The sequence below is a fragment of the Symsagittifera roscoffensis genome, chromosome 6, assembly GCF_963678635.1.
Source record: "Symsagittifera roscoffensis chromosome 6, txSymRosc1.1, whole genome shotgun sequence".
Classification (NCBI taxonomy): domain Eukaryota; kingdom Metazoa; phylum Xenacoelomorpha; order Acoela; family Convolutidae; genus Symsagittifera; species Symsagittifera roscoffensis.
The window spans coordinates 15,239,491-15,383,669 of record NC_087067.1 but is presented as its reverse complement, the minus strand read 5'-3'; the positions used below and the strand labels follow the sequence as shown (position 1 = coordinate 15,383,669).

The following is a 144,179-nucleotide window of genomic DNA, read 5'->3' as shown; positions in this document are numbered from 1 at the left end:
TTTTAAACTAAATTAAATCAGTGTATTCGATGTTTCAAACTAAATTAAATCAGTTTATCATTAAGTAAGCTGACCAATAATAAATGTTAATAAATGTTTATCTATAACTAAGCTGACCAATTGTTCACGGCAAAGTCGATAGTTTTGTCAATTATCTTCGGTATTTGGTTTTGATAATAGAAAAGTGATTTTTGCTTATTTTCAACTTTTCTTCGCACTCTGAATGAAAACATTCGGTAATCAGCACAGTTTTAGCTTTTAAAATGGCGCCTAAATTTTTGATGAATGCATGTTTGCGGAGAGCCTTAGAAATTTAATTTATCATTAGTGAAAAGATGTTTTGGGCGTCCACTAATTGGTATAACTGAAACCAAGTAAGAGCCAAAAAAAAAATTACCTTCGTTGAAACTAAAAATGTTTTCGGCAAGATCTTTCCACATTTGATCTTGTCACAACAAGTGAATCAAATTGTCTCTTTTATTAAGTGTATCGAGAAAAAATTTGTTTCCGTTTGTTTCATAGTAAAATAATTCAGTGAGTTCGAGCAAGGATTTTTGTAACCGATTCAGCGCATGAGTTGAAATAAGGGATGACGTAAATATCATACAGTCTTCTGCATATTGCACCAAATAATATTCGACAAATGTTCGTTTTCGTATATCAGTGATGTATTTATTGAGCACCAATGAAACTAGTACTGTGCCCTATGGCACACCTTTTTTTAGATTCAATCATGTCATAAAAAATCCCTTTCACATTAATCCATTTGTGGGGTTCATTGAGAATGTAACGAATCTCCAACTCCCCCTCCCCCTCTCCCTCCCCCTCCCCCTCCCCCTCCCCATGATAGACTTATTTTTGAGTAAATTTTTAATTATTAGATTTGCTTCCATTGAAATTCCCACACAATGTAACCTTTTTCTAAAGTATTATGTGAAATCGAGTCGAAAGCTTTTGAAAGATCCAAGAAAACTGCATGAAAAAGTTTTTTACAATCAATTTCTATTCGTAGATTTTCTTTAATATAAATCAAAGCTTTTTGTGTAGAGAACGTTTTGCAAAATCCAAACTGAAGTGACCATTAGTTGATGTTTGTTCAATTTTTCAAATTTCGGAAAATGTACGTTTCTTGAAATGGAGGATATTTTTTTGGATCCAAAGGGTCATCTGTTTCAAAAAAAATTTGACATTACTTTCTTTGGCTCAGATGGAAAAATTTTATCGCCCATGCAGGAATTAATAACAAAAGTAAGGTGGGTCACAATTATTTATTGGTTGTGATTTTTGCCCAAGCATATACGGTACAAGGTCCCAGAACTTTTTCGTTATTTAATGCTTGAATTACATCTTAGCATTTTAATGTTATGTGCTAAAAACGGAAGGGTGAAAGTTCAGACTTAAATGGCACATTAGGTTGAGATTTAACAGAGCCAAAGTTTGAAAATATATAGATAAAATCAATCGAACTTTTAAAACCTTGAGTTATCAGTTCATTGAATGAGTTACGTTTTGCCGTAAATCTGCTGCTGCATGAACAGGAACCACAAAACTGGGTGATAAAAATTGGGACAGAAAACTGGCTTCTCATCCTTGGGACAGAAAACTTTAAATTCATTTAGAGCCTTGATAGACTCCTTATTGTTTTCAAGTTATTTGTTCAGGTAATTTATGTTGTAATCACCCATGAGTTTATCTTGTTAGAAGCAGAAAGTGGGTTGTCAAGGTTGAGTGTTAATTGTTCTAGAAAATCAATGGAATTTGTATTTTTTGTTTTATTTTATTTTTGTTTTCTAACAATCAACGCTTTTTTCTTTGTCTCAACTTTGAAATTCGATTTGCCTTCAACCCATACTGGCTCAATTTTCCTTTTCTTCTTCAATTAAATTTAAATCTTCTCTCAGTTTCAGAGCCACTTTTATTGCTACAAACAAAGAAACACCACCACCTTTTAGTTTTATTGAAGACTGTCTATCAAATTTAAAAATCACGTGTGTTTTTGGTTCAAAATCATAAGTTTGCAAATCATCTTTTTGTTGGCCATGTTGCCAAAATTCCTAAAACCGTATTTTCAGCCATTTCTTGAACAAAATTTTCACCTGCATTCGTTTTCTAAAACAGTTTGAAGCTTCAAACAAAAAATTTCCGATTTTGAGCATTCTTGGAACAAATTTTGTAGACAGTTTCTATTGTTTTGTATGGGCCTGGGTTAGTTTCAACATCCCTGCTTCGTGTGAGTAACAAAAAAAATTTGAACAAATGAGTCAGTTGGGGTGATCTCCGCTTATACTTTTTCAAAATTACCATTTAAGTTTTTTTGGGTGATTATTTTTTCCAGAAACTTTTTCATTTTCTCCATTTTTCCAAATTGAGCAGTCTAAAAGCACCGCGCAAACAACCAGAGTTTTTTATTAGGCATCACAGATTTTTTAAGAAATTCAAATTCCATCGCCATAGTCTAATCCAAGAAAAAAACGCAAAATTAGTTTTTTCTGAGAAGCCTTGCACTGTTTTGAAAACATCGAAGCATATTTGCGGGTTCGGGATCTAAATTGTTGAAATTATTGAAGAATTGTTAAAAGAATCTGTGAAAACTTGCACTAAAATTTCAACCCCTGCATCAGAAAGATGCTAGCCATCTGAACTAAGAGCATCACTATTCTAAAACAAAGCGTTCATAAAGTCTAAAATTTTTAACCGTATTTCACCCATATCTTTTGTATTTTTAAATAATTGTAAAAACTGCATGTTAAGTCTTCGTACACTTACATTAAAATGACTTCTAAAAGCCCCTAGAGGAGCTTCTGTACATATAGAGATTGTTTGGGGGATAAATTTGTAATTTAAAAAATAAATTAATTTTTCCAAACTACTCACAGAATTTTTTAATTCAAATTGTCTGAAATTTCAAATCAAATGTCGAACTTGGTAAGACATATCAAAAAGAAAAACAATTGCAAAATTGCTACTCAGTTCCAGTCGCTACTCTGCAAAAATGGAATTTTTAAACAACTTTGAGATTGAGTTTCCAGTAGTTCACAAAAAACGGCATGACGTATTTTTTTTTAAAACTGGTAACCGAAGATTTCAAAACTGCCATTTTTTTTAAATATGTCAATTCAAAGTTAGAAGTTTTTTTGGCTCTAATAAAATAAAGTTTTTCATTCGTTGTTTGTCTGATTCTCAACTCTGACTTTTCTGCATAAAAACTGAACCAATGCTATCTTGCAATTCAATAATTTGATATCAGAAAACCACTGGGGGCTAGTAGTGTGCAGGCGCGGGCAACAATTAATAGTCAACGAACATTCGGGAATGTTTTTTTTATGAATTGAAAAATTATTCAAAACTCTATTTAGAAATAGTTCTTATCCAAAAGACTGCAAAAATTATCAAAGTGTTTGAACTACTTTCACGTTTTGTGTAATCGTTGGTAGAATTTTTTAACATCAAATCACAAATTTTTGGAGTTTCTCAGATTATGGCTTGATTTGAACTCGGGCTTCGCAAAAGTTTTCATCACAAGATGCTAGTATCTACGTTACATTAATTCTCGAAAAGGAATGACCGTACAGCTTTGTTGAATCTTTCAATGGCATTTGACTTTTTGTACTAGAGAATTTTAGAAGAAAATTGCCTCAATCTTTGTTTTTCAACAAATTCATATGTTTTGATATTTTCTACTCCACAGATGCTAGTATCTATGTTACAGTATTTCTCGAAATTGAATGACCGTACAGCTTTATTGAATCTTTCAATTGGTTTTAACGTTTTAACTCGATGAATTTTAGAAGAAAAGTGCCTCAATCTTTGTTTTTCAACAAATTAATATGTATTGATGTTTTATGCTTTGGGTGATGCTGTTTTTTACATATTTTTATGTGTTGTGCTTTTTTTGTTACAAATTTTTCTTATCAATAAAGATTTTGCGACTTATTTTTTGTATTACGCAAAATTAAACCTCGAATTAGGTTTTTTTAAAAGGGTTTTTGAGGGGAAATGAATGAACACGTCTCTTACGCCTCACAGATTGATTACTATGCCAAGCAAAGTTTTTTTTTGGTAACAGGTTACGACATCTTCTTCAGCTTTTTTTATGAACATAACATCGATGCCAATATTAAATAGTTTTGAGTGTGAAGCACCCAATTTGATGTAAAATTGTTCAAAAAATGCCCAAAGCTATTTTTGATTTGTTAGTGTTCCCACCATTGAAAATCGGGTAGAACTTTGTATTTGGGAGCGTTTTAGTTTTTTTTGCCTATTTTTGCCTATGTTTTCAACGCAAAACCAGGTACCAGAAAAAGTTATCGGACTTGGTTGAGTGATAATCATATTGAAGCCCTTTCAGTCGTCAGTCGAACGACCTTCAAAATTCGAAAAAATTTCACAGTTCCGAAAAAAAACAGTTCCGAAATTTTTGATTTTTAGTCTAAATGGGAGAAAATAATGCAAGCGAACTGGCTTATTTTGCCTCGTTTAGAACCTGAAAAAAAAATTTTCTCGAATAAAGTTGTTTTTGTGTTTTTAGCGCCTTTGGAAATTAAAAACTTTCTGTGAACCAAAAAAATTTTTACAAAAAAAAATAGAAAAAATTTTGCCATTTTTTTTACTTTTTTGTTTTCCTTGTCATTTTCTACATTTTTTGCCTATTTTTCTATCAGAGATTCCAGTTTTTCTTCGAGGAAATGACACTAACAATTAGTGTCGTCTTTCAACAACGACACTAATTTCAAGAAAAAAATACTTTTTTTTTGTGTTCACTTTAGACTATGGTCGGAACATTCAGCGCTACTTGCACAGTAACCAGCTATCCTTGTTTGCAAAATTGTCTACAACGTTAAAAATTTTTTCCTAGCGACAGTTTTTTTTATTTTCTTAAACTAGCTCGAAAAATGAATTTCATTGGACTAAGGAGAAAAGAAGGCTAATTTATGACTTTTTTTAAAATGGGCCTCCCATAAAAAATTGCATTCTTCTTTTTTTAAAACAATTCTGAATTCTGATATAATCGTTACCACCAGCAAAAATCAGACGACTGGTGAAGATATCTTTGTTAACCTCAAAGAAATCAAAATATTAGTTTTCAACCGAGCTTTTTTATTGTTCAAGGATGATAATATTTTTTCTGAACCCAAATGTTATTGCGATTTTTGGACTGAGCGATTTTACTGCGATTTTTTGGCAACCTCGGCAAGCTATTTCTCATTCAAAATTCTTTCGAAATATGTTGCATTTAGGCCAACTTGTGGATCGCAGCTATGACTATCTACAAAACTCAAATTATTTTACTCAGCATTTTGGAACCTGATCTAAACTACATTTTATGATTGGATAAATTAAATGTTTTACCAATGTAAAGTATTTAATATTAACCAATCACGATCCATCTAACTAACAACCCACTTATTTGTAAGTGCTGAAGTTACTTGTAATTTCAGCACCAGAGAGATTTGAATTTAACTTAGAAATTAGTTGGACTCTCCCGAGCACTTCAGCAGCCGCAATAAACCAGTATACCCTAGATCTATTGAGCCTAGCAGAGACTAGTTAAACAACCTGAGACTAGATAGTATAAGAGTAAGATTAGGATCGGTATTAGACTAAGAAGTTGCACGAATCTATCCGGCCGAAAATAAGATAGCGTGACGAGCAGACGGTGTACCCTATCCGAAATTACTCTATGAGTTATACACTCCAGACCTAACTCAATTTGGGGGTGGCAAAGAAACATATAAAACAAGAACGTTCGAATACGGGAACAAAATAATGAAAGTTCCAACGGACCTTGATTGATATCTTTTAGTTTTCGTTCGTTTTTGATGAGCTATAAATTAAATTTTTTCTATACTTATTCCGCCCAAAAATCAATTTTTCAACAGCTTGAACTGAAACTATTTTGCTTCAACCTGACTGGTTAGAATTAGTCAATCAAACTTCAACACCGTCTCAAAATGTTTTGTTCACAATTTTATGTCGACTTATACATAAGTCGAATTGGCGAAAAATATAGAATGTTTGGTTAATCATTTAAATTTATTTTGCAAATAGGACGCAGACCAGAAAAAATCACAAGAAATTACAAAATGTTATACGACAATAATTTAATTGAAATGTCTCTCCGACTCAATAGATCAGAGCCAATATTCCGAACCATAACAGAACTACCCGGAATTGGAAGAAGACCTCGAACCAAAGACGACATACGACAAAGTAGAAACTTGCCGTATAGTTATATGATAGTTCGGCAAAAGCCAGAACAAACTTTTATATTTCGAATACTACTTGCAATGAATTTAGATTTCCATTTGCAAACATAAAACCTTGAAGTTACTCTTCAAAATTATTTCAGGCGCTAAACAAAATTAATATTATACAATAACGATTGATAAAAAGATCTAAGATCGTTTTCCTAAAACTCTGCAGTATTATACAAAACATGTTTGAAAAATATTTATTGGAAAATAAAAACAAAAATTAGTAGCATGACAATAAATGGTTAGTAATCATAAATCACCCTGTTGTTCCAGCTTCCTCCCCTAAAACATAACAGCAATCATAAACCCACTAATATCATCAAAACACTAAATCTTTCCTTTACACAAATTTAAAACTTTATTAAAACTTAAAGTCACTTAATTTAAAATCAGATCATCAAGGCTTATCCTTGGATCTTAAATCATTTTCTACTTAATTAAATTTCAAACTTGATCATCAAGGCTTATCCTTGGATCAAACAGAACAACTTTGTTCTCCCCCACCCACTTAATTAGTGTCTAACGACCTCAAACGTCGATTCACTATCCAACCCTCTCTAAAAACCCAGGACTAATAGAAATTTTTAAACAAAACTAATCATTCAAATTAGGATAAATAGTGAAGAACTTCGGTTATTCATCCTTCACTTGACCCCCCCCTCTTAACAGACCCAGGATAAATCTTAGACTTAGTAAGTTTAAAATAGTATCTAACGAACTACTCGCGTTCTAATTATACCTGAACCTTGTGGATCGATTTACTATTCTCCAACCCTTGAACACAATCACTACCCCTAAGTAAGATTAAGTAAGTTAACACCTTAGCTTATACTAGTCACGAGAAAGTAAAAATCATTCTTCGGAATCGATATACTTTTCTCTCCAACCCTGAACAAATAGACCCAGGTTAAGCTAACCAAAAAATCGTAAGGACTAACAGTTTAAGTAATTAGAATTCACTTAACAACTTTTTGCATCCGTCATCCTAAACCTTATGTCATTTAAAAACCTAGGAAATAAACAAACAATCGTTTTACACAATTGTGAAATAGATAACAAAAAATACGATCTTGTAATCACACCTCATACACAAACAGTTGGATACATTCGCACAAAACGACAAACACTAAAGAGGAAAATAATAACTAAACAAAGACAAATAACACGAAAAAGATTTTCAAAAAATCGAAACGCATTTTCAGAATCAGAAACCAACAGTTTAGACGAACTTTACAAACTAAAAGAATCAATAGATAAAAATTGCCCACTTCACGATCAAATGTATTTTTCTGACTCAGAAACAACTTCAAATTCATCACAAAGAGGAAAAAGAAGAATAAAAAAACAGTACAAACACAAACCAGTACATTTATACAATTGGAATCAACCAATTCGACACATTAATAATTACATATTAACAGTCATCGAACGGAAAAATGAGTTCAACACACACCCCAGGTGACGAAACTCCAGACGATGATGAAATCTTTCCTTTTATAGTAGATGCAGATACTGATAGAGGACAACACATATTTTGTCAAAATTTACTCGTAAATTTATTTGAACCCGGAATCAGTCCATGTAAAACAGAGTTCCCCGATGTAAAAATCAAAAGACAAATCATAGATCACTATCTAAAAGATATATGCAACATAACACAACAGTATGGAATCTACTCTATAGAATTCACTTCCCCAAACCATAATAATAGAACATATACTATTCAAACAGACGATCTTGATTTAGAATTTTCAAAAGTTTTTTCCGAATATATAAAAAGCATCCAATACCATAACTCACAAAGAGCAAACTCCATTTTCACCAATGAAGTTTTCGCAATAATATATAGTTATATTTCGATATTAGAAAATGAACTCCCATTAACAAATGTCTCACCGACAGAAACATCTAAACATTTAAGAGTACGACATGAAATCACACTACTCTCTAGTTATTTAAACATCATTAAAGAAAATTTCACGAAAAACGACGTTTCACAACATACCAAACACGATTTACAAAAAATTTTGGCATGGTTCATAATAGATTATTTCACACACAATATTGATTTAGTTGCACAAGCAAGAAAAAATTTTAGACCCCAAAATTCAAACGATGATACCGCTATCACAGAACAATCAGATTATGTTTGGGACCCCGAATGGTCTCATCCCGCATTTATAAGCTTTCCACAATCAATCTCAAGTCAAGCAATAGGTACAATATCTTACATAAGAGATTATGTAAGAGTAATACCATTAACAATTGATGCAACACCATTAAACTATAATACATTTTTACCCGATACACAAAATAATAGTTTAAACTCTACAGTCATACACAACGAAAACCTCAATGGAACTAGGAATCTTACTCAACAAGATATACAGACACCATCACACTTCATAAATGAAGAAATTGTACACACAACAACTACACAACAAAGTATTTCACCAATACGCCCGAATTTAACAACACCAAGAAATACAAATCTTTCACAAACACAAGTAACCTTACAATCAACCGTTAAACCTTCGGTTGCTCCAAAATATTCACATATGGATTACCAAACATATAGACCCATGACAATACCATCAAAAACACGCAAAACATTCACTAGAAACAACTTTGCAGACCATAATTATAATTATACACATCCGTCAAAAACAAATTATCAACCACAAAGAAATTTTAATCAATATACAAAACCTCGAAACTGGGATAACCCAACGGCCCAATATAATTCCAAAAATTTTCAACCAAATCCTCCACAGGATCGCAGTGAAAATTACCCATTTTTTCAACAAAATAAAAACAAAAAACAAACATCTTATCAAATGGATTATTTATCCTCAGATGATGATTTCTTACAACCAGATATATTTGCACCAAATACTCAAGAATATCGTAGACAAGGAATACAGAGAACACGTACAAATCATAGAAATTTTTCTCCACAACCAATAGATGCACAACATCAACAACCAATTCAACAACAAAATCTAATTAATACACAATCTTTTCAACCAATTCAACAACAAAATCCAATGACTGCACACTCGTATCAAGCATCACAAATGCAAAATGAGATACCACTCCCATATTATCTCCAACAACATGAAATAACAAGAAACCAACTTTCGAATTTTTCTCAAATGCCAAATGCAGCAGAATCATTACAAATGACAATGAATCCATACCTAATGGGTGGATCATCAATAACATCAAACAAACCTTTAATGGTTTTCACAGGAACAGACCCTGAATACTCTGTAGAAGATTATTTAAATGCAGTAACAGCAAACTTGATTTTAAACATTGGACCTGAACCAATTAATACGCCACTACATCAAAATTGGATACATCGACGCACAGCGTTAATACAAACAACCTTAGATGGCGCAGCCCAAAAATGGTTTTCAGTACTACCTCTAGAAATAAAATCAAACTGGAAAAGATTTACACAAGAATTTTCAAAAATGTTTGACTCTGAAAGAAACAAACAACAACAAAGAGTTTTATGTAATGAAATTCGCAGATTACCAAACGAAACCATCAAGCAAATAGCAGTACGAATCGAAACACTAGTTCGAAAAGCATATTCATTAAATACACATGACTATAAAAACACAAAGATGACAGAAATCTTAATGATGACCTTAACACCACAATTAAGGAAAATAGCAATAAAAAAGAGAGCATCCCATCCTTCTTCAATTCGAGAACCCGATTTAGATTTTAGAAAACTAGTAGACAAACTAGAACAAGCAGAAATCACGATGAAACTAGAAGAAACGGAAAATCTGAAATTACAATACGTTAACAAAATTGAAACGACTCCCACTACTATTAATAATATACAGGAATCAGAGACAGACCTCGTTGAAAAAATCACTGAAATACTTAATATTTACGAAAAGAACCCAAACTTTAAAGGCAAACCATCTTTCAAAAAATGGTGTAATTATTGCCGACGATACGGACATAGTATTTCCGAATGTAGACAAAAACAGCAAGATAGTCAAAATAAACCTCAAAAATACAAAGAACCAAATAAATCATTCTATCAATACATGAAAAAAGATCAAAATTTACCGAACAAAACAGTTCACAGCAACAACAGTTCAGGAAAACCACTCCCGAACAATACAAATTATACAAGAAATCAATCCCCATATAACTCAAGTTATAGAGGAAGATCACCAGAACGAAGAAACACGTATAATTCATCACAAAATCACTACAATAGACCAAATAGTCGAAATAACTACTCCAGATCAAATTCAAATACACAACGATTTGTTTCTAGATCTAATTCCCAATCAAGAAATAATTACTATCCAAACAATCAATCACGAAATTCATCATACAATAGGAATAGAAACTACTCCTATAATCGAAATAGAAGTTATTCAAACAACCGAAACCAGAATTATCCGAACAATCGATCAAGGAATAACTCATATAATAGATCGAACTATAACAGACCAAACAATAATTACCAAAACAGATCGCGAAATAATTCACAAAATCGACACCCAAGTTATAATAATCGTTATAGAAATTATTCCCAATCACCACACCGGAATAATAATAACTATAATAACTCTAATAATCGCCACAGAAGTAGTACACCTAAACATCAAAGACAAATCAATCAAGTACAATCTAACCCAGAAACAACATCAGACCCTCCAGGTATTGATGACACAGTAACTGATACGTTACAACTCAATCAAATAAACTGTACATCATCAGATTCAGAAAGTGACACTGAAAACACTCGTTCTATCAATATGATAAAAGTCGAAAATGACTATGAATCTGTCATATATGAACAACCCTTTCCATCACACATATATGAAAATCAATCAGAATTTCTTCAAAATTATTACACTACACCCATAAATTCCACACCAACGACGCAAGAAACAAACGAGATTAACACTACAGATCAAACCAATAAAAATACCAAAACAAAATGCTTGAATACAAACCACATTTATCAAAATATACAAAAAGAACAACCCAAAGAAAAAATCTGGACAATACCATTTCTCTTAGAAAGCCCAAGAAACAAAGAATTTCAACCACCAGACCTTGAAATCGATTTTTTAATTGATTCAGGAGCAGAATCAAACATAATAAACATTCCCACATGGAATGAAATAAAAACTTTACACCCAAAGCTAACACCTCTTGAAACCTCCAGTAAGCTAGCAACAGCACAAGGATCAACATTGATAAACTACGGAAAAATCCAATTATTTCTCCTCCCTACCAGAACAATGGAGCAAAGTAAAATTTTAAATAAGCCATTTAAACAAATATTCCATATCACTGATATTAAATATAATATCATTGGAATACCATTTATTTCGAAGTATATACCAACAATTAACATCCTAAATAGTAAAATATTAATCAAAGATAAATATACAAAAACAAAAGAAACATCCTTAACATTTTTTCAAAGATTAAATAAACAACCACCATTTTTTTCAAAATTTTATCCGATATTTAACCAACAAAGAAAACACCTGAAACCACTATCAGGAAACATCTATAATTTTTCAATCAAACAAGTTCACCAATATGATAAACAACAAAACAAACAAAAATTTTATATGTCAGATTTTGAATTCAAACCTATTCATAAATTTTTCAAAATCACAATCTCTTCAATAAAATATTTAAAAAATTCGAATTCAGATATTATTTCCTTACATGTTTATAACAACACACCTTACCAAGTAACATTACCTTTAGGACTTTTAGGATATTGTGAAACCAACGCTACAATATCACCAATACACGAAAAAGCCTATCGCGTAAATAATATACTCCAATTACTAGATATTTGCCAATCTACAATTCTTAATGAAGAATTATCTATAAATAATATAATAAGTAACGAAAACAGAAATACGGATTATTTCACAAAAACTCCATATTTCAAACCTACATTCAACATAAGTAACTACACAGAAGACCAACAGAAATTTTTAACAATGTTTAATTTCCAACATTCACAAATAACACAAGACGAATTCGAAAAGTTAGCCAAACAGCTAATTAAATATTCATCAGTCTATGCAACATCAAAATTCGATGTTGGCAAAATCAGTTCATCACTACATCTCCCATTAAAATCAGACGCAGTTTTCAAAAAACAGAGAGCAAGTAAAGTACCAATTCACTTACATGATAAAGTAAACAGATTACTCGATATTTTAGAACAGTACAATATTATATCACCAGTTAATAAAGAAGAACAACCAAAAGGCAACACATTCATCAACCCCGTTATCATTCTAGCTAAAGGAGAATCATTAAAAATCGTTCTCGACGCTAGATACCTCAATTCACTTATAGATGAATCAAAATGCAATTGGCCCATCGAACCAATACAAGTTATTTTAACAAAAATAAACGGCAAATACTTCACAACCGCCGACATGAATAGTGCATACAATCAAATGCCACTAGATGAACAATCACGACGTTTAACACAATTTGTTATCGGAAACCAACAATATGAATTTAACCGCTTATTCTATGGAATATCCATAGGACCAGCAGCATTTTCAGCTTTTATGAGCAAAATTTTTAGACCACTAATACTTAAGAAAAACGCAATCACCTATCTAGACGATGTTTTTATGCAATCACAAACAAAAGACGAAATGTTCAATGTTTTAGAAAAATATCACCAAATACTTCAGAACGAAAATCTGAAGGCCGCCCCCGATAAATCACACTTCTTTTTGACAAGAGTTAAATTCTTAGGACATAATATAGAAAGAAAAACAATCACTCCATTGAAATCACGCATTGACGCTATTCAAAAACTTCAACCACCAACAAATAAAAAGAAAATCCAAGAATTCCTTGGAATGTTAAACTTTTAAAGTAAATACGTTTATAAAATGCAACTATATCTACGACCATTTTACAACATCCTTAGACAACAAAATAATTTTGAATGGAATACAGAACATCAAGCACGATTCGAAGAAATAAAGAAACTTTTAACTGAACAAATTTCAAACACAATTCCAGACCCTGATCAACCATTTTATGCAATGTGCGATGCTTCGAACTTTGGCATCGGCGCAGCACTATTACAATCACATAATGGTACAAATAAAATGAACCTGATATCAGCAAATTCCCGATTATTCACTCAAGCAGAGCTACGACTCTCAACTCTAATGAGAGAATGTACAGCCATAATATATACACTGACAGAATATGAATTTCTGATACTTGGATCACAACATCCCACAGTTTTATTCACAGACCATAAACCAATCATCTTTCTTTTTACACAAAAGTCTAATCCAAACCACCGAGTTTACAGATTTCAATTAATTCTAATGAAATTCCCAAACTTACATATAGTTTGGACTGCAGGAAAAAATCTTGCATTACCAGACACCTTAAGTCGAAATACACCACCTGAATTACTTACACGAAAAACAACAGTTGAAATACCCAAAAACATAAAATTCTACCTTGCAGAAAACGAAACATCACCCCGATTAGAATGCAAATATGCAGTTAAAACTGATATTGAACAATCACAAATAAATAATTTACAACATTTCCCACTTTATTTAGATTGTCAAAATAATCATTATGAAGTTGACCTACTTGGAACATCAACTTTTAAACCAATTCCATATTCCCAATGGATAAAAAATAACACCCAACAAAAACGAACAAAACAACACCAAACTAAAAAAGACCATTTTCCACTAATAGAAAAAGAAAATTTAACTGATAAAATAAATTTATCAGGACCACCAACAACCGATTCGAAATACACAATAAATCAAGTTTTTGATCTTCATGACCCATTAGATACAATACCCTTATCTAAATTCGAAATTGAAAACATTTTTCTCCCTCCAACAGAAACGATTACAATTTCAACACTAAAACAATATCAAAATCTTGACCCGATAATTAGACAACTAAAATCATGGCATAAATATAAAACTAAACCTGTCAAGGCAGATTCAACCATTCTAGGAAACAAAACACTCCTCCGATACTTTCGCAAATTTAACAACACAACAATTAACGAAAATACAGACCTTTTAGAGTATAACCTAAATGAATCTACAGTTCCATGTCTCCCTTTAAGTATGATTCTTATAGCTTTTAATATTTCACATATACAAAATATTAAAGGACACTCTGGATCAGAAAAAACATATTCAAATTTTATACAAAATTTTTACTTCCTAAATGCACCAATCTGGATAAAAGTACTATGCAATGACTGTATAGTATGTCAACTAAATAAACCTTACCCAAATCAAAAACAAATAGCACAAAAACAAGATTTTAAAGGACAGAGTTTGTACTTTAATCACCGTATCTCATTTGATACTAAAGGCCCAATTTCACCCTCAGCAGAAGGAAACTCCTACATTATGGTAATTGTTGACGCATTCACACACTATGTAGCACTTAACCCAGTACCACATTGTAATGCTTATTACGCATATACAACACTTTATGAACACTGGATAGCAAAATTTGGACTACCAGAAATTTTAGTCACAGACAATGGTACAGAATTTATAAATAATGAAATAATAACACTATGTCATTTATACAACATTAAACACAAACCACGTACATCTCATGCACCTTGGACAAACGGCTTAGTCGAAGGTATGAACCGTTCACTACAAGAATATCTTAGATGTATCATCAACGGAAATGATACAAAATATACCGAATGGTCAGCAGATGTAAAATTATTTCCCTTAGCATATAATTCACAAATTACGACAACTTTAGGAATGTCACCATACGAAATGGTTTTTAACCAAAAGCCACGCAAACCAATAATGTTTACAGCAAATTCACATAAAAACGCACAAGGTTATTGTCAACCAAATAAAGACTCAATTTGTTATAACCTATCTTTACATACACACGATGAAGATCATTTTCATCACCCACAAATTCTTAAATTAGCCTCCGGTACACACACCGAATGGATTTTAAATAGAGATAAGAAACACAATGAAATTTACCAAAAAATAACGAAAAAGTTATTACAAAGACAAAACATAAATGAACAAATCAATTCACGTTTTACACCAGCTTCCGATTTAAAAATTGGAACATTTGTTCTCATACCTAATTTTAATACTCAAAAAGGAATTTCTAAAAAATTACAACCCCTCCGAAAAGGACCCTACCAAATAATTGCAAGACCCACTGATGTCACATATAAAATTATCGACTCCAATAAAAAAGAAATCGTTCAGCACCGAAACAACCTATTACCTTACTACCCAAAAGAATACGCACTCCGCGAATTAACCCAATTATATTCCTTCACAGGATTAAAAATAGTTCAAAACGAACCACATCTGAAAAATACAGAACAAAATGATAACCCCACCGAAAATCAAAACACAAACCCAACCGCTACCAAAAACACTACAAAAAATCTAGACCATAAAGAATCCCAAAAGCAAAGAAAAAATAGAAAAATGACAGAACAAATAATACCCCAAGAAGAAATAGACAAATCAGAACATAGAAAAACAACAAGACTCCGAAATCAACCACGTAAAAACTACAAAATGTTCATCCCCCAATCTAAAATATTAAAGAAAGTAGAATTTAAAAAGTAATTTTAAGATTTTATACTTCACAATCTTGAAACCTCCGTAACATTTTTCATTTCAATTTTTCAAAATAACATGCTCACAAGTACGCAATAATTCTAGTTCAAAATAAACCAATAGGATTCATCCAATCCGCCACTTTCTCTAACTTAAACTAAAGATCAATTAGACGAATAATCTAGAACTCCAGGCACATCTCTAACTATAACTTTACAACCTCCAGGTCAAAAATAAGCAAACCACTCCAACTTGACAGCTAAAATAAATATCACCATAATACCGTACCCCTCCCTTATCAAATAACCCAAAGATCAACAATATTTCCCCAACTCAGACCACGAATACCCCCAAAACAAATTTGATAACTTAGCCTAAAGTAACAAAATGAAGATTTTAATTAGCCTAAAGTATAAAAATCTCACCATACCCCGGATCATTTGACAAACAAAAATAAAGAAAAAGACGACCTCCCGATCACCATAAAAATTGCCCCCAACAAATTTTTACAAAACTCAACCCACTTGTCAAAAAACTAATAAATAATTCGACCACACTAGAAAATCGCCTCAAACAGCAAAAAATATTCGACCAAGAGATCATTTCTTAAATGCTCTTCTCTCAAACAGTTGCTCAAATACTTATAAGTTTTAAACATTTTTTTTCAATACTTGAAGCCTTTATAATATTTCTTTTTGATATACTTGAATCTTTTCTAATAATCTTAATCATTTTTTGTAACATTTTTTTAATTTTCTACACTATACTCGAACTATTCCTCCAACTTTCCAAAACCCTTGAATATATCCACAGGTACGATTTTAACAACTTGTCTAAATGATACGAACAATTTTCAGTAGAACTAATATTTTTTTATTGTTTGTAATTTTCATAACATTTTTATCATCCCTCATTCTGACCATATGTAAATGTATAAAGAAAGCAATCATCACATTTGCCCTAGCAACAATTTTCCTAATTATTTTTTTGGAAGAATATTATAATAAACACAAATTTTCTCACTAAAGTAATAATTCAAAAAACTATCAAAAATTGCTACTCAACAGTCACAAAGTCAGTCTTCACCGACATCATCCCAAGATAATCCCACACCACCTTCAACTACTCAAAATCCTCAAACATCTACACGAATTTCTTTTCAAGACAATCCATACACTTTTGAAGAACGGCACGCTCGTTTATCTGAACCACTAGAACCAGTTCAACGACAAGCACCTCTAAGTGAACCAACATATAATCTTTACCCAACACTACCACAAGAACTAAGTAGAATACGAAACCTTAGTCAAAACCAAAACACAACAGAAATAAATAGACAAATTATACATCCTCGACGAAATAGAAATTTTCAAACTCCCCGAGTTCATTTCGAAATACCTCAATCACCATCACAAACCACTCCAGAAAACACCACTGGTATCACACCAGAAACTCCTACACTTTTTTCCCAACGAAGCACTTCAAGTCTACCCTCAGATTACTTAGGTTCAACACCAACATCTGAACAAATACGTGAAAATCCCTTTAACCCCCCAAACCAGGCATCACGACTACCATATTGGACTACACATTCATTCACACAAGGTGAACCAAATTTAGTCAATGACCCCATAGACATTTCTACAGATACAACATCTTCATCACTACCCGAAACATTATCACTACCATCAACACCATCAATAAGCCAATTTTCACCACCACCCTTTAACTTAAATTTTCCAAATAATCTCGACGCCAGATATCGAGAACAATCATCAATAAATATTCCTTTAAGATTAGATTGGAATACATTCACAGCACCTCCACCACTATTTGGACAACATCAAGAAAGTAACCGCCTTCATAACTGGGCACTTAATAGATTACAATATCGTCAAGATATTCACAACGATATCCGTGATCACAATATTCAAATACTCCAACAAAACAGTTTACAATTAAAGTTTGAAATCACAGTTAAATTAAACAACATTACTCAACATCCCTACCCATTAAATCCACCTAACATAACAGCTCAATCACTACCACCACCGTTTATAACTACTGAAGTAATATATAAATACGACAGATATACCAAAAACACAATTGGTTACATTACATTTTATAACCCATACTCAGGATTATCATACACATGTATATTCTAAAATTATTAATTTTTTTCCAACTCCTTTTTCTAGTAACCTCAAATCAAAACATAAACCCTTCCCCCCGTACAGGACCACAAGATTTATTAGTAACACATTACGATTGCGAAGAAAATGAACAAAAAACACTACACAAATATGCAATAAATCAAGTATCACAATGTGAAACAGAACCACAAGCTATAGAAACCACAAATGTAATAGCAACACTCTATTCAAAAGCCCGAGCAACAACAGTTACAGGTTATAAATTCACAGCGACATTTTCCGAAAAGAAAGTACATTGTTCACAAGTCTCCAACGGCAACAAAAACCGACTTGACCATGAATCATTCTATCAAAGTAATATAGAACGTCTTTTACATCTCAATCCCGACGATTGTAAAAATGAATTACTTAGACTAAACATCACACAAAATAAAAACTCCGCAAGAAAGTTAGTTAACTTTCAAGTTTTTTCCGACTCTGTACATCAATCACAACTTGAAAGACACCAAGGACATATAAAACTAGACGAAAAATACCCGTATAACGGCGCACACGGACGATTAACCTATGACCTACATGATAAACATTGGATACCACACATTGGTATAAATAACCCATCAAACTGCAAAGCAGACACGAAAAATAAAGGATACCAAGAAATAATGTTTTTCGATTGGAAAATACAACTTGAAAAAATACAACTCACACGAGATTTATCTGATAATACAATGATCTATCAAGGAATCCGACTACCTTGTAAAAATGATCAAGGATATTGCGACCCTACAACAAGAACACAAGCAACAATTGTTTGGTTCCCCGAAGATACATGTACAACATTTCAAGTAGCAAAAATACACGCTCGTATGATAAAATTTCACGAAAAATATTTCATACAATCAATTCCTTATGAACAAGTCCATCCATCACGAAAACTAAGTTCTAATTTTAGAAACATTGACAATATAGAAAATAAATTGACACGTTTTCAAATATATCAAGAAACAGAACTTGCATGTAAATACAGGAATCCACTTCACAGAACACAATACTCTGAAATATTAGTTGAATACGAAAAAGGATTCGACATGACCACTGGAAAAGTAAAAATCGACCCATATGCCACAGGTCATCCTCTAAACGAAGGAACATCCTATATACCAGTTAATTTTGAAAAAAGCAACGGACAACCTGGTGGACATCTAAAACCTTATGACACCAGAAGCACACGCTTACAAGAATTATCACTAATGAATACTACATATTTCGGTAATATCCACTATGATATTCATTTGGATATGAAACTAGACTATACAATTAGCCGCATTTTTCAAGAAATGTCACTCTCCGAATTAGAAACACTACACCAACTATGTGAATTGGAACGAACACAAATATTACAATCACTTGCACTAGCAGTATTAAAAATACCCTACGCAGGATACTTATTATCAGGAAATAGATCAAATTTTTTAGACTACGAAGGAAACATCTTATGGTTTTATACTTGTACCAAAAAAGTATCACCACTATACGTTTTTGAAGATAAACGATGTTATAAAAGAATCCCTATCTTTTATAAGAATAAAGTACATTTCGTGGATACACTTTCACGAAGAACCTATTTCTGGGATACCGCAGTCCCATGTGGATCAGAAAACAGCCACAATGTAGTACAACTAAACCCTGATGAAAATAAATATTATCTTCTCACTCCATATCCCACATTAATGCAATCACTCAAAAAATTTTCACCAGAAAGCATTCGCGCTATCGCTCGAAACCCAAATATAGACTTACAATCAATAGGAATCTACTCAAAATCAGATATTCAACATCACATTAGAACACAACAATTCCAAGAATTATTAACACAAATGGACACTATACAAAGACAATCAATTGACTAAAACCTACGCAAACTTGCAGAAACCGCAGGTTTTGCCGATATCTACACACAAGACTATAGCGGATATTTTAAAGACATTAAAGATTATATATATCTAAATGGCGAAAAATACCGTCCCCAAGATATATCACCAATCAACATCTTTAGCTTTGTTACACTCAAGAATGAAATCCTTGATTTTCTAGGATGGCCCTACTACATCTTAGAAAAATTGACTATTTTATACGCAATGTTTAACTTTATTGGATTTCTTTTCTCACTCTTAAAAGGAATCTACAATACATGTGCTATACACACACAAGTAAACAGACAAGCAAGCGTAGCACGCATACTCTTTGCAGGATTTTTTGGAATTTTTTCCACATCTATAAACAAAATTCTTTTAGACGCACAAATAAAAGAATATAACACAAAAATAACAACACGACAAAATACATACGGCGAAGAACATAACAATGTCGACACACAGCCAACGGCACCACAACTACCACCCCTACCAAATAACCATCCACTATCCCTAGTCCCACGAAATTTTCGAAATTTAGCAATCACACATAATCCAAATTTTCGACTCAATACATCGCAAAGTCCCGTCCAACATATAATGACACATCAATCACAAGATGATAATACTTATGAACAAATTATTGAACAGCCCCATACCACCGCTTTTCAATCTCAAAATAATCATTTTTTTAGCCCACGATGAGCCGCCAACTTGGATCACTACACCGATCAAATTCCCATCCAACCAATCTTACCTCTCGCATCCCAATCATACCACTTTTTGCTTTTCCGCCACCCGATTTTCCATCTAGCAATGTAACATCAGGCATGAATTCCGACACTAACTCACATATTTCAGTTTTATACTCCATCTCACAGCTAAATAACCCGAATATTGAAACCCCCGATGAATTTGCCGACTCAGAACCATCCCCATCCAATAATTTTCATAACCCTTCTAATTTTTCTCAACCTCCTTTTCAACCCATATTGTCCAATAACCCTGACCCAATCACTCCGACACCCTCTTATGCTTCCCAAGTTACCCCAACCTACTCCTCATACCATTCTGACCAATCATCTCATTCTCCAGACACCCCCCGAATCTCCCCAGAGCTAGATAATTTTATTACCCTCCAACAACAACCCTACCACCTTAACACCCCGACCATAAACCAAATCTCCTCCACTACAGATTCATCCAATCCCCCTACACCCTCTTCAAATTATACTGAATCATTCACACCATCATCCACATCCACTATATCTTCACTAAACACTAATAGAGCTTACCGCACTTTTAAAAGAAAATTCCCCAACCATCCTTTCCCAGCAAAACCAGGAACAGCCCGTGAATACATCAACCACCCCCAGCATACTAACACTAAAGAATTTTTAGCTATCACTTTACCCTCATTTCCACAATACACCTTAAACACCCCCCACGACACTAACGAAACACGCAACTTTGTAGATGAATACGTTTTAATGCCCACTCTCTCTTGGACCTCATACTATCATTTCACTAACCCTCTTTGCTTACCTTTATCCAGCACTTCCATCGATATAGAACGAAACAAAGACATGCTATATCGACTAACTACACCACTAACCGCTAGACAGTTTACTTACGTTGGATATAAAAAATCACTAAAAATACACACTGCACCTAGAGCTAATGAATATACACTAGAATACTACGATCACAACATCATCAGAGCTAACCAAGATCAATTCTTAGACGACGATCGCTTCGCTAATCCACAAATCACCGAGAAATTTTTCATCAAGACACCATATGTATTTACACTAAACATCTTCGACCGAAAGTTTGATCACATTATTTCAGAAGCACTAACAAACACACAAGCATACGAAAGTTTTAAAGAACGCTTCCAAATCTTTTCACTAACCTTTCACTTCCTTGCACCACACGAAAGAGATTTGCACTGCTCACATGATATTATGTTGCGCACTAAACAAACACATACATACAGTTACTATCGTTTCATCCAAAATCACTTTGACCTCCACACACCCTCTAGACAACCACACCATCGTTTTCAATTCATCAATTCAAAATACACTTCACCGTATTTCCTAAATTTCACATATTGTATTAAAGACACTAACCTCCATGGTATTCTTCGTAATTATGATCCCATAACCCAAATGTACATTTTCTGCCCCATCACCAAGACCTTCAACGCCGAAGAATCCCGACCCTTCCTCATCCCACACGAGTTTGTACAGCCTATAGAAATCCCAATTTTAGAATTCATCCACAACACTAAATTTAACCACAAATTATATAACTTAATCCAAAACACACCTTATGAGTTTGCAGTAGGCACTGAAGAACTAACCACTATTAAGGCACTTCAATTGCTTTGGCCACTGCTTCAGACTAAAAATATCATCCGCATTCTAGCTAAACTACTAACAACTTCAGAACTAATTCACGACATCTTCCCCCACGGTTTTTTCCCCGACGACTAACAGGTAAGTATGAATTAAATGAATATTACTAACTAATTACAGTATTAAAAACTCACCATTCTTTATTCATGTTTTCATTAGATTTTTAGCTTTCATCCGACAATCACCTACAAAAACCACAAAAGAAACAATAAAAATCACAATTTTCATCAAACAATTTTAAAATTCTATTAATCTCTTACACTTATAAATTTCTAAATTTAATATCAATGCAGTAAATTCATCTATAATATTTTCCCCCAAAGCAGTAAATCTAATTATGATGAAAATTTGTATCTTAATATTCCCCCATAACTAGCAGTAAATTTCCAAATTCTATGCAGTAAATTAATAAAATGCAATTGCAGTACTAACCTTTTGATATTTTCATTCATTCGCACAGAAATTCTATCCACACTCGCACAGCTCGCCCACGAAGAATTGTTTAAAATAATGAATTTCAGTTTCAAGTTTTCACACTCAACAACTCTAACATATAATAACATGTTTCAAACTTTCCTTTAACCCGGTTGGAAAGGAATCATATACTAAACAAAACTAACCAATGCAGCTCACTAAATACCACAAATCATAGAATAACAGCATGACTAAGAAAAGGAAACCAACGGTACCCAAACCGGATTAACCCAGTTTAAAACTGGATAATTTATTCTTTTGAAGACTATTACAAAGTCTTAGAAAGAAATAATAAAACACAAAAAAGTCGAAAGACAAACCCATACCACAAACAATTTGCTTTTTGGAAAAAGTACATAACCAACAAGACATAAGTAAGACCACAACAAACCCAACATAAAACGTTGTCACATAACAGGACCCCTCACAAAAACCGCATGAAATCATACTCCCACTCCTGGCCTAACCCACCAGGAAGGACGTCCTGAGCATGCTCTATAGCCGGCCTAACCCACCGCGCTACATCCACGCTTTGTGACCACACCACTATTTTTAATAAGAGCTACTCAAGGGTGAGTAACTCTTCAAAATAACCGAACTAAAACAAAAAGCTTTTGTGAAAACAACTAACTAAAATCATTATTAAAAAATATTAAACTAATAAAAGTTTTATAAAATGTAAAATCACATGATGCAATATATAGATCAGAATACAACACCAAGGACGAACATCAAAAGACAAGACGACTCCACTACACTCGAGAGAGAATGACCAACTACAATCGATATGCCACTCACAATCACAACTCAAAGGATTTAGAGTACGACTTGACCTCGCAGAAAAGGACTTCATTGAACCAGACCAATGACCACCTCGATGACCCAAGTGTACGTACAGATCCGAGTAACCAGGCATCCCCTCCACGCACAATCTCCACGCCATTCCCAAACTAGATCAGACACAAAAGAAGTTCTCCCCGAAGAACAGAAAAACCTGACATAGCCAACCATTCTGAAATCAGAATTGACTTTGTTGCAGAGACTCAGTCGTTGTCACAAGAAGAACACAACGTCTTATGTCTCTAACTCCAGCTTCCTGGAACTTCCTTAACAAAGAAGAAGCGGAAGAAAATTATGATGTTCGCCAAATACCAACGTCCATCATCCATCCTTGAATTACAGAACTGTTCTAAAAAACTCTGTAAAACCCGGATGGGTGGAACCTGATCTAAACTACATTTTATGATTGGATAAATTAAATGTTTTACCAATGTAAAGTATTTAATATTAACCAATCACGATCCATCTAACTAACAACCCACTTATTTGTAAGTGCTGAAGTTACTTGTAATTTCAGCACCAGAGAGATTTGAATTTAACTTAGAAATTAGTTGGACTCTCCCGAGCACTTCAGCAGCCGCAATAAACCAGTATACCCTAGATCTATTGAGCCTAGCAGAGACTAGTTAAACAACCTGAGACTAGATAGTATAAGAGTAAGATTAGGATCGGTATTAGACTAAGAAGTTGCACGAATCTATCCGGCCGAAAATAAGATAGCGTGACGAGCAGACGGTGTACCCTATCCGAAATTACTCTATGAGTTATACACTCCAGACCTAACTCAATTTGGGGGTGGCAAAGAAACATATAAAACAAGAACGTTCGAATACGGGAACAAAATAATGAAAGTTCCAACGGACCTTGATTGATATCTTTTAGTTTTCGTTCGTTTTTGATGAGCTATAAATTAAATTTTTTCTATACTTATTCCGCCCAAAAATCAATTTTTCAACAGCTTGAACTGAAACTATTTTGCTTCAACCTGACTGGTTAGAATTAGTCAATCAAACTTCAACACCGTCTCAAAATGTTTTGTTCACAATTTTATGTCGACTTATACATAAGTCGAATTGGCGAAAAATATAGAATGTTTGGTTAATCATTTAAATTTATTTTGCAAATAGGACGCAGACCAGAAAAAATCACAAGAAATGGCAAACCAGAACAAAAACAGCTCAAGTAAAAAAATGACCGCTTTCGTATCTGCTCAAAATTTGGCCTGGTTAGAAATCGGCTAAAGTGGCCACAATTATATTAACCAAACGAATCAGAGCGAGGTTCTTCACTGTTTGTCTTAATTAAAATGGTTACTTTTTTAAACAAAATTGCTAACGTCTTATGTATCTTTTTATCAGTCGTTATTATGGTTATAAGATATGGTAATACAACATCAATAAATATATTGCTTGGAATCGAATCTTATTGCTCCAAGTAATTTTTTTTCTTGTGAGAGAATAAAAATTTATTGCAAGGGGAGTTCTGTACAGAAATACTCGTTGCAGTTTGCGTCATTTCACGATGTAGAAGCTTGGTCTTCTGTTCAGTTTTTGACCTGGATTTTGCTTTATCGTTTGAAATATTGGAGTAGACGTATTGAGACGTAGAGACATATCTATTAGATTGTCTTATGCTATCTAACATTTTGTTAATTTGCAATTCATATTTTGATCGTGTTTCTAGTTCTATTTCGCTAAGCCTAAGTTTTTTAGTAGGTCTTGTTCGAGACTTTGGTCGCACCAGATGAGTTCAAGCTTGGGGTGGCTTGCTCATAGAATAATTCAGATAAAGTACACCGTCTGTTCGTCACGCTATCTTTTTTTCAGCCGGATAGATTCGTGCAACTTCTCAGTCTAATACCGATCTTAATCTTTCTCTTATATCTCCTAGTCTCAATAGATCTAGTGTATACTGGTATTTTAGGGTTAGATATCTGGAACTGGTTCCAAAGGAGAACAACTGTCTTCTAAGTTATATTTAAATTGATCTGGTGCTGAAACTACAAGTAGTTTAAGCATTATAAATAATTGTTAGTGTTAGTTATGGGTCATGATTGGTTAGTAAGAAATATTTTATAGAGATAGATTTATCAAGAATATAATTGGTTATAAATACTAGTTTTAAACTGGTTCAAGTTGTAACTAGAGTCTTATGGTAAACATATGACAAACCAGACTCCCTGATTTCAACTCTGGTGCGGGATGATTCTGTGTGCGGGATCATAATTCGTGTTATGCTTTCAGAATCATAGATATAGTCTTCAAAGTATTGAAGTTTATAAAACTTCCTTATCATATCAAACCAGTGTGGAATAACATGTTCCCGACTCTAATCTTTTCATTCAGAACAGTTCTGAATAAACAAAACTAACCTAAGCATTGCTTCAATTGGGGCAGCACAACATTGAAGAAAGAACAACACTCTCGAAAATTTTTTTAAAAATCAACATTGCCAAAAACTGATGATTTTCGGCACTGTTGAACAACATTTTTTCGGCACTGTTGTTCTTCGATATTTTTAAACGCCCCCTTCATTAGCAGTGGATTTAAATAATTTGGCTAGTTGAAATAATTTTGATCTAACGTCCATAAAACAGCATAACATCAGGAATCTGGTTGAATTAGTAGAATGCGGGTCTAGACTTTCTGTCAACATTCACGTGACTTATTGAGTGAGAGAGAACCGTTCTCAAGTGGCCGTTTGAACAAGCAAAATGGTGAAAATACGCAAGATTAATTTACCGAATCTTGATTTGAGTGATTAAAATAGATTTCTCTGCTTTCTCAGTCTTAATTATTTTAAATGAAGGAGGTGGTTGACCCCAATAACCTCTTTTCAGATTCCAGATTCTAGATCAATTGAGATTCCAGACATACTCTTAGATCATTTGAGATTCCAGACATACTCGTAGATCATTTGAGATCCAAGACCAGTATTTATTTTGTTTACTGAAACACTTTTTCGGGCCTTAGCATGTTTTATATTTAATGCCTTGATCTGTTCTGCCCAATTTTTGAAAAACTTTGATGTTGTTTAATTTTTCTGCAAATTCGGAAGTCTTTTGAATTAAGATATTTGGCTGGTCGCACCTATGTAACATGTCTGCGCCCGGAAATTAAACAACAAATTTTGTGCAGAGGGTATGTTATACCCTCAACCGTTGGGTGAGGTATACACTGTGTAATCTATGTAGTCAAAGTCTATGCTTAATCGCTAACTGAGAATAAGAATACGAAGAGATCGAGAACAACTTAAATTCAGTTTAGAAAGTTAAGTCTGATTCGAATCTGACCTCGAAATCATGAGAGAGACAGAGCCTCATAAATAACTATTGAATATGGTGTTAGGTTTAATAGGTACTTAATTTATATCAGACTTCTATATAGTTCAGTTTACATAAGTATATATGGTTAGCACTCAGGATGGACATACTGTCTTAGGTAGGCATAGTTCTAGTATATCCGAATGGATATCAGTTCATATCGGTACCTACTGTATCCGTATGGATAACATTCCCCTTGTTTCTTATATGAAGAATACATCTTATATATTCTTTATATCTTCCGCAGCGTCCTTTTGTGATTGAATTGAAGATTTGGGGTCGTTTTCATTCAATGGTATTTGAGATATCTGTTGAGCGTTTCGTTCCGATGATGTTTGTGGAGTGCCTGGCTGTTATTGTTCTCCTCTTTTGCGTGTTTGCTTGGGCGTTTAGATCGATCTTGTACCTCGTACTCCCTTTGAAAAGTCATTGAAATTTTGGGCGGAGAGATGGACTGCAGAATTTTCATTGCGTCGTTAAAGTTTTCGATGAAGGATTTGTCCGGTGAGCATGTCGTTTCGTTCGGTCTGCCAATGACGTAACGTGAGCTAATTGGTCGTTGTTGGGGGTTATTTAGGCCAATTGACGTAGATGACGTATCTAATTCTGCTCTTGGGCTACTCTGTGGGGACGGCGTATGTGTGGACAACTGGGTTGGTGTTTTCACTGTATTGTTAGGCTCGTATTCCGCTTCGAGTGGGTCGCCTGTTCCCTCGCCAGATTCTGTAACTCTCAGCTGCTCTGGTGTTTTCTCAGAGGATTGGCTTGGTGCTTTGTCCCTTGAATCAATTTCTATGCACTCTATATCAGTTGAGGATTCGTGGACAGTGACGATTTGGCCAGTTGGTTCCCTTTTATCCTGTTGCACCGTTATGAGACATACTTCGGTGTCGGAATTGCTTCCGGTAATTTTGTTGATCGGGATTGCATTTCCGAATTTTAGGGCCAGTGCGCTTGTCTTAGTTCTTGTGGATCGACGGCATGGAACTGTTACCTTTGATTTGGTACTTTCATTTGTACCTTGGGGTGGCGTATTTTTCCGATCTAGTTTTTTGGCTGGTGGCATGTGTGTTGATGGTCTCAAGTCTTGAATGATTGAGTCGTCGGATGAAATGGAGATTGATGTATCACAGTCAAATTCGATGGTCTTGTTTTTCTCCTTGCGCATTTTATTTGGACTACCTTGTCCTTTTCGGCTTGGTGATTTTAAGTTTCTAGTAATCGCTGTTTGGATTTTCCTCGTCGGGGCTTTTGATGTTGTTGGGTTTGTTCTGTGAATCCGATCGTGTCCTAGTTTCCTTCTGTTGGTTGTTTGTCGAATAAGTTCCTCGACATTCTTGGGCGGTTTCCGTTTTGGACTTGTTGGCGTTGAGGTGTTACCCGCCGGGTTTCCTTGTGCCATTGAATTCTTCTTTGGGATTTTCGAGCCAGTTGGTTCACTCTGTTTGGTTTCTGTGTCTAAAATACGGGATTTTGCTCTTGGTAAGTGTTTGTAAGCTACGAAATCCTTTAATTGTGCCGGTCGACATTTTCCATACACCCGTGGATCAGGTACAAAAGCTAGACCGTCGTGTCTTATGACCCTTGGTTGCTTTCCGTCTTCCCGGACCCATGCAGTGTGTGGGGAGTAATTAATTATTGACCCGTTTTCGATGATTTTGAATTGTGGCCCAAACACCCCAGGATTTTTTGTTTTGCGTGCTATGGTGCCCAATTTTCGCGCTACCTGTTCAATGCGTTTTCCTAACACCGGATCTATGGTGTTTTGGGGTCCTTTAAACCGATCTTTTAGGAACACCAAGGGAGCTCTTTCGATTCTATGTTTTTCTTGTTGTGTAAGCCACCGAATTGGTTTTCGTGTTCTAATATTTGCTATGTTATGTTTGGGGTTTTCGGCGAGAAACGACCGTTTAACCTTTTGTAAATCATAGGGTATATTATTAAGTGGAAGATGCGCACCTATTGGAAATTTACGCAGCAGGGCCTGGTCAAACAGTTCATCTTCGTCTGTGTCCGACAGTGAGGGTTGTTTCTGTTGCGTTTGTTTCTTTTGCTCTGTGATGGCCCGTTTAGGGATTGTTTGTCCTGGGGTCCTGGTTCCTACCATTTGTGACGATGGTCCTGCTGGTTCGTAAGAGGGTTCGGGAAGATACGTTTGTTTGTACACCACATTGAGTTCATCCTCGCTATTGAGTTCCCTATTCCAGATGGCCTCAGGCGTGAGGGCGGATTTTGTAAGCATCTTCTCATCTAGGCACGAAAGTTTTGTATTTTCCCATGATAGATTAGAAATTTTAAGTGTAGTGCAAATATTAGTTAATGGTGTGTTTGGTTTACGCCCATAGTGCGCCTCAAACGGTGTAATTTTTGTAGTTGCGTGTGGGGTAATGCGCAGTGTTTTGATTAATTCCGCCACATCTGACGCTAGTTTGTACGGTGTGTTATTCTTATCGATCTTCATTATAGAGAGACGAGTTTTTAGAGTTCTAATTAGCCTTTCTACCATGCCCATGGAGCGATGGTCATCCACTGGAGCAAATATTAGTTTAATGTTATTGCTTTTGCAGTAGATCATAAATTTCTTAGCCCGAAACCCTTGAGCTTGGTCGCACCGGATATTCCTTGGTACCCCTTGGTTGACCAAATGTGTTTGCATAAATCTTATGATTGTGTCTGCTTTGTTATTCGCTACTACTTTTGCGTATGGGAATCGTGAGAATCTATCTACCCCGACCAGAATGTACACGTCTTTATCGTTCTCGTCCGGTAGCGGTCCAGCAAAATCCAACTGGATTTCCTCGTTCGGTTCTACTACGGCGTCAAGGCTAGTATAGTGTTTTTTTCCGGAGATCACCCGAAGATTCTTACCTTTGGTGCGGCACTCCTTGCAATTCTGTGCTGCCGTCACTATGTCCCGATGAAGGTATGGGTACCAAATATGTTTGGCAGCTTCTAGTATACTGCCTTGTCCTGGGTGGGTTAAGTGAATTGAGTCCAATATAATCTGTCTAAGTTGTTTCGGGATTACTACTCTGTCGTCATAGAGTAGCACATTGTCTCGGACTGACAAACGGTCGCGCACGTTATAAAAATAAGGGCCGTAACAGGCTTTTATTTGTTCCCACTTTTGGTTTTTGATCATGTTGATCAGAGGCTGGAGGTTTCTGTCGCGCTTTGTGGCGGCCGCAATGAAGTCCACGTCCAGTGCCTTTCTGAGATTCTTTCGGAAGAGTGGCACATCTTCGTCCTCCATTGAGATGGCCTGACACTCCGTTTGTTCCTCTGTTGGGTCTGTTTGGCATAGCTGATCTGATTTCCTGACAAATGTGAAGCTATCTTGTGAGGGAATTACTTGATGTCTAACATCGCTAAAGGACAGTGTGGATTGGCCTGGCTCTTCGGGCATTTCAGCGAATGACGTAAGTTTAGTGGGTGGAATCGATAAGGTTGTCTGTTGGCCGCTGTGGCATTTCCTCATGATTCTTTTGAAAGGGGGTAATGACATTCCTGTCTGTAATTGGCGGCTCATGTTGTCGGCGGCTGGGTTAGTAGATGTTGAATTAAAACACACTTGTTGTTGTCGATGACGAATTGCTGTTTCTTCTTTACGTAATTGATTTATTGAAGGCTGGTGGCAAATGTTTGAATTTTTCGGACTATAGTTTAAAATGTTTTGATCTGACTGAGAGAAAGTTGAAGATTTTGAATGTGACGGAGAGTGACTGTTTGTGAGAGAATGATCATTAACAGTGAAATGTGTTTCTTTTGTGTGCGAAAGTGAACGATTAAAGTTTTCGTTCCGGTCGAGCTGTAATGTGCGTTGAAATCCGCATGGATTTTCAATCATTTCGATATTAGCTATAGTGCTGTCTTGAAATTCCAGGCAAGAAATGAAATCGTCAATGAGTGTGACAACAAAATGTTCATCCCAATATGCGGGAGGTTGTGGTTTTCCTACCGGATGGCGCGAAATGTAGTCTATTAAGCCCATTTTACTGCCGGAAAGGTGTTTGATGTCAAAATCGAATGGAATAAGACGGTCAATCCATCTGGTTAGGCGACTTTGATAAGTTTTATTACTTTTATTGCTATTTAGGGCACTAACCAAAGCTTGATGATCAGTAATTAGTGTAAAGCGGCGGCCATACAGATAATATTTAAAATAATCAATAGCCCATACCGCAGCTAGGAGTTCCAATTCATTTACCGAATATTTATTTTCACATGCATTTAGGAATCTGGACGCGTACGCCACCGTACCCCATCCGTCTGGAGTTTCCTGTTCTAGAGCAGCTCCTATACCCTCGCGGCTGGCGTCACAGACTATCCGTGTTTCTCGGTTACTCACAAAGTGACGATTTTCTGTGATGTTTCGCACCGCTGTCAGAATCGTCTGAAATGCCTTTTCATGTTCTTGGTTCCAAATATAATGAAATTTTGAAGAAGATGATAAGAGCGGCCTCAATGGTGTGCACAATTGTGCCAGGTTGGGTATAAATTTATTTAGATGATGAATCGAACCCATAAAACTTTTGAGTTGTTTGAAGGTTTTAGGGTGTTGTAGATTAGTGATCGCTTCGGTTTTCTTGTGCATTGGTATTGTCCCGTATTCATTTATTATGAATCCCAGCCATTCGACCTCTTTACAGCCGAATTTGCATTTGTTTAAAGAAATCGCCATATTTTCGTGATCCAGTTTATCTAATACTTTCTTCAGCTTGTCCATGTGTTGTTCTTTTGTTCCGTGAGATATAATTAATATATCATCTAGAAACGCGAAAGTATCTTTTTCGTTGTTTAACGTTAGGTCAATGGCTTTCTGGAATTCTGCGGGCATGTCCGTGAGCCCGTAAAATCCTGTTTGGAACTGATAGGTTCCCGTCGCTTGTCCACCAATTATACTAAAGTTACACTGCGTTTTAGTTTTTTCATCTAATTTCAATTGGCTATAGGCATATCGGAGATCAATGGTAGAAAAATATGTTGTGCCTGGTTTGCCATTACCCTCTTGAGCTGATTGTGCCACATTATCGAGCAGAACGTCGATGTTAGGCATCTGGTACTTGTTTTTATGTATCGCTTTGTTGATTTGTTTTGAGTCCATTGCTAACTTGATTGACTGATCTTTCTTTACCGTGATAACGATTGGACTAATAAATTGTTTATCGCTACAACTGTCGAGCTTCACGATATGGCCTTGGTCAATTAAAGATTTAAGTTCTTGTTCAACTTTTTCCTGAATATGAATCGGGATTCGGCGGCCTTTCTGTTGCAGTGCCTTGAAGTCATGTAAAAATTTTGTATGAACTTCATGGTTTTTTGATCGACCGATACGGGTGCATAACCCCGGGTATGCTGTTTTAACCCAGTTTGTGATGGCCGTGTCTGATTGTTCTGGATCTGTAATGTAATTGATTGACTTACCAGTTGGTTTTTCCTGTTGAAGGTGAATGCCTAGTTGTGGGAGCAAATTGCGACCCAGGATGTTTGCCCGTTTATCGTCAACCACCACGAATGGCGCTGTGTTAATTGTCCACCCTCCTGATTCTATAGGGGCAATCAGCCTGCCGAACGCAGGGATTTTATAACCATTGTAGCAGACCATTCTATTTGCCTCGTCATTTTGGTTGAGCTGAATACGTCGAGTTCGTGGCACCGTATTTTCTAATATGACCGCTGTTTTGTTATTTACAAACGATGTTGGGGATCCTGTGTCTGCAATGAAGGTAATGCTGTTCGTCCCAATTTTAACTCGAATAAGGTGTCCTATTAAGTCGTTTATTGTTAAGCTTCCTGCCGTTTCTTCTTCGTAATGTACCGCATTTACGCTGTTGTCATCTGGATGTATGAATTCCCATCCCGGGACGACATCCCCTGCCTGGAGATAGTCGACATACGCTGCTATGTCGGTGTCCTGGACGTTCACTTCGGGATTTGCTTCTTCGCTGATAGCATTAACATTGGAGGAGTTACAGAGTCGTGCGTAGTGTCCTCTTTTTGTGCACCTATTGCAAATCTTGTCTTTTGCTGGACATTGTTGGAGGTGACCGGGTCCGAACGGATTACCGCACTTAAAGCAAGATTGTTTTCTGTCTCTGTTTTGTCGTTGCGAGCTTCCCCCCTGTGTTTGTCCTCGACCGCTATTGTTTCCTCTTCTGTTATTACGGTACGGGTCCCCTCCTCTTCTTTGAATGAACCCAACTGGTTCTGTTTTTATACCCGTTTGTTGAAAAGGATTAGTCGTTGAACCCTGCTTGCGGATTTGAATTTGATTTTCCAACCCTTTTTCTCTGCGTATTGCGTATTCAAACGCTTGCTCTGGGGATTTGGTCTCGGCTAGTAGATCTTTTTGTACTTCATCATTTGTCATATTTGCTGTGAATAAGTCTCGAATAATCTCTGTCTCTAATGTGTTATTGTTGCAATTGGGACATTTGAAGTTTCCTTTTATGACCAATTCAGTGAGCCCGCAGTGGAACTGTTCCAGCGTTTCTGTTTTATTCTGCTTTCTTGTGAATGCCTCGTATCTATCAAATGTAACATTACGGTCTTTAATGAAAAGGTGTTCCAATCGATTCCAGAATGCTCTCGTTGATATTTCTTGTATCTTTATGTCTGGATAGTGTTGGTTTAGGCGTCTTTGACCTTCTTTACCAAGACTCAGGTAAATGTAGCTTCTGACTTTTATGTCGGCTTCCTCCCATGGTATTCCATCCACGGTGGGTCCCAAGTTGTCCAGTTGGGCACATTGGTTGTCCCATTGTATCTTTTTTTCTTGGTTACGAATGTTCCTGTCCCTGGTTTGTGCTTGTGTTTCCCCTTCTATAGGTAGTTCATAGCCGGGTTCTTGCGGTTTTCTCACTGCAGGTGGATCTCGTAATAACTTTTGCAGGTTTATGCCATCTTTTGCGACAATTCCTAAGTAGAGTTGCTGGTTCCACTTCTCCCACTCTGTTGGCGGTTCCGCCGAGGCTTTTTGCCAGAATGGGGCAATACCGAGTGGGTTTTTTGTTGTAAGTGCTGGCTGCGCCATGTTATACCCTCAACCGTTGGGTGAGGTATACACTGTGTAATCTATGTAGTCAAAGTCTATGCTTAATCGCTAACTGAGAATAAGAATACGAAGAGATCGAGAACAACTTAAATTCAGTTTAGAAAGTTAAGTCTGATTCGAATCTGACCTCGAAATCATGAGAGAGACAGAGACTCATAAATAACTATTGAATATGGTGTTAGGTTTAATAGGTACTTAATTTATATCAGACTTCAGTTTACAGTTCAGTTTACATAAGTATATATGGTTAGCACTCAGGATGGACATACTGTCTTAGGTAGACATAGTTCTAGTATATCCGAATGGATATCAGTTCATATCGGTACCTACTGTATCCGTATGGATAACAGGGTACATCAGCTATTTAAAATTACCAGCAGAGCAGCTCGTATTTCAGTGCTTTTCCAACGTGTGGATAAATTCAAATTGATAGAATCATCTTATTTTATGAATGAAAGTTTATAAGACGCCGACGAGAAATAAGTACCTGGACGTTGAACATCAGTGACTTTTTTCAACAGTCTCAAGATAAACTGAAAATCGGAGAATCAAAATTCAATGTTTTACAGGAAAAAAATTTCTCAAGAGCCATGATTTAAATTTAGAGGTCGTTATCACAAGTGACTTCTGATTTCATCATTGTGCCTATAACAATATGCGTATATCGATGAACGATGGTAGATTTTTTCTAATCAACTAACTAACAATCAGCACAGGTCATTTCGTAAGAGAATTTAAAGAATTTAAAAATTGGTGCTTAAAATTTGAGCGTTTGGACGGAGCAATGCAGCTCGATTAAAGATTAAACAGAGAATAAAAACAACGCCGTAATTGAGAGTTCAGATGAAGCAGCTGCTTTTGTTTTCTTTTTAAATTTTCTTTTATTTTGTTATTGTTGGTATGAAAGTAAAAATGAAAATAATGCTTTCACAAATCATATCTGATCTCATAATGATTAGCTGTTTTGGCGTGGCTACTTGAGTTTGAGCTGCATGATACATGCATAAACTTTCAGATATTCTTTTAATGTGACAAAAGTTAAACCACCACACAGCAAAACAATCTCGAGTGGAGTAAATTTGAGTCTAAAGCAATAAAATGTAATGGTTTAATTGACCATACACTGTGCACAAATCAACGGTTAGTACCTTTTTCACACAAATAAAATCGCACCAAGCTGGGAATTTGCATGAAGATGATGATTCATATAGTGATAAATCATTGCTCATCAATTTTTCACTCGTCAATTTTCAAGGGAATCCTAATCTAACACTCCTCGCCCAAAGGAGTCCATAGGGAATTATCTTACCCTTCTTTTAAGAAGCCAACTCTATCTTATTTTTCATTGGCCGAAAATTAAATAACGGAATCATAAGCGTCATCAAGTAATTGACTTTTTGAATTGGGAAAACACTTGCGATACTTCTTAAATTTCAAGTCAGAAAGTTTGCATTATTCTGGTTTCTCATTTCATTTAACTTCTGCTCAACTTTAGCTAAAATTGGAACCACTAAAGACTAGAGAAAAATTGGCATTGTCGGCGAAACAGTAATTTCAAAACACTTGACAACCTAGTGGCGCAAAAGTGTCTTGGCCCTTCCGACTTATGGAATCCGCGCCTGGATGAGATATCGATTTGGACGAAGTGAAAGTTTCCAGCAGCCGAGAACTACCCAGTCATCCGCCTCGTCCTTTCCTCCTAGGACCCGTCATCGTCTTAAGTGTCACCCTAACATCTTCCAAGGACTCCAACGTCATCTCCGAAGTGACAATCCGACTACCAAAATTACAGCCCGTGAAGTCAGGACCCTTAGACCGGAACCCTTATTATCTTTGAGATATTGCTGCGGAATAACTCTTTTGGCTATCTCCTTGCTCGCAACTGCATGCGATTCGAGAGTTGCTTCTTCGAGGACAAAAACAAACATCAAAGCAAACTACAGAATAGGGTCGCAAGAAACACCACCGGTTCACTATCGACCTTTGTCCGGAGACTTCATGACCAGCAGCTCAAAAAACTCTGGAAGCCATGCCGTTATAGCACCCCATCCTATAAGAGGAAATCAAGATCAGATCGGTCCGAAGTATCCCACATACCCCCAGGAGCCTCCGGTCTACTCCTTGTTTAATCCCAAGGGTCCAGAGGAGATGGTTGGCGACGATCCGAACACCTGGTCTTCACATGTTGGGAAGGGCGGAGGAGGAGGGAAAGTGGACAAAAAAAGTGCTGCAGAATGGGGAAGAGCGATCACGTGGCCTATAAGAGAGGTCAAAAGTTCGAGCGAGTTCTTCTTCGATTCCCTGTCCCCGGCTTGGGGATACATGCAGCGGGTACCGCAAGTGGTGTTGCCCAGACGTTCCGGGTTCAATCTATTGAGGCTGCAGAGGTCAGATAGGGTCAAGGCTTCGGTGCTTCTCAGATCAATCGACATGGACGGTTAGTGACCTGTAATAAGTTGCTCGAATTTCGAGCTTGCTGAATTAATTTTAAAAAGCCATCTGCAATTTTTGAACAGATTTTGTATAGATATCGGACCTCTTTTAATTCTCACGTGAATTCTGCCACAAAATCCTTAAAGCATTTTTTTACATGCGCGAAATTCCTAAAATAACTATTTAGCTCTGTTTAATTTATTCTGGTAGTTCGATTTTTTTGAAATAATCTATCCTAGCATTGGTTCTCACCTGAATCTGAAAGGAGGTTATATAGGTTCTCTGCCTCTTAGAGAATTGATGTTAGTCATATTAAACCTTACCATTAATCAAAGATATCTCTATCAATCAACTCTCACCTCCAATGGTGGCCTTCATTTGCAGCCTTATTCTATGACACCTGTACCATCGCAAACATAAATTTCGCTATTTTAAGGAATTGATGTAATTTTGTTTGTAAATTCTATCAAGTATCCAATGTGGCTGTTTTTTTTTCAGCCAAATTTTGGTTGATAGAGTAACTAAGATAGTTTACTTCTAATTCTGTAGGTGCATCTTCAATGAAATGGGATAAAAATGAAAAAAAAACTGGAACAATGAATATTTCATTTGAGTTTTAATAATTCAAAATTTTATTATTTCAAATCAGTATAGGTCAAATGATACATGAGTAAAGAAATCGGAATGGAACGAGTGATATATCGAATAAAAGCCATTTTAATTGTAATTCGAACGACATAAAAAATGTCTAAAAAGTTTTCTAGGTGTTGATAAAAACCGGTTTAAGTTTTTTGCTTTCTACTGATATTTCAAGCGAGTAACGCGAGCTACAAGTGATAAAATAATCACAAAATACCTTGTTTTATTCCAGGATTAAACATTTTTGGAGCTTAACTTAGCGCTTTCTCACCAGTTAATATTTAAAAACAAGGATAGCCGGTTACTGTGCACGGAAAAATCCGACCAGTCTTAAGAAAAAACAGACAAAATTTTTTTCAGATCAGTCTTGTTTTTTTTCTGCGTGGTGTGATAAATGGTCTGAACAAGAAACTAAAATGTAGGCATATTAGAGTCATAGTAAAAGAGGCAAATTGGAGGAAACAGTTTTTGTAGAAAATGACAAGAAAAACAAAGAAATCAATTTAAAAAATTATTTTTTTTCTGAAATTTTTGAGCTCGCTTTGATTCGCTCAAAATTAGAATTAAACTCCAAAAATCTCAAACGGTTTTTCTAGAACCAGAAGAGTTTTTATAATTTTTTTTAGTTTCGTTCGATTTACGAATGAAAATAGGATTTAATATGGTTTATCACTCGACCCATTCCGATGATTATTTGTGGTACTTGATTTTGCGTAGAAAATAGAAACAAAAACAAGTAAAACTTGCAAAAACCAAGTTCCTACCCAATTTCAATGACCGGAACAAAAATTGAAAGCGAAAAAAAATAAAAATTTTTTTTCTTCATTTTTTACTTTCAAAGAAAACTGCAGCCGATTATCTTTATTTTCTTCGTCGTTTCAACCCAGTTCCGATTTCAAAACTTTGTTTCAACCTTCTTTCTTACAACTATACAGCTTATTAACTAAAACTCAGCTTATAAAACTAAAACTTTCTGAGCTACTTGCACAGTAACCGGCTATCCTTTATTCATTAATATCTTGCTTCAGAATCTACATTACGCAAGTGGAATAAATTCCTAATTTGTTGTATTGTTTTTTGTCTCGCAACATGGAATGTTCGCTCTTGTATTATTGTTCCGACTTTCGATACGAAAGTAACGGAATATTTGTGCTCGGGGTGGGTTTTTTTTTCTTCAGACAAATTTCGACTTTTTAACTAGCCATTTTTGACGGAATTTTTTATATCATTCGAAAGCCATTCTTGTCCTGAGCTTAAATTTGAAAAGATATTTCACCTGTGATCATTTTTCGTAAAGTTATGAGGGTTTAAAGATTGCCATTTTGGCCATTTTGACCAATTTGGGACAATTAACGCGCGATATATTTCGCGCTTTTAACGCGTAAGCGGAGAGTTAATCCGTTTTAGAAATCGTTCCAAATTGGTTAAAAGAAGCTTGCTTGCCATAACTGGTTTGTTACAAGGAGCAAAATCTATCGTTTTGTACTTTATATGGCGTGTGGGGGGTTGATTTTTAGAAAAAATTTCAAATTTTAGAAAAATTTTTTGTTCATTTTGTTTTAGTCCATTGAATTTTTAAATGTTATTACTGCTCCATAGACCTTAAAAGGCAGTCGGAAAATTCAGGGCTTCGCCCTGATACGAGCAGTCTTGTTTTTATTTAATCAACTTAGGACTCTAAACAAAGTTTTTTTTGCAAAAGTTTGGCGTTTCGATTTCAAGTTGGGATTTTTTCACCTGGAGCTTTTGTTTCAAAAGACATGATTGCTTTAGAGTCAACAATTTATCAATTTTGATAGGTAATTTATGTGCAATATAATGCTGATTTAAATTATCCGGAAAAAACGACCAAAATTTGAATTTTCAAACGCGTTTTTCTCAAATTTTGTTGAGGTTAGACAATAACAGAAGAAAAAAAATTTGCTTAAAATTTCACCAGAGTTGATAAGATTCAATTTTTACTTCAATCTCAAGTTCTCAATCAAAATTTTATCCCCAAATTGCGTCATTTTGGCATTTTGATCAGAAACTTATATAAAAAAACCTCTTATACAGCCCAACAAATTTTTAGAAGGGTAAAACTTCCAAAAAGCTGAATAAGAGAAAATATTTTTAATTGATAGCTAATAAAGACATTTTTACTGTACAAAAAATATAATCTATGGTTAAAAACAAACTTCAAACGTTTTACGAAAAGTTCTGCTCCATAAACCTTAAAAGGCAGTCGGAACATTCAGGGCTTCGCCCTGATACCAGCAGTTTTGTTTGCGTTAGTCTTTGCAGATTGTTAAGCGTTCGTTGCCGACAGGGCAGGACGTGGCTTATTTCTATTTTTTCTTATTGTACCGACTTTCGATACGAAAGTAACGGAATATTTGTGCTCGAGGTGGTTTTTTTTTTACTTCAGACAAATTTCGACTTTTTAACTAGCCACTTTTGACGGAATTTTTTAAATATCATTCAAAAGGTATTGTCGTCCTGAGCTTAAATTTGAAAAGATATTTCACCTGTGATTATTTTTCGTAAAGTTATGGGGGTTTTGGCCAATTTGGGTCAATTAACTCGCGATATGTTTCGCGCTATTAACGCGTAAGCGGAGAGTTAATCCGTCTTAGAAATCGTTCCAAATTGGTTGAAAGAAGCTTGTTTGCCATAATCGATTTGTTATAAAGAGCGAAATCTATTCTTTTGTACTTTCTTTATATTCATTAAAAAAATTTCAAATTTTAGAACTTTTTTTTTCATTTTATTTTATTACTTTTTTTTAATGTTACTAGTGCTCCATAAACCTTAAAAGGCAGGAACATTCAGGGCTTCGCTTTGATACGATCAGTCTTGTCTCTGTTTGCAGTGCAATTTTAACCAAATTTGAAAAAAAAACGCGTTTGAAGTTTCAAGTTTTCGTTGTGTCCGCATAATTTATTGTTCGATTAATGACTCGTTCAGTGTAAAGTCATGCGCAGCTCAAGTTTGTTAAATGGGTAATTAATTTTCATGGCTGAGCATCGTTAGGACATGTCTGTTCATGTCTGTTTCATGTAAAGAAATAAAATCAAGATGCACATGGATGAATTTGATATGGAAGTTATGTACGGGCTAAATCAACACTGTAGTAGCTATGAAGAGTTTTTGCAACAGTTTTTCAATAAAGCTCTTGCGGTCAAGTGGTACGGCTCAGAAATCAATCGAAATTTGAACAACGCAATTCAATTGGTCCACATTCTGATGTGTTGTTTGCTATATCAAACAAAAATAAAGCACTCAAATGATGGAGTACGGTGAAAAATTGACATGTCATAAAATAGACAAATCGTAAGCCAATCACAATCGAGTGTCATACAATAGACAAGTCGTAAGCCAATCACAATCGAGATAAGAAAAGAAAAGTAAGAAGTATTTTTTCTCTATTCTGATTGGTTTTATGCCGTGTCTACTTAACGGCATGTCTACTTGTTGCCGCGTAACCGCGGAAATTGAAAATTGCTGCTTAATTTAGCTCAGTTTAAACATCAAAACGCTGATTTGATATTCATAGTTCATAAGGACAGGAGGAAAATTTTCTCTACCTGATGTTCAAGCAGTCCTTTTTACATAACTGATAAATTGACTGAATCAGTATTTAACTAGACTTTTCACATAAAAACTGAAAAAGTCTATCCCCTTTGTGTTATATTCCAAATTTTGGGAAACTCTGTTTTCGGCACAAACTGTTATACTTTCGCCACTTTCGGCATTTCGGCTGAATTGAAAATTACGATATTGCTGTACGTAACCATGTGAAGTATAGCATGATGCCTGTGCCCGATGTGAAGTATTTTTTGTACGCGTTTTACAGATATTTAAATTTGAATGAATTCTTTAAGAAATCCAGTTTAGATTTTAGTTATCACTCACGCAGAATGAAACACGTTTTAACAAAAAATTCGTGTACAGTTTTAAACTTAAACTTAAAACAAATTTCAGTATTTTTTGCGTTTGTTTGATTGGAATATTCTGTGCAGTAAGCGAAGCAACACGATTCATTAGGTTCGGTTATTAATGAATTTTTTCAGTTATTAATGACAAGTTTGCACAAAAATTTTAAAAAAATAATTTTTCTCGTCTTTTATTCTTTTTTATCTACATGCCATTTTAGGGCCCTCTTTTCAGCGAAGTTAGCCCATGGAGAAAATACTCAGTTTGCCAATTTTTCTTGAACTCAGGTGTCATAATTCCTCTCGTTCAGATGCAAAAAATTTCGAATGGATTCGTTTTTATGGACTTTTTCATTTTGACCATTCCATTTCATGGATTCCTTTTCATTTTGACCTTCAGTGGTTAGTAGGTCTGCTTTTATAGCCACAGTTTTTCCTTTTATGGCAGGAAGAATTTGCACCATTTATGGCTAGTCTGTCTGCCATTTATGGCAAGTACAATTAAAATTGAGGAAGGAAGTCAGAAAGTGGTGTGAGCTTCAGTTCCGCCTGCTGAGACCCTTTTTCCAACTGTTTTTGTCAAGAAATCTTTTCTTATCTTCCAGGAAGCCCCCATCTTGTCTGGATGGCCTAAAAAGGGAGGCGTGTTTCTGCCATTAAACTGGGAGATGCCTCGTGGCAGAAGGAAGAATGAGCGATTGATATAAAGTTGTGAAAGCCGATCCCGGCTCGAATCAGATATCCTTTCTCATTAACCCTAAATCTGCCAATGAGACAGTCTGAATTTAGTATTGAAGCTTGGAGATGCTATTCTCATGACCGAAAAAGACCAATTGGCAGAAAATTTCCAGTCAAACGAAGCGGTTAATCTGTACAAAGTCTGAAAAACGTAACGCTTGTCAGTTTTGTATAGATTAACCACTTCGTGTGGCTCTAAACACTCTGCCAATTGACCTTTCGGTTATGAGAATAGCTCCCCTCTCCGATTGATTGGCACTTAATTGAGGTTGTAGTATGGTACTATTGCTACTATACCATGACAGTCGTGATAAGACCAAAACCCAGCAAGGGGTCACTTCCTTCCTCTTTCCTTATAAGGATTATCGTTATAGCAAATCGCTTTACTAGGCAAGATTCATTTTGACCTTCAGCGCACTGAATTTGTTTTAAGCGGAGAAGAAAACACTTAATTTTATGACTAACTCCAAAAATCATCACCCCTACCTCTTTTTTCATACAGTATGAGATAGTTAAAATATTTGAAGTGAGGACATTAGTTTTTACAAATTTTAGTTTGAGCATATTTGTTGTAAATCTAACCAGTGTAATATTTTGTTCTGAATCTAACCACTTGGCATATGGTTTTGGCTTTGGAAATTTTTGATGATCTTTTCCAGGTTTTCAATTTCGAAGTTTTCGATTTCTGTCGAAGCCCAAGAATAAACATATTTGGCACAACTTTCTGAAAGTCGAATCTCTGAGCAGGGATGGAGTGCCCGCCTTCCCCTAAATCCACCACTAGGCTGGGGGATTGGGACTGTTGTTTATTTGATCTTAAAACTGTAGATCTCAAGTTAAAACTTTTTTGACTTAACTCAGCAAAAAAAGCATACGATTTGAAATAACTTTTTCAAATGCTTTTAGAACAAGTTTAGCTGCTTTTTAGGCAGCTTTTGTAACTTTTCTGCTAATCGACTTTTGTTCCCTAATCATCAGCTCATCTGTTTAGATGACGGAGTTATATCCTTGGACGAATGGACTATCATGAGCAGGTACCTTCGTTTGGCCTAAAAAGTCAAAAAGACGAAACAATGAACAATCCAAACTTGAAACATGCATCTAGTAATCATTTTGAGGGACAACAAGAAAACTCGATCACTAACGCGGGAGCAGTTTTTCTATTTCGAATCCACAATTTAGCTTATTTTGAGTAGTCGATATCATATAATTTAATACTAAAAAGGTTATATGATAGTAAGTTTTTGTATCAATTGCAAAGTTTCAATAAACTTGAAGGAGTCCCTCTTCTTTTTAGCTAAATAGTTCATTACGAGGCCAACTGGTATAGTTTGTGAATTGTGAGCGGATTCCGCAAGAGGCTGAAACATTTGCAGAATCCGCTGACATCTGCGGAACCCGCTTACAGTTTGCAGAATTCACTTCCATTTGCGGAAACCATAAAACAGCTAGCTATATTCGCTGCAATCCGCAATAAATCTAGTGATAAACTTTAACTTACAAATATTTGTGCGCGGAATCCATGAAAATTTTAAAAGTGGAATCTATTTAATTTTTGAGCATGTTTTAATATTGGGGATTTTCACTTATTCCGCCCAAATTTCTTAATTTTGCGGTTTTGTATTTTTCAATGTGTTCAATGCAGAGAACAAGATACTGATCGCACTGATTGGTTTGTTTAGTACTATTGTGACCACTTTAGCCGAGTTCTAACGAGGCCGAATTGTGAGCAGATATGAAAATGGTCAACATTTTCTTTGAGCAGTTTTTTTGGTCTCTCCTTTCTTCTATATTTTTGGCCAATTCGGCCTAATTATAAGTCGACATAAAATTGTGAGCAAGTTTAAAACGGCGCTGAAATTTGATTGGCTAATTTTAGCCTATCAGATTGGAGGCGAAGCAATAAGTAGAATGGTCTAAGAGCAGAAATTTGTCCAAGAGCTGAAAAACTGAATCATATTAATTCTTACTGATAAACAACGGACAAATTGGTAAAAACAATTATCAGAATCGTCAGTAATAACAAGAAAATGAATAAATGTGTTTTTTAATTGAATTTTTTTTAAAATGTAGTTTAAATTAGTCAAATTATGCTTAAAATAATAGTTTCTGTGGTAATAAAAATAATTATTATAGTTCATTTACCAATCAGCTCATTAAAGTTGATATTTGTCTGTTTATCTGCTCTTGGACCCATTCGGCTCTTTGACCATTCTGCTTATTGACTGGCCACCAATCAGATTGAAGCAAAATAATTTCAGTTCAAGATGTTGAAATATTGATTTTTGGTCGAAATAAGTAAAAAGGCCCTAAGATTGTGTCTGGATTCCATTATTATGCACCCACTGAAAAGTGCGCTTGTCCAATGAACAGTTTAGTCTCGTAATGTTTGCTAAATATCCAGTCTAAGAACCTCAGCATATTCGTTTAAAATGCAGTTGACTTACTCGCTATTTCAAGCGATATATATTTTTTCAAACTTATCTTTAAAACCGAGCGCTCTGTCGAATGTCCAACTATACAAAAATGATTTGCTGAATAATTCATTAATGAACAACATATTTATAAACCAATAGCTAATTTGAATTCTGCTGAGGTTTAACTCTCAATTCCGCAATGGTATTCATAATAGCATAGCACGGCGGACACATTACGCATCCAACACGGGCCGAAACTGGATCCCATTGTGGTCTGTTTAGTTTTCAACGGGTTGCCGGTTGAGCCCATTTTTTTAAGCAAAAAAATGAGCCAAATTTTTAGCAAAAAAAGCTGATTGGCCCCAATTTTTGCAAAATAAGCCCAATTTTTGGTCCTCGATTTTCCATTATGGGACTGAATGAGCCCAATTGTTAAAAAAGGGCTAAATGAAGTCAAATTTTAGCAAAAAGGGGCTGAATGAACCCAACTCTTAGCAAGAAGAAGAGCTGAATGAGCCTAATTAATTTAGCAAATTGGGCTCATTCAGTATCCTAATTTTAGTATAAATAGACCAAAACAAACAGCAACTTCAAACCCTGGTAGAACAAGGGTGGTGTAAAGGTCTTGCGTACTCAAGGAAAAAAAAATTTTAGTAAAAGGTGCTGAATTAGTTGAGTTTTTGATCTTTGATTGCCATGGAAGGGGATAATTGTGCCCAATTTCTAAATATTGAGATCCTGATTGGGCGCCAATGGGTTCATTTTTTCCAAGATTAATAGGTGGCCAATCGTACTAAGAACTGGGCTCATTCAGCCTCCTTTCATGGATATTTTTCAGCAAAAGTTTTTAACCGGGATCTGGTCCAAGCCTAAACCTGAGGGTGTCAATAGATAAAGTGTGATCGAATGAAACGAAATCACTCGCTATATAGAATAGTTCCAATTTGAGATAGCAGTAGAGCTATCATGAAGAGTAGTTTCAGATAAAATACATCGCGTGTTCATCACGCTATCTATTTTAGGTCGGATAGGTTCGTACAGTCTTTTAGATTGATACTGGTCTAAGTCCTGCTCCTAATTCCCTGGTCTCAAAAGATCTATAGGATTACCGGAAAATGCGAAGTTATTAAGGGACTGACTTTCTTCGAGCATCTAAGATTTTGGTGTTAGTTATGGTGAAACTTGACTTTTCACTAAGAAATTTTACGTAATCAATCATAAAGCTAGAGACAAGTTGAAAAATGAAACTACAAACGGGTTGCAATATTTGCACACATTTTATCACCTCGTTTCCCCAACCTGCACGATAATAGAACAGAAAAACGCATAGATTTCACAGATCAAGAGGACATGCGGAGAAGTTAGGCTCAAATTTTGTTCTGAAAGGAGCTTTTTGAGAGGCTCTTTTTTTCTTCAGCTAATTAAGCGTAATACGAAAACCGCTAAAACTGTTCAAACTGAGTTTAAGAGTTTAACATTGACATTGAAAGTTCTGCAAATCGTTTTGTGTTGAGTCGATATAAACAACTTAATCAGCTTTTTGTTTCAGCTTGATGCCACGAGTTTTTCAAATTATATTAAGTTTGATATTAAGCAAACAGAGCATAATAATAATTTTAAATATTATTCAGATTATTAGAATCAAAACCTTTAGTTCCCTATCTATTTTTAATTTGTAACCTCTTTTTTTAAAATGTTTTTAATGTGCAACCCGTTTTTGGATACTCTCTAAAACAAATACCTTCCCAGCACAAAACAAAACAAAATTTTTAAAATTTGAATTGAAAATTAAGCACTATAGCCATACTGTTTTAAATAACACTATAGCACTATTTGTATAAGTAGGTGAACACGAATTCTCCTAATTAAGCGCTTACTGCGTCACCATCAATTTTAAACTACTAAGTTATGATAAAATAAATTAATTACATACTTTGTAGTAATTTAGAGCCTTTCCAGCAAAAAAAATCTGAAGTTACAAATCATATTCCTTTTAACCGCCCTCATGGCCCCAGCAGGAATAATTTAATAAAAGAAGCACAAATTGCTTGAACTCAACAATTTTGTGGCACCAGGAAGATCTGCAGTTAACTTTTTTAAATGTCAGAATGAAAACTTTTCGAAAAGTCTGATCAATAATTTTCCATATTCTAATAAATTCTTGCTCCCTGTGTTAACGTTACCACCGGGACTTTGTTATCCACAAATAAGCGGATGATCCCGCGCAGCTCTAGCTTTTCTTTGCTTAAACCCGATGGCCTTGATCTATCTGAGCCGGCATGCTAAGCTTCAATCTCTAAGTGTTCTTGCGACTTTTTGCTCAATAGGATGCTGAACTTAATGCTCTCTTTGAAGATTTTTTCAGCATAATTTTTCCCACTTATCATTGTTCTCCTAATTTGATTAGTTTTCTGGTCCCGTTTTGCATTCCTTCTTCTCTTGCTGCCACTTTTGAGTGTCCTATGGCGTAAGTCTGTTTTGGACTGGAAAAGCCAGATACCCTCACTTCGTAGACTTTTCGACAAATTCAGCCACGACACATTTGTTAGCATTCCAAGATCTAAAATTCTTCATTTGACAACCTAAATTTGACAGTTTCGAAAAGCGCATTAGTGTATTAGTGTTTGATTGCCCCAACGTATTACGAATAGCTCAATTTTTTACTATCCAATTTGTAATCAATTCCAGCTCCGTCTTGATCGTTTTTCTTGACAGATAATTGGATAACACTTCAACTGTTATTTCAAAAAAACCTACGGCCCCAGGCCTTGCTGTTTGCCGTAATCTTTATGAATAAACATGATTGATCATTGATCATTTCACGGATCGAGTTGATCACTTTATGTTTCGATTTTCAAAGTCCAGCGCATGTCAGTAGTCGACCGAAAAAGAATAGTCGATACAGGGCTTTAGGTCGCGCACGGTCGAGATATACTTAAAGAACTGTCAAAACATAACTCAAGCACGGTCGAAACATATCTCGAACACGGTCGAGAACGGTCGAAACATACCTCGAACACGGTCGAAATCTCTCGAAACATACCTCGAGCACGGTCGAGCACGGTCGAAACATACCTCGATTACGCTCGAGAACGGTCAAAACATACCTCGAGCACGGTCGAGCACGGTCGAAAAATACCTCGAACACGCTCGAGAACGGTCGAAACACACCTCGAACACGGTCGAAACATACCTCGACACACGGTCGAGAAGGGTCGAAACATACCTCGAGCACGGTCGAAACATACCTCAAACACGGTCGAGAACGGTCGGAACATACCTCGAACATGGTCGAGCACGGTCCAAAAATACATCGAATACGGTCGATAACGGTCCAAACATACCTCGAACACGGTCGATAACGGTCAAAACATACCTCGAGCACGGTCGAGAACGGTCAAAACATACCTCGAGCACGGTCGAGCATGGTCGAAACATACCTCAAACACGGTCGAGAACGGTCGAAACATACCTCAAACACGGTCGAGAACGGTCGATAACGGTCCAAACATACCTCGAACACGGTCGATAACGGTCAAAACATACCTCGAGCACGGTGGAGAACGGTCAAAACATAACTCGAGCACGGTCGAGCATGGTCGAAACATACCTCAAACACGGTCGAGAACGGTCTGAACATACCTCGAACATGGTCCAGCACGGTCCAAAAATACATCGAATACGGTCGATAACGGTCCAAACATACCTCGAGCACGGTCAAGCACGGTCTAAGCATACCTCAAACACGGTCGAGAACGGTCGAAAAATACCTCGAACACGGTCGAGAACGGTCGAAATATACCTCGAACACGTTCGAGGGGTCGAAACACACCTCGAGCACGGTCGAAACATACCTCGGACACGGTCGATAACGGTCAAAACATACCTCGACCACGGTTGAGCACGGTCGAAACATACCTCGAACACGGTCGAGAACGGTCGGAACATACCTCGAACATGGTCGAGCATGGTCCAAAAATACATCGAATACGGTCGATAACGGTCAAAACATACTTCGAACACGGTCGATAACGGTCAAAACATACCTCGAGCACGGTCGAGAACGGTCAAAACATACCTCGAGCACGGTCAAGCACGGTCGAAGCATACCTCAAATACGGTCGAGAACGGTCGAAACATACCTCGAACACGGTCGAGAACGGTCGAAATATACCTCGAACACGCTCGAGAACGGTCGAAACACACCTCGAGCACGGTCGAAACATACCTCGAATACGATCGAGAACGGTCGAAACATACCTCGAGCACCGTCGAGGACGGCCGAAACATACCTCGAACACGGTCGAGCACGGTCGAAACATACCTCAAACACGGTCGAGAACGGTCGAAACATACCTCGACACACGGTCGAGAACGGTCAAAACATACCTCGGACACGACCGATAACGGTCAAAACATACCTCGAGCACGGTGGAAACATACCTCGAACACGGGCGAGAACGGTCGGAACATACCTCGAACATGGTCGAGCACGGTCCAAAAATACATCGAACACGGTCGATAACGGTCACAACATACCTCGAACACGGTCAATAACGATCAAAACATACCTCGAGCACGGTCGAAACATGCCTCGAACACGGTCGATCACGGTCAAAGCATGGCTTGTGAACGGCCAATGAATTATGATTTCGGAGTCAAAGAGAAAAATATTTTTAAAATACCAATTTATTTTTCAATATTTTTGACTAAAGATTTTTTAAAAAATGGCTCACAAATAGTTCATCTCTAGAAAGTCTTTGAATTGCAAATAGTTCTAATCATTTCATTCTGATTTTAAAAACATAAATCATTCAAAAAGTATAAATCATAACGTTTAATTTTGGATATCATCTGTTGTTTGAAAGTTGAGTACGGTCGAAATAACTCCTGCTTGGGTCGAGCACGGCCGAGCAAGGTCAAAACATACCAAATTTTGGTCGGGATGGTCAAAACAAAAAGTGAGCACCTCTACCCGGGTTAATGTTTGCGGTGTCTCTTTGCTCAATAGTGTAGAATTGGTGAATCTACTGTATTTCATGCTATAGGAACCTGAGCGTAAGATTGATTCGTCATTAAGTTAAGTAGTACAGCAAACAAAGGGTAAAGTTCTAAATAGTTGAATCTTCGAAGATATAGTCCCTCTTATGGCAGAAAACTCAGATGGAGTAAGATTTGCAAATCCACCCAAATGGGAACTACAGCGGCTAGGTTTGTGAAACTCATAGGATGGATACTTGAGATGATTTGACCCGTGCATGCAAAAATCATTAACCCTCAGATCCCCCGGCCCCAACTGACAACGTTTCCCGGAAGTGCAAATGGCCCTATTAGAACACGGAAACTAGCGGCGGTATTGGGCTCAAATTTTAGTATGTTGTAGGCCTAGTTAAGGAAAGCTTAAGTTTGGAACCCCAGACTGCTATGATCCCCACTTCCGGTTTTATGCCCTAAGTAAACAAACCCACCCCTAACGTCCGGAAGTCGTTTCTCGGCCACTGATGAGCGCAGGGAGCTGAAACTTGGAGGGATGGTAGGTAGTGGCAAGATACATCTTGTATTATAGTTTGAACCGAATCCGGCGGTTGGATCGGAAGCTATCAGCACTTGAAAAAACAACCCCTAGACAGGAAATAGGCAATTTACACAAAATATTGAGCAAGGGCATATCGATTTTATGGCGGGATCAGATACTACAACTCATTACCGAAAAAAGACCCCTCGTGATTGAAACCCCTCCGGCAACTCCTTCCGGTGTTACTAGCCTTTTCCAGGGAAAAGTAAGAATGGACCCTTGAAATGGGATAACCTTGGAAGTATTAACGGGATGGATTAAACTTGGTAGGTAGGCCCCCTATAGGATTCTAAACCTGATTGTGGAATATTTACCCCGGGTGATTCCGTGGTGACCTCAAATTGACCTTAAGGCGTTTAGGATTAAATTTGTATAGAAAACCTCGGGAATAACACCGGAAAGTGGCGTATTCCCCAGCCCAACCCCTGGAAATGAGAATGGGTCATCTTGCTAAAACAATTGGGATGAAAACTTATATATTGGAAATTACAGCAGAAGCCCATAGAAATACAGTTTTACATTGCAACCTTGGAGTAGTGGATTTAATTCAAAGTGGACTTGGCAAACATTGGGTTCAGTTTAGCCTGGCAAATGATCTATTAATAGCAATTAAACTTGACTAAAGAAAAGTAATCCCAGAGCAATTTGATAGTAAATAGGACCGTAGCATGAGAATTGGGTCTCCTAGATAGGCTGAACAGACGGGAAATTTACTTGGCTTCGCGGAGGTGGCATTTTGGTTTAATTTGACCCCTAATACGCGAACTACATTCCCCTGATAGCTAAAAGGTCACGATTGGAATAGAGTAAAGATCAAAATTTTAGATGCTTGGATTGATTTAGCTACCCATGAAAAGTTTCTCCCCCTACCCTTGGGAGGTCGGAACATTAACGGAGTAATTAAAATAAAGACCTTGGGAATAAAGACTGAGCAAACATGGCATGGTTTGGAGGGCGAGTTGAACTCGAGAGCTCAAGCTCACAGAGTTCAAGAATTAGTTGATTAGAATCGTGTGACATTTGTTTGCTTGGTAAAATTGTGACAGCTACCGCATACCGGGTATCTAATAAGCGTGAAAAGGTTGATAAAAGAAACCGAAGTTGGCACGTGGCAGAGTTGACGGGAGGAGGGATATAGTATCAAACATGTGCGGACGGGTGATTTAAGCGGATGTCAGGACTGATAGGGAATGGCGTGACTTAACTAAAACTAAGTGTAAAGAAAGATAGGGAATAGGAGGGTACTGGAGAGCCGGTAAGAGTCAGAACAGTGTTAGCTACTATCAAGAGTAGTTTAATCTCATCAGAGTAGAGAACAATTATTGCTGGCGAGCGAGTTGATTGCAACCCGAGTTTAGTACCGGGTTGAATAAGTAGTGTGAGCAAGCTGATTGGAATCCGAGTTTAGTACCGGGTTGAATAAGTAGTGTGAGCGAGCTGATTGGAAACCGAGTTTAGTACCGGGTTGAATAAGTTGTGCCAGCAAGTTGTGTCGCTGGAGTAGGCGAGTTTTGAATCGTGAATCGAGTCAATCGAAAACTGACAAGCGATTAAACGGAACGGGTCGCTGGTTTCAAAATAGAAGTTGCTAAATAGTAGTTAGCTTATTAAGGGCACTGTAAACTGCTTTTATTTGCTTTGCGAATTTACTCATTGTGCCAACAATTTGCTGAACTAGCTAAAAGCACGAGAAAAGGGCCGAAAATAGCCTAAATTGAGGGAGAAGTTGCGTAATCCTTTGATCGGCCGATTTAGTCTGACCACCAACATAACCCTTTCGGGATTGTGGCTCATATCGTGTCTTAGTGTCCCCCGCTATTACACGGTATAAAGGGGAGAAACTCTGCAGCCGTTAAGTAGAGTGAAAGCGTGCGTGCTTAGAGGAGAAGGCTACCCGGAAAAGAAACTACAAATATGATGCCTGTTAACTTGCACTTTTTTGTTCCTTTCAGCTTTATCCTCCCAATTTAAACAATCGGTAACCAAATTCAAGTTTGTTTGTCTGCAATTGCGGCTGCTTTTTCCCTTGCTGCTGCCTCTGAGAGACCTACAGAACCAAGAAGGACAAGACAAACATTTTGCTTGTCCGCATCCACTTTCAACAGTTGCCATTCGATTATATTTTGATTTTAGTACCCGTCCTACTAATATTGAGAATTTTTTTAAAAAAACAATCTCTCTCCCTTTCTCTGAAAAAAATTAAGATCAGTTATTATACATTTTATTTGATGTTAATCGATTTTTAGTCCATCAAATTTTGATACATTTATAATCAATTTTGTTTTTTCTTCGAGATTTTTTTGATCCTAATTTCTGATTTTATTGTTATGCGCAAAAATTTCCATTTTAATCAATTCTAATAGATTAGAATCCGTTTTTTTCGCCAACTTTGTCTTGCATCTGTAGCAAGTCATGCAAGATTATTTAAGATCTTAAAATATCCATCGCTACCGCTGCTGCGTCCTAGAAATTACATATTCATAGATCAGAACTTTCAGAACCACCTCAACAAGTTTTCCGTCAAACGCAAAACTATAGGTAGTTTTCTCGCAAAATGAGCCAGATTTTCTTGTCGCGTGGTTCGATTAGCGTTCTCAGCTTACTCAAACCTAATTGTAGAACTAGCCGTAGAAAGTTATTCCATACTGCCTTCCCTAACTCAGTAAAAAGAGAAAATAATCGATTTTATTACAATTATATTTTTACTTTTATCAAAAATATAATTAATAATAAGTGCCGATGTTTGCACGATTTATAATCCATTATAGTAACAACATTTTCGTGACATTGCAGTAAACTATAATCAATTTTAATTGATTATAACTTTTCCTAAAATTTCTTTTGATCTCTTATAATCTGTTATAATCAATTATAATCATTTATGATAGATTATAATTTTTTTTTGACTTTTTTGTCAAAAATCTCTAAACGTGACACTTCTTGTCACTCTTTGGTTCATCTGAACACAAAGTTTTACCACGAACAAAAGTTTCATAGAGATCCCTAAATATTAGTTGAAAGAATCCCGCGGTAGGTGAAATATAAATTTTCTATAAAAATCATGAAACTAAAGCAGTGTGCTGATATTTTGGTGGTCGAAAAAACATAAAATATGCATCATGAAACAACTATAATCAAAAATAAAAGAAAAAATAAACGTTAAAAATTTGAATTGATTTGAAAATTCCCATTTTTATCATTAAGCAACATCTACGAAAAGCATAAAAGATAAGCAATTTTCAGGAGGAAACTAAAAGACAAAATAGGCAAACAAAAAGATTACAAACAATTATAATGGATTATAATGGAATATTTCTGCTAAACCAATAAATTAGAAACTCGGATAAAATTAATCGATTATAATCGATTATAAGGTATAATATTTGATTATGTTTGATTTCAAAAAGAGAGACTATAATCATTTTTTAATTGATTAAAATCAATTTTTTTTTTGAATTTTCGTAAGACTCGTACTAAAATCATACTATGATCGCGAATATTAACGCTTGAAACTGGATGCGGGTTGTACTGTTTGCAAAATTCCATGTGAATGTATCATTTTCGAATCAATTCTTGAAAATCAATTCTTCTAAGCAAGAGAGGATTCTTCATCCCAACAATCTCCGGATGTTCTATTAGAGACAATCTAGGGAGTGCCGGTCTCATTGCTTCTAAGTCCATGAAAAGAAGTCAACAATGTGTAGCTCTGTTAAACATTGATTACGTTAATTTGCAGGTTTTGTTTTTGAAGTAACTTGATTACTTGTAAAGGCGCACCATTGCAGATCAAAACCATCTATGACGATAAAAACTTATCAAAAACAGAATTCACCGTTCAAGCAATGAAATAAAGTTTGGTAGTCAGAATTTCTTTAACCACCAAGTTTGTCATAGTTATTAGAAACAAAACAATCGGAACAGAAATTTTCAATTTGCGAACACAATATTAATATAAAAAATGACGTAATGAGCTTTATATTAACAAAACTAATTTCCAAAACAAAATTTATCCAGGAAAACATCAGAAAGAAAACAAGGATAGCCGGCTACTGTGTTCGGACCATAGTCCATAGTCTTAAAAAAAGTCGTTTTTTCGGTACGAAAACAAAAAAATATAAATTTGACAGATTCGACAAACATTGTCAAATAGGCTAAGTGGAAAACTGTTGTTATAGAAAATTGACTAGAAAAACGAAAATATATTAAAAACTTTCAAAAATTTTTCCGTTTTTTTTTTGCAGAATAATTTTTAAATTTTTGAAACTATTTGATTCCCAAAATCACCCTAAATTTTCCCAAAAACTAAGTTTACTCAAGTAAAAACTAAGCTTTGCAACTTAATCTAAGCTTAAACGAGACTGCTCGTATCAGGGCAAAGCCCTGAATGTTCGGATGTCCATAAAATGGTCTCGAATAGTCTTTGGTTAATCAAATACTGACAAACTATGATTTTTAACTTGAATAATAAGAATTGTGCAGGTAATTAATAAAACTAATTAGCCTGCCTCAATTGAATTTGGAACAATTTTGTGGTGCGCAATAATTTGCTACGCGTAAAAAATTCGCGAAGAATTTACCGGGAAATTCCTTGGATCGATTTCCCGAGGGAAATATTTTTGAGAATAAGTCTGAACTTTAAAAAAACCACCCCGGCCATATGTAATCATTACTTTCTTCAAAACCTGGAACAAGCTATTTTGACCATGCACAATCACCTTATTAGCTCGAAATTAGACAAAAAATTAAAAAATTTCAAACCGATTTTTCTCAACACTCAGCAAAAACTTCTTTGAAAAATTTTGAAATGTCATTCAAATCACAACTGAAAGGGCTTTAATATGATATACAATTCAATCCATTTCGATTATTGTTGCGGTGCGAAATACAATTAGAATGAAATCACACCCGAGTACAATTTTCTCCACATTTTTCAAATGTTCGGAACAAATATCATTTTTTTTGTTAAAAAAAACTTTAATATAAGCGAAATATTTTAAATAGAATAGCAAGAACGGTAAATTGAAGTTTCATTAGATCTGTCAGTTATTACTATCTTGTAATTATTTAGAATGCTGTTAAAGCTTTTCGAAGACATGTGGATGACATAGTTAGAACTGTGAAGGGCGATCCTGGGATAAGTTGCATCCAAACTTGCAGTTTACTATAGAAGACCTTGATAGTAACGAAAATTTGGCATTTTTCGATTTAAATATAAACGTGGACTCACGAAAACAGGTCAGATGCGGGTGGTTCCAAAAACCCACAGAAACCGTTACCATTCTTAGTTTCAGTGGCTGCGCACCATTGCTGTACAAAACAAACATTTTTGAGGGGACGGTCCAATGGGTTTTTGGAACTACCTCAACATGAGTAAACTTTGACAGGGCGTTGGAGAAAAACTGGAAGCAATGGACTGTAAAGCAATATCCGGTAAAAGGTCGGTTAGTTTTAGAAAATTTCAAAAGGGTAAGGTTTGAAACTCTTAACATTGAGGGAGAGAAAAGGTTACAGATGACGGAATCAATAAGGAGAACGGATAAATAGTTGAAAGATTCACCCACTTTTGACCATGCAAAATCAATGTAACACCTTGGAACTGATAGCTGCAAATTTGCAGCAAAAATCTTGGGCACCAAATTTTTTAAAAGAAATATAAGAACATGTCTAACATCCCTCAAAACTTCCTGAGCAAGAGAACTGAGATCCAAAGAGGTGTATTAGCTTACATTTAGTGATTGTAACTTGAATTTTTCCAGAATGCAGTAAGGAGGTAGGCGGAACTGCTGATCTAATGTCAGAAGTCATTGACCAAACGGAAACACTCATAAGCTACTCACACTAGAGGTTTTGCATATTTGAGGGCGCGCGATAAATTAGGAGCCGGGAACTAACGTTGAAATTGTAGTTCATGTGTAACATGGCTAAAGTTCAAAAAAACTAACACGTCAGAATTAAATTTAGTGCCAAAACAGGAAAATGTTATTTGTGAATACGAAATTTATTATGTAGTTAGAGTTGCCTAAAATTGATTTTTTAGAACCTTATAGAGCCTTTATGAGACATGTTTGTCGTTTTTTCCGGATCATAGTTCTGTAAGTTAAAAACTTTTAATCATGATGATGCACAAAATGTGCGAAAACGTTTGAAACAAAATTTTAGAAGTATTATGTTTTATTTGAGACGTCTTGTTATAGAAAAGCCTGGATACATTGTGGAATCAGCCAAAGGTTTTCAACAGGGCGACCCGCTTGACACGTTCGCTTTCTGCTTGGTCCTTCACCCAAGTCTCAAATAAATCGTCAGTAAAATGAAACTCGGTTACCTCGATGATGTTTCCTTCGGAGACTACTGGCAGACGTCTCTTAAAGACAATTTAGTCATCGCAGAAACGCTTAGCGCGTAGCACTTCAACTCAACGTCAAGAAGTGCGAGATAACCGCCTTTGGCCCGAGCACAGAAACCATTGAGAGTGAGTCCATTGCCAAATTGCCTAACATTTCAGTGCTCAACCAGTCGATGACCACATTGCTGGGTGCTGGCTTATGTGAGGAAGCCATCAGGTGTGAACTCAAGTCAAACTTGACAACGTCAAGAAGCTGACAGAATGCACTCAACAATTTGCGAGCCAAGCGGCATTTTTTTCTCATGAAAAAATATTTTACGATACCCAAATTGATGTATGTTCTCCGTGCTAGTCCAGCTTTTAAGGACGATGACTCAATGAGGGAATTAGACCAGCACGTCTCGTTAGAACTCGCGCGTGTCTTCAACTGCTTGCTGAATGAAAGAGTTCAACAAAGAATCTCGCTGCCAACCAAGGAAAGAGATTTCGGTGTGCTAAGGGCTTCATCTATTTCCTTGTCGACGTTCACTTTGTCATACGTAGCCACTACCACACTGAAGACCAAAACCTACGATTGCACCACAGCAGTTGTTTAGTTCACTGAAGCCACCGTACACTGGGAGTCCCTAAGTGTCCACAACTTCGCCAGTCAAACTCTCAGTGCTCACCAGAAAGCGTGGCTGTCTCGAATTTTTGAACGCCTTTTCACCGCCCTTTTTGATTCCGCTGCCTCGCCAGGAGAAGCTGCTCGCCTTCAAGGTGCACGGGCTGTAGGAGCAGGTGACTGGATTGACGTTTTACCATTTCGCCCTTTGGGACTCAGTTTTTCCAACGACGAGCTCCGCATAGCCTCAGCACTTCGCCTGGGAGCTCTTGTCAGAGCTCAACATAAGTCTGAATGTGGTGCTTTGCTGCCGCAGACGAGCTAGATGCTTGGATTTGCCCTAAGATAAAGCACCGGTTCACCAGACATAACAACTGCAACGTGCTTTTAAAAGAAGCACTGAAGACAGCCCAGATTCCATACCAGCCTGTTGGTCTTTTTTGGAAAGACGGCAGAAGATCAGATGGCTTGACACTGATTCCTTGGAGTGATGGTAGAAAGCTTGTATGGGACTTCACATGCTTTAGCAGATAAGCAAACTCCAATGTTCAGTCTCGATCCCTACCCGGATCATCTCCGGCCACCCAAGCGGAAATTAAGAAACGGCTATTCTTCTCTGACTTGTCCATCTTTTTCCTTTTTGAGCCCGTTGCCATCGACACATCAGTTGCCATAGGTAAGGTTTCCTTGACATCCCTACAAGATCTCGCCCGCCGGGTAGACACGGTTACAGGTGAGCTGGCCTCTTTTCGGAAGCTTAAACAACGATTCAGCCTTGCCATCCAAAAGGCCATGCAGGGTGCATCATGGAGGCACTAGACGGCTAACATACAAACGCCACCAGTTGTGCAGTCTTGATATATTTACACCTACATTCTTTCTTAAGTGAGTTTTTGAAAATATTAACCAACTGATTGAGGCGAGTTTTCTCTTATTATGGTCTAACCGGGTTGACCTATTTCTATCGCTAATCTCTGCGAATATTGGTTTTTCTCAGATTCCGGTTTTTGGAATCTGTTATTTTTTCATTTGTCAACGATCTGAGTGACAATATATGAAGCGAAGTTTCACCTGCCTGTCTCTTAAAGACAATTTAGTCATCGCAGAAACGCTTAGCGCGTAGCACTTCAACTCAACGTCAAGAAGTGCGAGATAACCGCCTTTGGCCCGAGCACAGAAACCATTGAGAGTGAGTCCATTGCCAAATTGCCTAACATTTCAGTGCTCAACCAGTCGATGACCACATTGCTGGGTGCCGGCTTATGTGAGGAAGCCATCAGGTGTGAACTCAAGTCAAACTTGACAACGTCAAGAAGCTGACAGAACGCACTCAACAATTTGCGAGCCAAGCGGTATTTTTTTCTCATGAAAAAATATTTTACGATACCCAAATTGATGTATGTTCTCCGTGCTAGTCCAGCTTTTAAGGACGATGACTTAATGAGGGAATTAGACCAGCACGTCTCGTTAGAACTCGCGCGTGTCTTCAACTGCTTGCTGAATGAAAGAGTTCAACAAAGAATCTCGCTGCCAACCAAGGAAAGAGATTTCGGTGTGCTAAGGGCTTCATCTATTTCCTTGTCGACGTTCACTTTGTCATACGTAGCCACTACCACACTGAAGACCAAAACCTACGATTGCACCACAGCAGTTGTTTAGTTCACTGAAGCCACCGTACACTGGGAGTCCCTAAGTGTCCACAACTTCGCCAGTCAAACTCTCAGTGCTCACCAGAAAGCGTGGCTGTCACCAATTTTTGAACGCCTTTTCACCGCCCTTTTTGATTCCGCTGCCTCACCAGGAGAAGCTGCTCGCCTTCAAGGTGCACGGGCTGTAGGAGCAGGTGACTGGATTGACGTTTTACCATCTCGCCCTTTGGGACTCAGTTTTTCCAACGACGAGCTCCGCATAGCCTCAGCACTTCGCCTGGGAGCTCTTGTCAGAGCTCAACATAAGTCTGAATGTGGTGCTTTGCTGCCGCAGACGAGCTAGATGCTTGGATTTGCCCTAAAATAAAGCACCGGTTCACCAGACATAACAACTGCAACGTGCTTTTAAAAGAAGCACTGAAGACAGCCCAGATTCCATACCAGCCTGTTGGTCTTTTTTGGAAAGACGGCAGAAGATCAGATGGCTTGACACTGATTCCTTGGAGTGTTGGTAGAAAGCTTGTTTGGGACTTCACATGCTTTAGCAGATTAGCAAACTCCAATGTTCAGTCTCGATCCCTACCCGGATCATCTCCGGCCACCCAAGCGGAAATTAAGAAACGGCTATTCTTCTCTGACTTGTCCATCTTTTTCCTTTTTGAGCCCGTTGCCATCGACACATCAGTTGCCATAGGTAAGACTTCCTTGACATCCCTACAAGATCTTGCCCGCCGGGTAGACACGGTTACAGGTGAGCTGGCCTCTTTTCGGAAGCTTAAACAACGATTCAACCTTGCCATCTAAAAGGCCATGCAGGGTGCATCATGGAGGCACTAGACGGCTAACATACAAACGCCACCAGTTGTGCAGTCTTGATATATTTACACCTTTCTAGTTCTTTCACCATTCTTTCTTAAGTGAGTTTTTGAAAATAATAACCAACTGATTGAGGCGAGTTTTCTCTTATTATGGTCTAACCGGGTTGACCTATTTCTATCGCTAATCTCTGCGAATATTGGTTTTTCTCAGATTCCGGTTTTTGGATTCTGTTATTTTTTCATTTGTCAACGATCTGAGTGACAATATATGAAGCGAAGTTTCACCCGCCTGTGAAGGCGTGTGCATAACTGCCAAAGCAATGTTTCTTTGTCACTTCTCGGACATCATATTATAGCTATGATTATTGCAAAACTATTTCAAGTATGATATTGACAATTTCCTAACAAAAAAGTTTTCATTTTTCTACAAATTTTACAACCGAAAAAGGCTAGCATCCGATTAACTCTAGGATTGCTGGAACGAACATTTCATTGGTGTGTACAGAACGAACAATTTGGAATTGGTGTGTACAGAATTCTATGGCAGTAAATGTGTCAAAAACCAAAACTCTCAGTGTGAAAGGAAATGCAAAAGTTGAAGTAAATGGAACTATTCTTGAAGAAACAGCTGAAATGAAAAGTTTTGGTCTTATAATCACTAGCACATTGAGTTGGACTGAACATGCCACAAACAGATCTGCCAAAGATCTGAAGGCATTATGCTCTGTGAAAAGAAGCATCTCCAAAATAACAACAAAAGCCATGAAATTAAAATCATATAAATCAAATCTTGAACCTATTGTAAGTTATGGCTCATCATTATGGAAACGCTCAAAAATGGATCTCAAAATATAATAAAGTGTACAAAATAAAGCAACAGCATGGATATTGAGTCCAACTCAAAAATACAAAGATCGATTGATTTCCCTACATATACAAAAATTCATAAGTGTTAAGGAAAAAGGACAAACAAGATATGTGAGTATGAAAAATTACAAAAGCAAACAATTTCGACTGCAAAATTCAGAATCTGAATTTTTCCTGAGCGCCTGCAATATTACGAATGCCTTGAATGAACACTTCAAATTCGAAACCACGGAGCACGAAAACATAAGAGAACCTAATCGAATCTTTTCTGAAGATATTTAAAACTTTTAAAAAAAAAGGTCTATTAAACTTTTTGCACCCCTTAAGGCAGAAGATTGCACTCCTCAGAAGTGAAAAACTTATTTTTGTTCTTGTAAAATTTATTGTGTCCGAGTATGATTCGTTCCGTTTCTCGCTTAGTTTCTCTGCAAGTTTCTGGATGGTTTCTGTAGAGCCTGGTGCTGCATTACTAGTACTAGTACCTCTCAACTTGCGTACCGGGCTCTTTTTCCTTTTCCCTCCCACCGCACGCCAATTGGAACATATAAGTGTAACGAGTGGTTTCACGAGGTTGAGTATGCAGATCAAATATGTTTGCCGTGCCATTATTAGTCTGTATGTAAAGTTTCATAACAATCGGGCAATGTGGTCAACAAATTTACAAGTAAAAATTTGCAGGTGGGGGGGGGGGGGGGAAGCAAAAAGAGCCGGGTACCGTACTGTACCGTACTAGTACATGTACTAGAACCAAACGTTCTAGTACTGGTACCATGTCAACTCTACTATTGAGCTATTTATAGCAGGTGATGAGTTGAGGTGACTCGGAATAGTTTTCTCTGCGATTTGTTTTTATTGTTTATTCTGCAGATATTTTAAAGAGAAATTCAACAAAACGATCAATGCTCGTGGAGAATTGACTGCCGATGCATGAACGGTAAAAACATTAGAAAACTAAATTTTTAAAACTTTTCATTTGAAAAAAAGTGAAAGGGCCCTAACTCCCTTGCATTTGTTTTTTCTAATTTCTTGTTTATTATGATTATTACGATTATTATTCATCATAAATTTAGCGGAGTACCATTGAGTAGAGGTGGCAAGTACTAGTACCATCTAAAACCGATACCGTACCTTTTGGTACGTACTAATACATTAACTGGTACCACGAAAATGGACTTCGTTCAGGTTAAAAAAATTTTTTTCGAAAAATTACATTTAGAATCGTCATTTGGATAATCGATTTTAGCAAAATCATCAGATAGAACAGAGTTAAAACCCTGAAAACGCGAAAAGCAATTTTTCAATCAACGAATACTAGGTTAAAAATTACCCCATGTTGGCAAGGTACTAGTACCTCTCAACTTGGGTACCGTACCGTATCGTACTAGTACTTGTACTAGTACCAAATGTTCTAGTACCGGTACCATGTCAACTCTTCTATTGAGCTATTTATAGCAGGTGATGAGTTGATTTGACTCGGAATAGTTTTCTCTGCGATTCGTTTTTATTGTTTATTCTGGAGATATTTTAAAGAGAAATTCAACGGAAACGATCCATGCTTGTGGAGAATTGACTGCCGATGCATGAACTGTAAAAACATTAGAAAATCAAATTTTGAAAACTTTTGATTTGACAAAAACTGAAAAAGAGCTAACTCCCTTGGATTAATTTCTCCTAAATTCTTGTTCATTATGATTATTTTGATTATTATTCATCAAAAGTTTAGCGGAGTACCCTTGAGTAGAGGTGGCAAGTACTAGTACCACCTAAAACCGATACCGTACGTACTAATACATGGAGTGCAGCCAGTATTTAGACAAATACTGTATGAACCAATCAGAACCGAGAAAAGACATAAATAATCCAAAATAAATCATAATTATTTATTAAATTCTTCTTTGTCTCAATTCTGATTGGTTGAAACAGTATTTGTCTAAATACTGACCAGTCTGAATACGCTGTTGTCTAAATACTGATATGTAACCCTAATACATGTACTGGTAACACAAAAAAGAACTTCGTTCAGGTTAGAAAAAACTTTTCGAAAAATTATATTCGGAATCGTCATATGGATAATCCATTTTAGCAAAATCATCAAATAGAACAGAGTTAAAACCCTCAAAACGCGAAAATATGGAATATTGGCTTTACTGGCCTGCGAGTTTTGTTTTTCGACCATAGCGATACGCGGCGTTTGAAAATCTTCGTCTGGTATTAGATAACGATTACGGAGGTTGGTTGAGGAATTGCGTGAAAGTGAAAGTTAAGTGATGTTTTTCTGTTAAGAAGGAATGTGACAATTCTAAATTTCCAACGTGACAGAGAAAGTATAAACAAATTGAGGGACGAATTAACGACAAATTTAGGTAATAATTTTGTTCTTTTTAGGGGGCAAAAGAATGAGTTAAAGTATGGTTTTTGATATGACTCGTGTCAAAGAACTAATATCGAATACTACGTGTTCGGATCATTCAAAGTGAAATTGTTGGTTGATCGTTTTCAGACCAAAAAAAATCCACGACTTCTGCATTATGCGCAAGTCACCAGATTAAAGAAATGTTTGACTGCATAAACAAAAAAGAAATTTTGGTTAATAGGATCTTTTGGTCTGGTGATGCTGTTGTTTTCGCTTTGCTTCAATTTAAATCATTTCGTGTGATCATGGAAATTATTTTTCGGCTAAAGATGGTTGTAGCATGACGGAATGACCTCTTAATAGGCCCTCATTCTCTTTAAACCTGAAAAAATGAAGAATGGATTGGTTTTTTTGGCGATACCATTGATGGTTTGGGATAACATATATCATCAGAATTTGGCGTCGCGAAAATTGCCTAAAATTATTCTGTTTTCCAAAGTTCGGGAAGCTTAATTTTTTAGGATTGTTTATGAGCTCGAATCTTGATATCTGTGTTTTCAGATCAGAATGTCACGTTTTTTCCAGGCTGACTCCAGTTCATCAGAGTCAGATTCGGATGTGTCAAATCATGAAGAGCAATTGCAAGTCACCAGAAAAACGGCTTCTAAGCCGACACAAAACAAATTCAATGTTAAAAATATTTTCGGAGATGAGGCCGAAGATGAAAAACGAGTTGTCATCAGTGCCAGGGAGAAGAGGTCAGTTTCATTTTTATATTTTGACAGGAAGTGATTGTAATATCATAGACCTTTAAAAGGTTTATTGACCTACTCGCAAATAAAAGTGCTCATTGAAAGTGTTCACTTATATGGAAATTTCACTGTAACATTGGAAACTGCATAGCATCTGTTCTCTGCTTCGTTTTTAACTAGTGTTTGTCACAAATTAAGCGTTAGTGGCTGACTGGTTTGTGCGTGAGACTCAAAAAATGTAGGTCATAGGTTCGAATCTGAGACGAAGCCGAATTTTACTAATTTGAGGCTTATTTTACTTTTTCTTATTTCATTTTATAGAGCTGCTTTTTGTCATGTTCTCACAAGTGTTTATAATGAGCTCGCTTGTGTCCATAATGTTCTCATGTTCTCGCTTGTGTCCATAATGAGTCTAAACTGTGTTGTATGTAGATATGAAGAGCTACGCAATCTGATCCGCAGCATGAAAAACTCGAAAAAAATCAACGACTTCTCCAGCATCCTGACTCTCTTCGAAGACTTAGTTAAGGTTTTTGAGAAGTCCAAGGCAGTGCTGGCACGGAGTGGCGAGGATGTGCCGGAGTTCTACATCAAATGTATTGCAGATCTTGAAGACTACATATCACTGGTATAATCTTTACACGTATATTTACTGGAGAAAAAAATAGTGCAACTAGCAAACTGAAAAATTGAATTACATACACCAAAATCTTTCTCAATTTTTTGAAGTACTTCTTAATTTAGCTTTGATTGAGGCAATTATTCATCCCATTTAAAAACGTTTTCTGGTTCAGTAAGTTGGAATGAAATCAAAAACACTTCATTAATTTTTGAAAAATTACTTTTTGGTCATGGTGCACCAAAACTCACCATTTCCGCATTCAGCAGAAAATATTCAGCAGAAAACTATATTTTTTCGAGCTCATGTGATAAAAAAGTTTCAAATATGGTCAAGTTAGTTTTCACTTACAGACTGTAAAGATTTCATGCATAAAGGCTTCGTAGGGAAAATTTAAATTGTCTTACAAAATGTTATGCTGCGTTACTTTATTTCTGCAGTATACGTGGTATAAATTTTAATTTAAATGTATTTTTTGACCTCGGCGCTTTCGGTTTAATTTTTGCTTCCGATTTTTTTTACAAGTCAACTTCATGCTTTAAATTTTGCTATTTATAGCGGTTTGAACGCTAAGTAGCTTTTAGAATGAAAAATTCATCAAAAATTATTTTGTCAAAGTTTTTTAGCTGAACATTTTTTTGCTAAATTTGTCAGTTTTTTGCTGACCGTTTTTTCCGACCATTTGAAAAATGGGGAGAAACTTAGTATTCAAGTGTGTTTCTTTTTCGAGTGAAGCAAAATCAGGTATACAAAAAATCATCGGAATGGGTTGAGTGATATGTCATATCATAGCACCTTCAGTCGCGATTTGAACATAAAAAAATTTCCCAAAAATTTTTCCAAGGGTCGAGAACAACCGGTTCGCGAAAATACAGTGAAAGATTAAAGATGTAATAACTTGTTAAATTGGTCTTTTAGGCTAGTGTTCCTAATTGTTTCGAACGAAAGCTGTATTCGGCTCTTCCAAAACCAAAACTTCGAGCGAAAACTTGACAACAAATTTTCGCAAAGATTTCGAATTTTTTGCATTTTTTGGTTTGCTATACTTTTTTTGAAGACAACTGTTGTCGATTATGCCTAACTAACTATCTTTTTGAGAATTTGTATAATATTTTCACTACACCACGCACAAAAAACGACCCTAATTTGAAAAACTTATTAATTTGAAGAACTTTTATTTGTAGTTTTATGAATATGGTCATAACATTCTGTATAACTTGTATTTACAGTTTCATTAGTTAAATCGCGCATCATATGCTTATAAGTTTGTTTGTCTTAGTTTCATCCAAAATAAAAACGATTGCGATTGCGTGCACAATTGAATGGAAAGAGCAGGAAAAAAAGTTCACTGCTTTCGAGCGAAAGAAGAATATAATAAAACAGTTACGGGCTTCCGCCCTGTGACAATTCACTTCGTCCTGCCATGATTTGGCTGTGCCATAAAGTATCACTTGAGCGTTTGATCGCATTAGAAGTCAGCTTATACAGGACGTTCTTGGCGTCAGTTTTGATTTTTACCTTCCATTTGTTTTCTTTGTTAAAAGGGAAGCAAACTTCAATATCGAACAGCCAAAGTGTACATGTCAACAAAAATCGTGATCAATTTTTTGCTTTGAAAGTAGTTTTTATTGTTCAGATTTCCCAGCGGAATATAAAACTCTCTTATTGATCCAATTTTCTCAAACTAGGTTGATTTTTTCAAAGAAGTTTCAATCATAATTTTCTTGAATTTGAGAGCTTTAAGGCCATATATGCATCTGAGTATTTACACAGGCAAAGCTTGTGCTATAGTATGAACTCTCTTGTTTCCAGCCTAAGTCGCAAATACTGTTGCGACAAAAATGTGTTCATTTTGATGAATAACCAGCTATTAACTACAGCCAATGCTAAGGATAGTAACACAGACGATATTACAAATCCACTTTAGCTTCAAGGTATCATGAATCTGTAGCGTAGAGGTAGAGAAGGAGATCTGCAACAAAATAAGAGGGTTCGAAGCTGGGAAGGGGCGGAAGTTTTAATAATCTTTTTTGTATACTAGTTCAAATGCGTCCGCTCTATAAATTGAGGCATGTTCGTTGGTAATTTTTTTGTTTCAAAATTGACTGGTACTGCTAATGCGTCATAATTGCCTGCGTCACTTAGCAATTATGTTTTTAATGAACTTTTTCGTGTACTAGTTGAAATGCGTCCGCTCTATAAATTGAGGCTTGTTAATTGGTTATTTTCAAATTGACTGGTACTGTTAATGCGTCATAATTGGCGTGCGTCACTTAAGAAATTTTGTAGTTTCAAAGTTTTACTCATTCACGTTTTCCCAGTAGCGATATCGGTCATATTTTTGCTTATGTATGCGAAGTGCAACTTCGCCTCTGTGTATTAATATGCATTGTACCGTTTCTGTTTATAAAATTCTTGCCATTAGTTTCCCGGTGAACAATTTGCTCAATTTTATCATGCTGTACGCGGAATTTATTTCTCCAGACATTCACCTACACGGGTTATTGTCATTACAAGTACCGGGCATAAAAATCTAATAAATTAAAAGCTTATTAACTGAACAGGCTCATTTCTTACATGAGGTTTCTGACTGGCCTAAATGGCTTCTTTTAGTTAGTCTTACTTGAAATATTGCTGTCTTTGAATACAGATTTTTGTTTAGAGTTGGGAGGATAAAGATTTGCGTGGTCGTCTGAGCAAAACTAACGGCAAATGTCTAGGAACACTTCGCCAGAAAATCAGAAAATACAACAAAGATTTCGAACATGAAGTGAAAAACTACCGTGAGAATCCATGGGACTCGGCAGCTGAGGGCGCAGATGGAGAGGGTGGGGGAATGGGTGATGGCGATGACCAAGACATTCCGGAACCCGATAGTGACGACGATATGGACAGCAGGAATTTCACGAAAGACGAATTTCTGGCCATGAAAGATAAAAGTGGCGGTCGCGGAGCCAAAGATGACGAGGTAATTTTTTCCATTTAGAGGCAATGGCAATTAAATTTCAAGATTTCCAATACATCCAAAAAGCGAGTTATCTGAATGGATAATTTTTTGAATAATAAATTGCAAAAAGTTGGAAGAGAGAATTAAAAAGCTGTCTGTGATATTAAGTTGTCAGGCGAGCCAGTGACATGAAAACGTTGAATAACTAGCTTTTCGGGACAATTCTGAAATAGATAATAAGCTATTCATTTATCTGCTCGAACTGTTTGTAACTTTGAATAAAACCAATGTGCCTTCAAATGTGAAATGTGTTTGTTTTAGTCGAGTGTGAGTAGCTGGGGAGGGAGTAGCGTATCCTCCTCCGTAAGTTCAGTCGAAATCAAAAAGGAAGGCGAGAAAATCGTGTTCAAAAACATCGCTCACTTCTTCATCAAAAAGTTAGTGCTTTTAATCTCGTTTTTTTAAGATTAATTAAAGCGTAGCGCAGTGTTATATTGCAAAGTTTCTAAATTAAATTTGATTTTTTGATGCAGAATCGATGCATGAAAAGTAATTTGCAAAGCTCAGAGTGTCTAGGATCTTTTCGTTTTGTTGCATATTTTCTTCGATCTTAATGTAATAATCAATCAGTCCCCGAAAATATGACAAATTTAACCATTGATGCCTAGTTACAAGCTTCATTGAATGGTGTCGGACTTGAAGAAAAAAGCGGAAGCGCAAAAAAGGCATGTTAAATCCATCAATTGAGTTGAATTCCTGAGGATATTTTAAAATTGATGAATGGACCCAGGGGCAGATCTAGGATTTTCTTGAGGGGGGAGGGGGCTGAAATTTTGAAAAAACAGGCATTTTTTGGAAAATTTTGAAAAAAGGCGTAAAACGGCGTTTTTAGGCTTTTTATGGAATATTTCGACCAAAAAAAGCGTTTTTCGGCGCGCTCCCCCTCAAAATTACTATATATTGGCGCCTAAGGCGCCTGTAGAAAGTTTTTAGGGTCCGTCAACAAAAATGGATATCTCTAAATAGTACAAAGGGGGAGAGGAGCGTGCGCCCCACCCCCTAAATCCGCCTCTGAATGGATCGATGATTGTAAAATAATTGGCATCCAAGTTTTTCTTGTTACTAAGATAACGCAATTTCTATTTTGTCGAATGAAAGTTATCAAATGAAATTGATAGCAATTGTTAGTGCATGAAGTTGCAGATTGAAAAGTTAAGATCAGTGAAACGTTTGATGGTCTTTAAAAGTGGATGAACGTAGCTCAGACTCTAGTATAGGTTGCGATGATTTTTTTTTCTTTTTCAGGCAAAAGCCTAAAATTTGTTCAGGCTCAAATGTAGTTTTTTTGTGGTTTGACTTTTGATTTATTTTTGTTCATTTCATTTCCTGTGTTGAAAGAAAGGCAAACTCCACAATTGAGCAACAAAAGTTTAAAGGTCACGAAAAACGTGATGGTCTTGTAGTTTCGAAAATGGAATTTTAAAGAGGACGTATGTTTTTGTATTTCGCGGAAAAAATATCTATCGGTCCAGTTGTTTCATAATTGGATAGTTATATCAATAAATTGTAAACAATGAAATTTCTTAAAATTGAGTGTTTGTAGTTTACATATGCGTGAAACGAATTAATCGTTTTTTGCTTGACATGGAGTTGATTGACACTTTTTCAATTGTTTGATAGTGATGTTTTTTATGATACGTTTTGATAAGGTTGTTTCGGATACTTTAGTTACTGTATGGCCTCGGTTCATTTTACTAAATTTTGAATCAGAGGGAATAATTTCTTGATCGCTAATAATGCGAGCTTTGCTTCGCCACTGAATAAAAACGCATCCAAAATCGACCCAGCGAAAAAGCATTCGAAAATATGAATGTTTTGGAATTCTTTGTTAAAGTTCAAACACATCATTCCATCCATAGAAATATACCCTGGTTGGATCTGAAGATTTTGTTGTCAGTCCTTTCTAAGTCTCGGAAGTTTCTGTTTTAGGATTTGAATGGAACAAATCCATTATTTCAAAAATATATTGTCTTTGTTGTTTCTAGGGAGACGAGTGAGAAAGTGCAGACGAAGGAGAGCAATAAGGAAAAGGAGCAGCGGAAGCAACAGAGGAGGAAAGAGAGGGAGAGAAGACAGTTGCAGAAGATGGCAGAAGCAGAAGGTGGGGCTTCAGGGGACCCCTTTTCCACCGAACGAGTAAGTCAAGAGGAAGAATTTATTCAACTCGACTAAATAGATTTTTTTCGGGCGTATGAATTGCTTCCCAATTTTTGTCAGCTTAATTACCAGGGTGTTTTTGTTTTTTTTTTAAAGTTTTTTTATACTTAATGAATGTCATGAACGTAGTAAAGACACTTGTGTAGGTCATGCAGTTTTTTTTTCATGGAAAAGTCTTCAATCTTCTTATATATTTTCAGGTTAAATTCGAATTCTATTGCTAAAAGGAAGGCAAGAACGCTCTCCAATTATAAAAGCGGAACAGGCGCCAGAAACGTGAATGAATTTAAGATTTGAAAAAGGATTTCAGTTTTTAGATTTCTGGGTGGATTGAAAAATTTACTAATTGATCCAGTTTTCTCCTTGCAGATTTTGAGCAATTTCCTTGCTAGTCGGTTCAAGATGATGGAATTTTTTCAGTTTTGTTTTTTAACGGGTTGTTGGTGTTTTCTAATCCAAATGGTTGGTTGGATTAGAATATTCTATAAATTGCGTTCATTCGAAAAGCAATGAGGTTTTCAGTGTAAGCTATCATGTCACCAAAAAGAAGAAAAAAGTATGGAGAGGGGAATAGTCTTCAAAAGGTTCGGTTAACATCAAGTAAATCTTAAATTTAAAATTTAAATCTAAAAGAAGCGTGAAAGTTTTAATTATCAAAAATCAAACCGCGAAAATCATGAGCATAATTAAGTTTTGGAAAAATCACATGGCCCGAATGAGTGTCTTCACTTCGTTCTTTAGGACTAATAAAGATTGCAAAGCAATTCCAAATGCACAATTCCAAATGTTATTGTTATCTATATATATTTAAATCTAAAAGAAGCGTGGAAGTTTTTTAATATATAGATAAATATAACCCTGAGCATTTTGAATTGCTTTGCAATCGTTATTAGTCCTAAAGAACGAAATGAAGACACTCATTTGGGCCATGTGATTTTTCCAAAATTTAATTATGCTCATGATTTTCGCGGTTTGATTTTTGAGTTTTTTTTTTCAAATTAAATTTAAATAAATAATACAGTGCTGATTTAAATCAACCGGACAGTACGAACAAATGTTGAAATTTCAAGCGCATTTTTCTGAAGTTGGGTTAACATTAGACGAAAAATGGAGAACAAATTGCTTATGGTTCACTTTTTTCTCCGAAATTCTCAACCAAAAATTTACCCCAAAATGGGTCATTTTGGCTTTTTTCTCAATTAGTCAAGAATTACTTTGAAACTACTTTGTTAATTGATGTGAAATATATATCACAAGGAGCCTCTGAGAAATGTTAGTTCGCCATTCGAACTTCTGAAAGTTTCAATTCGAGAAGATTCTATACGTTTTTTTACTTTTTCGATACAAAGGCGTTTCATCGTTGTCTTGTGTATCCGGAAGTTTTGAATGTCCTTTCTGGCAGAATGGCACATTTGCTAAAAGCGAGGCAAGTTACGCACATCAATTACGAAAGACCAAATGGCGCGAATAAACTTCAATTATTAAAAATTTTGAAATCGGATGTTAAAGATTTCCCAGCGGATTGAATAAAACACTATTCGATCAATTTTTTTATTTAGTTAGTTTTAGGACAAAATTCCAGTCTGAAAAGATTCGGTTGATTTTCTTGTGATTGACACTATTCCATTTTTTATTGGCTTTGTTCTACTGTGGGTTGCAATTTTTTTTACCCATGTGTTAAAACTTCCTAAATGTCAAGAGGGTTGAAGTTGAGAAGATTTCCTAAGTTTCCATTGATTTTCATAGTTTTTGTGCAAACTGCTCTTTGATGTAATTGTTTTGACTTTTTGATTTACATTTTTTTACGCTTGCGATTAGCAAGCGTTATCAAACCGGAATTTAATTTTTTTTTCGGGTTAACAACTTATTTAACAGAATTCTTTGAATCACTTGTTTCTTAGTTCATAATAAGTTCAAAATTCTATGCGTTCCCGGCCAAGTGAGCCTAGAGGTAACGAATATGCCTGGGGTGGCAAAGGCCCTGGGTTCGAATCTGACAACCTGTTTTTTTTTTCAAACGAAATATTGCGTTTCAAATTGAGTTGTCGGCCAATGATTTTTCTGTTTATCTGTGGTCGGCATAGTTTGTCACATCTCAAAAAAATTTCTTTTTACTGCGTGCTTTTTTTCTTATAATTATTTTTCTTTTTGCTGCGAGTTTTTGATTTTTTTCTTATAATTAATAGTTTTTCTTACCTTGACCTTGTATTTCCTTTGTTTTTTTTTCGCTAAAAAGTTCTTCGGCCAGAATTATCTCGGCCTTTTTTTTATCGACATAATGACCATGTTTTGGGTCGTTTCAAGGGAAATTCAATTTTAACACTCCCCTTCGACATTTTCAATTTGGTTGTATATTTACCAATCGGTTTCTTGAAATTTTTTTTTTCGTTATGGAAATTTTTTTCCTAATTTATTGGAACAATTTTAGTTTTTCTCAGCAACTTCATTTGATTTTCAAAAAGGGGTAGCAATTGAGAGACCACCTACTTCCATCAGTGCCTGCATACTCGCCTAGAGTCGCTTTTAACTTCACCCCTCTATCTTCAGCCTTCGTGGGGGAATATTTGACCCATTTTTTCGTTTTCTCAAAAACTACATCTCTCAAATCTGGGTTTTTGGTTTCAATGAGTAGAAAGGTGTTCTAAAGCACCCTGCATAAGCGACTAAGCCCATATTTTTTTTTACACATCAAGTTATGGCTCGGCATAGTCAAATTTTTGATTTTTGACCGTTTTGTGAATCTTCGACTTTTCTCGAAAACTAACTTCTTTAAATCTGATATTGTCTGTTCAGTGCAAATAATGGGTGGTGGGAAGCTCCCCTGAACGAGCGGCCTTTCACAAACTTTTTTTACACAAAAAGTTATCGCCTTTGGAAAAGTCAAGTTTTTGAACGTTTTCAAAATTTTTTGAATATTTTCGAGAACTATCCTGCTATATCTGAGACTTAGGGTTCAAATGAAAGAATAAGTTGCGTGAAGCTCGTTTGTTTAGGCGACCAGGCCCAACTTTTTCTGATACTAAAGTCAACCTAGGAAAAGTCTAAGTTTTGATTTTTTAACCGTTGTTGTTCAAACTTTGTTTTTTCTCGAGAATTACCGTGCACAACTGAGATTTTGGGTTCAATCGAAATTACCGTTTGCGTGAATCCCTTCATATAAGCAACTACGCCGTTTTTATGTCACACTAAAATTTATGATTCTCGGAAATGTCAAATTTTTGATTTTTGAAAATTTTTGGTCATTTCTCGCTAAGTATCCAGCCAAATCTTATATCGTGGTTGTAATCGAAACAACAGGTTGTTAAAAGCCTACTTTTATAATTTGCTATGCCCAGTTCGTTTGAGAAAGAAATTATGGCCATCAAACAAGTCAAAGATGTGAAATTTTGACATTTTTTTGTAATCTTTTGACTTTACGTGAAAACTACCGTCTCAATTCTCAGATTGTGTTCAATCGAGAAACGCAGTTCAGGGAATCTTCTCTGCTTGTCTTTTGAGCTTTTGTTCGAATTTTTTTAACATTTAAACAATCAAATCTGAGATGAAAACTTCAATTGAAAGAATTGGTTGCGATAATTGTTGCTGCAGAAGCGGTAACTCCTTTATTTTTTGAAGTCCAGCTATATCTCTAAAGTCCAGCTTTTTAAATCACATTTTTTTCCGATTAGTATAACAAATTAATTGAATATCAATCACGTACCTTCAGCTTTAGCTGGACTCCCAGTTGTTTTTTCTTATCGAGACTTAGGAAAATTTTGTTTCGCCCAGTTTTTCCCACGTGTAATTTTTTTTTCGTCTTATCTTTTTTCATGTTTGTGTTGCATCGCAAGTGATGTGAAGCTCTGCTTCGGCTCTGTGTTTAAAACATCATTCTTTGCTCAAGTAAGCTGGCTAGAATTGTGTTATATTTCAAAGTTGATTTCTTCCAACCCAGCTAGCAGGTAAGTGTTTTTTTTGTGGTACCTCTGCTGCATTTAATTAGCTGTTTGATAGCATGCGTCAGATTTTCCAGTGGCTATTGATTTGGTTCTTTGAGCGCCAATGGCACAGTTGTGTTGTGCATGTGTCTTCTTTGCTCGAGACCTGAGGTGTGATACCTGTACAGATAAGAGTTTTTTTCTATGATTAATGTTTTTTGCCTAATTTTTTAAGCATTACGTTTTCTTGCTTGTTTGCGAAGTGCAGCTCTGCTTTTTGTTTTAGAATTTTTCTTTGGGAGCTATGGAAGATGAAGATTAATGATACCCCAAGTTTTCCTTTTCCGTTCAGTTAAATTGGCTCCCAGAGTTTTTGCAAGTTTCTTGGTAAATTTTAAGCTTTTTGGCTATGGTTTTTTTGAACGTGGCTTCATTTTTTAAATGATTTTCGTATTCATCTTCTTATCATCGAAAACCAATTAATGGATAATTTTTGATAGCCTTAATATTTTTATGGCCTAGCTAACAGGGTTGGGAATGTTTTAAAACATGTTTTAAAACAAGGCAAAAAAAAAACACGTTTGTTTTCATCTCAACGGGCGGTTATCTCAGTGTTGTCAGCTTAGTTTCTGCCCAATAAAAGTTTGCGATTACTTATTTAACGCCGACGGTTGTTTTGCCGGATGTGTTCTTAAGTTGAACATCATTGAAGACAAAAATTTGAAAATTTTGTAGATGTGATTTTGGCGTTTTTTCATTTGTTCGACCGTGGTTTTCATTTCATAGTCTTTCTGCTAGCTTTCAATTCTTTTTATGTTTGGAATTGGAAGTGGTGCAAAGCTGGACTTTTTCATGATATTTTTTGATCCAATAGTATGATTTGTTTATTGAAAACTTGTCGTTGAAAAGTTATCATTGATTCTATTTTAATTGTCAAACTTTTATGGTAAGTTTAAAAAAGGAAGGAACTGCATAAATGCTATGTCTATTCAACAAGTTTTTATACGCCTTCTTCCCGTCGTATCTCGCATTAAATTGAACCGTGTAAAATTGAACTATTTAGACATGAACTATGAATAGAATTAACATCAACACTAGTCAGTGTGATGAAATGAGCAAGTTTTCATACACCTAAGACAGTTGTCATTGATGTTAAGCTAGTTCAGTAGCGGATTTAGGGGGGGGGGGCCTTCCCCCCTCCCCCGCGCACAAATTCGACCCCCTGCCGACCCACAGGGTCCCCCTTTGTACTATTTTGAGATATCCATTTTTGGCTGACTGACTTTATAATTTTTCTAAAGGCGACTTTGGCGCCAACCTATACTAAATTTAAGGGGGGAGCGCGCGCCCCGAAAAAACGCGCTTTTTTGGTCGAAGTTTTCCAAAAAGTGCCTAAAACGGCTTTTTGGCCTTTTTAAAAAACATGCCTGCGGCGCAGAAAATTTGGTCAAATTAGGGTCTTTATAGTGGTTTGGGAGAGCTCATAAAATCGATTTAGTCGACCTAAAAAACAGTCGACAAAATTTTCAATTTTTTTTTTTTTGAAAAATCGTCCCCCTTCGAGAAATTCCTAGATCCGCGCCTGAGCTAGTTATTGGCAGTGATTTTCTTGTCAACTGGTTGTAATCTGTCTTTTTAATATTATTTTGTAATTCCGAATTCAAAAACTGAATTTTGAAATGACCAGTTGCTTCTAGGAGAGAGCTCGTCTGTTCCCGAAAGACAGCGAAGTGTCTCTTGACATGCTCGTGAAGAAGTTCCGAGAAGTGATTTCGAACAGAGGCAAAAAAGGAACAGACAAGTATGAGCAGATTGAGTTGCTGGGAGAGTTGCTGACTGTAAGTGAGCTGAACCAAGCAGCCTTGGGAGTGGGCGTCCAGTGCAAAGTCTACATCAGTCTCATTTCGGCTACTTTTGACCTCAACTCAAATATCTTCGACTCGATGAAGCTCAAACACTGGCTCCTGTTAGCATCCTTGTTACTCAATAATTATCAATTGGTTTACTAAAACATAAGTATTTTTGTCACATCCAGTTAGTTTTTTCTCACCATTACTCAACAATCGATTTAGAAGGAGATGTGTTCTTAGTGCCGCTTTTAGATACGCAATTAGTGCCGCTTTCATTTGGTACTTATAAAATTTTTGTGTATTATCCTGGGCTAACTTTTCACAGCAAAAGTTCAAGTTTTGGCTGTAGCCACATTAATTAAAGCTGGCTGTTGCAGTTGTTGGTTTTTAAATGGTTATTGGATCCGAATTTTTTTGATGCTAAAATGCATGTCAGGTAGGCAAAAGTTGCAAACTGACCTAGAACACCCTCTCTTTATCAGGTGGCGGGCTCTATATAAATCGTTTCACAAAACTACGAAAATCTGATTGAATCATAAAATTTGATTGAATCATCACAACGAAAGCAATTCAATGGACTCTTTTTGATTAGATATTTTGAAGTGTCAATGCTCGAAGTGAATACACTTTTATTGTTCTGATGATTCACTTTTCTTTTTTTTTTGGGAAAAAGTCCTGAAATTTGTACACGCTAAAATTCGTTTTTCGCAACCTAAATGTTGATTTCTGTTTTAGTGTAGTTCAGTTCCAAACTCCCGAACAGTAAAAGTGTAATGGTCTCGTTAAACTTGAATAAATTTTAGTTTTAAAAGACTATAATTTTCTGAATTCCCAGCGGAGTAAAAATTATTGATCCAGTTTTTTCAAATTGGGTCAATTGTATCAAAAAATTGTTAGTTGTAAAATGTTTTTGAAATTCGAAGAGTTTCAAGGGCATAGTTTTTATTTAAAATTTCTTCAAAAAACAAGTCAGCATTGTTTTCCGTTTCCTTGCGTTCATTGACCCTTTTCAAATGTTTGTTGGCTATGTGTCGCTGAAATCCATATAACTGGAGCTTACTTGAAATATGTTTTCTTCGCCTCTTAGTTTCTTTTTCGAGCGTTTCTTTATTAAATAGGTCTTGGTGATTTGTACATCCATACATATTAATGCATTTATGAATGCACTGAAGCATATGTGCACTTTTTGGATCCAATTTAAGTTCATTTGCTGAAAGGTAGGCAAACTGCGCTCTCTAAAATTGTAAGCGGAAATGGCGCGAAAAAACTTGATCGATTTCTAATTTCGGAAGTGGAATTTGATTTTCAGATTTACCTGCGGAATAAAAAAATACCCCATTGAAATTCAATGAGTTTTGAGACCATTTGTGTTTTTCTTTCAAATTCAAACTTAAAAGGAAGGCAAAATCCGTCATCGAAAAGAAAAAATGTAAAAATCACCAGAAACGTGATCAATTTATATTTCGAAAATGAATTTTAATTATCAGATTACTCAACCAAGTAAAAATTTTACCTATTGATCATGTTTTCTCAAATTGGGTTAATTTCATCAAAAAAGTGTCGACAAAAAATAGTTCTAAAAACTCCAAAAGCGGTTAGCCATATGTTTCTATAGTTGAATTTCATTGTTAATTTTTTTTGTTCTTTTTGATCTTTATTTATAGCAAGCAATCGAAAGTGCTTTTTGAAGCAGCCTGATGTTCTTGGCGGACATGTAGTTTGTTTGGTTCTTAAATTTTCAGAGACGTTTCTTGCTGAATTTGGAATTTTTATATCATGATTTTTGGACCGAAGCCTCACTTTTTTGTATGCTTTCCATCTTATAGTTATCAAAAAGAAACGAATGAGTTTGTGTTATCTGAATCCTCTGTTTTTGGTAATTGAGTTCTTTAAAAATTGCACAAAAATTTTCTGAGTTATCAGCCGACTATTTTTTCATCGTAATTCATTTAATGATTTATTTATTCGTAAGAGTCAGATAATCTTTCGGACTGGCATGTAGTCATATTTTTCTGTCATATTTACTCTTGGATGAAATCTTCTTCTTCATCATCTTCTATTATGTGAAAGATGTTTATTCGTTTGTTTGGTTTTAGTGCATTGGAACACCTGGAGAAGTTGTGTGCTCTGGTGTGTGATAACATCTCGTGTCTGAAAGTGGACCCCACTTTCACAGAGGAAGAAGAACAACTGAAGAAAGAAAAAGACAAGGAGACGACAACAACAGCGTCATCAGCTCAAGTCAAGGAGAAAGCAGAGAACCAGGAGAACGGGTAATTTTAAAACTGGTTGTTGCGAGTCATTTTCAAAGCAAAGTGATCCACAAAGTTATTCGATATTTCGTCAGCATGATGACTATCTATTTCTTTGTATTCGTCAGCATGATGACTAGAACTTTCACAAAATCTTTGAAGTGTTTGGAGAGGTTTGATTTTATCCACATTAATTAATTGTGAATGAATGTGGCGAAGAAACTTAAAAAGGTCGTGATGACTTTTTTAGGTTTGACTTATGATTTTTTTTTTCAAATTAATTTCAAGTTCATGTGCTAAAAAGATGGCAAATTACGCTCTCCAATCGCACGAACAAAAAAACTAGTTTTGAAAGTGGGTTTTTACACATGCGAAACTAGTGTATTAGTACGAACCTTCTTTTTTTTCCAACATAAATCGCAAATATTGGTGCGGCACTTTTATGATGCCTCACCCCAATAATGGTGGGGCAACTTTACAGCTTTTTGATAGCATGTGCTTTGACATTCGAATAGTAATAATTTAACACAGTTGATGCATTTTGAATTCATCGAATGAACCGATAAAAGCTATTTGTTTCAAACAACATCGCAATAATGAAAACTCTATTTCAGAAATTTTTAAACTCATTATATCTCGCAATATTTTGAAATGCATAATTTATACATAATGGGGCTTTATGCTTTGCAAAGTTTGTTTTATTCCAAATTTTTAATTGCAAAATTGAGTCTATTTGTATTTGGTGCTGAGTCGCATTGGCAATTTGTTAGCATATGTAGCTGCTTTATTCGTGACTAGTATGTTTCGGTTGTTAAGCCTGAGTGGCTGAGGGGATAGTGCGTGAGACTCAAAATCTCTTGATTGCAGTAGGTCGCAGATACGAATCCTACACGCAGCCGAGTTTTTGCTAATTCGAGGCTTATTTCGACTTTTTCTTATTTCACTTGATAGAGCTGCTTTTTGGTCGTGTTCTCGCAAGTGTTTGCGAAGCGCAGCTCCGCCTCTGTGTAATTTTTACGTTTACTTATTGATCCAGTTATATGAAATTTGCTTAATATTTTGTCTCAAAGTTGTTACAGATTGTTCTGCAAATTCAAAGAGCTTCAGTGCCATATTTTTTAACACTATATTTAGTTCATTGACAGTTATAATGAGTCAATGAACTTAGTTCGGACTTTTATAAGGTCGCTCCACTAAACTCCTCTATCGAACAAAGAAAGTGTAAAGGTCATGAAAAATGTAATCGACTTTTACACTAGTGGACAAAATTACGCGTAAGTTCAAGTTTTTTCTCTAAAATGTCTCTTTTCAATGTCCATTTTGGACAAGAATTTCTTGGAATTTCAGTTTCTTCACACTAGGTTTTTTTACCTATATATATATTTTAAATAATTCAATATTTTATCTGTTTAATCGCGTTTATTGATTCTTTTCCATCTGTCTGTTGGCTATGTTTCAACAATCTGTTGGAATTGTTCTATTTGCAGTGTTGTTTGTTTATTTGACCGTTTTTCATTGATACTTGTAAACAAATTTTTTGGAATATTTTTAAAAAAACTACCTAAAAATTTTGGCTGTTCGATTTTATGCTCATTTTTTAAGATATAGTATCGGTTATGTTTTTTTTTAAAAACAGTGCTGGAGCTGCAGATTCAAAAGAAGGAGAGAGTGAAAGTAAAGAAAAGTCGGATGAAGAGCCCAAAGAAAAGGAGAAACCGAAGGGTGAACGCGAGTTCCTGTACAAAGTGAACGGATGTGTGTTGACCATGATCAATCGACTGAGCACGGAGTTCACCAAGATCTTGCAAGACTCGGACTGTCATTCGACTGACTATGTTGACAAGTAAGTAGATCCTATCGGTCAGATATCTCCTGTCCTTTTGGAAGTTTGTGCTATTCATCTATACGGATGAAAAATGAATGCGTCGAGTTGTAATAAAATAGTTGTTTTGGGCAGTTTTTGAATACTTTAGAGCGTAAAAGGTGTTTTAAAATCAAGTTTAACAGAACGGAACCCAAAAAGACTCTTGAGACTACTTATTTTCAGGATGGTTTATCCTTCATTGCTATCTCCAAGTTATCTTTGTCGTTCCGAAAGGATGCATAGAATTGATTAATCCACACGGAAAGTCTAAATGAAATTTAAGAGCAGCGAAAAATGAATATCGTTAGGAGTTTCTGAACGTGTTTATCTTAGTCCTTTCCTTATTCGGCCTGTTTGTATAACTTATGTTGCGCTTCTGATGTGCTGCCTTGATTTTGTTAGACTGCGATATGAGCCGCGAGTGTATCAACTGGTGGTGCGTTGCCAGACATACCTGGAACAGAGCGGGGCTGAGCCGGAACAGCTGTGCAAGTGCTACCTAGCCAGACTGGAACTCCTCTACTACAAGGTAAATCTTGTTAACTATCGAGCGACTAACGGTTTTACATTTTAGTTAACCCTTTCATGTCGATCTTCAACTTATTTGAGAGTCTCAACTTGTGTGAGCAGGAGAAACACATCTTCTAACATTTGTAGCCAAATTTGTATTACTTAAAGTACAGAGGATCTTGTATGTTATTTTTTTGCCCGGCTCCTTTTTTTCGGAATGGAATTAGATAAATTTTAGATAACAAGCGGAACAAGAATTTTGTCAATAACTGGGTAACATAGCTATGAGTAGTAAACATAAGTTTTTCTAAGTCAAAATCGTTTTGTTCTTCAAGTATTGAAATTTTCCTGTAAGCTGCATAATATGATATTGTTTCGTTCTAGTATCAGTAAATTTTGAAGTTTTTCTGTAAACTGCATAATATGCAATTTTTTGCTCCAGTTTCCGATAAATGGTAGTGTTTAAAAACAAGACGCTTCGTAGACGCGATTTTTTTTGCTTCCAGCATTAACCAGTACTGGCAAGCTTGTGATCAGAAACAATTTGACTTCGAGCCATGAACGAAAAATAACTACAAACGCCTGAATTAGTGATCAAAACTATGGGATAGTTCCACAAGTTGCGTTAAAATGATATTGTTTTGGGTATAATACTAAAGTTCAGTCAATCGAGAGCGATTTATCTCTTTTTAGGCTATTTTTTTGCACTCTCCAGCTGGGTTATGGACTATTCGAATAAGAGTCAGTCAGGCTTTAGTCTTCTCGCGTGAACTGAATATATTTGTGGATCGTCGGATGAGCGAAACCCTTTCTTTTGGTACACTATTTCAACCATCGCCTGAGTTTTTTGTCATCTTATTTTGCTTAATTGTTTTCCAATTCAGCTCTAGCACATTTTACATAATTTTACTTTTTAAGGCTTCCAGCTTTTATGGAACAATTTTGTGCCCATTTTTGCTCTTTCGAGGCACGGTTTCATCGCTGAATGATTTCAATGATGCTTTACAAGACCTTTTACTGCATGCCCATCTTTATTATGTTGGTGCCGTAATTGTGTTGGTTTATGTGAACAATTTGTCCATCGAGAACAATTGCCGATCTTTGCGCTGTCTATTAGTAGTTTGCAAAAACATTTGAAACACTGAGAATCTGGAACCAAAGATATTCGGGCAAAAGAAAAAACCGAGAATTTTTGCTGCTACTGATTCTTGTAAGTTACCTCAGTGATAAATAATTTCGATTACGATATTAATTTGCAAACATTGCTTGCTTGTATTCAAAAGTTGTTAAAATGGTTCAGTCCAGTTGCACTTCTAAATACCCATGCAATTACAATTTTATTTGGTATGCAACTTGATGAAGAGTACTGAACGTAGTGAGTACTCTTATATAGGTCTTGCTGACTTTTTGTTTTTTTTTTCAGGAAAAAGTATTAAAATTTGTTTATTTGTCAATTTTGATTTTTCGCGGTTTGACTTAAGACTTTTTCTATCAGTCCAGTGCATTTCCATTGTTAAAAGGAAGGCAAACTACACTATCGAACAGCAAAATTGTAAAGGTGACGAAACACGTGATCGACTTCTAATTTCGAAAATGGAAACTAATTATCAGATTTCCCAGCGAAATAAATGGTTCACCTATTGATCCAGTTTTTGCGAATTGGGTTAATTTTAACAAAAAAGAGTCCATCATAAATTGTTCTACAAATTCAAACTTTCATGTAATTCTGCCGCAAGTCAACTTGTCCCAGCCCAACTTGTCCGATTCCAACTTGCCCCAGATGACAACTTGTCCAATGCCATCTTGTCCCAGATAATAAAAAATGAAACTTGCCCCAGATTCTTTGATAACCTCGTAGAACATAATGTCGGCCTAAAAATGAAAGATGTTTTTGTTGAACAATTAAGCTTGAAACAAAATGCGGAATCATTAAACATGTGCTGAATCAATTTGAGTTCAAAGCATGCATGGACAAAATGAAAGCGGCAAAATTTCAATGCAATTCCCATGTTGAGTTAAATATTTCAAAAGATTGATTGCAGATCTTGTAAGCTCCTATAGCATAGTTAATAGTGCACAACACTCTTAATCAAAAAGTCAAGAATTCAAAACTTTTATTTCAAAGTCAAAACAAGAAGTCAAAAAATTTTTTTATGAAATCGATGAAATGGAAAACCGCAGGTACTGCCTCGCCCCTAAAACCCCACTATTTTGGATAGCCCAAAATAGGGGGCGGGGTGAGGGAAAAGCAAAAATATTGCAGTATTGGCCTTTATCACCTCTCAAAATTTCGACCCTGTACGATGGCTATAAGTTAAAAAAAAAAGTGGCGATTTTTTAAAACTCAATTAAAAATGCAACAAAATGCCGACAATTAAGTAGAAAATATGCCGACAATTTAAAAATTACGAAAGCGTTAAATGAGCTAGTGCATAAAAATTGTCAACAACATGGTCTTTGTTGAAATTTCTAGAAATATTTTGGATTTTGCATGAATATCCCGATATTTTCTTCCGCCCTTGATTCTGCGTTACCCCTTAGCCTTCAGAATGTTGAATTTCTGATTTGTTGAATCAATTTGGATCTTATTCAGGAAAGTGTACAGGCTTGGGTGGCTCCCTTGAAATAACGCTGTCACTCCAAGATGCCAACCTTCAACGGCGTTTGTCGTTCGTATCAAGCCTTCCGCTGCTTCTTGGGAATGGTTCCAGAGACTCATAGGGAATAACCGTTGGCTGCTATTTTGCCCTATTGTTTCGCCTTTTATATAACTTCTCTGAAAGTATGAGGCAAGTTCGTCAATTTTATCTGACAGGCTTTGCTCAAGATCTAATCGGTCCACCACATGCTCAATCTCGTCAATGACGCTCTCGAACGATTGTTCCATTAAATCAGTTGGAACTAAATTGAGAGCGGTTTTTAACCACAGTGCCAAGCTTAGCTCGCAGTTGTTTTCATAGGCTTTTTAAAACCGAGCTCGTTGACTTTGCGTAAAAAGGCCTGGCAGAGGTGAAAGTAACAGCCTTTGATTGAAGACTCTGGAAACGCACTTGTAAAAGCGTTTACGGCAGCTCGTTCAAAATTTTGAAGGATGCTGGATGGTTGCGCGTTATCAGAGACAGAGGCAATGGCTTTCAGGAATTTTGAATACGTTTTCAGTTTTGTTTGGCAGAAGAGCATAAAGGCATGGTGGGTAAAATCAAGGCGTAAGTTGGCTCATAGTATTTATGTTGGTTGTTTAGGAACAAAATGGTGAACAATGAAAGAATAGCCGTGGAAGGCGCTAATTGTGGATTATTGTCAATTTTTGGCGTGTAATTATCAAAAAATATGGTTTTTAGGCTCAGCTTCAAATATTTTCGATTAGAGTCATTTGTTATCTCAAAACGAGTCCAGTGTACATCAGCACTTGCTGGTCCTCAATTTGAACATCAAAGAATCAAGTGAAAGTGTTAAGTATGGGACAAAACGGTCTAGGACAAAATGTCATGTGGGGCAAGTTCGCATAGGACAAGTTGCCATATAGGGCAAGTTAGTATAGGACAAGTTGGCATAGGGCCAGGCCAATTGACTTGGGGCAAGTAGTCCCGACACCGAATTCAAAGAGCTTTAAGAAGTGTTGTTGTTTTTGTTTATAGTTTGATCCGACAAGTGTGAACGTGAGTGCCGGTAGCAGCAGTGACCAGTGGGGTTCCGCCGAGGATGAACCGATCCAGAAGCAGCAGCCGAAAGAGGGCGAGGAGGAGTCGGGATTAGTGGTGGACAGACTGTGTAAGTTCATCTACACGAATGATAAGACGAACTGGATCCGAACGAGGGCTGTATTGTGCCAGATATTCCATCTGGCTCTACACGACAGGTGGTTTCAGGTAGGAGGACAAAATACTCCATCATTTAGCTTCGAGAAAACTAAAGCTATTGGATCTTTTTTTCTCACACATCACATAAACTTCAATTTTGCGATTGGTTTTACTGGCTTAAGTGTGAGAAAAATAACGGTTGGAATCGCTTACTTGGTCTGGATGCCACTTTAAATAGCAATCGTGTGTATGAACAAAAATTAATTAGAAAAATTTGGAGGTTGGGGCCTGCAAAATTTTTCGAATTAAATTTTCGCCAAGTTATTCAATTAAGTGTTCAATTCTGCATGCAGTTATTTCGAATTCCTTCTGATGCTCGCGATTTCCTTGTAGGCACGTGACTTGATGCTGATGAGTCACCTGCAGGAGTCGATCCAGTTTGCAGATGTGGAGACTCAGTTGCTGTACAACAGGACTCTGGTGCAGTTGGGACTGTGTGCATTCAGACATGGCAACATCCGAGTCGCCCATGATGCTCTCCTAGACATACAGAGTAGTGGACGCAAGAAGGAGCTGCTCGCACAGGTATTGCATTGTCTTTTTAGGTTATTATTAAACAAGCGAGCGTGTGGTATGGTAAGGCCTGTCAGTTTTCTCCATTTAGAGAATTTTGTTTGCAAAGTTTTGAATCAGTTATACACTTTATGAACTAGTTAGGGACATTTATTATACACTTGTTACGCTTGCGATCAGCTTAGTGTGTTATTACGAACCTTCTTTTTTTTCTAAACCAACTCACAAATAAAAGTTTCCACTTATTTGGAAGTTTCAATGTTAACATTGGAAATTGCATAGTATCTGTTCTCTGCTTAAGTTGTGGCTACTGTTTGGTACGTATTAAGCTTCCGTGGCTGAGTGATTAGTATGTGAGTCCCTTAATCTCTAGGTCGCAGGTTCGAATCTCATAGGTTGGCACATTTTTTTTTCTAATTCTTATTTTTGTCATTGTTTTTTATAGAGCTGCTTTTTGTCGTATTCTCGCAAGTGTTTGCGAAACGAAGCTTCGCTTCAGTGTCAATATATGGACACCTTGAGCTCTAACTGAAAAAGAGGATTTTTATTTTACAGTTTTCAGTATATGGACACCTTGCTCTAACTAAAAAGATATTCTACTCGCCGCCAGTTTTTTTTTTAGAGTAATGAACATTGTGAGTTCTCAGGTCTTGGCGTTTTTTATTCAAGAAAAAATCTAAGAAAATTTTAAAATTTGTTCTCGCTCAATTTTTTTTTTTGCTGTTTAACATATGATTTCTTTTTATGTTTGCTTCTTTTTCTTTGCATGAAGGGAGGCAAACTCCACTATCGAACACCAAAAGTGTGAATGTCACGGAAATTGTGATCGACTTCTAGCTTTGAAAACGACTTCAATTTTCAGATTTCAATTTAAATTCATTTGTTATTAGGTAGGCAATTTCTGTTCTCTTACTTAACTATCCTATTAATAAATTTGAAATAGCGAGAAAAAACATGAACGACTTCTAGCTTCCAAAAAAGGATATTATGTCTTAAGAATTTCCAGCGGAAAAGAAATTGTGTCCTACTGACCCAGTTTTCTCAATTGTATTGCAAAATGTTCATCTTAAATTGTTTTTAAAATTGTTTTATGATCGGGAAATGATTTTTTTTCCGATTTACAATTTTATTAAGTGTAATGAACGTAGTGAAGACTTATATAGGTCTTGCTGATTTTTTTTTGTTCAAGCTAAACGTCTTAAAATTTTGATTTTTTGCGGTTTGACTTGTGATTTATTTTTAAATTCAGTGCATCTCTATTGTTGAAAGGAAGACAAACTCCACTATCGAACAGTAAAATTGTAAAGGTCGCAAAAAACGTGATCGACTTTTAATTTCGAAAATGGAAATTCATTATCAGATTTCCCAGCGAAATAAAAGTTTTACCTATTGATCCAGTTTTCTCCAAAGTGTCCATCATAAATTTTTCTACAATTCGAAAGAGCTTTGAGGCCACCTATTCTTTCTTCGAAGTTCAAAAAATGAAGGTTTTTGAAAAATTAAGTCTCCTTTTTTTTCAGTTTCATTGCGTTCATTACTCTTCCAACTGTCAGTTGGATATGCTTAAAAATTTTGTTTAACGGGCACCTGTCGCTGTTGGCTAAAATGCCAATTTTAAATATCGAAGTTGACAAAAAGGATACTTGAGTTGCCAAAAAACGTCTCTTGATCTTCTGTTGTTATAATCGTTTTTACACCGAAGACTTTAGTCAAGGTGTTATGGTATCGTGTAACGGGTTTTTTTTTAATGTTGTCTGTTGTCAAGTGTCGACAAATAACGTCCACAGTTATCAATTATCATGTGGGCTGGACTATATCGCGCTATGTCACGTGATTGCGTATGTTTGTTTCTTTATTTGTTCATCTTTATTTATTTAATTATCTGTTCTTCTATTTATTTAATTATGTTTAGTTTGCTTATATTTATTTATAATTTATGTATGTACATATTTATTTTTGTTTATTTTTATCACGTGTTTTGTTTATTTATTTAATTATTCTTTCTTTCATTTAGTTTTGCTTTTATTATTTCTGCGTGTGTATTTATTTAATTTATTTATTTTCATTTATTGATATTATGGGTCTGTTTGTTTGGTTATTTGTTCATATATATTTTTTCATGTCTATTTAATTATTTGTACATTTCACTTTTGCTTTTATTTATTTATTTATTTATTTATTTATTTATGTATTTATTTATGTATTTATTTATTTATTTATGTATTGATTTATTTTTTTATTGCTTATTTATTTGTCAGGTGTGTTTTGTTTATTTGTTGATATTTATTTCTATATTTATTTAATTATTCTTTCTTTCATTTAGTTTTGCTTTTATTGTTTATGTATGTGTATTTATTTCAATACAGTTGTCAATATAGCAAAAATTTGACGTATACATGTGTTAGTACGATTTTTAGCTCTCGAACTGTTATTTCATGATCTTTGCCAATATAGCAAAATTTTGGTGTATACATGTGTTCGTACGATTTTTAGCTCACGAACTGTTATTTCAGGCCCTTTGTCAATATAGTAAAATTTTGGTGTATACATGTGTTAGTACGATTTTTAGTTCTAGAAGTGTTATTTTATGATCTTCGTTGATATATCAAAAATTTAACCTATACATGTGTTAGTACGATTTTTAGTTCTAGAACTGTTATTTCAGGCTCTTTCTCGATATAGCAAAATTTTGGTGTATACATGTATTAGTACGATTTTTTGTTCTAGAACTGTTATTGTTCAATTATTAGTTGTTCAAGTTGTTTGGTTTTTGCTTCAGTTTCTATGCCTTCGGTGTATTGCGCGTAGCGCCTATGTTTTAATTTTCGTGGATTTCTATGAAATGACTTTTCTTTGATTTCTATGAAATGAGATATTCTTGGATTTCTATAACATTATCACAAGTGCTTACTGTTATTGTGTCAATTTTGCTGATTTTATTCAGTTTTTTTTTCGTTTATAAAGCCTAACAAGGGTAATATGAGGGTCTTCGTTCTCCCAACTTTCAATTCATGTGTTTTAGTGATGCCTCAAAATGAGAGTTTTGTTCCTAAATAATTTTTTACTAAATTTTTTGATTATGCTTGCGATTAGCAAGCGTTATGAAGTATATAACTGCTGCTCAAGTTTGTTCATCTGAACTTCTTCGATATTTTTTCTGCGGTTGTTTTTGCGATGTGTCTATATATCTTTATTGAAGTCCAGTTTAAGATTTCTATAATTTTTTAGGTGAGGCGAAGCTGTGTTTTGTCTTCTCGGATATTAGAAAAATTAAATTTGATCCTTATGAAGGCAGTTGATAATTTTTTTCTAAAAGGATTACTAAAACAAACAAACAAAGGCATCCATGGATTGACAATGAAGTAAAAAAAATGCAGCAACAAACAAGAAAAGGTAACGACGAGAATTTTGAATGTTGAAACAACGGATGCCCGGAACAGATATAGTTCCCAAAAGAAAGTTGTCAAAAACCTAATTACTTGTAAAAAAAAACGAAATTAATATCGAAATAAGTTAACTCTGGAGTCTAATTCTAGAACGAAAACTTTAAATGAAAAGAGAGGTACAGGGAGAATTTCCGAGCAAGTCACTTAATCTGTCTGAGGACTCAATCTGTCAGCAATCATTGTATTTTGACAAAAAAATGATTTAATTCAAGTCATGGTAAGTCTAAAAAATAAATATAGTACAGATTGCTATGATTTCAATAGTGTTTTCGTCAGACAATTAAAAAAGTATATTAGCAGGTACTCTAACAAAAATTTTTAATGACTGCCTAGCCCCAGGAATCTACCCAAACTGTTTAAAAGATACAATATTTTTTAACAGTTTTCAAGGAAGGAAAAATCGTTGACCCTTCAGACTATAGACCAATTTCGCTTCTACCAGTTCTGGAAAAAATTTTAGAGCGATTAATTTTCAGACGAGCCCAATCATATGTAGACAAATTTAATATAATACGAAACACTCAGTTTGGTTCCAGATCAAAAAGGAAGAGTGCTGACGCCATCCTTACACCGTTAGAAGAGATTTCAATGTCGCTAACGAACAAAAATCGAACTGTTCGGAATATGTTCACTAAAGCTTTTGATCACTCTAACTTGAGAATAAAATAGGAACTTATGGGATTCAGAGGGCCTGCGCTAAAACTTGGAATCTTATCTTGACACTCGTTTTCAGTGCATCGAGACAAACTTTTTAATAGCGAACTTAAACTATTATCTTTTGCGATTCTTTTGGAGTACCTCTCGCGCACTTTTGTTCATATCATGCATAAACGATCCTAAAATAGTCACGGATAACACAGGGGTATTTTTGTATGCATATGACACCGTTATGAAGTCCAGAAACAGAAAAGACTATATTGCTATCACACATCAATCAGTTTTGCGATAGCAATATAACTAATTGAAATAACTATTGAAATAACAAAATAACTAAATGTTACTAATTTTAAAAACACCAAAACCATGGGCCTTTCTCGGACCCAAACTACTGAAAAACCTATCAATTTTTTTTTCAGTAACACCCAAATAGATGTAGAATGTTTTATCTATCTTGGAATTCATACCGAAAGGAAATTGAAGTTTCATCAGCATATTGATTAGGTCAAAAATGAAGTTTTGCAGTTCGTTGGAGTGTTTTTTCAATTGAGAAAGTTTTTGAGAGGATATGAATTAATAATTGCTTGGAGAAGTTAAGTGCAACCAATCCTCCAATTTGGAGTTTTAGTTTATGTAAACACCGACAAAACCAAACTATTAGAACTAGAATTGGAAATCAGAAGACTAAAAAATATATATTTTTTCATAAGCACAGGATGGATTCAATCACTGAATCAATTGCATGAAAATAAGACATATGCCCCATGAAAGTTTTTTTTGCGTGCGAAGTTTTGAAATAACTTCGCACGCAAAAACTGTTGGACAAGAGTGGCAAGTTATTCCGTTGAGATATGTCATAACTGAACAAGAGTTAACCACGACTTTATTAAAGAGAAAACCAAATCAAAAGTTAGCTTATAATAGATTTAAACTCAACAGAAGGTCGATTAGACCTAAAGTTCGAAAAATGTCTTTTATTGTTGTTATTTTTTACCGCCTGGGTCAGTTTTTGAAAGTGGCTTCTCTGATTCAATTGAATAGTTGTATCAATTTTTGGATAGTTACATTCTAAGAAATACGATGTTATTGGAAATCTTTGAGAGTTTTTTTTGCTGATTATGTAGAATTTTTTTCTGTTGGTTTCTAGGTTATGGGTAGAAATCAGTACACGAGAAAACAAAAAGTATTTGTTTTTTTTAAAGAAAAGGGCTGAAAGGAGGGAATAAAGAGGTTTACGTTTAATAAGTGTTTGCCAACATAACGGTCCATTGGATCTAAGAAGATAATTAATTTTTTTTCTTCGATTAATGAGCCACCTGAAAACGGCCATGCTAGCTTAATGGTGTTCTCCCATTCCGTTTCCATTTGTATTTGTAACTTTTATAAAAATAACTCTGTAACTAGATATCGCTCAGAAAGATTTTTAAACTATTATTATAGGTAAAACGTTCAGTCGCGTTGTCCAATTGACATGAAATTTTCGAGAAATGCATATTACCTCCCTTCGAATATATTTGTTGCTGTTCCCGACCAATCACGAGGTTGGAAAGAATTGTTTGCTAGTTATGTTTTTTCACAGTTCCAACCACGACAAAGCGAGATTTAAATGCTGTATCAAATTAAAGCCTAATTAGTCGCGATTCGGAATCCAAAAAAAGGTCATAGTGTCGAGAATTTTTTCAGACTAATGATTATTTTTCAGAACTAGGAATTTCAGACTGAACTATAAAGATTTTGTTTAGTATTTTATCTAATATTTGCTGGTTCTGATAGCTGATTAACCAAAATTTGTCCCTTACTTACTAAAAAGTAAACAAAAAATATCAGAAAATATGAACAAGGACTATCCTTGTTCAAATGTAAACGTATGAAGCCACTGGTTAGACCGTAAAATTGATATGTATGTCTCCGGGAGAGGGGGAAGAAGAGCTAATAACTGAGAACTGAGTATCTGTTTGTGTCACATGAAATTGTAGAAATAATATTTTCTCCAGCTGTGCTGACATTGCAAAATAGGCTTTTAGTTTCGATCGCATCAATGTTTAAGCTTCTTATACTAAATTTAGAAAATGATTAATGGGAGCGGTAGTAAACTGGTTACGTCTCTGCCTCTCAATTAAAAGGTTCGAGGCCCACCATGATCTGTGCTAGTTGCTTGATGTAATTTTTAAGCAAGGGCGCAACAGTGGTTCTCCTTGAACAGCTGAACACTTAGTCTGTAGGTCCTTTTCCCTGAGGAAAAATCGGTTTAGCTTTTTTTTGTGTTCTAGGGACTCTCGACTCGAACTGCCGTTGAGAGAACAGCGGAACAAGAGAAGATAGAGAGAAGACGACAACAGGCATTCCACACCCACATCAACTTGGACTTGCTCGAGTGTGTGTACCTTGTGAGTGCTATGCTACTAGAGATACCATATATGGCATGTCACGAGGGAGATACGAAGAGACGCATGATTAGCAAGAGTTTTCACAATCAGCTGAAACAAAGTGAGCGACAACCTTTGCCGGGCCCGCCTGAGAACATGCATGAACACGTGATCGCAGCGGCTAAAGCTATGAGAATGGGCGAATGGGAAATGTGTTACGACTACGTTGTCAACCCGAAAATGAACGCAAGGGTCTGGGACCTTTTTCCTCGTCCACAGTCAGTGAAAGTGATGTTGAAGAGAAAAATACAAGAGGAGTCCCTGAGAGCATACTTGTTCACGTTTGGCAGCAAGTTTTCAACCATAAGTCTGGATAACCTAGCCCGTTTGTTCCGACTGGAAACTCATACAGTTCATTCGATAGTGTCCAAACTCATCATCACTGAAGAGCTTCAGGTAAAAACATGTTTTCCTTTTACCCTGTTGAATAAATTTAAAAAAAAAATTTATTGAATAATAAAGAACATACTTTACTGAATAATAAAGAATATACGTCAAGTTTAGCCCCGCTATAAAATATATCTCAGCTAAAAGTATGTGATGTCGTTGTTACAGCGCTAATTAAAATGGCCGTCTTTGTTTTGAGAAAATTTTTTCTCATAACCTTACCTTTTGTTTTCCCAACAAACGTAAATTTATTGGTCAAACGTTTTTTTTTTCGTGTAGTTCGATTATAATAAAATGGGCTAATGATCCAAAATCGAAAAACTCGTAAATTCAATCCGGTTGCCCCAAAAAAGGTCAAAGAATTTTTTAAACCCAGCTTCACCCGCCTTCCACTATTGGGTAAAATTTGGAGCTGGGAAGAATATAAAGAGGCCACCCTGTAACTCGTTTCTTTTTTTTTCAGGCGTCGTGGGATGAGCCCAGCAACTGTGTGGTGGCCCACAGGAGTGACCCGTCCAGTGTGCAGAAACTGTGCAACCAGCTTAGTGAGAAGTTGAACCATCTGGTGGAGAGCAACGAACGACTGCTGGAAGCCATGGGCAACAAAAACATGCACTACATGTTTCAGGTACAATTACTTTTTTCCTCTCTTTTCTCTCTCTCTCTCTCTCTCTCTCTCTCTCTCTCTCTCTATGTATGGGATAATTAACATTGCTCCAGTTTTCTCAAATTGGGTTAGTTTTATCGAAGAAGTGTCAACTATGAGCTACTCAACTATTAAAGAGGTTAAATGTGATATTGTTTTCTTTAAAACTCGAATGTTGTAAGTTTTTCATAAAGTCTCCGTGAGTGCATTGAAATTTTTCATTGAAAGTCAATGTGACTAATGTAAGTGCATTGAAACTAGGGTGGATCGAACCGAGATCAGGGCGATCGGGGCAACAAGGGGGATCGCAACCAGGACAACCGTGGAGGGGGCGAAGGGGGAGACAATCGGAACCAGAGGGGAGGGGGCAACCGAGGAGACCATCACCGGGGGGATAGGGGAGACAGGGGGCACCACCAGTCGAACCGAATGCGACCGATGTGGACTTAAGGGGGAGTTGAATAAATTAAACAAGTCAATTATAAAAAGCAGTGATAGTGTCATCAGCAACGATTATAAAAAGAACAACAATGACTGCGCTGAAAACGAAGAAGCACGCTATGCCAATTGTCAATATGTTAACTGGGGCTGTAATTGTGAACTTCAACATAATAAAACAATTGAAGTTCATGATGGAAGTTTTTTTGTTTGCATGAATGATGGAACTGAATGTAAACGGGGTCTTTGTTGTTTTTCTGCTGTCCGATTTGGAGTGTTGTTGTTTGCTGTGCATTTTCAAAAATACTCCAATTTGTTGCTTTCCATGTGCTTTTTGCTGGCTCGGATTTTGAGTCTAACCAGAGGGGCATCGGAGGGGAAATTGAAATTCGGGATCAACTACTCAGATGAAATTTATAACTAAAAAATGTATCAAACTGACTTTTGTTACAATTACTCTCCTGAAACTGAAGCTCCTCTGGTTGTATTGTTTGCTTAATGTACTGATAAATGACTACTCGTATTTATTATGTTACGATTGATGGCTCGTTGGAATACCTAATTCATTTTGCAACGACTTTGTTTTTCCTCGATGTTTCAATTGTCAATATTAGAACAAACGTAGCAGCAATGATATTCATTAAAGGAATTTATCTGATTTGACCTCGTAAACTAAAGGCAAGGCACGAAGGCTTTAGTTAATAATTAATTAATAAGAAAACTATATCAAAATCAAGCTTCTTACACAGCCCAGCGCGAAGTTCAGAAGGTTAAATTCTTCAAAAACTGCAATAACGTCAAAATTTGTTTTTAAGCAAAGAGTTGGGTTTGTATATATTAAAAATGACGTTTTTGGTTATCAAGCGAAGATACATTTTCACAAATGTTTGGAGATTTTCTCCTTCTAGAATTTTGGGCTATGAAAGAGGCTTCTTTTGCAATAGTCTTCTGAACATTTGGTCTTATCTCGACCCAACTTTCAAGTTTCGTTCGTTTTGTCCGGATAATTCAAATCGGCATTTTAAATCAGCACTAAGAGTTGACGTGCAATCAGCCGCTGTTATAAAAAAAACGATCAGAATTAAATATATTTTTTGTCCACTCCGGTCTGTAACGCTTTGAATTGAGCACAAATTGGGGAATAGAGAGCTGAAGTAACTTATGATGATAATTCATGTTTTGGTTTGTTGCTCCATGGAATTATTGTACTAGTACCAGGGGCGGATCTAGGATTTTCTCGAGGGGGGGCGGATTTTCAAAAAATTTTCCAAAATTTTGACGACCTTTTTTTTGTTAGGTCGACTAAATTGATTTTTCGAGCTCTCCCAAAGCACTGTTTTGCCCCAATTTTCTGCGCCGCAGGCAAATTTTTTAAAAAACAGTCAAAAAGCCGTTTTTGGGCACTTTTTGAAAAATTTTGACAAAAAAATCGCGTTTTTTTTTTGGCGCGCGCTCCCCTACAAGTTAGTATATATTGGCGCCGAAGGCGCCTTTAGTAAAATTTAAGGGTCGGTTGGCCAGAAATGGATTTCTGAAAAGGTATCAAAGGGGGGACCCTTTGGGTTGGCAGGGGGTCGAATCCCTGAGGGGGGGGGGGGGGGCGTCCGCCCGCCACCACCCCCCCTAAATCCGCCCCTGACTAGTACCGTTAGCTATTTGCGGATGGCGTGGTTGAAATCAAAAGCAGCATCAAGATGAATAAAAGAGTAAGTATTACAATATAGGGAGGAAATATTTAACAAGGTACAAATTTCGTATACGCTTAACTGTTCAATTCTTTCTTTATAGGGGGATATTTGTTACAAGGTACCATAATCGCGGAAATAGTTAACAACATCCTCCAATTGTGCATGCTTATCGACAGATATGAAAATTACTTCATTCTCTCCTCTTTTCTCTATTCAGTTGGTGTGATTTGTTACGTAGCATCGCGCATTCAAACATTTCATACCGGTCAACGTGCATACATATGAATCTGAATTGGGCAATTAGTCAAAGATTACTATGACGAATCCAAGTTTGATGTTACCGATGGGTGCGATAACCTGCTCGTAGAAAGTCCTACTCTCTGCTGACAAACTTGCAACTCGAGGCGTGACCTCGGGGGTCAGTATTTTTCTGAGCTTTTTCCCCCTACCTCACACAAGCATCAATTTTATGGTGTAACGAGGATTTTTACAAGATTAAAAATGAAAACCAAATATGTTTGTGGCCTAACTAGTTCGCATGCCTACTTTTGTAGCATTCGGATACACGAACAAAATTTCACTGGCAAAATTTTGCAGGTGGGGGGAAAAGGAACAAAGCATTTTCTGTTCAGCTTGTTTTGATTTGATGCTGCTTGAAAATCAGACAATTAGTGTGTTATTCTTAGGGTCAAATATCGACCAATCATGTCGAGAATGCAAATATGCCTGCTCGTTGACCGCTATATGATTAATGTAGAATGCTAGTTGACCTTCGCACTTGTGATTCGAGATCCGTTTTTTTTGCTTATTTAGCTGCTTTTATTTGTGACTAGTTTTGCAAATTGTTAAGTGTTCGATGCCGAGAGGGCAGGACGTGGCTTATTTATATATGAATTTATATATATTTTCACTTTATAAAGCTGCTTTATTGTTGTGTTCTAGCTCTTGTTTGCAAAACACAGCTTCGAATCTCTGTTAAACCTCGAAGATAAATGTCTAAGAGAGAGAGAGAGTTTCTATAAGAGTTTTTAATAGGATTTTTTAAATAAGTTTTTAATTAGATTAATTTAAGTGTTTCTCAAACACAAATATTGCAGAACGAACCTTTTTTTTGTCAAATTTGATTAATGTCACTATTTGTCATGTTATTATGTATTTTAACGGGTGTCTTCTGACGGCAACGGCTGTCAGAAATTTAACTATTGATATTTAATTTAGCTGTAGTCAAAATTGGGTATTATTATTGAAACAGCGCCAAATTAAGTAAAGTAGAAAACATGAAAAATGATCCTTCGTACAAGAAGCAACAAATGCCTGAAAATTTTGCGAGCAAATCGGATTTTAAAAAAAATTCGAACATATGAAATAATAAAATCGGTTTTTTGGACGGTTGAGCAATCATAATGCAATAAAGTCGTTAACGGTTGAGAATCTTTGCGCATTCGTTTCTTTCGTCATGAGAATAGCCCCCATTCATGAAAATAGGTGAAAATGATTTCGGACCGTTTTAGTAAAAAGACCCGACGCTCTCACACTGTTCCTTACAACTGTATTTCACTGAAACAGCATTTGTATTTAGCTTAAGCCCCTGTTCTGGGAAGCAAAAGGACCATGTCTATAGAAATTATTCAGATCAGTCTATCGAACGAAAGTGCCTGCAAGAACTGCGATAGTATCAAACTCGAACGCTACTTTAATCCTGCACGTTTTAAAATGAGTAGGAATGTTTAAATGCTCGCCTGATAAGAATTAATTTTGAACTGCAGTAATATGAACTGAGTGTGTACCATTGCCGAGGAAAGGAATTGATTCAAACGCTTCCAGGTTTGCACGGTATGTAAGTTGTTCATGCGAAGTTAATACAGAGCAATGGTTTGAGCTGCAGGATATTTAAGGTAGAATGCTTGGGAAGAATTATGATACCAGCCAATCAGATTTCTGCATAATTTCCGCCATTAAGATAGATTAGGCCTTTTGCCGTTAGACCTCGAGTATCCAAAAGACAGACATCGAAACAAACTCTTTGACACCGAAAACCTCAATTACCAAATGTCAGATCAAAACTTAAGCGGCTAACCAAAAACTGGTGATATATTAGCAAAGTGTCAGCATTAACATTTCACCTTGGAAATAGGTGGCTGCAAATAAAGCTGCCAGCAATGGCAATATATCAGCAAAAATCTAATACACGTAAGAGGGTAATCCAGAACGAAGCAAAACACTTGACAAGAATTTGAAAATTGGGAGGTTATAAAATGTATACTGCGGGCAAGCTTTGAAAGTTCGAACCCAGACGCCGCAAGTTACAATAACTATAGTAGTGGCATCAAACGTCGCTATAATATCTCAATCGCCCAACAAGTAGCGACCCCAAGAAGTAGTCTAATTTTTAATCAGACGAAAGGACAAGGATGTATGATTAAATTCACAAGTTGACAAATTAATTATCTGTAAAATATTGCTAATAGCTCTGAAACCTTTGAATATTCACTTTTCTCGCGCGGACACTAATCCGCAAAATCGGGCAAAAACTCGTTCATCGTCAAAAGGTAGTTTGAAGCTTAAGTAGTTTAATTTTAACAGCTTTGGTCTTCGAAATGAGGAGCGGCAATATCTGCCTTCTGAATTGTTTCTTTTAACACGTCGATTATGATTGGCGAAGATGAAAGGGAAATTGTGACATGAAAATGCTCTTAAATGAACAGAGGCGATTTTGTCGGCTTAGTGGTACAAGTGGCCAATGATCTCAAGTCATTGAAGGAAACGTTTGCCCGTCAAGTTTTTGCTTTGTTTTCTTGGCTGCATAAAGTCTCTTCGGGTTCTAAGCGTATCGATTTTGTCTGTGTAAAGTAAGTTGACGCCGCCAAATCTCTCCAACAACAATCTCGGCTCTCATTTGCCAAATTGTAAGTCACACCAGGTATATAATTTAGCCCCCTCCCCGCCCGATTCTAATCGTATCCCAGAGGAAAGCGCCCCCAAATATTTGCTCTGAGTTCTCCTAAAGCTTCAAAACCGTTCTAGTTTTCAGTGCCGTTTGAGTTCTGAAACTGCAATGGAATTGTAAGTAAAATTCTGGCAGATTTTGAGCTTTCTACTGGAAACATTGTTTTCATGTTGGAAATACTTTTGTTCAGATTACTTAGTGCCGGGTATTACCATATACCACAGTTGAACTGTTATTGTGGGTTTGGAAACTAACAGAAACTACGGGACGCCATAACTGCAAGTTTCTATTTCATTAAACAATTTCTTGCCATTAGCTTTTCTGATATTTAGCTGAACTGAGTGTGTACTAAAATAGCTTCTTAGAACCGCCGATATTTATCTGCATTTCTTTTACAGTCACTTTCGTAGGGGTAAGTTTTTTCTCTAAGTATTTTCAGATAACGTCTTCGCGTAGCGCTAAGACTTTTGTGCGATGGGTCATTTAATTTTTTTAGTTGAAATTTAATTTTTTACGCTTGCGATTAACAAACGTCATCAAACTGAATTATAGACTTTTTCGGGTTAACAACTTGTTAAACAGAATCACTTCAAACACTTGTATATTGGTTTATAATGAAATCAAGCTTCTATGCATGTCCGACTCTTAGCCTGGAGCTGGAGAAAAAACCTGGGACGGCAGAGGTCGTAGATTTGAATGCGACCAGAAATTTTTTTTCAAACTGAAAATTTACTTTCCGAAAAAATGTCGGCCTATGGATTGTCTGTTTGATTGTTCGGCTTGGCAAACGCAATTTTCAATGTAGTTACTTTTGATGTTTTGAATCTCTTACGCGCTTTTTAATTTTCATAGCCTTCATTTCGTATATTTTGCTGTTTTTTGCTTGAAAACTTTATTCGGCTTAAATGATTTCGGCTTATATTTTATCGGCTTAAAAAGCTAATTTAAATTGAATTTCTTGCTCGGCATTTTCCCCTAGACATCTAGTTTGATGAAAACATTTATTATGAAAAATATGGGATAGGATTTTTTAAAGTTTTTTAGACGTTTGGAAAATGTTTCTTTTTTTTGCAAAAGTTTAGCTTTTTTTCAAAAAATTTTGTACCGATTTTCAAAAAGGATATAAATGGAACGACTTCTTACTCCCTTTTGTGCCAGTATACTCCCGTTTTCTCTTTTAATTTTCGCAATGTTTTAATTTTTTGACAGTTTTTTTAAAACTTTTTGAATTTTTTTTGAAAACTACTCTTCCATATCTTAGATTTTAGGCTAACTCCAAAAAACGAGTTATGGGAAGCTCCTTTGCAAATCCCACCGCGCCCATTTTTTTTAACTCAAATATTTATGGCACCCGGAAATTTTGAAATTTTGCTATGTCCAACTTTTTTGTTATCAAAAGCTATGATTCTCGTAAAAGTCCATTTTTGTTTCTTTCACCGTTTTTTGATTTTATTTGACTTTTCTCAAAAAGTATTCTCACAAATCTGTCTTTCTGGCTTCAATCGCAGTTACAGGCATTGTGAATTGTTTTTCCAAAGAAAGCTTCGATTCGCGAAAATAATTTTTTTGTGTGTCTCCGTGGAGTCAGATTTGTGGCCCTAGAAGTCAGATTTGTGGCATCAAGGGTTGAATTGATTTATTGGGTTGTACAGAGCCTACTTTTTTTAAAGCTCTGCACAAATTGTCTTTTGGAAAAAAGTATTTACTTTCAAAAAAGTTTTGAAATGTTGGCCGTTTTTGGAAATTTTTTTGACTTGTTACAGAAACTACCCTGCCAGTTCTCAGGTTAAGTGGTGAATCCGGTTTGGTAATCTTTTCTGCTGACGTGGCCTCGGCAGAAAAAAAGTTGCGGATATCAAAATTGAAGTTTTTGAATTTGTTACCATTTTTTAGAATCTTTTTGACAAAAGTTTTGCCTTTTCATGATAATTACCCTATCAAACCTGAGATAAAGGAATCAAAAGAAAGAACTGGTTGTGAAAATTTTTTCAGCGACCCGATGACTATTTGATTTTTTACAACAAATGTTACGTCCTTGGGAAAATTTTTATATCTCAATTTTTTTCTTCTGACTTCTGTTGGGCCAAGTCTTGTTTTTGAAGTTACCCATTTGATTACGCATCACAAAACACGTATCTCTAGCGTTAAACACGTACCTCCAGGTTTAGCTGGTCCCTATTTTATTTTATCGAGGATTACGGAAATTTTGGCTGACCTATTTTTTTTCGACCTAAGTTTTTTATGTTTGTGTTGTATCGCATGTGGTGCGAAGCTCAGCTTCGCCTTTGTGTCTAAAGTGAGCTGCATAAAACCCAGAATAAGCCTTAAAAGGTCTACTTTTCATTGAGTTCATTCCGGACAAATTTTCGAACTCTAGCGTTTTGGACTGATTTGAAATGATTTTGTTGACAATTTTCATTGAAAGTTTTTTTCGAGTATTCAGCTCAAGCAGTTCGAAATTTTTAGCAACTCTTTGTTATTTTTTAGCAGCAAAGCTTTCGGTAACAAGTTGATGATTGTTTACTATCGACTGACCGATAAGTCCGAGAAACCTGGTGGCAGTTCGAATCCTACATGAGCGGAATTTATACATATTTTAGAATAAACCAGCCTAATTATCCTAGCGATAAGCAAGGGTTTTGCAACCGGGTACTAAATGTTTTTTCCGCGTAAAAAACTTTGTCCACGGGATTCATGTGGACGACTGGACTCATCTGTACCTTGTTTCATATTGTTTTCAGTTTCTTAGCTTTCCCGGCCAACTTAGCCTGCATGTAACGAATATGCCTGGGACGGCAAAGGTCCTTGGTTCGAATCTGGCCGAGACGTGTTTTTTTCCAAACGGGAAAATTTCTGCTTCAAATAAAACTTTCGGCAGATCAATTGTCTGCTTATCTGTTGTCGGCTTGGTTGCCACCTCTTGAAAATATTTTTTTATGCGAGAATTTGTGTTTAGTTTTTAGTGTTTGATTTACGCCTCCTTGATTCTTGTTTCGCTAAAAAAATTCTTCGACCAAAATATTTTCCGGCCATTTTTTATCGGCTTAATGACCTAATTTAGGGTCAATTCAAGATAACACCTTCTTAACACTACCTCTTGTTTCGTTTTGAATTTGTTTTCTTTTCGCAAAAGTTTTAGTTTTTCTTGAAACTTCTCTTGATTTTCAAAAATGAGTATCAATTGAAATACCGCTTACTACTATGTTTGCTTGCATACTCCTCCACAGTTCTTTTTACTTGACCCTTCCGTCTATAGCTTTCGAAAAAATGTTGGAGAACTTTTGGCCCGTTTTTTTTTGATTTTTTTTTCGTTGTCTCAAAAACTACCCCTCTCAAAAATGAGTTTTTGGTTCCAATGGGTAGAATTGTTTTGAAAGGATCTTCTGCATAATTCGCCAGGACTCAATTTTTCGCACATGAAGTTATGGCCCTCGAAATAATAAAAAAAATTGTTCTGCCGTTTTGTCAAATCTGATATTGTGGGTTCAATGAAATAACGGGTAGCGGGAAGCTCCTCCGTGTTAGCGGGCACTAACAAAAAGCTTTAACCAAAAAGTTATTGCTCTCTGAAAAGTCAAACTTCTGATTTTATGCACGTTGTTTAAAACTTGAAGTTTCTGGAAAACTACCCTGCCACACCTGAAATTTTAGGTTCAATTCTCAGAACGGGCTTCGGGAAGTTCATTTATTTATGGGAGTATGCTCAAATTTCTTTGACTCCGAAAGTATACCCTCGAAAAACTGAAAATTTTGATTTTGTGACCGTTTTTTGAAACTTTTTGACTTTTCTAAAAAACTACCCTCCCAAATCGGAGGTTTTGGGTTCAATCAAAACTACATGTTGCGTGAATCCTTTCTGCATAACTGCCAAATCTGATATTTTTGGTTTAATGGAATGAGCGGGTTATTGAAAAGCCTTCTTTTATAATTGGCTATGCCCATTTCGTTTGGCCTGAAAAAAGTTATGGCCTTCAAACAAGTCAAAGTTTTGAAACTTTGACAGTTTTTTGGAAACTCATTGACTTTAAGCGAAAACTACCCGGCCAAATGTCAGGCTGTGTTCAATCAAGAAACCTGGTTTTGGACATTTTCTCTGCTTAAGCGACCATAACCTGCTTTTTGCAGAAAGACTTTATGGATTTTAGTAAGTATTTTCAACTTTTTGTAGAAATTTCGATCGTTTATCAGAAATTTTTCGAATTTTCTGAAAATTTATTCAATCAAATTTGAGATGAATAGTTTCATTGAAAGAGCGGGATGCGGTAATTGTTCCTGCAGAATCAGCGATTCCGAAATTTTTTGTAGGAGAAATGTTATCTCCTTGGGAAATTTGATTATCTCGCAATTTCTTGCTCTTACTTATTTTAGTAGAGAAAAAACTAAGGTTTAAGGCAAAGTCCAATCTTTGAAATCACAATTTTCATGCCGCATCAGTATTGCAACTTCATTCAATATCAAACACATACCTCCAGCTTTAGCTGGGCTCGTAGTTAATTCTTATCGAGACATACGAAATTTTTGGTTCACCTAGTTTTTTTTTCAGTATCTAATTTTTTTTAGACAGAAGTTTTCTTATGTTTGTGTTGTATCCTAAGTGGTGCGAAGCTCCGCCTCGCCTCTGTCTATATTTTTTTTTGATCATCTACTTTTTGGAGTCTTACCGCCTGTGTAAGCTAAGTGCAACGTCGCCTTTTAGTTCAACTTTGCGAATTGATGCTTTTTCACAACAAGCCAAATCGCCAAGATCATTTTGTGTATAGTGTATGCCGGCAAAATTATTTCACTATTACTTGAATAAAAAGAGTCTAAGACCTTCAACTATTTTATTATCATGGTTTTTCAATTTGCTTTTATTTGCTTCTGATGCTTTTATAAAGCATTTTTTGTCTAAAAAATTGTTTATGAAAAAAAAACAAAAACGAAGTTTTGGTTGTAATTCTTTTCAGCCCTTTGCAAATTATTTTTATATGTTACTATCGAAAGTTTTTCTTCAATATACAAATTTATTCGTTTTTTTTTCTTTTTCCTTTCGATAAACTTTTTGCTGATCTTCGAGTCTGGTATTGAAGAATTTCAAGGAATCGTATTTAGTAAATTCAGTCCTATTTGTGTGACAACGCTTGGACCCGAGTGAAGGATCCAAAATATGAATATATAAGTCAATTCATGAGCGAAGGTTATGAATTGAATTATATATGCATATATCAATATCTCGAGCAAAAAAAAAGGCTTTGAGCTTTGCTCCAATTTTTTTTTGATAGGATCACTTGGGAACATGCTTATGACACCGCTAAACGACAACAAAATTGCCCTTCGGCTGTTCTCTTAAATACTTGATATTTAAAATTATTGATTTTGTTTAAGGAAGATTTGGGGTTTCTAAATTTGATTTGAAAGTTAAACTTGATTTGAAAATTATATTACCCGCAGCAAAAAAAATTAAGAGGCAGCTGAAATTTTTTGAACTGCTAGCTTTCTTGGGAACTATTTATTTTAGCCTCATGTGAGCACTTAAATTTTAACAACTTTCGTTCTTTTAAGTCAACCATTTTAATTTTCCGAGGATAATTTTTTGAAAAAAAAATCTAAAATTGACCTTTCCAGCTTTTTTAAATAAATGTGACCAAAAATTTTGAGTTTTTTTGGCGCGTGCTTCTCCCTCTAATTTATTAATATTGGTGCCAAAGGCGCCTGAAGAATATTTTTGAGGCTGGCAAAATGAAAAAAAATTGCAGAATAGTTTGCATTTGGCCTTTTTCCTCATGAAATTATGGTTGATAAATATTGCTAGCCAAAACAAACTTTCTTGCGATCGGGTACTAGACTCTTTTTCCCGTAAATTACTTAGTTCTTAGGGCTCAACTGGACTCGTTGTACCTTGGTTATAATGAATTCAAATTTATTAGTGTCTCCTGGACTCTTAGCCAGGAGGTAAGGAATACGCCTGGGACGGCAAAGGTCCTAGGTTCGAATCTGACTAGGACCTGTTTTTTAGACGGTAATAACTCCTTTTCAAAAAAATTGTCGGCGTAATATTTGTCTGCTTATATTTTGTCGGCTTAGATGCCACATCATATATTTTTTTGCTACATGCAGTTTTTTTCTTCTACAACTTGTTGTCTTCCTTTTTCGACTTAATCAGTTTTGGCTTATTTTATATTTGTTTTGTGGCCCCATCAAAATCCCAGAGTTTTAAAAATATATATATTGGCATGAAGCAATTCTTGGTTAGTTTTTTTCCGATGCTATTTTTGCATTCGATTGACTTGGCTTGTTTTTTTATATCAAAACTAGCTTTATTTACTTTGACAGATTGGTTATGCAAATAGTTATAAAGCATCGATTTTATTTTTTACTGATTATTTTTTTGGCTTCAATTTACCTCTCAGTTTAGTTTCCAATTTGTGTATACGACCTTAATTTCACTACCTATATGCCCTTCGTGGATACTACATGGGTATGACATGCATAGTTCTCAATAAGATTTTGGTTGATTTTCAACTAATTGGCTGTCGGCTTTAATTTTGTCGGCTTATTTACCTAATAATTTGCCTCCGACAAATTTTTGATACTATTAATGAGGTTTAGAAATAAACATTAGAAAAAAACTTAATTATTTTTTTGTTTTTTTATTTGTTTTTTCTACGATTACAACTTTCGTAGTCTTCTTTGATAGTTTTTGAGTGTTTTCCTGTTTTGCTGTTTTTGTATTGCAAGTGGCGCGAAGCTCAGCTTCGCCTCTGTGTATATTAATTGTATTAAATATCAAGGAAGAAATTAATATATAATAATTATTTGTTTCGTAAAATTGCTCTCTCGTCTCGATTCTGATTGGTTATTATAGTATTTGTCTGCTTACTGACGAATATGAATACGCGATTGTCTAGATATTGCTATGTAACTGTAAATTTTAGCTTCTAAAAAGTGTATTGAAAGTAGTCTTTTTGTAAAAGTTAATCGATCTTAAGAGTTCGACATTTGGTGTTCTTTGTCTGATGAGTTTTGTTTTATCAGTTTTTGATCAGTTTTTTTTCTTTGTCTGACCAGTTTTGCTTGCCATTAACCATTAAAGATTTCTTGATTTCGTCGAGTCGAAATTAAAAGTCGTACCCGCGTCGATCGATCAAGCGACCGTGCCAGTATTTTCTCTTAGGTGAAGTCCTGATCTTCTTCCACCTGAGCTCCCCCTCTGTCTTCTCACTCTTCTAAACTCGTTACGCATTTCCTCTGGGACGAAATCTCTCCTGGGTAGAATTTCCGCATTACCATTTGTTGTCTCAATAAGTAGGCTCATAATCAAAATAATACAAGCCACAGACAAGAGCCGTTTGATGTTCATTTTTGTCGATTTTTGTCAAAGAAAAGCAGTCAATTTGAAAGCCTGATAGTTAAGATTTAAAATGATTTGCATAAAATCAGCTAGCATTGAAGTCTTTGATCATAACCATATCAAAAAATTCTCTAAACGTTTTATACAAGATACACAATTGACGTGCGCTCTTCGCAAAATTTGAAAACTCTGCAGAATCAAAAAATGCATTTTGGCCAGATTTGCAGTTAAGTTCAAAAGAAACTACGCAAATGTGAAAATTATAAAATTATTCAGTTAAAAACTGTAATGACTTTTAACTAAAGTTAAAAACTGTAATTATACAGTTAAAAACTGTAATGATTTTTGCGCTGCTATTTTTGATACACTATTGCCTGTAAAAACTACTATTCAATCAAAGTTAGCCGGCGGCTTGCTCATGTTAATTAGTTTTTGCAAGATTCATTACGAGCTGAACGCTTTGGCCTGAAAATTATTGGAAACAAATCCGAAAATTATGCTTTTTTGCATTTTTTTCGCCATTTTTGAACAACCTAATGCATGTCAAAATTACAACTTGACCTCAAGTAACCAGCGGCATTGCCATATCAACTAATGTTGCATAATTTTTGATTATGTTTAGCCAGAACACAATTCAAGTTGAAAATCTAAAAAAAATGTGAAAAATATGCGGCTTTGCAAAGATCTGCATGAAATCAAAAATCCCAAGAAACCCGGGTTGAGGTACGCGACTTATAGCGAGACCAAATGCGGTCGTGCAAGCTAGATGGCGCAACAGAAGTTTCGCAGTCTGGTCGAGAGTTTTTGATTCGCAAAAAGTCGCAAACTGAGTCAATGGTCGCGCCACGGAGATTGTTTGCTCATTCGTTCGTCCCATTCATGTGATTTTTTGGATCAAGTTTTTTGGATTATTTCACTAAAAAACCCGACGCTCGTACTGTTCTTCACCATCATAGTTTTCTAAATTAGCATTTATTTTTAGCTTAAGCCCCTATTCTAGGGCCATGCAAAAGGACCATGACTATAGAAACTATATCAGTCTTTCTTATGAAAAATTTCTGTAAGTTTGGGGAATCTGCTTCAGCTAAGAATTCCCTGATCATTCATTCAAATCAATGGGGGCCAAGATCGTTCAAATAATCGCTTACAATTTTTTTGTGGTGGTTCTTTCATAATCTACTGTAAAAATTGCTAGCCCCGCGTAAATCTCTTGCTCTTTTCGCTGTTACTCTCACTTCTTCTTAAAGTCAATCAAACACGCGTGGACAAAAGAGCCCGCAAAGTTATATTCAATCAACACATGACACGTAAAGTAAACCAGGTTAATGGAATTATCAGGAAATGACAAAATAATTTGCTAGAGCTCGTAATAAGGAATTAACTCTGGTTTAATAATATAACAATCTCTAAGTTCAATTTACGATGGGTTCTCCTAACTCGGTTCTCTCTGAAGCAACCCACGAATTCAATCTGTAAAATTAACTGTTTTCTCAAGCTTCTAGAATAGGTTCCCACTTCGATCTCTACCCAGATTAACAGTCAGGCTACACAAGCGCTTAGTGTTAATCTCTCAAAACTTACGATCGGTACTACCAACTTCACTCGGTTTTGGTTGTTTTTTCTCCCTCTGACTGAAAATCAACTACTCTTAATAGTAGCTCCCTCTGTTCTAAAAGCCGCGTACCAATCCCCCAGCAAGTATGTCTGTTTGTACACCGGTATAACTAAATATCCCCCCTCCTATATAAGTCCCGACATTCACTGCGGTGCATTCCACGTTCGTCCTGTAAACTAAAGGTTCAAAGTTCTAAAGGCTAATCTCCCAGTAGCATTTCAGATCGCTTCAATTAAATATTAAGTCCAACTGAACCTCAGCTAAAGTTCGCGTTTGAATGGCAGCAATCCCAAGGTTTTTATTTGGTTTGTCCCACACATGTTCCAAGGGTCAATTAAGGGTCACCTCGGGGTCACCAGAGGTCAAGCAAAAGTCAGCGAGTTAAGAGCCGTGTGGGGGTCCCATCTGCCAAGTTCCTTTCATAGCCGAATAATACTCCCCGAGTTATCACTTTTCAAAAGCTCATTGTCACCTTTTCTGGGATTGGATATCAACACCGGAAGGAGCCAACGGAGAGGGTTTGTTCGCAGACGTCTATTTCCGGGGCTTGGGTCTACTACACTTTAACGCCATAAAATCTGTATGCCCTCGCTCAGTTTTTTCTGCAAATTGCCTATTTCCGGTTCCACGGGTATTTTTCCCCAGTGCTAATAACTTTCGATCGGACCGTCGGATCGGTCCAAATTCGAACGCCATGCTTGTCTTACCAATACCTACCAACCCTCCAAGTTCTCGCTTCCTAGGGTCACCAGGGGTCAAGAAATAGCTTCCGGAAGTCAAAGGGGTTTATTTGCACAAGCCATAAAACCGAAAGTAGGGGTCCGCAGGGTCTGGGGTTTTTAACTTAAGCTTCCCTCATCTAGGGCGTCCATATATTAAATTTTGGGGTCATTCCTTTTGCTAGGTACCGAGTCCAAATAGGGCGATTTGCACTTCCGAGAACCGTTATCAATCGAGAACTGTTATCACTCGGCTTGGGCTATTTTGAGCTTAGTGTTTTATTTATCTTATTATTTGCCGAGTTGGCTAACCAATCTCACTGGCATACTCCCATTATGTGTATTTTAACAAAATTATAACTCTTACTGTAACAAAAAGATTTGAATTACCCTCCTTTGTTTTCCGGCTAAATATATAAGCGTTCTAGATTAAGTGAGGTGTGAAAGAATTGTTTTTTTTTTCAATTCTACAGTTTTTTTTCACGTTTCATCATTTAAGGGGTTATAACCGAAAAGACACAAGAACAAGAACGCATGATTAAGTTTATCAGCAATCCGGCAAACTAGTCAAACGATCTTTAATTCGCAGAATCGGGCAAAATTTGTACAGCTGCAAAAGTTTGATTCAAAGTTTGAAGATTGATTTTTTAAAAGGCTACTATACTAAAATAGAAGCGCCAAAATGACCTTTCAAAAATTTTATTTGATGCTCGAAAGGTTTAAGTAGTCATGAGGGAATTGGCAAAACTAAAACTGAAATCGTGCTTTGAAAATAAACTGAGGATAAAGTTATTTTAAAAAAATTTAGGAAAAAATGAACAGCCTATATTTCATTCAAATAATTATTTTTTAAAATATTTACATTTATTAAAATTTTTTGAGATACAAATCTTTGGCCAAAAAAAGTTCAATATCAGTTTCTTAAAGTGTTTGCTTGCAACTATTTGTTCAGAGTTGCACTTTTTAGAATACGTTGGGTCCCCTCCCCACCACGACTTCTATTCCTTGAGGACACAATCCCGAAATAATTGCTTTGAGTTCTTGCAAAGCTTCAAAAATCGTTTCAGTTTTCATTGCCGTTTGAGTTCTGAAACTGCAAAGTAAAATTCTAGGAAAATTAGAAATTTTTACTAGAAACATTGTTTTTCATGTTAGAAAAATTGTGATTAGGTTATTAGTGCCGAAATTTAACAAATACCATAGTTGAACTGTTATTGAGACTTTGGAAAATAACAGAAACTAGTGGACGCCAAAACTACTAGTTTCTCTTTCAAAAAACTTGTTTTGCCATTAGATTTTCTCATATTTAGCCAAACTGAGTGTTAACTAAAGTAGCTTTCGGTTTTTATCTGCATTACTCGTACATCCGTTTTTGCAGGGGTAAGTTTTTCTCGATTAATTTTGAGATATGCGGAGCGTTCAAATTTATATGCAACGGGTCATATAGTTTTTTCTTGTTCACATATGATTTTTTGAAAGTTAGTTACATTGGAACCAAGAAAAAGTCTGAAAAATGTACTGTTTAGTCAGTTCATTCGCGGCAGAAATTTTTTCTCAAATATTCAGTCTGATTTGAATATATTCTGTTGATAATTTACCTTGAAAGCACTTGTAAGTTTTCAGCTATAGCAGTACAAAATTGTTACCAAATCTTTTTTGCTGCTAAGCTTCCAGTAAACCGTGTGATGATTTTTGGGCTCTTTTTTTCCCCACCTCACACAAGCAGGCTTTCGGCTGCCCGATAAGTCTGAGAATCTTTGTGGCTGATCGAATCCTACATGAGCGAAACTTATACTTAGTTTAGAATACACCAGTTCAACAGATATTTCTTACTGCCTGTGTATGCTAAGTGCAACTTCTCCTTGAGCTCTACTTTGCGGGATGTTCCTTTCTTGTAGCAGATTGCTTTGTCGCGTTCGTGATGTGAATTCCTAGAAAATCAGCTCCCAATAGCTTCAATCCATTTTACTACTAGAAATTCAAAATTTTAGAAATTCAAAATTTTCGGCAGAAAATTCTTACGCTGTGCTATTGATAATTTAATATGTTCGAAATTGAACTTGGGCGATATTTTAGCTGAGACAGATGAAGCAAAGCATATTCTCATTTTTTTCATTATTTTTATAGAGACATTTAAGCGCTGCAGCCGTTTTTTTACAAAAGAAACAGGTCGAAAAACCTTTTTAGGCGTTTTTTTACTTTCTTTAGCACAAGCCTTGTTCAGCTTAAGAAGGTATGATAAAATTGAACCACAAAGGTAAGTTTTTGATGGTCAGGGGTTGAGCAAAAAGAGTTGAAATGACGAACATTTTGTCATTTGCAAAATTGTATTGAATCTGGATTTTGCATAATTAAATATGCAGCAGTGGCGTGCGCAGAAACTTTTCTAGGGAAGAAAATTTTGTTAACTTTTTAGATCGACCAATTTGTTTTCCAAACTCCCCGAAAATACTATAAAAACTCTAATTTTGAAGAAAAAAAACAGGCTAAAAATGAGGTTTTGAGCATTTTTTAAAATAATTTAACCAAAAAATTGCGTTGTTTCGGCGCGCGCTTCACCTTAAAGAAAATTTTTGTTGATCGGCCAAAAATGCAAACGCATCTCGTAAAGTTATGGAAAAGGGAGAACCCTTTGAAAAATTTGGTAATCAGAATTGAGGGGGGATAAATCGCTCACTCCGACCACCCTTGGCACGCTACTGATATGTAGGCAGATATGCTCTGCCTTCAGAAAGTTGGTAAGTTGCACTACTGTTATATTTCTTGCGCGCTACCGTTTACTGCACCTACACTTGCTTAAGTAAGAAACAATAATTTCGAGTGTTTTATATTCAGTATTTTTCTTCGTTCTCAATAAACTTTCCAATAAAAACCTGGAAAAATTTTTTTTTTCAAAACTTCAGTTTTTTTGTTATTTTTTAAAAACAATTTATTTCTTTTTGTTGACCAGTTATTCAATTTTGCTTCTATTCACCCATTGTTGATCTAATATTGTTTCGTATGTACAGCTAATGATCACACGCTCAATAACGTCTGTTTTGACTTTTGAAATGGAAAATATAAACTCGGTGTTTTTTCTTAATGCAATTTTGATTAATTTTCTATCTAGTGCACTTGAAAAAAAACAACAACTCGTAGTCCGTTTGAAAGCATTGATGTTTTCAGATTTAAAAATTTTCAAAGTGATTTTGAATCTGATCCTAGATAAAAGTTTTTTCTTTTTTCTCTTTTTCTTTAAAATATATATAAAGCTGAGAGCGTAAAGCGTAGCAAACTATCCCGCAGAACAAAAAATCTTCCAATAAGAATTGAGGCTAGCTTATTGGTCGTATTAGTTTTAACGACTCAAGTTTTTTCACTCTTGATCTTTGATTTTGTCTCAAGTTTATAGAGTTTTAATGTTTTCTTTTCGCAAAAAGTTTTTGATATTGATTAAGGGGCTGTCGGATTATTCAGGCCTTGTCATGATGTATGAGCAGTGATGTTCTTACTAAAATTACTTGATATATTTCATTGGAGAATATCTTTCTTGAACTAAACTAGTAACTTAAAGTAGTGTTGTGACTTTTGATTTTCGATGACAGATACAGAATACTTATGCTTGGGTTGGTCTTTCATGACACTTTTCAACTTAACGTTTATCATGTATTTGTTTTTTCTGTTTGGAAAATGTTGACATGTTGTTGCCCTAGGTTCAAAATTTTTGAATTAATTATTTTTTCCCCATGTTGAAATATTAGGGTAAAATATTAGGGTCTTGCAATTTTTAATTAATGCACAGTTTTTTTGTTCTAAATCATCATCGCTTAATAGAGAAAACAATCCGATTGAGAAAAAATCTAAATTATTGTTTGGCCAGTTATTTGGTCTAATTGATTCATTAGAAGATAAATAACATATCATTTTGTATTTTACAAGGTTTTTGTAGTAGCTTTGCAATAAAATTGAAAAGGATGGAGCACTGATTGTACCAGCTCTATAATGAGCCTTGTTAGCTTTTTCAAGTGCTTTACTAATCAACAGTTTTATCACCTGTAGCGATTTGCTGTAAATTGTCATGCTGTTTCTGATTATTGATAAATAAATTCTCGTTTTCTAATTAATTTTGAACCTTTTTGAATGCAAATTATTAAAATGCTGAACCAAATGTATTACGAATAAAAAGCAAAGTTTTTTAAAGAGTTTTAAAGCTTTTAGAAGGACTTCAGAAATAAAGGTTCAGAAATAAAACAATTTGACAAACAGGAGAGTTCTTTTGTTTGAAAAACTCGTTTCCTAGTTGATTGGGCAAAACAACAATGCATTGAATATTTTGTTGTTTTGCTGAAAAATCTTAAAAAGATGCTTTAAAAAGTTTTTCTAAGACAAAAAAAAAACAGAATTTAAAAAGACACCTGACTGAAATTATTTTAATTTCTAAGAAATCCATAAAAAAAATAGAAAGCTAAAATTATAATGTAATGTATACTTTTAATTATTTTATGAGCCAAATTCAAAACCTGTCGTTTATTATATCATGTTTCTACAAATTTTTTAGTCTCATTTTCAAGATTTCAAGATACTTCAAACCTCTGTCATAACCTTGAACTATTTTTGACCTACTATTTTTTATGTTATAGGTATTCATTTGTCCAAAGAAAACCAACTGTGAATGAAAGACAAGAACAAAGCTTTAAGTTTTTCTTTTTTAGTTAATGCGTACATCTATTCTTTTATGTAATTTCGAAGTATTTGCTCAAATCATAAAATTTTTAAGCGAAAAACGATAATGGCTTTCTCTTTTATTCCATCGATTTTTTTATTGAACCGCCTCCGAATATATTTGTGTTTGTTATTTGAAAACGATAATAGCTATTTAAAAAAATAGCTGAACCGCCCTTACGCTAATTGCAGGCAATTAGAGTAAGCGCGGTTGAGCAGTTTTTGTTATAGTTATTAGCGTTTTGGTAGACTTGATAGAATGGTAGACTTGACTTTGATAAATGAAGATTTTTGTGAGCTTCAAGACTTAATTTACGGACTATTCTCATTGGCAAGATATACTACTCGCAGCAGAAAACTATAGAAAATTTGAAATTTTGCTTTTCTTGGAGTGAAGACAAGTTTTCTTGAGAATTATCTCAAAATTATAGGCCTCATGTCAAGAGTAAAAAATTCTCCCGCGACTGAAATTGATTGTTTTGTGTCATCCGCCAGTATTCAGCTATTAGCAGGATCAAAACTCAAATTTCAAGCTTGAAGAAAGTGACGGAATATTTTTTTGTTTGGTGTCATTTTTTTTCTAGAGACTTTACTTGACTTTTAACTAGCAATTATGACGGAAGTTATATATGCAGTCAGACAATTTTTAAGACCATGGGCTCAAGATTAAAATTTTTCAATCTGTTATTCTATTCCTGAAACCATGGGGTTTGAAAATTACCAATTTGGGATAATCATATGTGGCCTAACCAAACTTCTTAGCAAACTTTCTTCAAATCTCAATGTGTTATTTTAAGCACATATATATTTCAAGTGATTTAAAAAGTGTGATAGTTTGAGTCTGAGTCTGATGTTTTTTTTGGGTCTGATCAATGTTCCGTCTGTCGCTTGTGATTTCTTGTTTTCAGCGCTGATTTTTGAGTTCCAGTCAGATGGCGTACATTTTTTATCACTTCAGATAACATGGGCATTTTTTCTCGCCACGATCCCTGCTCTTCTTGCAGTTCCTTCTTCCTGTCTTCTCTGTCTCTTGAACTGGGTAGGATTTTCCTCGTGAGAATTTTCTCTCGTCATGATTCCTGCTCTGCTTGCAGTTCCTTGTTCCTGTCTTCTCTGTCTCTTGAACTGGGTAGGATTTTCCTCGTGAGCATTTTCTCTCGTCACAAGCCTTGCTCTTCTTGCATTTCCTTCTTCCTGTCTTCTCTGTCTCTTGAACTGGGTAGGATTTTCCTCGTGAGCATTTTCTCTCGTCACAAGCCCTGCTCTTCTTGCATTTCCTTCTTCCTGTCTTCTCTGTCTCTTGAACTGGGTAGGATTTTCCTCGTGAGCATTTTCTCTCGTCACAAGCCCTGCTCTTCTTGCATTTCCTTCTTCCTGTCTTCTCTGTCTCTTGAACTGGGTAGGATTTTCCTCGTGAGCATTTTCTCTCGTCACAAGCCCTGCTCTTCTTGCGTTTCCTTGTTCCTGTCTTCTCTGTCTCTTGAACTGGGTAGGATTTTCCTCGTGAGCATTTTCTCTCGTCACAAGCCCTGCTCTTCTTGCATTTCCTTCTTCCTGTCTTCTCTGTCTCTTGAACTGGGTAGGATTTTCCTCGTGAGCATTTTCTCTCGTCACAAGCCCTGCTCTTCTTGCATTTCCTTCTTCCTGTCTTCTCTGTCTCTTGAACTGGGTAGGATTTTCCTCGTGAGCATTTTCTCTCGTCACAAGCCCTGCTCTTCTTGCATTTCCTTCTTCCTGTCTTCTCTGTCTCTTGAACTGGGTAGGATTTTCCTCGTGAGCATTTTCTCTCGTCACAAGCCCTGCTCTTCTTGCATTTCCTTCTTCCTGTCTTCTCTGTCTCTTGAACTGGGTAGGATTTTCCTCGTGAGCATTTTCTCTCGTCACAAGCCCTGCTCTTCTTGCATTTCCTTGTTCCTGTCTTCTCTGTCTCTTGAACTGGGTAGGATATTCCTCGTGAGCATTTTCTCTCGTCACAAGCCCTGCTCTTCTTGCATTTCCTTCTTCCTGTCTTCTCTGTCTCTTGAACTGGGCAGGATTTTCCTCGTGAGCATTTTCTCTCGTCACAAGCCCTGCTCTTCTTGCATTTCCTTCTTCCTGTCTTCTCTGTCTCTTGAACTGGGTAGGATTTTCCTCGTGAGCATTTTCTCTCGTCACAAGCCCTGCTCTTCTTGCATTTCCTTCTTCCTGTCTTCTCTGTCTCTTGAACTGGGCAGGATTTTCCTCGTGAGCATTTTCTCTCGTCACAAGCCCTGCTCTTCTTGCATTTCCTTCTTCCTGTCTTCTCTGTCTCTTGAACTGGGCAGGATTTTCCTCGTGAGCATTTTCTCTCGTCACAAGCCCTGCTCTTCTTGCAGTTCCTTGTTCCTGTCTTCTTTGTCTCTTGAACTGGGCAGAGTTTTCTTCATTAATGTTTGCTGTTTCAACTAGTAAGCTCATCAGCAAAATCGAAAAAGTTGCAAAAGCTAGCAATTTGATGTACATTTTCGATTAAAGTAAACAAGTCAGAACAGAAACTACACCAATCTGAAAAATTCAGTTGAATGAATTGCATGAATTTAGCTCCTTTTCAAAAATATTTTTCGAAGCATAAAAAATTCTTCAAATTTTTGCTTTCTCGACTTTTTTCTCGAGTTTATGTAAAAGTTACATTTCATTCACGTAAAAAACTGTAACTTAATCACAATTAACCGGCGGCCTTTACATAATAAGTAACCTTTGCACGTTAAGTGTTTTATACTATACGTAAATTTTGCAGTACAGATTTAATGCATTTTCAAACAGAAAAGTGTTTGGTCAACAGATATTGAGAAAACGCAACATGTCATGTGAAAAGTCTTTCGAAGTCTTTCGGTTTCTACCTCAAGTGGCACAAATCTCTGTAATCAACCAACACCCCTCCCCTTAGTCGTGAAATGGGGGGGGGGGTTGGTTTCCAACCTCATTATGGGTGTATATTTGAGCCATGAACAGCCACTTAATTTGTAGTTTTGTGCAGAGTGAGTTTGACCCGGAATAAATATGAGAGCGGTGAGCAGTTTGGGCGAGCGGGTGGAGCCGGAAGTATTCCATCACCTGGAACAGAGGGGATCCGACCCCTGGAACAAAGTCAATGTCACCACTTACGTTTTCCAGACCAACAAAGGAGTCGGCGGCGTACATCCGAAAAACAGCAGCACAAGTACTATCCGCACACTTGCAACCACACAAAAACAGTCTACTGTAGTGAGGTCTAAACAGTCGATGCGCCCCCCGGCCCCTCCCATTATGATGCGAAGTATGACCCCCCAGCCCCAGCCTACTGCCACATACTACTCTGAAGAGGTCAGTCTATAGGGAAGCCGTTAACTGTATTACACAGTGGCGTGTGGAGAAAAATTAGCTTGCAAACGTTTTTTCTCGTGTGAAAAACTTTGTCGACCAGGGCGGATTTGGGGGGGGGGGGGGTGGGGTTTGGGTAGACGTTTATTCCCTCAGCGATTCGACCCCTCATCAACCAAAGGGTCCCCCTTTGGTATTATTTTATGACATCCATTTTTAACCCAGCAACCATAAACATTTTCTAAAGGGGCCTTTGGTGCGCGATTTTGGGTCAAATTTTTCGAAAAAATTCCTAAAAACGGCAGTTTTGCGCCGCAGGCAATTTGGCCAAAAAAGTATTTTTGAGGCTTCAAAAGCTCGAAAAATCAATTTGGTCAACATTAGAAAAAAGTTCGACAAAACATTTGAAAACTCTTTGGAAATTTTTCCACTTTCTGGTACTAATGCTCCAAAATTTTCCATTGTTTAAGCATTAGCGCCAAATCAGTTTACAAACTAAGTAAATTGGCTGCAATTTGAAAAACAAGTCAATCATACTAACGCCTTTATTTTCATTTTTTTAGCGTGTCCCAGTACGCGGAAAAAGCTACGACCGACCATCCTACCTTAGCCCCCCTCAAACCTCACCCAAAGGTTACCACGGTGGGTACGAGGGGTCTCCCCATGGTGGGAGAAATGGGTTCATGACAGTCTCTGGCCCCGCCCCTCCTCAATACCATTTTGTGCCAGAGGACAGCATTGATGATAGTCACACGCTGTCCGTGCAGCAGTCGAAGGCTCTGTTCGAGAGGAGATCTTGGAGAGATCAGATCAAACCCAAGGTAAAGTGAAACAAATCACGGTTGGCAATTTTTTTTTCTTCAAAATTTAAAGTTTCCTAGATTTATACTTCGAAGGTACAAAAGACCGCCGCCCGTATCCGGGGAAAAATTGGAACGTTTCGGCTGTCCTGTAGGGTGTTTGAATTAAATTTTGTTTAAAAATATCAATTAAATTTTAATAAACAATGACGAAAAAAGTGATTTTTTTTTTAAAATCCCACCATACTCAGCGTGATAAATTTCGCATCTATTAACACATTGTTTGGATTAATTATCGCGCTTCAACACAAGTTGAAATAATTTCCGAGCTGAATCAATTCCCTGCATTTGCTACGCGCTAATAAAAAATGGAAGTTTCAGGCGCTTTAATTATCCCATAATTGCCAGAGTAGTCGCAAATTCGAGCCCCTATAACTTCAGACAAAATAGATCCAGGTTAAGAATCTTTTGCACTTGAGCACAGCTCATTGATTTTAATCAGATGGTCTGAAAAACTTCATTATGCGTTTTTATCCCGCATTGTAAAATCTCATAGTTGTACGAGAAATAATGACACATCAAATACTAAAACAATTTTGAGCCCAAATGATTAACATTTTTTAGATGGTAAAAAAATCTAACAATTTTAAATCAAATTTCGAAATTGGTCTGAAGAAAAACCAACCCTGAGCACGATCAATTTTTCGTTTTTGTAGAAAATGGGAGCAAAACGGATAAAGAAAACGTTTTATAGTTATTAAAACAAATAATTTTGATCCAAAATGCTCATTTTAAATGTCAGAGAAGTTTTTTGATCAGCCAAAACGCGCATATAAACAATCACAACCCTGTTTCACACTCACTGTTCTCGTTAACGGTTTGTCTCTTTTTGTAATCCTTACGACTCCTTTTATCAGGGCAAAACCCTGAGTGACCTGACTGTCCTTTAACTGGTTTCGAATAGTTTTTGGTAAATGAAATATTGAAAAACCATGAGTTTCAGGTTGATTAAATCAAAATTTAACTGCTGAATTTTGATATGTGCATGGAGTTAATGAAGCTTATTAGCTTGCCTCATTTCATTTCTGAATGATTTTGCAGTGCGGGATTATTCGTCACTCGTAAATATTTCACGTTTCACTTTCAGCATCAAAATATAAACCGACAATTTTCTTTGTCTGGCGTTATGTTTAAAAAAAAGTGGCGTTTGCACACGGCGTGTCCTTCGTAGGTCCAGGGATCAATCCCCAAGTAGCATTTATTTTTTTTTGAAACTGGTCTGAATAAAAAAATATCCCAAACCTATATTTCTCTCTTTTCTTTAAATGAAACTAAGCGAGAAGCTGTGTATAAACATATTTATTTTGGATACTCAAGTTTTCATATGCTGTTCTTTCGTAAGTTGTAGTTTCAGAGGGTAAACAAAAAAAACACCGAGAATACCATGCTTTCAAAAAAATTTTCATTGCAGTTCTTTTATTGCAACACACAGCCTACTTCAAGCAAAAATTAAATGTAGATCTCATTTTTGCTTTCAAATAGTTTGAAATATCTACGCAAATCATCATCTCTTTTCAATCCAAGTATATCGCTAAGTAAATTTCCAATTCACCAGGCTTCTTTTTGAACGCGTATCTTTGTATTTTTCCGTGAAAATTAAGCAGTTTTTTTTTGTTTCGGGGGCATGTACAAACTGCCTTTTGAGGAAAAGAAAAATTCACAAAAAATATTAGTCAAAGATTAATGTTCAAAAAAGTAACTCGGTTGGGGATTGAAATATATATAATTCAATCCAATGAGCACAATCCAGTGTATGCATGTATATATATTCGATGTTGGCTGTTTTTTGGTGTCGTCGTAATTAAAATCATTTCAATTCTATTGAGCTTCTCGAAAATAGAAAAGATAAAAAGTTTTTGCTGCCGAACTTACAATTCACCACAGAAAATTTCGTACCAGTCGATATTTGGTAGTAGTTTTGATGTCAAGGGCATTTACTAGATATGCAAGTAGCACAAAATAATCCGAATAAAACCACTTTCGAAAAAATGTGTAAGAATATGAAAAAATGTGTAAGAATTTTTTTTAAAAATAATTAGATAGGAATCCATGACTTTAGGAGGCTCCCTCATTGCAGCTCAAATCCTAGTTGAAAGCGATTTTTGTAATAATTGGCCTTGCTGTCGGAACAATAAGGTAGTAGCTAACAGTTTAGTTGTAATTTGAACGCTTAGATTTGATCTATCAGCTAGCTGATTTATTGATCAACCGTTTCTCTTATTAGGTGCCCGGATTGCACAATGGTCCAAGTGGTCATGGAACTCGCTACAGCGGTGGATACCATAGACACACTAATAGGAGCATGACATCTTCAGCTCCTCCGGCGCCTGGTCGTTATGAGTTCCGACGCGCAAGACCATCGGTGCTGGAATGGGATAGAAGCGGAGGAGGCCATGATTATGACGAGCACCTCGTTTCGAGTCCCAGTCAGGGACATACTATGTCCCCCGTGTTCAAAAGAATAGTTCCTCGAGAAAGTGGTCCGCAAGCAAATGGGAACCCTGCCTGGTACGGATCATTGAGGCACAGCAACTCTGGAGGACCACATTATAATGGGAAGCCTAGTGATGCTGGCTACGGATCCCTTCCGAGACCAAAGCCGAGCAGACAAGCAGTCACAGTTCATGCGCAGACACTCCCGAGAGTCCTGTACACAACTGGAGGAGCGGACGACTATGTGTTCTCCCCCGTCCGTGAAACTTCGGCGACGCAAAATCACGTGCAAAAGATAGAGTTGCCGAATTATAAGACTGTTGTGGTAAGAAAACCTCAAAGAAAAAATTTAATTCGCCTTTCTACAAATCGAAAATTCTTGTCGGTGCGGACGGTTTCTTGTGACAGTTTTTTTACCGTTTTTTGCTATAACCCATGATCTTCTTTAGGAGTGATCAAAATTCCTAGACAGGTTTTAAGATTCCTCTTTTGACTGATAGTTTGTCATTTTTCATGAATCCTTAAATGTTATAATTGATTTTTTTTTTCATTAAATGTCATAATGAACTCCTTTTAATGTTTTTCATTTTCAGACTCAGCCGTTCATCAGTGCCCAATCACTCAAGCAGAGCGTCACGAATGCGGCCGCTCATCACAAACAGCACTCGCCCCCATCAGGAGGTGGTCTGCTGCGAACATCGGGAGGGGTGGTGTCCAGGGCCGGAATGGTCGTAGGAGGGGGTGGGGGGACTTTTCCTTCGTCTAAACACCTGGATAATTCACATGGTCCTAATCTCTACTACTGAACAATACTTTGAACTAATTGTGACATTAAAACGCTAAAGTTTCGGAGAATATTTTCATTACCATACTAATTTGGAGGATCAGTGACTACAAAATTATGTTTATATGAGAAGAGCCATTAATGGCGCCCATGCAACCCAAATGTAAGGATCCCATGTGTGAAGATCCGTTGAACCCAAACTGTTGTTCTCTATCAAACCTAATCCCCCAAACATCCAACGCAACCCCCGCCCACTTCAACGATTGAACGGATTGCGAAAACTCACTTTTCTGAATTACAAATACAATGATGAAGACTGAAGCAAGATGAAACTCAAAATATTGAAAAAAAATTGGTTTATGCTAATTTGTAATCTTTTTATTAACCAATGCCCTGTGAAAAATTGTTGCTTATATTAAATTTAAATAAATACCCAATTATTATGCTGTGCATGTGCGCTCCTTGCATTTTAGTTCTAGTATTTTTAATTGCTAATTCAATATAAATTTTTCCAGCTTGATCGTCTATAGGCCAAACATGGAATAAATTAACTGAGTCGCTGAAAACTCAAAAGCACATTTTTGAAACAGTGATTCATCAATTTTCTGAAAATTTTCAGATGCGCATTTGAGTTTCTTGGATAAACCATCAAAGTTGAATATGATTAAAATGATGGTATTGGCGGTGAATATTTTGAGTTCCAACAAGCAAGGAAGTTTCATATAACACAGATATAGCATGTTTTCTTTATGAAAGACACTCAAGAAGTTGTACTATTTTTTTCGTTTCTTAATCGATAAATACAATTTACCATCTGGTGATATACAAGCGGCATTCAACTAAAAATTGGCAAAGAGGGAAAGTAATCATTAACAATTCTCAATCAAAATGCTATCTTACAAAAAATACCACATTTTAGTTTCTACTAATTCCAAAATCTTTTCAAAGCGCAGCATAATATACGGCAAAGCGATTCAAACTTGTCAAATCAAGGTCGCTTTGCTGTAGAGTATGCAGCGCCAGGGAAATTATGGAATTTGCTTCAAAACAGCTTTTTACTGAAAATTGTTGAAGATTAATTTCCTCATACGTGAGGCGACAACTCGTAATAGATGAAAATTCGTAACAGGCGACAACTCGTAATAGATGAAAATTCGTAACAGGCGACAATTCGTTACAATAGGTTAAGCGGGTGACACTGATTCACGCGCAATATTCCCCTCGAGCTGGATGTAAGCACAGCGAAGCGAAGCGGAGCAAGCGTATTCTACTTTCCAGTGCGTTGTTACGAATTTTCGCTTGTTACATTTGTCACCTGTTACAAAATCTCGCCTGTTACGAATTGTCGCCTTACTTCTTCTACATAGAACAGTAAAAAAAAATTAAGGGGGTTTTCAATCGGCCTCTTAAGTCTTCAACGACTGTTTAGTTTATCTACTTTTTGAATAAGAAAACTTTTCTGCTAATTACTATTACACTTGCAAGTGTCTTGTAATCGGGAACTAGACATTTTCCAGTAAACAACCTTTTTTTACGAATCTGTAAGAAATTGTGAAATTGCTTCAATATTGAATCTTAGCAACTTCACGAATCTTTCACACTTGGTCTAGAAGCAACGTGGTTACCTTTGTAAACGGTCTGAGGTAGAGTCGCGGCGGGGCCTCGTTTTTCTTGTTTGTATAAAAATGAAGAAAAAATCCAAAAAAACTTGAATTTTTGGACTTTCGTTTGTCTGCTTATGTTTTGTCGAGTTAGTTACCGCATCAAGGAGTTTCCTGGTGCTTTCAGAGTTTTTCATCGTAGATGCAAGTGTTTTTAATATATCCTGTAATTGGTAAATTAATAGCGCAAACGATAAATATTTTTTTTGGTTTTCGTTTTGTTTTTTTTTCGCTTAAAAATATTATTTGGCCAAAATGTTTTCGGCTTATGTTTAGTCCGCTTGATTACATGGTTTTGTGTAGCTTTAAAGGCAAGAAATTATTGATTTTTTTAATGAAAAGCTCATGTAATTTTTGTTGCAAGATTTCAATGATTTAAAATTTATTCACTCAAAAATTTTTGCTTACAGCAGTTTATTATGTTATTTTTAGTTTTCGGCTCAATGGGGGTGAAAGACATCCAAAGCGCTTAAGATAAGAATGGATTTATCAATGCCTAATTGTTCAAAGTGATTTTATTTCATTTTCTTTTAAAACTTTTTTCTTCTATCGAAAGGGGTTATTGTTACAAGGTCAGTACACAGGAAAAAGAGCCGACAAAAAAGGTAACGTGAATCTTTTCTGCATTGGAGGCTTATTTTTCATAGAAAAAAAATGTGACCTCAACAAAGTAGTAGTTATGTAATATTATGACATAAGAATTACAAAAACAAGGCATAACTCAATTTGCTGATTCAAATTTAGCCGATTCTCGGTTTAAGGTCTCTGGTTGTCGCACTACACCGCTTTAGTCTCTCCCCCACCCCCTCCCCTCGCCTCCCTGAATAGACCAAGTCAACATTATCCGACACCGTTCAAACTGAATTAATTTTGCTAAGCTCTGCATGTAACGGCGTTGGATGAGGGGTTCGAGGATATTAAATTGGTCATAGATATATTTTCATAGATAATGTCAAATTGTTGGCTTAATCACTTTCGATCAGCAATTTTGAACAAGTTTAACAACACAAAACGGCTCATTTTCACGCTGAAAACCAATCACAAAAAAATTTAAAATGCCTTTTCTTTGACCGTTAAAAGAGCTCAAGGTAGCCAACAATCTTTTATTTCAACTAAATTAATTTATTGTTCCGACTTTCGATACGAAAGTAACGGAATATTTGTGCTCGGGGTGGGTTTTTTTTCTTCAGACAAATTTCGACTTTTTAACTAGCAATTTTTGATGGAATTTTTTTATATCATTCAAAAGGTATTGTTGTCCTGAGCTTAAATTTGAAAAGATATTTTACCTGTGATCATTTTTCGTAAAGTTATGAGGGTTTAAAGATTGCCATTTTGGCCATTTTGACCAATTTAAGACAATTAACGCGCGATAAAATTCGCGCTATTAACGCGTAAGCGGAGATTTAATCCTTCTTATAAATCGTTCCAAATTGGTTGAACGAAGCTTATTTGCCAAAATTGATTTGTTACAAGGAACGAAATCTATCTTTTCGTACTTTAAATGGCGTGTGAGGGGATGATTTTCATAAAAAATTTCAAATTTTAGAAAAAAAAATTTCATTTTATTTTATTTCATTTAATTTTTTTATGTTATAACTGCTGCTCCATAAACCTTAAAAAGCAGTCGGAACAGTCTTAAAAAGCAGTCGGAACAGCAGTGTTACGAGCAGTCTTGTCTTGATTTGTATAAGGCCTTAAACAGGCTTAGCTTTGTGTCATTTTTACTTATACTGCCTTAAGTCGAAAATGTCAAATTCTGAAAACAGAAATGAAATACTTGAATCTATAACCCATGATCTTCTTTAGGAGTGATCAAAATTCCTAGACAGGTTTTAAGATTCCTCTTTTGACTGATAGTTTGTCATTTTTTATGAATCCCTAAATGTTATAATTGATTTTTTTCCATTAAATTTTATAATGAACTCCTTTTAATGTTTTTCATTTTCAGACTCAGCCGTTCATCAGTGCCCAATCACTTAAGCAGAGCATCACGAATGCGGCCGCCCATCACAAACAACACTCGCCCCCATCAGGAGGTGGTCTGCTGCGAACATCGGGAGGGGTGGTATCCAGGGCCGGAATGGTCGTAGGAGGGGGAGGAGGTGCGGGGACTTTTCCTTCGTCTAAACACCTGGATAATTCACATGGTCCTAATCTCTACTACTGAACAATACTTTGAACTAATTGTGACATTAAAACGCTAAAGTTTCGGAGAATATTTTCATTACCATACTAATTTGGAGGATCAGTGACTACAAAATTATGTTTATATGAGAAGAGCCATTAATGGCGCCCATGCAACCCAAATGTAAGGATCCCATGTGTGAAGATCCGTTGAACCCAAACTGTTGTTCTCTATCAAACCTAATCCCCCAAACATCCAACGCAACCCCCGCCCACTTCAACGATTGAACGGATTGCGAAAACTCACTTTTCTGAATTACAAATACAATGATGAAGACTGAAGCAAGATGAAACTCAAAATATTGAAAAAAAATTGGTTTATGCTAATTTGTAATCTTTTTATTAACCAATGCCCTGTGAAAAATTGTTGCTTATATTAAATTTAAATAAATACCCAATTATTATGCTGTGCATGTGCGCTCCTTGCATTTTAGTTCTAGTATTTTTAATTGCTAATTCAATATAAATTTTTCCAGCTTGATCGTCTATAGGCCAAACATGGAATAAATTAACTGAGTCGCTGAAAACTCAAAAGCACATTTTTGAAACAGTGATTCATCAATTTTCTGAAAATTTTCAGATGCGCATTTGAGTTTCTTGGATAAACCATCAAAGTTGAATATGATTAAAATGATGGTATTGGCGGTGAATATTTTGAGTTCCAACAAGCAAGGAAGTTTCATATAACACAGATATAGCATGTTTTCTTTATGAAAGACACTCAAGAAGTTGTACTATTTTTTTCGTTTCTTAATCGATAAATACAATTTACCATCTGGTGATATACAAGCGGCATTCAACTAAAAATTGGCAAAGAGGGAAAGTAATCATTAACAATTCTCAATCAAAATGCTATCTTACAAAAAATACCACATTTTAGTTTCTACTAATTCCAAAATCTTTTCAAAGCGCAGCATAATATACGGCAAAGCGATTCAAACTTGTCAAATCAAGGTCGCTTTGCTGTAGAGTATGCAGCGCCAGGGAAATTATGGAATTTGCTTCAAAACAGCTTTTTACTGAAAATTGTTGAAGATTAATTTCCTCTTACGTGAGGCGACAACTCGTAATAGATGAAAATTCGTAACAGGCGACAATTCGTTACAATAGGTTAAGCGGGTGACACTGATTCACGCGCAATATTCCTCTCGAGCTGGATGTAAGCACAGCGAAGCGAAGCGGAGCAAGCGTATTCTACTTTCCAGTGCGTTGTTACGAATTTTCGCTTGTTACATTTGTCACCTGTTACAAAATCTCGCCTGTTACGAATTGTCGCCTTACTTCTTCTACATAGAACAGTAAAAAAAAATTAAGGGGGTTTTCAATCGGCCTCTTAAGTCTTCAACGACTGTTTAGTTTATCTACTTTTTGAATTAGAAAACTTTTCTGCTAATTACTATTACACTTGCAAGTGTCTTGTAATCGGGAACTAGACATTTTCCAGTAAACAACCTTTTTTTACGAATCTGTAAGAAATTGTGAAATTGCTTCAATATTGAATCTTAGCAACTTCACGAATCTTTCACACTTGGTCTAGAAGCAACGTGGTTACCTTTGTAAACGGTCTGAGGTAGAGTCGCGGCGGGGCCTCGTTTTTCTTGTTTGTATAAAAATGAAGAAAAAATCCAAAAAAACTTGAATTTTTGGACTTTCGTTTGTCTGCTTATGTTTTGTCGAGTTAGTTACCGCATCAAGGAGTTTCCTGGTGCTTTCAGAGTTTTTCATCGTAGATGCAAGTGTTTTTAATATATCCTGTAATTGGTAAATTAATAGCGCAAACGATGTACATTTTTTTGGTTTTCGTTTTGTTTTTTTTTTCGCTTAAAAATATTATTTGGCCAAAATGTTTTCGGCTTATGTTTAGTCCGCTTGATTACATGGTTTTGTGTAGCTTTAAAGGCAAGAAATTATTGATTTTTTTAATGAAAAGCTCATGTAATTTTTGTTACAAGATTTCAATGATTTAAAATTTATTCACTCAAAAATTTTTGCTTACAGCAGTTTATTATGTTATTTTTAGTTTTCGGCTCAATGGGGGTGAAAGACATCCAAAGCGCTTAAGATAAGAATGGATTTATCAATGCCTAATTGTTCAAAGTGATTTTATTTCATTTTCTTTTAAAACTTTTTTCTTCTATCGAAAGGGGTTATTGTTACAAGGTCAGTACACAGGAAAAAGAGCCGACAAAAAAGGTAACGTGAATCTTTTCTGCATTGGAGGCTTATTTTTCATAGAAAAAAAATGTGACCTCAACAAAGTAGTAGTTATGTAATATTATGACATAAGAATTACAAAAACAAGGCATAACTCAATTTGCTGATTCAAATTTAGCCGATTCTCGGTTTAAGGTCTCTGGTTGTCGCACTACACCGCTTTAGTCTCTCCCCCACCCCCTCCCCTCGCCTCCCTGAATAGACCAAGTCAACATTATCCGACACCGTTCAAACTGAATTAATTTTGCTAAGCTCTGCATGTAACGGCGTTGGATGAGGGGTTCGAGGATATTAAATTGGTCATAGATATATTTTCATAGATAATGTCAAATTGTTGGCTTAATCACTTTCGATCAGCAATTTTGAACAAGTTTAACAACACAAAACGGCTCATTTTCACGCTGAAAACCAATCACAAAAAAATTTAAAATGCCTTTTCTTTGACCGTTAAAAGAGCTCAAGGTCGCCAACAATCTTTTATTTCAACTAAATTAATTTATTGTTCCGACTTTCGATACGAAAGTAACGGAATATTTGTGCTCGGGGTGGGTTTTTTTTCTTCAGACAAATTTCGACTTTTTAACTAGCAATTTTTGATGGAATTTTTTTATATCATTCAAAAGGTATTGTTGTCCTGAGCTTAAATTTGAAAAGATATTTTACCTGTGATCATTTTTCGTAAAGTTATGAGGGTTTAAAGATTGCCATTTTGGCCATTTTGACCAATTTAAGACAATTAACGCGCGATAAAATTCGCGCTATTAACGCGTAAGCGGAGATTTAATCCTTCTTATAAATCGTTCCAAATTGGTTGAACGAAGCTTATTTGCCAAAATTGATTTGTTACAAGGAACGAAATCTATCTTTTCGTACTTTAAATGGCGTGTGAGGGGATGATTTTCATAAAAAATTTCAAATTTTAGAAAAAAAAATTTCATTTTATTTTATTTCATTTAATTTTTTTATGTTATAACTGCTGCTCCATAAACCTTAAAAAGCAGTCGGAACATTCAGGGCTACGCCCTGTTACGAGCAGTCTTGTCTTGATTTGTATAAGGCCTTAAACAGGCTTAGCTTTGTGTCATTTTTACTTATACTGCCTTAAGTCGAAAATGTCAAATTCTGAAAACAGAAATGAAATACTTGAATCTGATTGGTTGAAATTGGATACATTCACAACGCTCTCACAACGCGTTAATTTAAGTATTGAAGCGCTTTCAACCATCTTTGGTAAGACTGAGCCTAAAAACCCTAGCTCGAATTTTTCATGGTGAAAAGTCTAGTCTAGTTTGAACAAGAACAGCTTATCGCCTTCGTCTCTCCCCTGCAAAACCCCTCCTTGAAGACCTGCAAACTGCCTCATATAATGTGGACTATCATAAGTGTCGTATACTTCAGTACTTCTAGAGGCACAGTTGTACAAGACTAGACGACTTTTTTTGATCCCTCTGAAACCCTCCGCCGCTGTCGTGGCTCTATTTTCACTCTCGACCTCCCCTCGGGTTTCCACTTCGTCTGGCGGTTGTTTGCCGACGTCACTGAGATCCAAATCGCCGACAACTACGATGTCGCCTTCGTCATTGGGAACTACAAACACCCCTCTTCGAGCTCTGACCGGACCCCAACTAGGTCTCTGTCGGTCCTGGAACTTGAACTTAGTCCCCCCTTTCTGCAATAAGATGAGTACACTTAGGGTCTCTTCTTGTGCGCTGCCTAGAATCAGTCGGCCGCCGGCTCTTAGTTCCATCTGGCTAATTCCAGGAGCAACTCTGGCTTTGAGTCGGCACGCGAATTGCTGATTGTGGAAAATGTAGAAACTCTCAGTATTTACGACGTGAATCACCAATACCTGAAAGTACTTGAGTTCATTGATTATATAATTACTCTAATAAATCCTTATTTAATCCCTAATTTAGAGATAATATAATTAGTTCTAAGCTGTTTGTAATATCCCTCTCTTTGACAAAAATAATTAAGATTAACCTAATTTTGTCCAGTTTCAAGTCTGAAAGATAATTTTCACTCATTTCAGTACATAAAAACCTTAATCCAAAAATCTAATTTATCTAAAATGGGCCATTTTTTTTAAACAAAAGAGTTGCTCAAGGCTTCATTTTTGGCATATTTTTTTATTAAAAAGTCTCAATAAAATTTTAAATTTCAGAACACAGAGATTAGGTTTTTGAATTAAACGTTCTAAATTAGGTTAGAACATTTGTTGAGGCAGAGTGAAACAAAGATCGAAAATTGCGCCAAATATTTTGAAATTTTGGAGGATTTGTTGTTTCAAAAATTTCGGCCCAGCGGTCTCTCTGCTACGAGAATAACCCAGTTCTGATGTACCTCTTCATGTGCCGCCATCTGAAAATTCATCGTTATGAGTTCACTTGGCCGAATAAACTGAGAAATCTTCAGGTCCATCCGCGGCTGCAAAGTATCCGAATCGGCCAGCCAAACTGTCGGGATTTTTTCCACTCCCCCCACGCGTTCATCAACTCCCCCCTCCCCCTCATCTGTAAACTGCAACTGCAGTCCTCCAATGTACACTAGAGTGCCCCCCTGGAATTGGGGATGGTGGGGGCAAGAAATACTGCCAAGGGTGATTGCTCTCGGGAAGTTGGGCCTTTCCCATTGGACAGAGTCCAAAGGCTCGATGTTTCCGCCAACGGACTGGACATCTCCTGCATATAAATTTAAGCTTATTATTTACCAATTTATCCACGAGAGAAATGAACAACTTAAGAGTTTTTCAACTCAGTGCGTAAATCATCTGTTGTGCCCCTGGTTAAAACTACATTCATTGTATATTTTTTGGTATACTTTCATTTTCGGCTGCACAATGTCGCTTCACCTGTAAGCTAAGAGTACAAATCATGGTAATTCTTGAATCAAAGGACGTTTGGCTGAGAAGCAGTGACATAGCCATTCACCATCCTTAAAAACTCAGAACCAAAATTTAAATAGCATTTGATTATGAATTTCACTCAAAGGCTCCAAGTTTTTGTTCTTATAGTAGGAAACGCTCGCCTTTTTCAGTTGTTTGACCATTTTTAGTTAAAATTATGAAACATTCAAAAATTTCAAAATTTGGAAATTGTTTGATTTAATGCGGGTTTTTCCAAATGAGATTTAGTTTTCAAGATTCTCATAACCCTCTATAACTGCAACATCTTTGTTGCAGCGCAAATATAAAACAAGAGTATAAATGTAAATGCTTATAGGGACAGTAGCCAAGCGTATACAGTAGCCGAGCGTCCCGGCGGGTTCGGCACCAGTTCGAATCCCGCCTAGGTCATTTCCTTTCTAGCACGTAAATATGCCCCGAACTTGATCGGATGCTCCGTAACCAGGTTCGACCCCCAAAAAAACCTATTTTAACCGTCTTTTCGCTCTAATTTGGTTCAGCCTTCATTAAGGCTGACCTTTAAAAAGAGCAATTTGACTCAAGGACAAATACTGGCCATTTTTGCAGCTTGCTTTGAGTTATGCAGTGTTTTTGTGGCCGATGTTACCGATGTTACCGATGTTAACAATAAAAAAACTTGTTGAAATTTATCGTTATGTTTTCAAATTTACCGAGTTATTTTGCCGATAAAAGACTCGAATTCAATTGTTTGAAATCTGATATTTTTACAATCCGTGGAGATTCAGGCGCACATTTTGGCGCCCCACAAGGGACACTTATGGCGCACCACAGTACATAACCTTGAGGACAGTTTGCTAGCTACTGCATCTGCAGTAACCATATGTGCTAACTATATTTATTATGCTATTATTATGTAAGAGTGGTCAAGGCCATTTGGTGTTACTAAAACTTTATAGATGAGTTGGTCAGTGTTTCATATTACAAGCTATAGAACAGAAACCAACCTCAGCTACTAACGTCTGTTAACAAGACAAGTTCAAGAACAGTAAATTAACAGTATCTCTTCTTATTTTTATTTCCACAACACGCTACGCAGTTTAGGAATATCACATGGCGCAGTCAGCAGGATTTTTGGCTCAGGATAATAGAACTGACATGAGAATTTCTGTTTTCTGGACCACAGCGAACTCTGATCCACCTTGGAATTTTAAAGTATGGTTCGATCAGTTCCTGATGGCGGTAACTGTAAAAGAAAATGTCAATCCAGAAGTTATGCTGGAAGATCCTAAACCAGTGTTGGAGGAGCCGGAACCCCGTCCAGAAACACCCAGAGAGGGTGAATCCGCTGCTGCAACAGCAGCTAGAGAAGCACGGGACAGACTATTAAAAGATCGAGTAGCAGTCGAGAAGGAAGAGAGGAGAGAAAGAGGACCTAAAGTGGGTCACTATATTTACTACAACGAAGTTCAAAAGCGAATAGCATCCAGGCTTTTTCTTGCGTTTGGGACGGAAGGAAAGAAACAGTTTGTTCAAAAAAATCCACATGTTGAGGTTTCTAAATTGGAATTTAAAGAGATGGCCAGATTAGCAAAGGAGACTTTTGAAAAATGCCAAAGTATCACCTATGAGCGTTATAAGTTATTTAATAGATCGCAGGAAATGGGAGAATCGTCAGAGTCATTTCATGCCGCACTAGCTGCTCAAGCAGCGAAATCGGCATTGGACACTTTAGAAGATGAGTTAGTCAGAGATCTCTTTATTTCTAAAATGCGAAGCCCAGCATTGCAGGACAAGCTCACGTTTGAGACATTACCTCCTGAAGAAGTGTTAAAACGTGCGATAAAATTCGAGCAGAGCAAACAATTGACACAGGCGTTTCAGACGTCCACACTGGGTGCTGCAAAAACAATAACCCAACCAGGTTCTCAAATTAAAATCAAGCAGGAACCTATCCTGGAGGTGGGAAACAGGAATCAGAATAGTAGAAAACCCTATCGCGAAAGTAATAGACGGAAACAGCCAATAGGAAGGCGATATCGAAAATATATAACGCAGATGATAGGAATCAATGCAATAAGTGTGGCAAACCATTTGTAGATGGTCATTTGAAAAATTGTAAGGCAATGGGAAAACAATGTAAGAACTGTAATAAACCAAACCACTTTGCTCGAATGTGTCGTTCACAACAGGTCAGTGAAATAATTGAGAATACAGAGAGTTCGGGGGAAGAATGTAATTTGATTCAAACATTTGATTCGTGTGAAGAATTTGAGGTTATGGCAATTGAACAAAAAGACAATCAGATAGAGATGATAAATCGATACATCGAAGAGAAAAAAAAAGAGACAACAGTGGCAGCAATGGAGTAAATAAACTCGAAACGAAAAAAATTGACATTCGGAAAGATTCAACATCGGGAAGGATGAAATCATTGAAAGCCCTAATCCGAATTGATAACCAAATAATATATATGACAGTGGACACCGGTAGCCCAATTTCATTTCTAAATTGGACAGTGGCGAAACAGATTTTAGACTCGTCAGGGAAAATACAGTTCACCCCGGTCGAAAAATTGAATTTGCCAGCACAATTCGTGGACTATAATAAAAAACCAATAGCAATATTGGGTGCGGTGAAGGCAAAAAAACGGTCCGCTGGATGGAAAGTTCCGGATGCTGCATTTCTGATAACTGAACGGAGGACATGGTGTATCTTAGGTTTAGATTTACAAAGTAAAGTGGGTATAACCACTACGCAAAGACCTGCTCCGAAAGAAAAATCCCGATTTGACATAATGCTGTGTGAACAGCCGGGGTCGTGGAAAGAAAAATTCTATGAGGATTTCAAACCCCTGTTTGACAGAAAAGGACGATCAGTAAATCATGTAGTAAGTACGAGGCTCAAGTTTCCTCTCTGACCGATTCAGGAAAAGGGGAGGATAATACCTATCCATGTGCAAGGAAAAGTTGAGAAGGAAATCGAAAAATTACTAGTAGAAGGCCATACTCAAAAGTTAGACAAGTGTACTAGTGATTGTTTCATAGCCCCTATTGTCATCACAGTGAAGAAAGATGATTCAATTAAATTGGCTCTGGATGCAAAGCCTATCAACAGACAATTGTACAAAAACAAGTATCAGATGCCGAATGTGGAGGAGCTATAAGACGGTGTCAGTCAGATAGTAACTGCACAAGTAGCAGGTACCTTGTTTTTCACTGTGTTAGATTTGAAATATGCGTATAGTCAGTTAAAATTGACACCGCAAACTGCAAGACAGTGCAATTTCAACATCGTATGGGGAAAGCTACGGGTACAAATCGATTTTTGACGGGATTCTACGGGTTGGCAGATATGCCAGCCGAATTTCAAAAAGCAATGGATCGGACGTTAAATAATTCTAAGAACACGTTTTGTTTCTTGGACGACATATTCATCGTCTCAAAGGGATCGGAGCTAGAACATGAAAAATTAATTACCGACGTTCTAATGAAATTAGATAAGGAAAACTTATCCCTGAAGCTGTCGAAATGTGAATTCTTTAAAACAGAAGTAAATTGGCTTGGACATAAACTGTCAGAAAGTGGGGTTACCCTAAAAATTACGAAAACGCAAGCTATTCTTAGGTTAGAGCATCCCAAGTCGCTCAAACAACTTAGATCCTTTCTAGGTAGTATTAATCATCTTTCAAAGTTTATACCAAATGCAGCTAATTTGACAGACAAGCTTAGACCATTATTGCGCCAGAAAAATGAAGAAAAAAAATGAAAAATTTTACAATCCCAGTAAAAAAATTCGAATGGGGACCCGAATACACTGAGGTATTTGAAGAAATCAAACAAGCAGTAGCAAACATTGCTAAACTGAATTATTATGACCCGGTTAGGGATACTCGGGTCAAATGTGATGGAAGTCATAGTGGACTAGGGGCATCGTTAGAGCAACAAACAGAAAAGAATGAATGGATTCCAATTTCATTCGCATCGCGCTACCTGAATAATCAAGAAAAAAAATATTCTACTAATGAGCTTGAGTTGTTAGCGGTAGTGTGGGTAGTTGATCGTTTCAAACATTACTTATTAGGAAAAGAATTTGTAATAGTCACTGATCATAAGGCATTAACATCCGCCTTAGAAGGCAATCGGTCTAGCAAAACATATCAATTAAGATTAACGAGATGGGTAGATAGACTATTGCCTTATCAATTCAAAATTGTCCATATTCCGGGAAAAGATATGGGATAGTCGATTATCTATATAGAGAACCAACAGGAGAACCCTGGCCAGAAACTAAATTGGATGAAAAATTTGTGGTCACTTCAATTGAGTGTTTTCATAGAGCACTCGACTGATTGTACAGTCGGCTGAATGATACTGATGTAACAACTCAGAGTGAAAAAGTTCTAGAATATTCTCAAAAACAGAAAAGAGAAGACAAATTGTCAAAATCCAGGCGTGGTTGCCATAGCAACAAAACGGTCGAAAACCGAACAAAGCTCGACCGGAACGAGACCGGCTGCAATTCAAATTTTTTGCCTATTAATAACGTGTTGAATCCGAACACTTTTGTCAAATTCAATAGAGCAGTTCAGTCAGTCAATTTAATCAAAAATAGTAACAAAAAGTCTCAGAAAAAATGGAGGACGGAAAAATGAAGAAAAAGACAGTGAGGATCGGAGACTGTAGGACACAGGAGGAGAGCGATAAATTAACAGAAGAAGAAATAATAGAGACTACCTTTCATCGAACATGTCGGATAAGGAGAGGAACACTAGACAGAGCGGGGTCAGACAGCTTTGAAGAAGACAGATGTGCTGCACGATCAATAATGTGGGATCAAGACGCAGAGGAAACAAAAAACTTACTATCCATTTGGGACCTGGTCAGCAAAGATCAAGAGATGTCGGGAAACATCAAAGAGCTGGAGGCGGTAACTCAGATGGTCACGAGTAGCCCGAGAGCAGGTACTCGTTCAGTTTCACCAGCTAAATCTATCATAGAAGTGGATCTAACCGCCGAGGACGACGATCATAGTCAAGAGGTCAGCAAAATTTAACCATCGAAAAGGTTTAACAAACGGCAAACTCAGTTGGAGAACTCATTGGCAGACAGGGGAGACGTCGGGAATTTCAGTTTATCGAAACTGTTCGATAAAAAGCTGTTGGCTGAACTCATCTCCGAGGATGTGTGGATGGACCGATTACGTCGCGTAATAGAGAGGAAGGATCGGGCAGGATTTGAACTCATGGGCCCATACACGAATCCGCTGTGGAATTAATTATGAAAAATCGATGACTGCATTCTGGTAGACAATAGGCTGGCAGTACCAATTCAACTGCGTGAAGCAGTTATGAAACACAATCATAGAGGACATCCGGGGCAAGAAGCAATGATTGACGTGTCTAATTATTTGTGGTGGCCCCACATGCACAAGGATATTGTGAACTTAGCGGAAGAATGTAGAGAATGTACACGCTATGGTAAGAATGCAAAATATATTTTACCAAAAAGTTCCTCTCAACCACTGCCACTGCTATCGCAGCCAGGTCAGGAGGTTCAGCTAGATTACGCAGGACCTTTAGAAGATTTTAAAGGAAAGAAAATCTACTTGCTAACAGCGATTGATCGGTTTTCGAAGTTTCCTTTGGTGAAAGTAACAAAATCAACGGGGGGAAAAACCACTATAAAATTCCTACGGTCGTACATAGATACGCACGGAATCCCAGAATCGATAAAAACCGATCAATTTTCCGGATTCAAACGAAAAGTAATGAAAAAAGTCTGTCTCGAATATAACATAGAACAAAAGTTCTGCCCGGTGGGCGACTATCGCGGGTGTGGTCTAGTTGAAAGAACAATTCAAACCATAAAAAGGCGTTTGGGGTGATGCTACTGGAAGAAAATGTAAAGTTAATTAAACTATGTCTCAGTACGATAATTGGGGACATGCGGTGGATAAAGCAGAAAACCATTCAGAAATCACCATTTGAAGCACATTTCGGTAGATTACCAAAAACGGAGTTTAAAATTATACGAGATAAATTTGTAGAATTCTTTGATCATTTAGATAAGCAGCATCTGGAGAGATCGACATTAACTGCAAACCAACTCAAGAAGAGGATTGACCAATCTCGGGATTCTCTGAAAATCGTTAAATAAGGGCAGAAAAGCAGGGAGGTCAGCCCTCTCTTCAAACAGGCGAGTATGTCGACACAGGAGAGGAACAGAGCAAGAACTCTTCGGAACCTGTTAGAGGCTAACGCGAACTGGAATGCAGAGCGGCGTAAATATGACGGACCCAGCCTCACACAATTAGTGGACACCACAAGTACAATCGACCCAGAGTTGCGAAAGGAGCTTCTTTACTCATGGGAAATGGGATTTGTCGAGGACAAACCAAAGTGGTCGGAGTGGAACAGCCACAATCTCAGCCGCAGAGACGAGACAAGAAAAAGTGGGGCGGCACTGACAAAACCGTTCAAAGTGAAAGTTGCGGTTGATTCACCAAAAACAGTGACAACAGCTGCAGGTGCAGTATACCGCAAAAGTGATCTGGTAATGATACCAAGTTCCCCTACGAAGATACCCAAGGACGCCAAGGACGGGACAACCCAAAAGGAGATCGCAAAGAGTCCATCAGAGGAGCCAAAGAGTAAACACCAGAAGAAAGATGACGAGCTACTTGAGGACACTATATCGGAAGAGGAGGATTGGAACTTACCGAGTGAACAGATAAAGGATCTGTTTCAAGACAGCGAGACTGTTGTCACATCGTGGGACACACCTGTTGGTGGGGGATTAAACTTAGCAATAAAGCGAGCAAAGCCGAATCTCGGGGGTCCAAAGTCAGTGGGACCGAAAACGCAAGAGCAGGTGGCGTTAAACCCGATAGAAGACTCGCAGGTTAGAAGGGAACGAACACTTAAATCAAAAAAGAAAGTGGATAAAAAGAAAGCTGCTGTAACAGCAGAAGATGTCACTGATCCAGGACAAACAGAAACAGTGGACCAAACCGATCAACAGGCAGTTCGAACACCAAAGCGAGACAGTCTAAAAAGCGCATAACAAGGGACACCTCACCAAGTTCAATCTTGAATGCTTTCCAAAAACAGGACATGGGAGACGAGGAATGGCAAAACCTCGCCGATCAATAATTAGACGAGATAATTAGATCGAGAACGGAGAATCAGACAGAAACGACGGGCGAACACGGATCTCCATCAGGAATTTCTGACGGCTCAGTCGTAGACGAACAAGGTAGTGCGAGCGTGAGGCGTAGCAAGCGAACCACGAAAAACCAGGGGCCCAAAAGACTGGGCAGCCCAGTCAAACTTTCGGTTAGGTACATTAGCGCGGACGAAGAAGCAGACATTAACGAAATGGCTCTAGAGCAGTATCGATACGGACTGGCGAATGTCAAGACGGACAAGAATAATCCGATGGAAACCCGATTGAAGCTGCTAGAACGCCATTTGTTTCGGAAGAAGTTTGGTTATGCCGCATTGGATACGACACAACCGGGGAGCACGCAGTGGAAAGTGCCTCTAGAAGTTAAGAAACACTCAAAATAGAAAGAAGAAATTGGGAAAAACTTATAGTAAAAACTAAACACCTTCATTATCAATGGGATCACTAAAACTGAGCCGAAAAACTCATAGTAAGGTTATTTATAAAATTTTATATGTACTAGATAAAAATTTTATTGGTCCCTGGGGGAATGTGGTACTGCAGCATCCACAGTACATAATCTTGAGGACAGTTTGCTAGCTACTGCATCTGCAGTAACTATATGTGCTAACTATATTTATTATGCTATTATTATGTAAGAGTGGTCAAGGCCATTTGGTGTTACTAAAACTTTATAGATGAGTTGGTCAGTGTTTCATATTACAAGCTATAGAACAGTAACCAACCTCAGCTACTAACGTCTGTTAACAAGACAAGTTCAAGAACAGTAAATTAACAGTATCTCTTCTTACTTTTATTTCCACAACACGCTACGCAGTTTAGGAATATCACAGCTTTTACTCGAGAATTCCAACCGGTTCTACATCAGTTGATGCGTCTCCTGTCCCACACAATTCTGCACGACGATGTGCTTTACCTCGTAATATCTGACCTGGAGTCAGCCTACGTCACACCGTACAACTTCTTAACTGAGGTGAAGAGGAGGTTTTGCTCCACCAGTTTGATTGTGCGTGTCAGTTCAGCCAGCCCCTTCGCTTTTATTCGAGAGTTTCCCGGACACGAGAGTTTCCCGGCCACTAGAGTTTCGACAAAAAGGACACAGTTTTTCTATTAATTAACAAGGGACTCGAGGTCTTTCTCTTCACGACTACGTTCTTTTCACGACAAGGGACCCAGTCAAAGTTGTTCAAAAGTCGTCGGTATATTCTCATTGGCCAAAAATACGAAAAAAAGAAAGTTAGAAAACAGTTGGCCCAAACAGAATCCAGTTGGCCGAAAGTCGAAAGTGGGCGTTTGGTCGAAAGTGGGCGTCTGGCCGAAAGTGCACCTTTGGCCGAAAAGTAGCATAGCGTACCCAGTTGGCCGACAGACGACAGAGCAGACTGACGAAAGAGCAGACTGACTAGCGGAAGAGAGGCCTGTTCAGGTGACCTGATTGTTGACTTTTGGTCAAAGTAGAGCTGTGTTTTTCTCGACACCCCAAGTTTTTGGATTTTTGCCGGTGAAGCCAATCTCCAATTAAAAACTGTAAGAAGTTTCCAAAACTTTTAAAACTCCAATTGTGCTATAAAATTATCTACGATGTACTATATGCTAAAAAAATTTCCGCAAGCTAGCAACCGGTAAATTTTCTCAACACTCAAAATTTTTGGGCAGTTCTGTTGAACTGAAATAACTTACAATCGATAGTTAGTCAACTTATTGGCATTTTTTCTCGATACCAAAAAATTTTGGATATTTGTGAACGGAATCTTAATTCGTGAAATTGGAATATAGACAAGAAGTTTTGGACTAGTTTTTTGGATTGGCTTACGACTCGAACCTGCTGACCAAAACTTTCCGAAAAATTTTGGGAAAAAAGTAAAAAACATCCAAAAATTCCTCAAAACGTCCCCAGAATTCTGCGAAACTGTGCTGTAACATGACACCAACCTTATGGTAAGGTGTCTGGTAGCAAAATATCAGGCAAATTAAGTTGAGTTTTTTCATCCCCAGGTTTTTTCCGCGTGTGTTGTTGGAACTTAACCAATTTGCCTGATCCCCACCCACCATTGGTGAAACTAAAAGCCAGTTCGCTTCAAGTAAACCTAAGCCGTTTCAGCCCGTCCGATTACCGACTTCGTTGCGTGACACTAATGTTAAGTGGTCAGGTAAGGTGATATTAAGTGAGTTAAGTTGAATTCTTTCATCCTCAGGTTTACTCCGTGTGCGTTGTTGGAATTCAACCGACCTACTTAATTTCCCCACCCCATTGGTAGTTAAGCGTAACGTAGCCGTCGCATAGGTCTCTTAGGTGTATGGTATTCATTCTAGGAGCTACTTCTATATACCACGCGCTCCGTAAACTATCCGCAGTGGCTCAAAAGCGCGTGAAAGAGACTTGTTTCACAAAGCCCGGTTTAAGCTTAAACTTTAACGCCAGGTAAAAGTATTTTGTGGATTTACTTGAGTGAAAATAAAGTTTTTTCTGAGAGTCGTTTATTTCTGAAATTATAAAGCATGGAAGTTAAGTTTCAGAAGAAAATTAAGAAGTTGTTTGAGAAACGTAGCAATCTCGAAAACGAACTTTATAAATGCCATGAAATAATTTTAGAATACATAGAGAGTCAAAGTCGTTGCTCGAAAATTGATACCTATATTGAAAAATGTAGGATCTATATAGAACAAACGGTCGAGGTAAATAATGAGTTGATTGATATGGCTGCAAAAAGTTCCAACCCTGACGATTTGATAGCGGCCCAGGATATGTGGCTTCATAAGTTGACTCAGAGCAACGATAAAGTTTTACAAAAAGCTATCACATCCAAAATAAGTTTTGAGGCCGTAACAGAGCCGGACAAAATAGATAGCCGCTCAAAAGTTTCTCATCATTCTGAAAAAAGTGAAAAACCCCAGGCGCATAAAACAGATACCCGTTCTAAGTTGTGTCATCGAAGCAGCCGACATCAGCAATCGGGTTCTCAGAAATCTAGTTATACCGCCGCTCCGTCGAAAACACTTTCTGAGAAAAAGCGCGATTTAATGATTTTAAAGAAACAACAAGAAGAACTTGAGAGGCATCAACGGTATCATTAAGACTGAAAGAACAACAAAACAGTTTAGAGTTGGAAGGATTGGCTGAAGAACAACACAGGAAAAAACTGGCAGAAATTGAGTTGAAAGGGCTTGAGTTAGAAGAGGAGTTGTCGGAAATCAGCGAGAATGCTTAGGAAAGTGGTTTAACTTGAATTTCTCCACAACTAACAATAGATGAAAAGGATCGTACGCGTCACTGGGTCGAATCTGTCGACCACAATCAGCCTGATGCTGTTGTAGTTCCCAATCAAGAGCAGCACGTTCGTTAAACAGCTCCTGAGGCAACTTATCCTGCATCAACAAATTACTTAATCTCATCAAGTTTTACAGGAGTGAATAATGGCCAGGAAGATTCTAGTGATCCGGGATTGTATTACAGTAACCACATTCACGGACAACAACATAATTTGTCGAATCGCAGGTTTCCGTTAACAATCCAGTAGGGTTACAGCAGGTCATTCAACTTATTTCTAATCATTTGCCTCCGCAAACTTTTCTGTCCACTCATCCGGTGCTAGGCAATCCAAACGCAGGGTCAGTAGTCCCGGTAACTACTATAACCTATCTTGCTCCACCAACATCTGCAAAAGTTCCTTTTGGTGTAGCACCGTTCGTTCCTGTATCAACAGCAATTAATCAGGTTTCTTTAAGTCATCACAGTACAGGATCAGCAGTAGCTGGCTACCAAGTACCTGTAATCCCAGCACAACAACATATGGGTGTTCCCGTTAGTAGTTTTTTAAGTGACCACTATAATCCTTATAGTAATTTGTTAAGAAAAGCTGTTGCTGCCCCTGTAATGTCAGCTCACAAACACTACGTTCCTTCGACAACTGTTTTTTCCGCAGTAACTCCAATTGTTCCTCAGAATAATTTTGTTCCTTATAAAAAGTGGAGGGACTGTGTTCTTTGCACAGCTTGAAAATTCTTCACATGCTAACCAACCGTTCGTTCCTGATTGTCACGGTAATTCTTCGAGTTACACAGCGCCAACAGCCGAAAAGATCATCTCCCTGAGTGGAAGCTGACCCAGTTTGATGGCAACCCACTTAATTGGCATGAGTGGTTTGGGCAGTTCATACCGACGGTCGATTCAGCCATACTCAGTGACGATGAAAAGCTTACCTATCTGAAAACGCTCGTAGTGGGTAAAGCAAAATCCGCAATCGCTGAGTATAGCTATAGCGGAGTACTATATAAAGACGCTTTAGCAACTCTTCAAAGAAAGTTCCGGCAGCCGCATGCTGTAGTAGGGGCTCATCTAGATAAATTGAGTAATTTTCCGCCGCTGAAAATGCACAAATCGGAAAATGTAATTGGCTTTTCCTCTACAATTTCCGGACTTGTTGCTGTATTCAAGTCTCAATCTTTAAGCGATGACCTGAAAAGTGTTAATTTACTGAATCAGGCTGTGAGTAAGTTTCCACCAAACCTTAAGGAAGCATGGTCAATGCAAACCGTAAGACGCCAGTGGCATTGACCAATTTTGCTAGATTTCAACGAATGGCTTAAAGAAAAAGCGGAGGGTCATGAGAGGCTAAAGACAATTAATTATAAGGTTAAGTCTGAAGAACCAGTGAAGCAAAAAGTAGGTACGAAAGTGTTTGCTAGTAATGCAAAGGTGAGTGATAGGACTAAGGAAAAACCAAAGTTCCCTCCATGTTCTGTGTGTAAAGGTCAACACGCTCTTTGGAATTGCGCCGTATTCAAAGAGAAAAACGCTAAGCAGCGAGCGAAACATGTAGCCGAACAAAAACTTTGCTTTGCGTGTTTACAGAGCAATCACAGTTTTCGTAATTGTAGCAAGGCCAGAAAGTGCCCCAAGCCAGATTGTGAAAGCACGCACAACGTGCTCTTACATGGAGCTGAGAAAATTTTTCGTCCTAAGGTTACTAAAAGTTCCCCGGCGTCAGGTAACACAAACTCTAAACATGTATCGACTAATGCTGCCGTCGGCGATATTCATAGCCAGGAGTCAACTAGAGGCCTCCTGCCAGTTGCATCACTCGCCGTCTCTTCGGATGCGACAATTACTAATTCCCTAGCTCTTTGCGATAGTGCTTCCACGCACTCATGGATATCCGCCGATCTCGTAAAACGCCTCGATTTGGTTGGCACTCCCGTTAACTCCACCATAAATGGATTCAATTCCACGAGCTTGATGAAAACTCATCAAGTAAGTTTTCAAGTTTCCGCTGAAACGAATAATAGTGAATTTTCGTTTTCTTTTCGAGCCCATGTTAAGGATCATATTTGCATTGGATCGGATAGCATAAGTATTCCTGAATTACAAGAAAAATACCCGCAGTTGGCTCCGATAAAACCTATACATTTTAAGTATGAGGAAGTCAAAATAATTATTGGACAGGATTTCTACCATGCCATAAGACCCGTTGAGTACCTTCTGGGGGAGGACTCTATTTCACCGAGCGCCGTACGCCTTCCGATAGGTTGGGTTTTAAGTGGTCCGTTACCGCCGTCCTTTAAGTCGAACTCGTCTTGCTTTAAGTGTGTTGTCGAAGACATGTCTCTTGCGGACCAATTTAAAACACTTGGTACGAGTTGGAGTCCTATGGAGCCTTCAAGCAGGTAGATGCCCGTTCCGCCGCCGACAAACGCGCTTTGTCCGTTTTAAAAAATGACACCTTTCACGATGGAATGCTTTGGAACGATAAGGAAAGTACTCTACCGAATAACTATTTTTCCTCCTTAGCTCAATTGTCTTTGGAAAAGAGGCTAGATAAGGATCCGTCGCTCCGTGAAAAATACGCCGAAACAATTAGAGAAGATATACAAAAAGGATATGTCATAACCGTTAAGGCACACGATCCCAAATCACGAGCCGATCGTGAGTGGTATCTCCCGCATCACCCGGCATTGAACTCGAATAAACCCGGTAAGATGCGCCGAGTCCTCAATGGGGCATCGAAGTGTCATGGCGCTTCCTTGAACAAATCTCTGTTGGTTGGACCGGATCTCTTTCAAAACCTCATTTTTGCACTTTTAAGGTTCCGTCAGCATAAATACGCCGTTTCAGCTGACATTGAAGGGAGGTCTTTACAGGTTGGAGTCCGTGAAGAAGATCAACCTTCTCTTCGTGGCGGGAGGACCCCACATCAAGTGTGGTAGTTCATCAACATACGCGTCACATTTTTGGTGCTCGTGACCCGCCGAATTGTGCGAATTTTGCTTTGCAGAAGACTGCATCGGATAATGAAGCTGAGTACCCCGAAGCTGCTTCGGCTGTTGTCCAGAAATATATATAGATGATTATCTGGATTCTTTTCAAAACAGGAATGACGCCTTGTAATTAGGTAGGGATTTAATCTCGTTGCATAAACTAGGTAGGTTTCGTCTGAAAAAAATTGTCAGCAATGTGCCCGACGTAATAACTGCTCTTGATCCGGACAACCGTGCGTCCAATGCCTCTCTTAAAGATATTTGTGCGAGTCCGGACCAGTCGTCGCATGTTCTCGGTCTAAAGTGGGATCACGTAAAAGATACCTTAATCATTAGTAGAGGGGTTGATCGTCCACTAGACAAAGCAATCACTCAGCGTACCGCGTTGAGTTTTGTTTCCTCTGTTTTTGATCCAATTGGGTTAGTGGCTCCGTATACCGTGAAGGCTCGCCTTCTATTAAAAGATATCTGGCGAATCAGCGGTCAAAAATGGGACGATGATCTGCCAGAGGAAATCAAAAAGCAATTCCTTGAGTGGCACTCAGGTCTTCATTTGTTAGGTTTTCTGACAATACCTCGCAGCTATTTCACTGAGCCTTTCGACCGAATAGAACTTCACATGTTCGGTGATAGTTCGCAGGATGTTTTCTGTGCCGTCGCTTTCCTTCGTGCGCGACTTGCTAGCTCCCATCAGACCGAATTAGCCTTTGTGTTTGGCAAAGCCCGCGTCGCGCCTATGAAAGCGCTTTCTATTCCAAAGGTAGAGCTTGAAGCGGCTCTTCTTGCAACCCGCTTAAAAGAAGAAATTTTGAAAGGTCTTTCTTTCAAAGTTACGGATATTTTCATGTGGACAGATAGTACCACTGTTCTGCAGTGGCTTCACTCTTGTAGTAAACTACCCGTTTTTTTTGGTAATCGCATTGGTGAGATTCTGGAGTCTACCACCCCTGATCAGTGGCACTACATACTTAGCAGTGACAACCCAGCTGATACCGGTACACGATGGATTTCTTCGGAAGCCCTCAAGGAAAGCAGCTGGGTTAATGGCCCTAGTATACTGAGAACAACTGATTGGCCGTTCAAGCCCGATGCAAGGGTTATTGATAAAATAAGACTCAAACGACCATCATGTGATATCGACATTTGTCTGGAAAATTCGTCAATTTTTGTCGTCGATGTTTTGACAGAACAAAATCTTCCCTTCGGAAAATGGAAGAGATTCAATTCAATTGTAAAATACAAACGCACAGTAGCATTTTTGTTAAGATGGCTGCCATCCCATAAACATTTCCGGTCGAGTATATTAGAAATTACAGACCCGTCTGAAATGGATATTGCTGAACAGAAGCTCAATTACCTGTCCCAGGGTGAGACATTCCCTAGTGAGCTAAAACTAATAAGAGCCGGTAAAGTTATCACGAGGAATAGTCGGATCGCCAAGTATTCGCCGTTAATTGGACCAGCTGGCATCCTTCGCTCTACTGGGCGCATCAGCCCCTTGGTTAATTCCAATTTCGATAGCAAGCATCCGATTTTACTTGATGCACGTCACGCGGTTGTTCGGTTATTAGTTCAGCACTTGCACGTTAGGAATTTCCATCAAGGCTTGGATTACATGCGTGCGGTGGTTAATTTGAAGTACGTTGTGTTAAATTTGCGATGGTTGCTGCGAAACATTGAAAATACTTGCGTTGCGTGCCGAAAACGCAAAGCGCAAACAGTAACTCATATTATGGCTGATCTGCCATTGAAAGGCTGAGTTACAAGCAACCTCCTTTCTCTAACACAGGTGTCGACTACTTTGGGCCGTTCCTAGTTCCAATCCGGAGAAGTACGGAAAAGAGATAGGGTTTTTTGTTCACCTGTCTCACCACTAGGGCGGTGCATATTGAAGTGGTTCCCTCGCTCGACACAAGCTCTTGTGTGATGGGCATAGAGAGGTTTATTGCACGTCGCGGTACTCCGACTACCATCATGTCCGACAACGGCACGAACTTTGTTGGCTTAGTTCGGAGTGTTAAGCGCGTCTTGTATGACACCCTAGGCAACAGAAGAGTAACTGAGGAGGTTCTAAGAACCACGTTGTGCCTTGTTGAGCAATCACTTAACGCTAGACCGATAACAGCCGTTAGTACCAATCCGCTAGATCAAGAGGCGTTGACCCCGAATCATTTTATCCTTGGTCAATACGCAGCGAGTTTTCCGTCGCTAAGTTTCGAAGAAAACTTCGACCATAAAAGCGGTTCGCCAGAGCGCAATCATACGCTAACGCAATATGGACACGGTGGATGCGGGAATACTTGGTTTGGGTCATAGAGCCTGACACTCCACGTGGACATTATCCACTCGCACGTATCCTAAGACTGCACTATGGCAAGGACGGATGCGCGAGATCCTCCGACATAAAGACCGTTACGAGCGAACTGACCCGCCCGGCCGTTCTTCCTTGTTTAGGGGTGGAGGATGTTGCAGCGCAAAGATAAAACAAGAGTATAAATGTAAATGCATATAGGGACAGTAGCCAAGCGTATACATGGTGCGTCCCGGCGGGTTCGGCGCCGGTTCGAATCTCGCCTAGGTCATTTCCTTTCTACCACTGAAATATGCCCCGAACTTGATGGGATGCTCCGTAACCAGGTTCGACCCCCCCCCCCCAAAAAAAAACCTACTTTAACCGTCTTTTCGCTCTAATTTGGTTCAGCCTTGATTAAGGCTGACCTTTAAAAAGAGCAATTTGTCTCAAGGACAAATACTGGCCATTTTTGCAGCTTGCTTTGAGTTATGCAGTGTTTTTGTGGCCGATGTTACCGATGTTACCGATGTTAACAATAAAAAAGGTTGTTGAAATTTATCGTTATGTTTTCAAATTTACCGAGTTATTTTGCCTATAAAAAATCTTGACTCCCCTATTAGGTTGAGTATATCTCACCGGGAGACCCAGAGGCCAGCTGAGATGAGTCCGGCTTCCATACTGAGCGTCTGATGCTGTTGCCCTTGACTTGGTACAGCAGAGATGATGATGCACAGAAAGCTCCGACCACCAGGGAGCCACCACCTGAAGTTGAACACAAATTAACCCCACTTCTAAACACACTTATAAATTGCAATGGTTTCAGAAATTTCAGATTGATATTAATGAAAAAATACTAAATAGGATTTCAAAGCAGATGTGGATCCAGGGTTTTCTCAAAGCAAGGGGATTTTCAACAACTTTAGACTTTTTGTTATAAGTCCACCAAATTGAGTTTTGCAATCTCTCATTTTCAATATTATTGGTTACACCAGCAAAATTGCGTTTTTAGGTTCGCTCTCTAGTTTATTATGCATTGGTGGCCATGGCGCCTTTAGAAAACTTTGAAAATTGGTCGAACAAAATTACGAAATTTGACATGGTACTAGAATGGACCAACGAGCTGTTCAGAATGGACCAACGAGCTGTTCAGATTTTAAGGGAGGACAACTGTTGTGTCCCTGCTTAAATACTGCCAAAGTGGTGAGAGAGGAGCTTATTGGTAAACATGAAGATGAAGTCGAATTCCTGAGACAAAGCAGGCGTCCGCCCCGTAGCGGATTTTGCGGCGGGGCGGAGGTGGGGGGGGATTGAGGACAATTTCTTTCTTCAGCCATTTGACCCTTCTTACCTAAAAGTTCCCCCTTTGGTACTATTTCAAGAGCTC

At 36.8% G+C, this 144,179-nt stretch overlaps 3 protein-coding genes and 2 long non-coding RNA genes across 6 annotated transcripts in view; 3 read left to right on the top strand and 2 right to left on the bottom strand.

Annotated features, from left to right (window-relative positions):
* Positions 1–34,934: 34,934 nt before the first annotated feature.
* Positions 34,935–43,096, top strand: LOC134847781 (uncharacterized). Its single transcript, XR_010162876.1, has 3 exons — positions 34,935–35,229; positions 35,585–36,526; positions 42,805–43,096. It is a non-coding gene; the product is annotated as an uncharacterized LOC134847781 (long non-coding RNA).
* A 19,907-nt stretch (positions 43,097–63,003) lies between these two features.
* On the top strand, positions 63,004–92,317 carry LOC134847700 (eukaryotic translation initiation factor 3 subunit C-like). Its single transcript, XM_063864875.1, has 14 exons — positions 63,004–63,197; positions 63,624–63,819; positions 66,473–66,778; positions 67,079–67,194; positions 68,803–68,953; positions 74,589–74,857; positions 76,838–77,014; positions 78,630–78,836; positions 79,260–79,386; positions 83,006–83,236; positions 83,561–83,752; positions 90,114–90,665; positions 91,120–91,284; positions 91,564–92,317. The coding sequence occupies exons 1-14, from the start codon at positions 63,007–63,009 to the stop codon at positions 91,750–91,752; spliced, it is 3,069 nt and encodes a 1,022-aa protein (XP_063720945.1). The 5' UTR covers positions 63,004–63,006; the 3' UTR covers positions 91,753–92,317.
* Positions 92,318–96,567: 4,250 nt separating this feature from the next.
* On the top strand, positions 96,568–118,622 carry LOC134848225 (uncharacterized). 2 transcript variants are annotated; one of them, XM_063865608.1, is made up of 5 exons: positions 96,568–96,787; positions 113,726–114,061; positions 114,622–114,879; positions 117,143–117,676; positions 117,945–118,622. In XM_063865608.1, the coding sequence occupies exons 2-5, from the start codon at positions 113,759–113,761 to the stop codon at positions 118,155–118,157; spliced, it is 1,308 nt and encodes a 435-aa protein (XP_063721678.1). In that variant the 5' UTR covers positions 96,568–96,787; positions 113,726–113,758; the 3' UTR covers positions 118,158–118,622. The 2 variants fall into 2 exon arrangements, with proteins under 2 accessions (XP_063721678.1, XP_063721677.1); XM_063865607.1 differs by having other exon boundaries at positions 96,569–96,787; positions 113,736–114,061.
* On the bottom strand, positions 111,695–113,221 carry LOC134848608 (trichohyalin-like). The gene has a single exon (XM_063866126.1). It carries the CDS (start codon positions 113,219–113,221, stop codon positions 111,695–111,697), a length of 1,527 nt encoding a protein of 508 aa, XP_063722196.1.
* An 8,123-nt stretch (positions 118,623–126,745) lies between the features above and the next one.
* Positions 126,746–144,179, bottom strand: part of LOC134847521 (uncharacterized) — an 18,174-nt gene continuing 740 nt past the window's right edge. Inside the window, exons 2-3 of the long non-coding RNA XR_010162853.1 lie at positions 143,432–143,557; positions 126,746–126,878 (exon numbers count right to left, since the gene is read on the bottom strand). This is a non-coding gene — a long non-coding RNA (uncharacterized LOC134847521). The remainder of the gene's footprint in view (positions 126,879–143,431; positions 143,558–144,179) is intronic.

Bases quoted from the DNA above. Each gene is read 5' to 3' on its own strand.
- LOC134847700 (XM_063864875.1), top strand. From the start codon at position 63,007: ATGTCACGTTTTTTCCAGGCTGACTCCAGTTCATCAGAGTCAGATTCG. The intron at 63,198-63,623 runs GTCAGTTTCATT...TGTTGTATGTAG, and splicing joins ATCAGTGCCAGGGAGAAGAG to ATATGAAGAGCTACGCAATC. The intron at 77,015-78,629 runs GTAATTTTAAAA...TTTTAAAAACAG, and splicing joins GCAGAGAACCAGGAGAACGG to TGCTGGAGCTGCAGATTCAA.
- LOC134848608 (XM_063866126.1), bottom strand. From the start codon at position 113,221: ATGTACATCAAATTGCTAGCTTTTGCAACTTTTTCGATTTTGCTGATG.
- LOC134848225 (XM_063865608.1), top strand. From the start codon at position 113,759: ATGAGAGCGGTGAGCAGTTTGGGCGAGCGGGTGGAGCCGGAAGTATTC. The intron at 114,062-114,621 runs GTCAGTCTATAG...TCATTTTTTTAG, and splicing joins CCACATACTACTCTGAAGAG to CGTGTCCCAGTACGCGGAAA. The intron at 114,880-117,142 runs GTAAAGTGAAAC...TTCTCTTATTAG, and splicing joins GAGATCAGATCAAACCCAAG to GTGCCCGGATTGCACAATGG.